The sequence below is a fragment of the Acipenser ruthenus genome, chromosome 15 (assembly GCF_902713425.1).
Source record: "Acipenser ruthenus chromosome 15, fAciRut3.2 maternal haplotype, whole genome shotgun sequence".
NCBI lineage: Eukaryota > Metazoa > Chordata > Actinopteri > Acipenseriformes > Acipenseridae > Acipenser > Acipenser ruthenus.
In genome coordinates this window covers 16252048-16380289 of record NC_081203.1, presented here as the reverse complement: position 1 = coordinate 16380289, position 128242 = coordinate 16252048, and the positions used below count along the sequence as shown (strand labels likewise).

At 42.6% G+C, this 128242-nt stretch overlaps 1 protein-coding gene across 1 annotated transcript; it reads right to left on the bottom strand.

Moving 5' to 3' along the window:
- Nucleotides 1-40010: 40010 nt before the first annotated feature.
- On the bottom strand, nt 40011-119128 carry LOC117422517 (uncharacterized). Its single transcript, XM_058987732.1, has 8 exons — nt 119090-119128; nt 118435-118475; nt 115263-115305; nt 113633-113768; nt 108163-108299; nt 50940-51017; nt 46614-46682; nt 40011-42106 (listed from the first exon to the last, which is right to left on the bottom strand). Exons 1-8 carry the CDS (start codon nt 119126-119128, stop codon nt 41981-41983), a joined length of 669 nt encoding a protein of 222 aa, XP_058843715.1. The 3' UTR covers nt 40011-41980.
- Between the last annotated feature and the right edge of the window lie 9114 nt (nt 119129-128242).

Below are 128242 nucleotides of genomic sequence, written 5' to 3'. Positions count from 1 at the left end.
TATTGAATTGATGATCATTAGTACCTGTTTGGTATAATTGTTGAATCATACATCTGACTATATGCCTACAAAATCCCTGACTTTGTGCAAGTGTACCTAGAAGAATTGATGCTGTTTTGAAGGCAAACGGTGGTCACACCAAATATGGATTTGATTTAGATTTTTCTTCTGTTCACTCACTTTGCATTTAGTTAATTGATAAATATAATCTATTAACATGTCTATTTTTGAAAATATTCTTACTTTACATCATTTTTTCACACCTGCCTAAAACTTTTGCACAGTACTGTATATATAATGTATTTTATTTTATTATGTTATATTAACAGCCTAGTCTACTTGGAGGTACAGCCATCTGTATTAAAACATCTGTATCGCGTTTATTCTTATTCACAATGTTTATTTCACTCTGCTCCTAACGGTATAGCCATACTCCAAGTATCGAAATCCAAGTCTTGCATCCTGCCCCCCCCCCCCCCCCCCCCCCCCCCCCCCGGAAAAAAATTACACACACACATGCACACGTCAGCTGCAACACAATACCGCTCATGAATATATATTATAGATAAAAGCCTTTATCTAGACTTGTATCCCCTCCTAAATAAATAGAAAGAATTAGAAACTTTATTATAATTTATGTCCTGAATTCCCTGTCCCTCTCTCGTTCGTAAGGTTGAGTAAAACAAAAAACTAGCAATATATATGTTACGGTAGAAGTCCGAATCTGGTCCTGGTTTAGTTTTAGTGGTAAATGTCAACATTTAAATACGGTGGTAAATAATCGAGATAATGAAGAAATAGATTGCATTCCAGACACTTATCTATTAATCTTAATTTACCGAAGCGTGTTGGTAAATGCAGCCTATATCATCGAATAATGTATTTATTCCTGCATATACCAAGACAATAATAATGAGTGTCGAATATATTTATTTCTGAATACACATTTTCAATTAACAAAAAACATTGATTTGGAACAATACATGTGTATTTCTGGAAACAAATGTTCCATTAAAAACAAACAAAAAAAAAAAAATGACACACACAAAAGAGCAGATACTGGGTTGTGTCTTCGTGTGTGATTACGTCACCTACCAGCCCTGCTGCTGCCTCCCCCCGTGCACGCTACACTCTCCCCTGCCAGCTCGAGTCCGCCCTGGACTCGCTCACCAGGCTTCAGTCAGGCGAGTGCGTGGCGGCGTCACTGCGTCCACTTCTAACACCAATATAGCGACCTCGGTTAACGCAGGCTTAGTGCCAGAGGCCCCGGGTTCGCGCCCTGCCCCTCGCCTGTGTGTGGATTGCCTCGCCCTGTGTGATGCGCTTACAGTAATGCCCAATTGAGCAATTTCAACTAGTTCAACATGGTACTGAACAAGGCCTGACGTCATGGGCGGGCCTTAGGGGGCCTGGCCCGTCCAGTTTAGGTCCAGTGCCCCCCAGTTTCAGATTCTAAATTGATTCAGTACCGTCAGCTTCCAGTTCTAGCGGTAGATGCTCCGCTGGAATGTCTCAGCACCAACTGTGAATCAAATTAAAAACCAATCCAAGCAAGCGCTGGCTTTTTACTTTTGACTTGCTGTATTTTTAAGCGTAGTTCACTATTGGACAGTAAATACTAAACAAAGACACAATTGATCCAAATTAAAACTAGCCAATCAATACTCTGAATCGACAAAAGCAGCCAATCCTGTACCTGCAACTGCCGAGGGCCAATCACAGACTGTCAGCTCGACTGGAGCACAGACACAGCATCTTTCAACTGCAACAAAGTCGAGAAGTGGACTGTTCATTGATATTGCTCCATTCATAGATTCAAGAGAGAAAGGTTTTGGCTGAAGGTAGAAACATGGTGAGTTAGGATGCATTTTAGAGTGGTATTTAATGAGAGATTGTATTGGTAGTTCAGACTCCATCGTACACGGACTGTCCAGTAATTGCTCTGTCTATTCCTTAGGCAATGTCCAGATTATAAATACTAGTGGTTTTAAACCCTAACAAGTTAATAAAACATTTTAAATCGATTTACTAATTCAAAATGCATTGTTTTTGGCTTTATATATATGTCATCCTTGTTTTTTATTTAAAAAAAAAATGTTCTGGACTATTTTGACTTTACTCAGCGGAAAGGTACCCGACGAATCTGTACAAGTTCAAGGTAAATTTAGGTTCGCCTTGTCGGATTGTTTACACGAGCGTCTGCTTTTTATATTCAGTGTTGAATAGTCAGTTGAAAGTAAGCACTAGATGTACATTCGTTACTTTACAGTAATGTGGTGTGTGTGGGAATCTGTTTATTGCAATCTCTGTAGAGGGCCTGCTCATTGTATGATTGCATTCATTTCAAGTACTGTTGCTCACACACCCCGTTGTTGCTAATGCGGTAATAATAATAATTTAAAAGAAAAAAAAAAAACTTTTCGGAAAGAGCTGTGATAATTCATGCTGTGTTGATAGTTCATAATATTTCGCTGTCATGTGATTTATTTATTTGTTTATTGTTATCACAGTGAAGTAAAATAGTAGAGAATACGAGCTCATTGATTTGTCTTTTCCAAACTGAGCCCCCCCCCCCCCCCCACAACGTTCATGCTGTCCCCGGGTCTGGACTGAACAATACTGTGATCCACTTACTTCACATGGTGTCGAAGGATATTGTACTCCAAATACGTATTAGTTTGATGAAATTAAAATGCGTTCAACAGAAACTCACACTTTGGTTATGACACAAAACGCGACAAATACAGGCACTAAATGTATATATTTACTTACATACCTCAGCATAGACTCTTGTAGTACACAGAACTCCAGAAGCCAGCCCAGAACAGACAGGCACGGCGCGGTATGCCAGGCATTTTGCCGCCTGTATCGCTTGTTGGACAGATCAACGCAGGACGATACCGCTAGTACCGCTGTGGCACTGAGCGGTACCTCTCAAATCAAATCCAGAGCACAGTTGCCAAGTCCGCTTATAAAAAAGTCGCTTTTTTTTTTAGAATTTTAGAATCCTATCCCCACCAGTTCAACTAAAAACTAGAACTACTAAAAAAATTTTAAAAAAACAGAACCACTACAAAAATACATTTAAAAAATGGCATTTGTATAAACCCCAACCTCCACCCCCCTGACTCTGAAATGGGTTGTGTGCTTGTTTTGAAAGGCATTGCCACTTTTTTTTTCTCGTGAGACTTGACAACACTGATCCAGAGCAATTTTTTACTGAGATCAAGCTATCAGACACTTCTGAAATGCCGATCAAGCTATCAGACACTTCTGAAATGCCGATCAAGCTATCAGACACTTCTGAAATGCCGATCAAGCTATCAGACACTTCTGAAATGCCGGTCAAGCTATCAGACACTTCTGAAATGCTGGTCAAGATATCAGACACTTCTGAAATGCCGGTCAAGCTATCAGACACTTCTGAAATGCTGGTCAAGATATCAGACACTTCTGAAATGCTGGTCAAGCTATCAGACACTTCTGAAATGCTGGTCAAGCTATCAGACACTTCTGAAATGCTGGTCAAGCTATCGGACACTTCTGAAATGCTGGTCAAGCTATCAGACACTTCTGAAATGCTGGTCAAGCTATCAGACACTTCTGAAATGCCGATCAAGCTATCAGACACTTCCGAAATGCTGGTCAAGCTATCAGACACTTCCGAAATGCTGGTCAAGCTATCAGACACTTCTGAAATGCTGGTCAAGCTATCAGACACTTCTGAAATGCCGGTCAAGCTATCAGACACTTCTGAAATGCCGGTCAAGCTATCAGACACTTCTGAAATGCTGGTCAAGCTATCAGACACTTCTGAAATGCCGATCAAGCTATCAGACACTTCCGAAATGCTGGTCAAGCTATCAGGCACTTCTGAAATGCTGGTCAAGCTATCAGACACTTCTGAAATGCTGGTCAAGCTATCAGACACTTCTGAAATGCTGGTCAAGCTATCGGACACTTCTGAAATGCCGGTCAAGCTATCAGACACTGATGAAAACATCTCAATATTTTAAATAAACAAAAAAAACAGACAATACCTCTAATTGCTGAAATAAATAAAAAGTGAAAACAATCTGCACAAAAAGTTTGCTAACTCCCTGCAATATCAATATCTGTTTCCTTCTTTTATATTTTGTCTTTTGTTTACTCCATTTCTACACCTAAATCATTATCAAATTGTCAATGAGACCACACTGCGCTCGTTGATTATAATACAGAAACACCAAGGCCTTGATGTTTGATTGAGATTGAAGGATTGAAAATCCTGCACTCTCTGAGGAAATGTATTGCTGGTTGTGCAGCATTCATGTACTTAGAGAGTTTATCTTCAGCTAACTGGTAAGCCTGCTCAAAGATTGCTAATGTCTCTTTCTTTTTTGAAAAAGGCAGATCACCAAAAGGCTCAAAAAAGGAGGAACATACTTCTAACTTCAGAACTTTGTTTGCAACAAAACAGATCTGCAAATCTTCAAGAAAGTCAAAAGCTTTCATTGCAACAAGCCTATTGCTTTCAAACAGATTGCTTAGCTGCAGAATAATTTTTGACTTTTCTGTTAAAATATGCAGCTGCAACTGCAGTAATTTGGAAAGCATCATATTCTGTGTCATTTGATGCAGGCTCTCCAGAGAGTTAGGAGAGGTGTGCTTACACACCTCCATTTCTGACTCAAAGAATGCTTTGTATAAAGCAAAGTGCTCTGGATGGTAGGCTGCTGCTCTGTACCAGGAATTCCACCCTGTGCCACATGGATTTGGAGCCATGGTTGCTTTTTTGCCAGAGGCTCAGTTGTAAGATAACTCAAGTACCTTCTCTTCCTTGCACCTGTCATGTAGAAAACCTGTGAGAAGCACCTCATAAACGCATTCACTTCTTCAAATGGTTTTCTAAAAGATTCTCCCACAAGATTCATTATGTGTGCAAGGCAGGTAATGTGGACAGAATTTAGAAAGAGAACACTGACAGCTGAATTGTAGGCTTTTGTCATGTATGCAGCGTTGTCAGTATCAATTGAAACTACATTCTGATTAGCAATTTCGTAGTTTTGCAGAGCATTGACAGTAGCAACTGAAACAGTGGAATTATTGCATTGTGAAGGAACACTGTATTGATGAGACAGGCCCTCAGCTTTACAGAATCATATTCCCTCAATATCTGGAGTCTCATCAAACATCACAGCCACTGGCTTGTCACGAATAAGTTCTTTGATGGCTTCTTTTTCAACTGCATACACTTCAGGCAAGTATTTCTCTAGCAGCTGGTGTGAGCCTGGAACGCCCCCTCCCTTGATTACTCTGTTTCTCAAGAAAGTCTTTTGTGTTCTGTTCTGGACAGTGGTGTATTGGCTGCACTACATGCTCTGACCCATTGCGGCAAACCTAAATGGTGGGGATAGTAAAGAAGACTTTAAAATAAAGAAAATAAAGTTCCCTTTAAAAAAAAAAAAACTTACAGCACTGACTATAGGATGCCATTTTTACATATAAAGAAACAGAAATTATTTCTATATAAATGAAAGTGTTATGAATATAATTATGACTATGTAATCACATAATTAATAATGAAATTCACCTTGCAAAATAAGACTTTGTTCTGGAATTAAAATTATTGTTGGTAAATTTTACAACAGCAATGTTTTAACGTGTTCTAGGCTTGGAGAACGTGAGATCATTTTCTGTTCACCAAAATGTTGTAATTTTAAAACGTATCCACATCAAGGTAGCACGTCGAAATAGCTAGGAAACTATGAAAGGCGTCACTTTTTGACGTCACTGCTGTGGTATTATGCCTTTTTCTTTAGAATGACTCAGGATGGAAATAAAAGAACATAAGAAAGTTTACAAACGAGAGGAGGCCATTCAGCCCATCTTGCTCGTTTGGTTGTTAGTAGCTTATTGATCCCAGAATCTCATCAAGCAGCTTCTTGAAAGATCCCAGGGTGTCAGCTTCAACAACATTACTGGGGAGTTGGTTCCAGACCCTCACAATTCTCTGTGTAAAAAAGTGCCTCCTATTTTCTGTTCTGAATGCCCCTTTATCTAATCTCCATTTGTGACCCCCGGTCCTTGTTTCTTTTTCAGGTCAAAAAAGTCCCCTGGGTCGACATTGCCTATACCTTTTAGGATTTTGAATGTTTGAATCAGATCGCCGCGTAGTCTTCTTTGTTCAAGACTGAATAGATTCAATTCTTTTAGCCTGTCTGCATACGACATGCCTTTTAAACCCGGGATAATTCTGGTTGCTCTTCTTTGCACTCTTTCTAGAGCAGCAATATCCTTTTTGTAACGAGGTGACCAGAACTGAACACAATATTCTAGGTGAGGTCTTACTAATGCATTGTAAAGTTTTAACATTACTTCCCTTGATTTAAATTCAGCACTTCTCACAATATATCCGAGCATCTTGTTGGCCTTTTTTATAGCTTCCCCACATTGTCTAGATGAAGACATTTCTGAGTCAACATAAACTCCTAGGTCTTTTTCATAGTTCCCTTCTTCAATTTCAGTATCTCCCATATGATATTTATAATGCACATTTTTATTACCTGCGTGCAGTACTTTACACTTTTCTCTATTAAATGTCATTTGCCATGTGTCTGCCCAGTTCTGAATGCTGTCTAGATTTTGAATGACCTTTGCTGCTGCAACAGTGTTTGCCACGCCTCCTATTTTTGTGTTGTCTGCAAATTTAACGAGTTTGCTTACTATACCAGAATCTAAGTCATTAATGTAGATTAGGAATAGCAGAGGACCTAATACTGATCCCTGTGGGGCACCACTGGTTACCTTGCTCCATTTTGAGGTTTCTCCTCTAATCAGTACTTTCTGTTTTCTACCTGTTAACCACTCCCTAATCCATGTGCATGCATTTCCTTGAATCCCTACTGCGTTCAGTTTGAGAATTAATGCTCATTACCTACATTATATCCCGTGTACCAACTACAATACATCAACATTAACACACGCAACATACAACATAAAATACAAAAATACACACAGGGACGGGGCACATTGCCACAGACGGCCACTCCTGGGAAGATTCACTACTGTCCCAAACTTTCTCCATTAGGACAATATGGCTCTGACTGTGGTGCGGTGGAGCCCCAGAGCCTTAGAAATGGCTTTGTAACCAAACGAGCATAGGAGGCTGTGTGGTCCAGTGGTTAAAGAAAAGGGCTTGTAACCAGAAGGTCCCCGGTTCAAATCCTACCTCAGCCACTGACTCATTGTGTGACCCTGCGCAAGTCACTTAACCTCCTTGTGCTCCGTCTTTCGGGTGAGACGTAATTGTAAGTGACTCTGCAGCTGATGCATAGTTCACACACCCGAGTCTCTGTAAGTCGCCCTGGATAAAGGCGTCTGTTAAGTAAACAAATAATAATAATAATAATAACCCTTTCTAGACTGATAGGTATCAACAACTTTTTTCCAGAGGTCTTCAGGAATTTCTTTTGTTCGTGGCATGATGTGCATCTAGAACCTGTGTGCTGACAACTTCACTCTGATGGTAAGTGCCAAAGTTAGTCCGATTTATATGGGCAGGGCTGGCCCAAATAAGTGATTGACTTGCTTCCCTTGTTATTTAGGTTAGGCTGTCCCGTAGGCTGTCCACGGGAAACGCTTCCTTTAATGTATTCATGAAAAAGATTTTTCGAATTTCAGATTTTCTAATCAAAGGCTGATTAATCACTGCCCATTTAAGAAAACATGTGAACACGAAATGTTCAGAAAACATTTTTAAAAATTGTGACCGCCGACACTTTGATGAATAGAGGCCAGTATTACTGAATTAATCTGTCGTTAATTTTTCAACTCGAAGTAAAATACATATATATATATATATATCTTGTGCAGCCTAAATTTTATTTTAAATGGTGTTTTTTGTTTTCAGTTTTTACACATTATCACAGATACATTCCATTTTTAAGGACCATGTCCGTCCGTCGGTCTGTCTGTCTAGTATCACACTCTAGGTGAACTTGTACCTGCCTTGAATCTTTACCAGACTTGCATCATACATGCCAAACCTCATACAGACGTTTCAGATAGCATTGGACTGTACTCTGCTAAACCCTCAGTTTTCTACAAACTATTTCCCCCTTACAGTACAGTCTCTTTTTAATGCGTGATTAAGAGGATCCTCTGTGTGTGCACAGGGTTAAAAATGATCCTTGACTTTTTTCAGCTAGCATGTTTGATGCATGTTTTATTTTAGTTTGAAATGTCTGAGTTGATAAAAGGTAATAGGGCTAATGATAATGTGATAACCCCATTTTAAATTGTGTTTAACAGTACAACTAATTAGGAGACTTTAGCCATAAGGGACTTGTGGTTGGTTTTTGAATTTAAATATTAATAAACATCACTAGAACAAAATGTGATAACGCTTAAGTTAGGAAGACAGACATTTCAGCTAATACTTTCTGCAGTGTGTTGGCATTTTGTCTACTTGACAGAATTTATGATTTGTACAAATTAAACATGTCTTAAATGATTAAAAAAAGAAAAGAAAAAAGTTCCCCAGATATCAGTAAGCTGCTTTGTTCTGTCTGTTTTCCATGCGGGTACAGTCAGCCACAGACAGACACACAGAAGCTTTAGCAAGGGGGTTGGGGGGGGGGGGGGATCCTAAATATTTACCTACAGAAATGCCCTGATAGGGGGGCTCCTGAGTGGACTCCCGAGGCTCCCGAGTAAAGGCACTCCGCGTTGAGTGCAGGATGTGCCCTATAGCCTGGACGTCGCCGGTTCGAGTCCAGGGTATTCCATTGCAGACCATAGACGGGAGTTCCCAGGGGGCGCCGCACAATTGGCCGAGCACCGACGGGGGGAAGGGAGGGTTTAGGTCGGCCAGGGTGTCCTCGGCTCACCGCGCACTAGCAACCTCTGTAGTCTGGCCGGGCGCCTGCGGGCTTGCCTGTAAGCTGCCCGGAGCTGCATTGCCCTCCGACGCTGTAGCTCCAAGGTGGCTGCATAATGAATCTGCAGTATGAAAAGAAGCGGTCAGCTGACGGCACACACTTCAGAGGACACCGTGTGTTTGTCTTTGCCACTCCCGAGGGTGTTAGCGGTGAACAGAGCTTAAATACTAATTGGATATTCTAAATTGGGAGAAAATATTTATCTGAAGATGTTTATAACCACAGTAAATGCCCTGATTGATTATGGGAGTCTGGAACCAACTCCCCAGTAATGTTGTTGAAGCTGACACCCTGGGATCCTTCAAGAAGCTGCTTGATGAGATTCTGGGATCAATAAGCTACTAACAACCAAACGAGCAAGATGGACTGAATGGCCTCCTCTCATTTGTAAACTTTCTTATGTTCTTATCTGAAGATGTTTATAACCACAGAAATGCCCTGTTATATTTATTTGAAGATGTTTATAACCACAGAAAACTGTATCTTATTTATATTTCCGCTGTTGCAATCAAGTCTTCAAGCTGCTCCCGGTTGTTAGCCGTCTACTAAATACAAATAAACAGTGATTAACAAAACAAATAGAAACACTCACGGTTTCGTTTTACACACTTTCCTTTACAGGTCCTTGCAGTAACCAAAACAAACGAACAGATTGCATCGTCACATCCCCTGAAATACCCTTTGTACGCCCTCTCTAATAGCTAGTTCAATCACGTCTCCTCCAATCCATGACTGACACATCGCTTACCGTACTAGGGCGATGACTTGTGGTATTGTGACTCCGCCCCCTTCCTGGATGGCCGGCTTCTGACTGACCCTGGAATGAACTGCCGAACCATCCAGTACGAGGCACACTGTTCCTGTTACACAGCGCCCTCACAGGTCAGGAGGGAGATTGTTGACTAGGATTCATTCACTCTCGGTCACAAGCCAAGGTCTAATGATACAGTAATGTAAACATAGTATGATTTATGTGTTGTATGCAGTGTAAATCACTTTCTGAATAATAAATACAGACATAAATCTGTAATTTATATAACATGTGATCTGCTCTTTAAAATACATTTCTGTATTCTGTGTGCTATGAGTGGTGTTTAAACAACTTATTTTGGGTAGCGAGTTGCTTTTTTAAAATATTATTTGTGCTATAAATATAATGAATTGTATAAGTCTGTATTATTTATATCAGTTGTAAGCTTCCCACTTCAAATCCATTCCACTGCAGGATTTAAGTTTCAACCAGACATGTCCTAAAAGGTCAATTAAATCAGGAAAGTCTGGTTGAAACAAAGTCGTGCAATGTAGAAAATGCTCTGCAAAATTATTATATTCTTTTTTATATACAGCTTGTTGTTTCATATAAAAGTTTCATATATGCTTTTTTATGACTGATAATTATTCCTGAATACTAACATTTTTCTACTTTCACGTTACATAAACATTTATTTACTTATTTTCTTTTTTTTAAAAAACAAAAAAACCCAAAGGAAATTCATTGCAAAAGCTGCATTAAAGTAATGTTAAGGTTACTCAAGCAAAACCCTCAAGTGAGGAAATTGCAGGTAAGCTTAACACGCAACCTTAACTCCACCTTAGCACTGTCCTGTGTATGAGGCTGTGTGGTCCAGTGGTTAAAGAAAAAGGGCTTGTAACCAGGAGGTCCCTGGTTCAAATCCCACCTCAGCCACTGACTCATTGTGTGACCCTGAGCAAGTCACTTAACTTCCTTGTGCTCCGTCTTTTGGGTGAGACGTAATTGTAAGTGACTCTGCAGCTGATGCATAGTTCACACACCCTAGTCTCTGTAAGTCGCCTTGGATAAAGGTGTCTGCTAAATAAACAAATAATGTATGACATCACATATGACGTCAGCTATGACATCACAGATGACATAACTAATCACATGACAAATGCTCCCCGAAGAATGGCCATAACACTAGGAAATCGTTCACCATAACTTGGTCCCAAAGCATCTGGTAGTTGATCAGTGTAATACAGACAGAGAAAACTGTCCTTCCAGTAGCAGCAATTACGATCACCAGTGTCCGTTGAATTAGAATGGACGAAAGGGGAAAGAAAGAGAAAATGTGAAACATGATTTTAAAATAGACATTACAACGTTATTAAATCCATAAACAGCAAATGGTATGAACTTAACAAATGTATTTATATAATTAACATACTAAATCTAACACAAAGGACACCACAGATCCTCTCCTATTAGATTAAGGTTCAGTGGTGATGGGAGAACATCATATGTTGACCTGATGAGGAAACTGATCCTGCTCTGTTCCATTGTCCATAGATCTCACCAGCCGATCTTACGTTGTTCCACACTGTAGTGAATTAGGTATACAATTTATTTAACAATAAATACGTCTCTAGTCACCCACCCAGGGACATCAAAATATAAGAAATAACACACACATATATACAGTGCCTTGCGAAAGTATTCGGCCCCCTTGAACTTTGCGACCTTTTGCCACATTTCAGGCTTCAAACATAAAGATATGAAACTGTAATTTTTTGTGAAGAATCAACAACAAGTGGGACACAATCATGAAGTGGAACGAAATTTATTGGATATTTCAAACTTTTTTAACAAATAAAAAACTGAAAAATTGGGCGTGCAAAATTATTCAGCCCCCTTAAGTTAATACTTTGTAGCACCACCTTTTGCTGCGATTACAGCTGTAAGTCGCTTGGGGTATGTCTCTATCAGTTTTGCACATTGAGAGACTGAAATTTTTGCCCATTCCTCCTTGCAAAACAGCTCGAGCTCAGTGAGGTTGGATGGAGAGCATTTGTGAACAGCAGTTTTCAGATCTTTCCACAGATTCTCGATTGGATTCAGGTCTGGACTTTGACTTGGCCATTCTAACACCTGGATATGTTTATTTGTGAACCATTCCATTGTAGATTTTGCTTTATGTTTTGGATCATTGTCTTGTTGGAAGACAAATCTCCGTCCCAGTCTCAGGTCTTTTGCAGACTCCATCAGGTTTTCTTCCAGAATGGTCCTGTATTTGGCTCCATCCATCTTCCCATCAATTTTAACGATCTTCCCTGTCCCTGCTGAAGAAAAGCAGGCCCAAACCATGATGCTGCCACCACCATGTTTGACAGAGGGGATGGTGTGTTCAGGGTGATGAGCTGTGTTGCTTTTACGCCAAACATAACGTTTTGCATTGTTGCCAAAAAGTTCGATTTTGGTTTCATCTGACCAGAGCACCTTCTTCCACATGTTTGGTGTGTCTCCCAGGTGGCTTGTGGCAAACTGTAAACAACACTTTTTATGGATATCTTTAAGAAATGGCTTTCTTCTTGCCACTCTTCCATAAAGGCCAGATTTGTGCAGTATACGACTGATTGTTGTCCTATGGACAGAGTCTCCCACCTCAGCTGTAGATCTCTGCAGTTCATCCAGAGTGATCATGGGCCTCTTGGCTGCATCTCTGATCAGTCTTCTCCTTGTATGAGCTGAAAGTTTAGAGGGACGGCCAGGTCTTGGTAGATTTGCAGTGGTCTGATACTCCTTCCATTTCAATATTATCGCTTGCAGTGCTCCTTGGGATATTTAAAGCTTGGGAAATCTTTTTGTATCCAAATCCGGCTTTAAACTTCTCCACAACAGTATCTCGGACCTCCCTGGTGTGTTCCTTGTTCTTCATGATGCTCTCTGCGCTTTAAACGGACCTCTGAGACTATCACAGTGCAGGTGCATTTATACGGAGACTTGATTACACACAGGTGGATTCTATTTATCATCATTAGTCATTTAGGTCAACATTGGATCATTCAGAGATCCTCACTGAACTTCTGGAGAGAGTTTGCTGCACTGAAAGTAAAGGGGCTGAATAATTTTGCACGCCCAATTTTTCAGTTTTTTATTTGTTAAAAAAAGTTTGAAATATCCAATAAATTTCGTTCCACTTCATGATTGTGTCCCACTTGTTGTTGATTCTTCACAAAAAATTACAGTTTCATATCTTTATGTTTGAAGCCTGAAATGTGGCAAAAGGTCGCAAAGTTCAAGGGGGCCGAATACTTTCGCAAGGCACTGTGTATATATATATATATATATATATATATATATATATACAGGTAGTTCTGATAAAATATTTTCACACTTTTACCAATCTGTATTAAAACCATATCCAGTAATTTCCCACAGGAGAATTAGGTTATGTAACATCTTTAACAAGTGAAATACTTTGCTCCATAAAATGTCTAGAATTCAATTCAACTACATTATAAACCACTAGGCTAAGAAAGTTTGCAAACTTATTTGTTGATTAAGAGAATTCAATCTCTAAGACAATATCCATGCGGCACGTCATAAGCCTCTGGCAATGAATGCTTCCATGCTTTCTGGAATAAACTGCTTGCTCACTAAGAGAACTAAATCTCCACAGAGAATGAAGTAATCATTATATAGCTCCATTCATACATTAATGTTACATTACATTGTTTTGCACACGTCAGTCTCTTAACCAAACTGTGGAGAATATCAGTTGTACAATGTATAGGTTACTTGCAGTATCATTATAGCATCCTTCACAAACACATCTTTATTGTTCAGTATATTACATTCAATCATTTTCAGAAAGTTATTACTTGGTTAATTTCTGCTTTTATTCCTTCTAGGAATTTAATCATGTTTACTTCATTGACTATTTGATCCATTTTAAAATATAAGTCAGTGTGGCAAAGCGCCCCGCCCCTGTGTGCATTTGTGTTGTATGTTGCGTGTGTAAATGTTGGTGTATAGATTGGTACACGGGATATAAACGGGTCTGTGTTTCACGTGTATTTAAAGTGTAGATTTGTATTTAGGCACGAGGAGAGCACAAATCACTTCACGTGCTGGTTAAATGTAATATGTGAGCACGGGGTTGCACAGAATTAATTCACGTGCTGGGATTCAAGTGAATGATTAATTAGTAATTGAATCCCAGCACAACAGTATATATAGATGCACATTTTCACTCAGTCGTGGTTAGGTGTTCAGAGAGTGGAGAACGGGAGAGAGAGAGGAGAGTTAAATCGTTAAGTATAAATATAATAAGTGTATTCTCACCGTGTTTGTTCGTCTCCGTTTCACCTGTGTGTTAGTGTCTAGTCGTTTTGTCTGTCTGTTTATTTTGGCGTCAAGTGCCGTGTCCTGTTTTTGTACTGTTAAACCTTTTTATTTTGTTAATAAACGCTGAGTGCAGCCATTGCACTCAGCTCATCATCACAACCACTGTCTTTGTTTGAATTCCTTCCTGCTTCCGGTCTGACGCCACCCACTCTGGCCGTCTTTGTGACACGTGGTGTCTTCGTGGGATAGCCGCGCCTCCAAGCGTCAGACCAGGAGGGGTCTGGATTACAAAAAAAAAAAAAAAAAAAAAGAGCAAGAAGGATGGGGAGAAAGAGCTGCAGGAAGCAGCAGAAGCAGCGGTCACCCCAACCAGCAGTAGCCACCCCACTGCCACCGGGTTCCCCACCGTCCCGAGAAATATGGGACTGGTTGGTGCACCCCGAGGGGAAAATGGAAGGCTGGAGAGACGGCTGCCGGGACCTGGAGGACCTCCTCGGGGGCCTTGAGGACCAAGGCTGGTGCATGGCCTGTGGGGTCCAAGGACACACGGTGGCGATCTGCCCCTTCCAAGGTGAGGAGGAGGAGGAACAGCAGTCCGGGTGTTACTGCTGTGCTGAGCCTGGGCATTCCCGCACCAACTGCCCCTGGTACCCCCCTCGGACAGCTACCCCAACGATGCCCCATCTGCGGAGGTGAGCACTTCGTGGCCCACTGCCCTGTCCATCAGGAGAGGGAGGAGCAGGGGTCGCTTCAGTCTCCACCACCAGCAGGGGGAGGTAGACTGCTGCTCCCACCGCCCCAACCACAACTGCAACAGCGGCCAGAGGAGCCAGAGAACCTATTCCCCTGGTGCACCTGGTGCGGAGAGGTGGATCACCGCTGGAGGGACTGCTCCGAGGTGCCACCGAGCTGGTGCGGGCGATGTGAGGAAGGGGGACATGACTGGTCAGGATGCCCCTATGCCAGCTCGCCAGTGCCCAAGCGGAAGGAGCCCGAACGTCCTACGCCTGAGTGGGAGGAGCCCGAACGTCCTACGCCTGAGTGGGAGGAGCCCGAACGTCCTACGCCTGAGTGGGAGGAGCCCGAACGTCCTACGCCTGAGTGGGAGGAGCCCGAACGTCCTACGCCTGAGTGGGAGGAGCCCGAACGTCCTACGCCTGAGTGGGAGGAGCCCGAACGTCCTACGCCTGAGTGGGAGGAGCCCGAACGTCCACAGCCCGAGTGGGAGGAGCCCGAACGTCCACAGCCCAAGAGGGGGGAGTCGGTGCGTCCACAGCCCAAAAGGGAGGAGTCGGTGCGTCCACAGCCCAAAAGGGAGGAGTCGGTGCGTCCACAGCCCAAAAGGGAGGAGTCGGTGCGTCCACAGCCCAAAAGGGAGGAGTCGGTGCGTCCACAGCCCAAAGGGAGGCAAGTCGGGGCTTCCACAGCTCTGGGACCCAAGCCACCAGCAGAGGGAAAATGCCTGCTGGTTCAGCCCCAAGAGCCGGAAGGGGAGGGGTTACAGGCCCAACCCCCTGGAAATTTTTGGGGGGGAGAGGGGCAGGAGGCTGGTGTCCCCCAGCAGCCTCTATTCATGCTGCTGAAGGCAGCACGGCGCGCACCAGCCCAGCCGCCACAGCGGATGGAGCCAGCGCCGCCAGGAGCAGAGGAGCTGCCTCTGCCTCCACCACCTCCACCGCTTCCTCCACTAGGAGCAGAGGAGCAGGAGCTGCCTCTGCCTCCACCACCACCAGGAGCAGAGGAGCAGGAGCTGCCTCTGCCTCCGCCACCTCCACCGCTTCCTCCACTAGGAGCAGAGGAGCAGGAGCTGCCTCTGCCTCCACCACCGCCAGGAGCAGAGGAGCAGGAGCTGCCTCTGCCTCCACCACTTCCAGGAGCAGAGGAGCAGGAGCTGCCTCTGCCTCCACCACCTCCAGGAGCAGAGGAGCAGGAGCTGCCTCTGCCTCCACCACCTCCAGGAGCAGAGGAGCAGGAGCTGCCTCTGCCTCCACCACCTCCAGGAGCAGAGGAGCTGGAGCTGCCTCTGCCTCCACCACCGCCAGGAGCAGAGGAGCTGGAGCTGCCTCTGCCTCCACCACCTCCAGGAGCAGAGGAGCTGGAGCTGCCTCTGCCTCCACCACCTCCAGGAGCAGAGGAGCAGGAGCTGCCTCTGCCTCCACCACCGCCCGGAGCAGAGGAGCAGGAGCTGCCTCTGCTGCCCGTACCTCCGCAGGGAGTACGGTGGCCGGAGCCCCAGAAAGGGGAGCTGCCGGCCACGAAGAAGGGGGACGAGGTCTGGAGACCACTTTCCCCAGCAGCAGTTTCGCTGCAGGAGTTCTTGTGGCCGGAGCCCCACAGGAGGGAGCTGCCGGCTACGAAGAAGGGGGAGGTCGGGGGACCACCTGCCCCCGCAGCTTTTTCGCTGCAGGATGGGACCAACAGGCTGTCAGCCGTGCCACTACCGGCAGGGGTGCTGACAGCATTGCCAGCCAAGGGCCCACTGAAGCCTCCCTTCCCAGCCCGAGACTTTGTTCTGGACTGCTGGATTTTTAAGGGGGGAGGTGGCCGTTGAGGCCATGTGTGCTGCGCACAAGGGGGGGTATATGTGGCAAAGCGCCCCGCCCCTGTGTGCATTTGTGTTGTATGTTGCGTGTGTAAATGTTGGTGTATAGATTGGTACACGGGATATAAACGGGTCTGTGTTTCACGTGTATTTAAAGTGTAGATTTGTATTTAGGCACGAGGAGAGCACAAATCACTTCACGTGCTGGTTAAATGTAATATGTGAGCACGGGGTTGCACAGAATTAATTCACGTGCTGGGATTCAAGTGAATAATTAATTAGTAATTGAATCCCAGCACAACAGTATATATAGATGCACATTTTCACTCAGTCGTGGTTAGGTGTTCAGAGAGTGGAGAACGGGAGAGAGAGAGGAGAGTTAAATCGTTAAGTATAAATATAATAAGTGTATTCTCACCGTGTTTGTTCGTCTCCGTTTCACCTGTGTGTTAGTGTCTAGTCGTTTTGTCTGTCTGTTTATTTTGGCGTCAAGTGCCGTGTCCTGTTTTTGTACTGTTAAACCTTTTTATTTTGTTAATAAACGCTGAGTGCAGCCATTGCACTCAGCTCATCATCACAACCACTGTCTTTGTTTGAATTCCTTCCTGCTTCCGGTCTGACGCCACCCACTCTGGCCGTCTTTGTGACAGTCAGTTACTCAGGATCATATTGCATGATGTTTTTTTTTAAATCTTGGACTGAATTAGTTGCATTCCTGCAAACTATATTAGTCCGGCCTTACCATCATTTTCTGGATACACACGATTGTACATGAGTCTAAAAATAGAACTTTTGGTTCTATGTACGTAACTTACATTCTGCAGATCAGTTCATAAGGGACAGACGCTTTTAAACTGCAGAGTAGGGTTATTATCAAAGTAGTGGTAATAATCCATCAACAAGATTATGTTTACAACAAAATCATTTCCAATTGAGATTAACTCCATTTATTTCGATATATAGACAAGGGTTACACTCCTTTAGACAAAAAACGAATTTCCATTCCGCAGTTACCACTTCTAGTGATGGTACAACAGACATACTTGGGCTTAATTAGTAGTAAAACTACTTAATTCAATTTGGAGTTACCTACTTTATCTAGTCTCAAACTACTTACATTCAATTTATAAGACTTACATTCACATTCTCATTGCCTTAGTCTCAGAGCCAATTTTCAACCTTGGAGAGTACATTTTTTCCCCCAATTTTCTTTTTGTGCTATATAGCTGTGTTACCCAGTTTATGGATACAGTAGACTTTCAGCATTCCCATCCCTGATCTCTGACACAATTGCTTGCTCTTAGTTTTGTTGTTTCTTGCTGGAACATGAGGTTTAGTAACAGCTCCCTGGGTTGGGGTCAGTTGTAACACGTTGACATCATACAACATTAGCTCAAGTATATTTGGGCACATGAAGCTTGCACTGAAGGGAACAACATGTACGCATGTTCTCTCAACTGAGACTCAGAGTGACTTATTCCTGCTCAAAAAGGCCTATCATTTTAGCAATGATAAACAGTTTAAAATGTTGGACATAAAAAAGAAATGGCCATATATGAACATTTTTATTTTTCAATAAAGATATTCCGTTTTTGAGTTAAATAAAAACAAAAATATTTGCTTTATGTGAAAATTGATCTTATTCAGTAAAACATTCAGTTCTTGAGTAAAATGAAATGTGTTGTTATTTATTTAATTATTGTTCACAGAATGTTACATCTGATCCTGCCCCCCATTACAACTGACCCTGGCTATGGGGTCAATTGTAACATCGGACACCTCACTTTTCAAGCGTTGTATATCGGCTATTAAAACAGGATAACTATAGGGATTGGTAGAGGACAGATGTAAGTTGTTTGTGTCAAAGTCTGGTCCAACTAGCTCAAATTGTCTCTGCGTAATGGAGAGAAAGGTAAAAAATGTTACATCTGTCCCCTCTTATATATAATGTATTTATTTATTTTTTTCTGTAGGATTTTCTGTTTAAGGTAAGGTACCCAAATAATAATAAATTGAATATTGGCTTGGTTCCCCCTAGAGTCGAAGTACATTTTGAACCCTGGTCTTTATTCCCCTGTGCTGTCCCTGCCTTGTAGATACAAACACAGACAGACAGACAGACAGACCACTCCAGTCCCTGTCACTGCCTCACCTATCACATACACTCAACACATAGTTTGCCCGAAGGACAGTGCACCACCTTTCACAGAGAGTGAACCCATCTGAAAGAGACAGGATGCTCTTGCCGTTCATTCCAAAGATACTGTGATGGATGGCGGTTGTGTTTCTCTACAAGCTGTAACCCGCCTCCCATTCCCTCCCCAGCCTGGGAAATCTTAATCAGTGCATCCCGGAGAGGTGATGTGAAGCCAACTGTGTGGCTCGCTCACTAAATCAGAAGCCGGGGGAAAGAGGTGTTCTGCATGGACTCTATGTCTCAGCTGCCAGCAGCCAGCTATTTATAGAACCAAATTAAATATATATATAAATGCACCCGAGACACATCCTCATCACGTCAAGCTTCTTCAGTGAGCAGAATCACAACAGTTGGTCTTTCTAAGGGCATTACAATAACATGTTTTATGAGCTACTCAACCATACTGCTCTCCACACTGCAGCCCATCACTCTAACCACTGAGCTACTCAAACATACTGCCCTCCGCACTGTAGCCAGCATGCTAACCACTGAGCTACTCAAACATACTGCCCTCCGCACTGTAGCCAGCATGCTAACCACTGAGCTACTCAAACATACTGCCCTCCGCACTGTAGCCAGCATGCTAACCACTGAGCTACTCAAACATACTGCCCTCCGCACTGTAGCCAGCATGCTAACCACTGAGCTACTCAAACATACTGCCCTCCGCACTGTAGCCAGCATGCTAACCACTGAGCTACTCAAACATACTGCCCTCCGCACTGTAGCCAGCATGCTAACCACTGAGCTACTCAAACATACTGCCCTCCACACTGCAGCCCATCACTCTAACCACTGAGCCACTCAAACATACTGCTCTCCACACTGTAGCCAGCACGCTAACCACTGAGCTACTCAACCCCAATGCCCTCCACACTGCAGCCCATCACTCTAACTACTGAGCTACTCAAACATACTGCTCTCCACACTGTAGCCAGCACGCTAACTACTGAGCTACTCAACCCCAATGCCCTTCACACTGCAGCCCATCACTCTAACCACTGAGCTACTCAAACATATTGCCCGCCAGACTTGTGCATATAGAATGGTACACAGAAAGGGTATTCCTCTCTCTGTGAGAATTAGGTGTACAGTAAATACCATCCATTATATGTATATAATGAAAACAAATATTTAAAAAATGTATTTATACTAATTAAGGAACATGTTATAGAGGTAGCAGTTATGTGGTGTAGCAGGGTGAAGCCTGGTAAAAGGCATGAAAAAGGCACTAAAGGGAGCTACTCACGCGACCTAACCAAGATGGAGCATGTCTCAAGTAGAGGGTCATGTTGTGGCAGCCATCTTGGGAAGGTCGGAGGCACAGTTGTTTCAGGTTGCTCTAATATTAGAACCAGGTTAGGTCACACGCACAACCGAATAGCAAGTGGCTGTGACGGATTGATAGAGGCGTGGCCTGGGGTACGTAAAGGGAATTGTGGAGAGTAGTGAGAGTTCCCTGGCAGGAGGCGGAGTTTGGACTGTGCAGGACTCACATAGAAAAGCAAGCTGATGGTGTTATTGCTGCGCTCTGGCTACACTGGAATATACAGGCTCGAGAGGAGGAGCTGGAAAGAGCGAATAAACAGGACACCATTGTGAGAGATCGAGTGGCAAGGCACAGGTAAAGGGGATGGCAACTGTCTACCAAGAAGACCATTACTGCGTAAATGAATCCTGTCAGTGAGAGATGCATCGCATTCCTGCACTGCCAGCTTACCAAGAGCGTGTGGGGACTGCCACCCATAATCTAAAACTCACTGATTACAAAAGCAGAGCCACATAAGAAACTGCGTCGTAAACCCCTTTGTGGAATCAAGCACTTCTACTGTGTTACTGTGTGGAGAGGAAGCACCTCGGATACATGCCAGGATATTGTGGAATACACACTCAAAATCAAATAAAGTAGTTATCTTTTGTGTCTTGATTGTTGAAATTTCAAGTTTATGAAATATGTCTAGTTTGAAATATGACCCTGTAACAGGGGAGAGCTGGACTGACTATTTGGAACATCCGTATTTCTGCAGGTAGAGGGCAGCAATCTCGTAGGATCCGTCTGTCAGTCATGGCGATGACACGGAGAGGTGGGGAAGAGGGTGTGTGTGCTTTCCCTCTCTCTGAGTGGCTGAGAGGCGGGCCTTGGGAGATTGCTCGGCCCATAAGAACTGCGCTTAGTGTGCACTCGGGTGGCCGTGTTTGGGAACATACAGTGACACAGAAGGCATCAGTGTAAAACAAAACCAGGCAAACCTGGCTGGGGAAAATAGCCGGCCTTAAAATAATTTAAAGAGAAAATAAATAACAGAAATCATCACGTACCCGAGGGGACGTGTTTAGTTGTACGGGGAACTCCGGCCATCCCAGTGTATAGGGTAACTGAGCGTAGTTCGGAGGCCCGTTCTGACCGGCTTAGCGGCAGTGGGGGCACGGCGTAAGCAGCACTTTTGTTTGTAGTTTTATTACTGTGTTTTATTTTCCCTTTTTCTTTTGCCTTTGGTTTTCATTATTATTTACGAGCACTTGTTGTGCCTGTGCCTATGTACCTGTATTGGTAACACCGTGGTCCTGTTAACTGTTGTCAGTATCCAGTCCACGGACAACAGCGCCCTCTACTGGTCAATACAAATCAGTGCGCCTGAGCGGCGTTACAAATAAAATGGAACATAAGAACATAACAAAGTTTCCAAACGAGAGGAGGCCATTCAGCCCATCTTGCTCGTTTGGTTGTTAGTAGCTTATTGATCCCAGAATCTCATCAAGCAGCTTCTTGAAGGATCCCAGGGTGTCAGCTTCAACAACATTACTGGGGAGTTGGTTCCAGACCCTCTCAATTCTCTGTGTAAAAAAGTGCCTCCTATTTTCTGTTCTGAATGCCCCTTTATCTAATCTCCATTTGTGACCCCTGGTCCTTGTTTTTCAGGTCAAAAAAGTCCCCTGGGTCGACATTATCTATACCTTTTAGGATTTTGAATGTTTGAATCAGATCGCCGCGTAGTCTTCTTTGTTCAAGACTGAATAGATTCAATTCTTTTAGCCTGTTTACATACGAAATGCCTTTTACCACGGGATAATTCTGGTTGCTCTTCTCTGCACTCTTTCTAGAGCAGCAATATCCTTTTTGTAACGAGGTGACCAGAACTGAACACAATATTCTAGGTGAGGTCTTACAAATGCATTGTAAAGTTTTAACATTACTTCCATTGATTTAAATTCAACACTTCTCACAATATATCTGAGCATCTTGTTGACCTTTTTAATAGCTTCACCACATTGTCTAGATGAAGACAATTCTGAGTCAACATAAACTCCTAGGTCTTATTCGTAGTTCCCTTCTTCAATTTCAGTATCTCCCATATGATATTTATAATGCACATTTTTATTGCCCGCATGCAATACTTTACACTTTTCTCTATTAAATTGCTTTTGCCATGTGTCTGCCCAATTCTGAATGCTGTCTAGATTATTTTGAATGACCTTTGCTGCTTCAACAGTGTCTGCCACTCCTCCTATTTTTGTGTCGTCTGCAAATTTAACGAGTTTGCTTACTATACCAGAATCTAAATCATTAATGTAGATTAAGAATAGCAGATGACCAATACTGATCCCTGTGGTACACCACTGGTTACCTCACTCCATTTTGAGGTTTCTCCTCTAATCAGTACTTTCTGTTTTCTACATGTTAACCACTCCCTAATCCATTTGCATGCATTTCCTTGAATCCTTACTGCATTCAGTTGGAGAATTAATCTTTTATGCGGGACTTTGTCAAAAGCTTTCTGGAAATCTAAATAAACCATGTCGTATGCTTTGCAGTTATCCATTTTCAATGTTGCATCCTCAAAAAAGTCAAGTAGGTTAGTTAGACATGATCTCCCTTTCCTAAAACCATGCTGGCTGTCTCCCAGGATATTGTTACCATATAGGTAACTTTCCATTTTGGATCTTATTATAGTTTCCATAATTTTACATATAATACAAGTCTGGCTTATTGGTCTGTAGTTACCTGGTTCGGTTTTGTCTCCCTTTTTGTGGATCGGTATTACGTTTGCTATTTTCCAGTCTGTTGGTACAACCCCTGTGTCAAGAGACTGTTGCATGATCTTGGTTAGCGGTTTGTAAATAATTTCTTTCATTTCTTTGAGTACTATTGGGAGGATCTCATCCAGCCTAGGGGATTTGTTTATTTTAAGAGCTCTTAGTCCCTTTAACTCTTCTGCCTCTGTTATGCTAAAGTTATTTAAAATTGTATAGGAACAGGTCGACATGTGGGGCATGTTGTCCATGTCCTCCTTTGTATAAACATGTGAAAAGTAATCATTTAATATATTTGCTATATTTTTTTCTTCGTCTATGATTTTGCCATTTGTGCCTCCTCTTTGAATGTTCTCTTGCTGTTATAATATTGGAAAAACATTTTGGAATTGGTTTTACCTCCCTTAGCAATATTGATTTCTTCTCTCTCTTGGCCTTTCTAACTTCCTTTTTGACTTGTGTTTGCAGTTCCAAGTACTCTTACTGTGTACTTTGTTTTTGGTCCCTTTTAAACGCTTTTTTTAAAAAATTGATCTATTTAACCATTTTGGCCATTTTGCTCCACTGCAGCTGTATGTGAATCTGGTCAGCATATTTCATTTCTTTTAGCTGAGCTCCACGGGCCACAAGTCAATGGTAGGATTGATTTCTGCAATTAATTCTAGTGTTTACCTCCAAAGCAGTAAACCGCCTTGGCCGTTCTTCCCATACAGGACCTACTGTGGGCCTACACCCCCCAACACCCCCGTGTAATCCCAACATCGCTGGTCTTTTACTTACAAACTGCTGCATATGCAGCCGTACAGGGCTGGCGGGGTGGAGCCTGGAGTGCATCCCTCCATGCTGTGGCTTACCTAGCCCATGCAGAGTGAATATTGGTAGTGTCTAACCAGTAGGGGTCATTGCTTGTCTTCTAGAAGGAATATCGCAGCTTCTCTGTGTGTTACTCCATCACTGTGCGATTAAGATAGTAAAGACTGCATTAAAACATGTGCTTGTATAACCACCTAGATGCTGTTGCCTCAGCGGAGCAGGAACAGTTACTGCGGCTTAAGGTTTCATGCTCCTGTTTAGTTTCTTGAACTGTGGTGCACAGTAAATATTTAACATTCTTTTTTTAGTCAGACCATGAATATTTAATGGCCGTTTTCTTGCTTTTTAATAAAAAATGGATTAGCACATGTGCATTACCTTGTAAGGGAGAGCTGGAACAGGATGCAGCTGGTGCAGTTTTCTTCAAACAAGGCCAAACCTCACACTTGAAAACCAGACTGCCTGCTTTGAGATTCAACCTGTTTTAATTCTTAAATGTCTGTGGACATCCTGCTATGGGCTCCCTTGGTCCTGGATAATAATAATAATAATAATAATAATAATAATAATAATAATAATAATAATATTTCTTTTGTTTGCGTGGGAATTTAAAAGCAAATCTGTGTTAATTGTCATAATTTATCAGGAATACATTTGCAAATGTAAAAGGAGGGTTTCAATTAACAAAAGAGGATATAAAACTCACTTTAAAACAGTATTTAAGTTCTTTGGTGTTAAAATAAATAAATAAACAAACTACAGTATGGATTTGCTGGGAGTGGCAGCAGCTGTCGCACGAATTCAATTTTAGAGGCTGAGTCGAGCCTGAGATTGACAGACCCCGGCTGCGACGCTGACGATACAGAGAGGGTGTACCGGACGAGGGTTCATTTCTTACATTTACCAGATGACGATCTAAAAACTCAATTGCGTCTGTATCTGGGATTTTGTCCTCCTCTGTCAGACTCTGTGGGAGCACCTTGAATTGCCTCCGAAAAGGAGCCGTGCCGTACCCCCGCATATGAAGGTGATGCCTTGGCAGAATTGTCCTTCTGTCTCTGGGTCATTTCAAAGGGTCACAGATGACTTGATAAAGAGGGTTAACAATTATATCAGTATCCCACTTAATCAGGAGCAGATCCAAATATTAAAAGGGAGTTTTATGACACTGCTGGATTTCCCAGAGTAATGGGAGCCATCGATTGCACACCAATCACGGCAGCACCATGCATATACATATGTGAACAGGAAGGGGTTCCATTCACTAAACGTGCAGGTGATTTGTGATGCATCCTGGAACATCAGGAACGTAGGTGCACATTTCCCTGGCTCCTGTCATGACTCTTACAGTTTGACACACTACGCTGTGTTTAATCATTTCAGAGACCCAATATACCAGATGGCATGTTAGGAGGTAAGTATTGCAAGACTACCTTGATAATATTTCAATATTTGTAGTTTGGAAAATATTTTTGTCTTTTTTATACTTGTGGTTATGAATTGGACATATTTACCATTTGCAACCTTACGGAATGTTTGTTGTATTGCTAAAATGATATGCCGTTATTTGCACCCAGTGTAATGTTACTACCAAGAAATTATCAATGAAACTGTAGCCTATCTGAACTCTGGATATGTACATTATATGACCACTGACCTGTACTGTAGATTTTATTTGAATTATGCAAATAAAAACCTAATTACATCTGGGTGGATTGTGGTACCCTCTACTGAATAAATGCCTATTTATAGACTACATAGAAATGAATGATTAATGATCATAGAATACATAGAAATGAATGATTAATGATCATGGAATACATAGAAATGAATGATTAATGATCATTCCACATGAGCGCTGGATATTATAGGATTGCTTACATGACATTGAAATGCAATTACATGAAATACATTATTACAGGTGTCTCTAAGATAGGAATCTGGACTACAAATTGACAAAATGAAATATTTACTGGTGAAGTTCTTTCACCTTTAATGGAACGACCATAGGGAATATTTACAGAAATTCATTTGTCGATTTGCTACATTTTTCTAAACATATTCTTACAAAAAAAATATGCTTATGCATGTCTGTATTTATAAAGGTAGACTTATTATTTGATTGTCAAAATGCTCAGCAGATGATGGCACGTTAATCTGACGATCAGAGCTTGGGTAGTTTAGGGTTCAGATAATGCGTTAGGATCCCTAGTCCTTTGTTTAGCATCTATAGTGCTGGTTTTGCTGTATCTAGTCTGCGCCTCACAGTCATTACAGGGTAAGCATGAGACTCCAATGAAGCCAATGAAGGACTGGGCACGAGGGATGAAGCCCCTATTGAGTGTGAATCTGTGATTGATAGAAGATGAAAGATCCTTTGAACTCCTGCTATGGGATTACTCATCACAGGGTTTCAAATGTTCTTGGCTGTAAACTGTAGCTTTTAGGGATTCGTTCAAAGCAGTAAATGGTATTCACAACCTTTCTGCTGCCGTGCATTAGAGCAGGATTGTGGCTTTCCAGGACCAGGGCTGGCCAGCCCTGCCCACTCAGTTATTCCATTTTTTAAAAACCGCTAATTTGCAATGACTATTTGGTAGAAAGTTGTTTTGAAATTAAATTCTGTCTGATTAAGAATGATGCATTTTATTTAAAAATCTCCATATAGATGTAGATCTATAATATATGAATAGGGGGTCCCAGTTAGAAAAAGCTTGAATCCGCTGTATTAGAACCCCCACTGAAAACATGTTAGAACCCCACTGAAAACAAGTTAGAACCACCTTGTGGCCATGTGGTTGCTGATTATGAACAGGTGCGGAGGTGATGCAGTGCAGGAATAAACAGACAGAGATTTGTAATCCGGTATGGAAAAAATGGTTGTTTTATTTTTGTTTATAATCCCGGTCTGGTGACCAAATAATAAACTCTGGTTATACACAGCGATGTGTAAAACACAGAGCACAGTAACAGGGATTGCAGCCCTAAACAATAAACACAGTATCTCTCCCACAATATACAACCACGGTCACCAGTCCTGGGTGCGTGCTGTAGTGCTCATGGTGGGTGATACAGTTTAAAGAGTGACAAATAGTGCAGTGCTGTTCCGGGTTCAGTGCTAGCTCTTAGCGACAGCCCTGGAACATGTTAGCCGTCTATAAACACACAAGTAACAATTATAGACAAGACAAAACAAACAAACACTCACGAAACTCTTAATACACAGTGCACGGGTCCTTCCGGGTCTATTTCCAAACCAAAACGAAGGAAAAGATTTACAATTCTCCGTCCCCTTTTATGCGATTATGCATGACCCCTTGGTAAACGATTGCAGCTGATTCTATTGCCTGCAGCTGCTACCTCATTTACCTTCCAGGTCAATACATTCCCGCACCCGTGAGTCTCGCCTTCTTCCAGGCTGACTGTCTTCCCGACCCAGGGAATAAACTGTCAGACCAACCTGTCCAAAGCCTTTCCCTTTCGCTACTTAGTACCCTCACAGGTCAAGAGGGAGATTTACAACCAGAGCTCATTATATTTCTGTCACATATCCCACCGCTCAGAGTGGAGCTGAAGGAACACTCGACTGAATCTATCTTTCCCATTACTCCCCCCTCCTGGGAAAAATAATCCGCATTTTGATGGTCTTTCCCTGCACGGTGTACCATGTGGTACATGAAGGGCTGCAATGCCAGATACCACTGAGTTATACGGGCATTGCTGTCCTTCATTGTGCTTAACCACTTGAGGGGGGCGTGGTCTGTGACAAGATCAAATGAGTGTCCCAGCAGGTAGTATCGTAAAGAGTGAGTAGCCCATTTAATGGCCAAACACTCCTTTTCAACTATGGAGTAGTTGCGTTCCCAAGGTAGCATTTTTTTACTGATATACAGTATTGGGTGTTCTGCTCCATCTAACTTTTGAGATAAGACAGCACCCAAACCTACATCTGATGCGTCGGTGTGGAGGATGAATCCTTTCGTGAAATCTGGTGTGATAAGAGTGAGGGCCTGGCAAAGTCTACCATTAAAAATCCCAAATATTGAGTCTCTGTCTTGGCAAACGCACATTTTCTCAAGTTAGCTGTCAGACGGGCCACCCTTAGAGACTGAAGGGCGGCTGCAATCCTAGCCAAATGCTCTCGCCAGGTGGAGCTGTAAATGACCACGTCATCAATATACGCTGCAGCATATTCATGATGTGGGCGTAAAACCTGGTCCATCAGTCTCTGAAAGGCAGCGGGCGCACCATGTAGCCCAAATGGCATGGTTTTAAAGTGAAACAACCTCTCTGGTGTTAAAAATGCGTTTTTCTCTCTAGAACTGTGGGTTAAAGGGATCTGCCAGTATCCCTTTGTCAGATCCAAAGTGGAGATAAACCTTGCCTTACCCAGTCTGTCTAAAAGTTTGTCGACCCGAGGCATAGGGTACGCATCGAACTTGGCAATAGCGTTTACCTTCCTGAAATCCACGCAGAAGCGGTTGGTGCCATCTTTCCTAGCCACTATGACAATAGGACTGCACCACTCTCTCCTGGAAGGTTCAGTCACCCCAAGCTCGAGCATGTCCCATACCTCTTTGCGAATGCCACTTCGTCGACTTTCTGGGATCCGGTAAGGTCTCTCTCGCACAATGACACCTGGTGGAGAGATAATGTCATATTCAACCAAATTAGTTCTGCCGGGTAAATCAGAGAAAACATCGCTGAACCCCTCAATAAGCTTACGCAGCTCCCATTGCTGATCTGGAACCAGTTGTTCCCTCATCGGAATGATTTTTGTCTCTGGACAGGGGCCTAAATCATCCTCTATGTTGCCTGGGGCTATAAACAAGACCTCCCTTGCCTGCCAGGGCTTTAATAAATTGACATGATAAATTTCACGTTCATTACGGCGATTGGGATGTCTAATTTCATAATTCACCTTCCCTATAGCCACTTCATATGGCCCCTGCCATTTAGCACATGACTTGGATTCTGATGAGGGAAGTAGCAGCATTACCTTGTCTCCTGGTCTAAAGGTTTGAATTAGTACATTTTTGTTGTAATGCTGCTGCTGTCAGTGCTGAGCCGATCTGAGATTGTCCTGGGCCAAACGACCAACCAAATCCAGGTGATATCTCAGTAGGAGCACATGCTTCACTACATTTTTGGATGAGATTTTGTGCTCCTCTGACCCCTCTCTCAACAGAGCGAGTATGCCGCGATGTTGCCGGGGGAGAACCCTGTCGAACTCTGCAGCACCTCTCTCACAGCAAAAAGGAGGTAGGGAAGAAGCAATGCCCAATGTTTTTGCTCCTGTGTTACAAACCATCTCAGAATCGACTTCAAGGTCTGATTAAAACGTTCCACCAAACCTGGGTTTAAAAGGCATGTCGTATGCAGACAGGCTAAAAGAATTGAATCTATTCAGTCTTGAACAAAGAAGACTACGCGGTGATCTGATTCAAGCATTCAAAATCCTAAAAGGTATAGACATTGTCAACCCAGGGGACTTTTTTGACCTGAAAAAAGGAACAAGGACCAGGGGTCACAAATGGAGATTAGATAATGGGGCATTCAGAACAGAAAACAGGAGGCACTTTTTTACACAGAGAATTGAGAGGGTCTGGAACCAACTCCCCAGTAATGTTGTTGAAACTGACACCCTGGGATCCTTCAAGAAGCTGCTTGATGAAATTCTGGGATCAATAAGCTACTAACAACCAAACGAGCAAGATGGGCTGAATGGCCTCCTCTCGTTTGTAAACTTTCTTATGTTCTTATGTAAACCGTCCGTCTGTGGATGATAAACAGACGTCCTGATGGGACGTATTTCTAATATTTGATATACCTGCTGTAACATTTTAGACAGAATATTGGTTCCATGATCAGTCAAGATCTCTTTGGGAATCCCTACTCTAGTCATAATCTGCACTGTGGCTATTGCAGCGGCACTAGTGGACCTCAATGGAACTGCCTCTGGATATCGCGTTGCATAATCTCCATCTACTAATATATGTGTATACCTGGATTCAGAAGGTAGCAAAGGGGCCACTATGTTCATTGCAATGCGTTCAAAAGGGGTGGAAGTAATCGGCTGTGGAACCAAAGGGACGGGGCGCACTCGACCTGGTGCTACTCGCTGGCAGTCTGGCCATGTGCCTACATATTTCGACACATCAGTATGAAGCCCTACCCAATAGAATCAAGCCAATATCCGCTCCCTCGTCTTCTCGGCTCCGAGGGATATCATGTGCCAGCCTCATGACAAAACGGGGGAACCATTAATGTGTTACAGGCTGTCCTGTGCCCGTGGCTAGATTTACCCTATACAGTAATTGCCCCTTGATACTGAAGTGTGGATATACTAGCGCCCCAGCGCCATCAACATCCTTACCTTCAATAGACCGGACCTGCCCCCAAGCGTGCACTAGTGACGGTTCATTATGTTGGCCCCACACTATGTCCGCGCTTGAGTACCACATGTCCGGTATATTGAGAGGGGCTGGAGTAGCATCTGCCCTGGATGGCCCAGTAACCTCGCCCTCTCTGTCACACTGCCTTTTGACTGGTGTTTGTTACCATTCAAGCACTCTCCCACCAGACCCCAGCCTTGTCTCAGTGATTCTCCCTCCCATTTTGCGGTCCTTCTCTCTTGATTTGTTTTTCTAGGACGGAAAATAAGAGAAAACATGTCAGCTTGAAAAGGAAACACTTCACCAATTCCTTCCTTTTTTTCTGCCACGTTTACTTGTGCGGCTGAGACTGCCATTATTTGCATTAATTATTTAAATGTTGGCCAGTCTTGGCCCAGAATAACTGGATGTGGCAACTGCCACCACTACTACCAGGTGATGTTTTATCGGAGGCTGTGTGGTCCAGTGGTTAAAGAAAAAGGGCTTGTAACCAGAAGGTCCCAGGTTCAAATCTCACCTCAGCCACTGACTCATTGTGTGACCCTGAGCAAGTTACTTAACCTCCTTGTGCTCCTCATTCGGGTGAGACGTAATTGTAAGTGACTCTGCAGCTGATGCATAGTTCACACACCCTAGTCTCTGTAAGTCGCCTTGGATAAAGGCGTCTGCTGAATAAACAAATAATAATAATAATCTGTCCTACCGATAAATATACTTTTAGTGTGGGGTATGCCGCTGTGTCTCCATGGATACAGGAGATGGTCATCTGACCTTGTGGCCACCACGACACACCGCCCAAGAGAGCTGTTCTAATTAAGGTTTGCTCACATCCTGTGTCCAATAATGCATGGGTTTTCACATTGCCTAAAACCACATCAATCATACAAGGCCTTTCCCGACCATTTTCCCTGAGCTTACCTATCTCAGGTGCCCAATTACACGAGACCACGTCACAGACCTGGCCAGATGTCCCTGTTGGTTGCACCTAAAACACGTTGGGGGGACAGAGGGAACATTGGTTATGTAGTTGTCCCTTTGCTGGTAGGGCAACGGGGCAGTGGCAGCACCTCTACCCCAGCTGGTGGCCAACTTTGGTCTCCATGAAGAGGTGGCAAGGGGGCCCATTGGGGTCGGCGGTCTCGGATGTCTGGGTCCCGGGACTGATGGTACGGGTGGGAGAGAGAGGTAGGGGTCGTCTGTTCCTAGGGGCGGGAACCGACAGTATCCCAATCCAGGCGGAGACCAGGATGTCCTTGTAATCCTCTGCCAGTTTTACGGCGGCTTCCAGGGTGTCGGGGTTGTGGCGCCGTATCCAGACCTGAGTATTGGCGCCGACCACATGACAGAATTGCTCCATCACCACTGCTTCCCCCATTTCCAGGTTGGTTTTCTTCTCAGGGGTCAGCCAGTGGACCATGTGGTCACACAACCGCTCTGCAACCACCCTGGGGCGTGTCTCCGGGGATCTTCGGTACTTCCTGAACTATACCCAGTGGGTCTCTGCCGTAATGTTGAGGCGGCGGAAAATGGCCAGCTTGACCACGTCATAACTGGTAGCGCTGAGGTCACTCATGGCCTGGTAGGCTGCCTGAGCCTCCCCGATCAGGCAGGGTCCCACCTGGCTTGCCCAGAGCTCCCGTGGGCCATGACGCAGTGGTAGCCATCCTCTCAAACGCCACCAAGTATGCCTCTGGGTCATCCTCTGCCGTCATCTTCATTGCCCGAACCTTCGGTGCCAACATTGCTGGTGTTGCGGTTGTAGTGCTCCTCCCTCCTTCTCTCCTCTGTGTCCCGTCTGCTATCCAGCGCCTCCAGCAGCTCCGCTAGTGCATTGCGATCCGTCCCGTGTTCTGACACCATGTGTGGAAAAGTGGTTGCTGATTATGAACAGGTGCGGAGGTGATGCAGTGCAGGAATAAACAGACAGAGATTTGTAATCCGGTATGGAAAAAATGGTTGTTTTATTTTTGTTTATAATCCCGGTCTGGTGACCAAATAATAAACTCTGGTTATACACAGCGATGTGTAAAACACAGAGCACAGTAACAGGGATTGCAGCCCTAAACAATAAACACAGTATCTCTCCCACAATATACAACCACGGTCCTGGGTGCGTGCTGTAGTGCTCATGGTGGGTGATACAGTTTAAAGAGTGACAAATAGTGCAGTGCTGTTCCGGGTTCAGTGCTGGCTCTTAGCGACAGCTCCGGAACATGTTAGCCGTCTATAAACACACAAGTAACAATTATAGACAAGACAAACAAACAAACACTCACGATACGCTCAATACACAGTGCACGGGTCCTTCCGGGTCTATTTCCAAACCAAAACGAAGGAAAAGATTTACACTTATCCGACCCCTTTATGCGATCATGCATGACCCCTTGGTAAACGATTACAGCTGACTCTATTGCCTGCAGTCACTACCTCGTTTACCTTCCGGGTCAATATGTTCCTGCAATGGAGTCTCGTCTTCTTCCAGGCTGACAGACTTTCCGACCCAGGAAATGAACTGTCAGGCCAATCCGTCCAAAGCCTTTCCCTTTCACTACTTAGTGCCCTCACAAGTCGGGAGGGAGATTTACAACCAGAACTCATATTTTTGTCACAAACCCCCAATGAAAACAAGTTAGAACCCCCACTGAAAACAAGTTAGAACCCATTGAAAACAAGTTAGAACCCCCACTGAAAACAAGTTAGAACCCATTGAAAACAAGTTAGATCCCCACTGAAAACAAGTTAGAACCCCCATTGAAAACAAGTTAGAACCCCCACTGAAAACAAGTTAGAATCCCCATTGAAAACAAGTTAGAACCCCCACTGAAAACAAGTTAGAACCCCCACTGAAAACAAGTTAGAACCCACTGAAAACAATTTTATTTTTGTTTTTTTTTAAATAGGAATTTCTACATTAAAGTACTTTTGGATGTCCCCCCCCCCCCCTTTTTTTAAAGCAGGGACTACAAATTCATTTGGTAGCCGAGTGACTACCACGCCTTGTAGTAAGACCCTGTGCAGAAGAGTCCTGCAATTTCAGGGCTTGGTGTTCTTTTCATGGTGGTTGAGCAAGGTACATGGGATTAAAAGATGGCTTTTAGAAAACCCAATATACAAGTTTGGGATCACTCACTTATAACAGGTATGTCATTAACAGACATCCCCACCACAGTGTTAATTCAAAATTAGAGCTGTCCGTATAACAAGGTGGTTAATGACCATGACGTATGCCATACAGAATAGTATAGAATCAGAAATGCCGATGAACAGTTTAATGGAAATTGGGTAAGTGGTGTTTAAGACCTAGATGACTGATGTATAGTATGTGGAATAACTTTTGTTCTCAAGATGCATATCAAATGTAAGTGTGATACAGACAGACAGAGAGACAGCTCCATACATCCCCTTTATCCAATACAACTAAAAACGGGTCTAAATAATTACCAGATAGATGCAGAAATCTTCCAATCTTAATCAGTCCCTGTGGTGGTTGCAACAGAGGGCTGCCATTGTATTTAATGTTTGTTGTATGAAGTATTTGGGCTATTGTGTTAATCAGTTAACACCAGTCAGATTCTGGAGGGAGCATTGCATTGGCTCTGGCATTCCCATGGGTTAGGGAGGCAAAGCCGCAGGGACTGTTTCTCCTCATCACGCTGCAGGAGACCCTACTGGCCAGGCTGCAGGGCTGGCCTTTGTCCTCCAGAGGCCGGTAGCTCGCTGACATCTCCCCTTCGAGTTCTGGGGTGTAAAAGTGTACATTGGCTTGGTAGTGGGATCGGAGGATGCCCACTGAACCTCTCCCCCCCCCCAAAAAAAAGAAGCTACTTTTATTAAAATGTTTCATGATTTTATGTACAATAACTCCAATATTTTCTTTAAAGAAGAATGACACAATGATCCTTGATCTCCTAATTCCAATTCAGTTCCACATCATACCCCCTTCCAATTATATAGATCTCTGAGGCACCATGTTGTGGGCACATATGTAGTAGGCTTTATACACTTCATCTTGGCCATTGAAAAAGGCTTTCAGTCTCCTACGCTGTCAGCTCTGCCACTGTGACAACTGCTACCTTTCTGAACCTGCCTAGATAATTTCTACTGTGCAAACTGTAGAGACAGGGGCCTCTCTCTTCTACCCACAGTGGGGCATAGAAGGGAGAAACATATGCAAATGTGTTGTTTAAACAACAATAAACACACATTCACAATCTTGAGTTGTTTAGTCCACTTAAAACACTTCTACTCTAATCCATATTCGTTCACAATGACTTTGGCAACAGGCTCAAGTTTGTTACGGCAAGAAGATACATAAATAAGGATAACAGAATTAAAAGAATGGGAAAGACGAATGAGGCTAGAGGAATACTTTTATGATGAAACACACACAGAATCAGAATGTGTATGTGTGACCATGGAATAAAAATGAAAAGAAAAGCACCATTGGACTCCTCCAGAGGGAGAAACACATGGTTAGACGTGTATACTGAAGTAGTTAGGAATGAAATAGTAACAGGCCTAAGAGGTAAAGGTAAACTAAATGTAACTGAGAATGAAGAGGAGGCGCTAAAGGAATGAATAGAGGATGATAGCATCATTATAAAGAGCAGGAGGTAAAGGTTCTGTCATGGTAATAATGAACAAAGATGATTATATAAAAGCAGTAGGGACTGAATTGCAAAATATAAATACATATGAATAAGTAAAAATGAATTATAATAAAAAAAAAATTATATAAAACTGGATTTGTATCGAAAGAATTAAAAAAAAAAAAATGACATGCTTCCACAAAATCCAAAAACAGATTTGGTTAGAGGTAACCCAGAAATGCACGAAGAAAAACGCCCGATGCGAATGATTGTCAACACAATTAAGAACATAAGAAGAACATAAGAAAGTTTACAAACGAGAGGAGGCCATTCAGCCCATCTTGTTCGTTTGGTTGTTAGTAGCTTATTGATCCCAGAATCTCATCAAGCAGCTTCTTGAAGGATCCCAGGGTGTCAGCTTCAACAACATTACTGGGGAGTTGGTTCCAGACCCTCACAATTCTCTGTGTAAAAAAGTGCCTCCTATTTTCTGTTCTGAATGCCCCTTTATCTAATCTCCATTTGTGACCCCTGGTCCTTGTATCTTTTTTCAGGTCAAAAAAGTCCCCTGGGTCAACATTGTCAATACCTTTTAGGATTTTGAATGCTTGAATCAGATCACCGCATAGTCTTCTTTATTCAAGACTGAATAGATTCAATTCTTTTAGCCTGTCTGCATAAGACATGCCTTTTAAACATAGGATAATTCTGGTTGCTCTTCTTTGCACTCTTTCTAGAGCAGCAATATCCTTTTTGTAACAAGGTGACCAGAACTGAACACAATATTCTAGGTGAGGTCTTACTAATGCATTGTAAAGTTTTAACATTACTTCCCTTGATTTAAATTCAACACTTCTCACAATATATCCGGGCATCATGTTGGCCTTTTTTATAGCTTCCCCACATTGTCTAGATGAAGACATTTCTGAGTCAACATAAACTCCTAGTCTTTTTCATAGTTCCCTTCTTCAGTTTCAGTATCTCCCATATGATATTTATAATGCACATTTTTATTGCCTGCATGCAATACTTTACACTTTTCTCTATTAAATTTCTTTTGCCATGTGCCTTCCCAGTTCTGAATGCTGTCTAGATCATTTTGAATGACCTTTGCTGCTGCCACTCCTCCTATTTTTGTGTCGTCTGCAAATTGATAACCTAACCTATGTTATTGCAGAAACAGCTGAAAGGAGCTGCAGCTACATGTTGAAAGCTTACCTAGCTATGTTAAACAACACATTTTCTGAAAAGGATTAATAATATAAAGGTTAAACTTCCACAGAATACCATTTTATTTTGCATGGATGTAAAATCCCTGAACCCCAGCGTTCCCAGGCATGAAAGAGGCACTGGAAAGAGTAGATAAGAACATGATACCTATGGAAGAAATATTAAATATGATCAAGATAGTTTTAGGAAATAGTTATTTTACATTTGGAAATAAAAGTTACAAACAGAATGATGGCACAGCAATAGGCTCAGAATTAGGTATGCATTTTGCAAGCAGGTATATTGGCAAATGGGAGGAAATGTTATTGAGTAAGTGAGACAAGAAACCATTAGAATGCAAGATATATGGATTACATATTTGGAATATGGACACATGGAGAAGTCTCTCTTGCACAGTTTCAGAAATTAGCGAATGATAACACCGTGTAACAGATTTTTATTTTTTTTTGGTTCCTGGGTAGTAAGTGTTATTTCCTAATTGCTTATGCCTCAAAAGTATAGAAAATGGCTATTATTCCCCACAAACTTTGCTTTTGTGACCAGGACAGTGATATTTTGAAATTTACCTATTTTCCAGAACATTCCAGATAGATTTAGTGCTGAGTAAACTTGGAGTAACCTCTAGAACTTTCTAGAACTTTCCAGTAATATAAATAGTAGTATAAATACAGGGGCCTTAAGCCCACCAGTTCAGTTTAGTTCCAGCTGCCTAAGTGGATACATATCTGCATTTTTCTGAGATGGCATCAAGGTCATAGGAGACTTCAAAATGGTGGCATTCCTGATGGGTCTCCAAGGCGGTTTTACCAAGTTTCCCTGCTATCTTTGCCTTTGGGACAGCAGGGACACCAAGGCTCACTACCATAGGTGGGACTGGCCACAGCGGACCGAGTTCTCTGTGGGGAGGAACAACGTCAAGTGGGAGCCACTGGTGGACCCCCGGAAGGTGCTGATGCCACCACTGCACATCAAATTGGGCCTTATGAAACAATTTGTCAGAGCTCTAGATAAGGAGTCGGCAGCCTTCAAGTACCTTCAAGACTTCTTCCCTAAGCTGTCTGAGGCAAAGGTCAAAGCAGGTGTCTTCGTCGGACCACAGATAAAGAAGATCCTGGAGTGCAATGAATTCCCCAAGAAGCTCACTAGTAAGGAGAAAGCGGCTTGGAACGGCTTTGTCGCAGTGGTTCGGGGCTTCCTGGGCAATCACAAGGCCGAAAACTATGTGGAGCTGGTTGAGACTCTGGTGAAGAACTACGGCACAATGGGCTGTAGGATGTCCCTCAAAGTCCATATCTTTGATGCTCATCTTGATAAATTCCAGGAGAACATGGGAGCGTACTCGGAGGAGCAAGGCAAGTGCTTCCACCAGGATATACTGGACTTTGAACGCCGCTACCAAGGACAGTATAACAAGAACATGATGGGAGACTACATTTGGGGGCTGATTCGTGAAAGTGATTTACAGTATAATCGTAAATCTCGAAAAACTACTCACTTCTAAATCTTTTGTAGTCATTTTTGTATTACTTTAGTATAAATACATGTTAATTTGGATTCATGTGTTGTTTTTTTCTGACTTTATGTGAACGAAAAGATACAAATTCGCCTGTTTTCTCATTGGAAATAGGTAAATTTCAAAATATCACTGTCCTGGTCACAAAAGCAAAGTTTGTGGGGAATAATAGCCATTTTCTATACTTTTGAGGCATAAGCAATTAGGAAATAACACTTACTACCCAGGAACAAAAATCAGTACCTACATATGTCATCAGATACCCATAAATTAATCGATCAAAATTTTTTATTTCAATATATTAGGGCTGTCACTTAGTTGGAATTTGAAATTTGACCCGTTCTCATCGGTTGTTTAATCTACCATTACAGCTACGTACCGGCTTCCTGTTCTGCTTTTATTTGTTCTGAATCTAGAGGTACCCGAGAATACTGTGGCTGTTGACAAGCGATTGCTTAACATGTTGTCGTAGTCAGAAATCACAGAAAGTAATTCCACAGAATTACCTCTGTTTGAGGAATTGGTGCTTCATTGTGCCATCTGAATGCCAGTCCTTGCTTGCCAAGGTAAACAACAGAATCAATCAAGCGTTTAAGAACCTCACAATTTTTTCTTACTTGCTCGTTGTGATGTATTGTATCCCTACGCTTCTGCTCATCCAGTTGAACATCAATCCGTGTTTGTCCAAAATTTGTGAGTGTTACAGTGGCTTGCAAGTGACTTTGTTTTTGTGCTGACTTCAATAGACATCCTAGATTGCTGTAGCCAGTGCTGTTCCATATTGCCTTTTCTGTACTGAACAAAAGACAGTTCCAGCAGTATTATTTTTTTAATTGACAGATACTGGTATGCCACGGATATCTTTCATAATCTGAATGTTGGAAGTGGCGAATATATCTCATCCCTTCCTGTGTCAGTTTGGGTATTTGTGGTGTATACCTCCCCCCTTTTTTTTTTTTTTAAACCATCGCCAGTTTTTTGGAGAAAGTTCTTCTTGAAAATTGATTCGTAACCAAATCGACTACAATGTCTCTGTTGTCGGATTCTTTTTTTTTTAATGCAAAATGCAATTTGAAATATTACTTTGAAGTTCTGAATATAATTCTTAATAACAGTCTCTATAATAAGCAATATAGAGTGAAATTCAGCTATTCTGAATTACACTGTTTACCCTAGCATATTTGTCTCGCCTCTGCTCACTAATGATTGGACAACTATAAAACCAGGTACGATCTTTGAATTTCCCATTGGTTAAACTCCCAAGACCTTCAGCCAATGCAGAGAATACCTGCAACTGTTTATATCCTGTCTCCACTCACTTATGATTGGACTGCAGCTGAGAAAATGCAGCTCTTCTATTTGTTGATTTTGTTTTATATAAAGAAAATATTCTGCACTATTTAAATTGGAATTTTTTTTTTGGATCTGAAATCAACTCTTTAGTTGATTAATTGTTTTTTCCGTTCCTGAAAGCCAAACCGGAAGTGTTGATTTCCCAGCAGGGCAATTGCACGACTTCAAGAAAACAATGTCGAGGTCTTGTCGTGGCCAGCTTTTTCTCCTAACCTGAGTCCAATAGAACATCTGTGGGACCAAATCATCACTGCTATCCACAGGAACCAACCGCTGCCAGCCAACCTTCGCCAGCTGGCTGCAGCTGCCCAGAAGAGTGGTGGAACTTCCCACAGCAGTCTGTCCAGAGGCTGATCAGGTCTATGTGTCAACGCTGCCAGGATTGTGTTAATGCTCAGGGAGGTCATACCCGATTACTAACTTTGTAAAGTTTTCATTTTGACAGTGTGTCACTGTGGCAAAGTGGTTCGCTGGGTACAGGTGTAGGAGTGATGCAGTGCACAAGGAAGAGACAGTGCTAATCCGATCAGAAAGTGATTTATTTTGTAATCCTGGTCTGGTGACTTTAAACAATAATCCCAGGCAATACACATCAATGTGTATTGCACGGTTATAAATAAAGGGTTTGCAGTCCCAAATAATAAACATAGTCATTTCACACACACAATATACAAACACGGTCACCAGTTCTGGGTGCGCGCTGCAGTGCTTGCGGTGCAATAAAATATATATATATCGTGACACAGGTGTAGTGATGTCCGGGTTGGTGCTGGCCTCTGGCGACAGCTCTGGAACGTGTCAGCCGTCTACTAAAAACAACAAGCAACTATTAGAGACAAAACAAACAAACACTCACGTATGATATATCAACACAGGTCCTTCCAGGTCATTCCTTAACCATAAACGAAGGAATAGATCATGTTGCTCCGTCCCTTATTAGTACCGTCACTCATGACCCCTTGGTGAACGAGCGCAGCCGCTCCTCCAATCCACGGCTGCCACATCGTTTCCCTTCTGGGTCGATGAGTTAGTGCACCGGAGTTCCTTTTAATCCTGGGAATGAATTGTCAGGCCAACCAGTCCAGGATACTCTGTTCACTTTACTTAGCGCCCTCACAGGTCAGGAGGGAGATTTACCACCAAGAATCATTCTGTTTCTGTCAGTCATATTTCATACGGAAAACGTATCATGATTGTTTGATCTGTATTTTTGTTCACATTTTCTGTGACTTTGTTTGATATCTATGTTTAAAATACTTGATTAAAATCCATTAGACCCTATGACACAGTCTTGCTGAGTGGTGACATCAGAACCAGGAAATGAACAAAGACAGGACGGTGAAATGGTTAATGAATGCACTGTTTAATATCCATGAGACAGAAAATAAACAGTTTGAACAATACACAGGACACTGCACTTTACGCCAAAATAAAAAAAAAGATATACATAACAAATGGGGACAAACCCAAAAAACAAGTACCGCGCTGGTGCTTGCAGCGCGCAATAGCAATTGTTATTAAATATCTCCTCTCTCACCCGTTCTCCACTCACGAACACACAACCCCGAGTGAGTGCTTCGTGCATCTATATATACAATTGTGCCGGGATTAAATTACTAATTAATTATTCACTTGAATCCCAGCACGTGAACTAATCTGTGCACTCCCGTGCTCACATACTATTAAATACTTTAAATGCATGTGAAGTGATTGTGCAATCCCGTGCCTAAATACAATTATACCATTTTAAAACTCATAACCCACATTATATCCCGTATACCAACTACAAGACACCAACATTAACACACCACACGCAACATATAACACACAAATGCACACAGGGGCGGGGCACATTGCTACAGACCCAAGTGTTGCATTTCTTTTGTGCTTCAGTGTGTGTGTGTGTATATATATATTCATTTATTTTTAAACCTTTAGACAGTCTATGAGAAAAAGAATGTTTATAATTAACCAGATAACCATCCAGTCAGTACGCAAGTGTAATGTAATACAAAAATCTATGGGGGATAAGTGATACAGAGTTGTCAGCTGCTTAATGATAGTTTAGAGTTTACAGATTTTCTAAAAGTTGATTTATAAAAGGACACATGTTTAAAGATGACAATGCAAAGTCGGTTTACAGCCTTGGCATGGCAGTACAGCAGGAAAAATGTCAGCGCCCCGGAGAAGAAAATAATCTTCTGATTGGCTTTTAAAACTCAAAGCGGAAGTGAATTGCTACCGATTGGTACTCAATTGGAAACCTGAGTGAGGCAGCTTTTTTGTTTTTAAATCAACACATCATGAATGGATTTATTGGATACCTGCCGATAAATACTTCTAAAGACAATACGAGTGAACGTTTTTCAGCATCAAAACTTACACGCTTCCCACCTGGTTTGATTATTATCAATCTAAAGAACTTAAGGAAGTTAGTTTCATTTTCCCCTTGTATTTGTTTGGTACAGATGCAATACAAGTTTAATTTGGAAGTCCTTCCTACTAATGTAGTGTAAAGCAAACCCATGCAAGTGTGGGGGAGTGGTGCATGATTCATTGTGTGCTTTCATTCGGCTGTATCTAAAAATGAACACCGTTCAGACACCCCCTCCCAAGTTTCTTCCACTTTCGAATAATTATCCAGACGGCTTGCTACTTGCCTTTTAACTACTTGTGGATTGTGCAATGCACTTAGTCACCAATCTTAAAGGATTTTGTTTTGTCAATACAAACCGCATTGCTTTATTTGATCCTGTTCAAACTGCAGGGGAAGTGAATCATTCTGTACTTGCAGCAGTACTGCCCTCCAGCGAGATTGCTTCTATACTGCCCAGGGGCAGCAGAGAATTACAGAAAATACTGCAAGAGAACCAGAATCAAAGGTAGGGCTTATTCAGCAATCTAATGACAAATGCATTCTCATTCAATTACAATACAAGAGAGTATTTATTACATCTTATAGCATACAAGCAACATGTTGTTTTAAAAGTCATCTGTTGCTTTTCTTTGATTGGCTTGAAGGCATCTCACCAGGCAGGCTCCTCTTTGATTGACTGGCATGCATCACTCCAAAAAGGTTACTCTGTTGTATAACTGGCTGCTGTGTCTCCAGCTCCAGAGGTTCTCTCTGCTGATAGGTGGAAAGGGTCTCATATTAAGACACACCTTCTGGTATCTATGCCCTGAATTAGTTCAAGCACCCGACTCAGATCAGACCCACTACAGGCAAGGGTATTCAGCAGAAGACAGCTCCCCTGGGTGGAAACCAGCATTCCCCTCAGAAGAGGAGTCCAGTGCAGCTCCTCTCTCCTGCTAGAGCTCCCTCCCCTGCTTGACTGCCTGTTGGGAGCGCTGCTGCTCCTGGTACTGTCGAGAATCCTCCCATGGACGAGGGCCCCGGATATTCCTCCAGTCTTCCAAATTCAACTCCTTCAACTTCTGCAAACCAAAAGGGGGGACATGGGACAATCAATACACAAATGAACTACAATTCAACACAGTGCATTTCATTACAGTACCAAGCAATTGACAGGTAAACGCTGGGTTCTATGTTTTACTTTTGAGAGCACACAAGATACGTAATTCCATAATACACCTGGAGGAACTATTTATTTATAACCACCTTTATTGATTCACAGTTAACAGGTATATTGATGTGCTGCAGAAGAACTGTATAAAAGGTAAGCAATTCATTAGGGTATTTAGTTCACACTGGAGATGATGAACTATAGTTACTCATACTGTGATTCTGATTGCATACTGCACAAAGTACAACAGGAATGAAAAAGATCCATTGCAGGTTTTATTAACAGTTTAATAAAAAATGAACAAATGGGCAAAAACCACTTTCCAATAGGAGTGTTACTGTTTATACATATATCAAAAACTGTATTGTGAAAGTTCCTGCAGTGTGTGCAAGTACACAGAAAGTGTTATTTATATTTATATATATATATATATATATATAAATAAATAAATAAATAAATAAATAAATAAATAAATAAATAAAGCCTCACACTGGCTCTGTAGATAAGCAGTGCCTCCAGGTAAAGCTAAGTACATAAGAACAGGAGTAAGTTTACAAACGAGAGGAGGCCATTCAGCTAATCTTGTTCGTTTGGTTGTTAGTAGCTTATTGATCCCAGAATCTCATCAAGCAGCTTCTTGAAGGATCCCAGGGTGTCAGCTTCAACAACATTACTGGGGAGTTGGTTCCAAACCATCACAATTCTCTGTGTAAAAAAAGTGCCTCCTATTTTCTGTTCTGAATGCCCCTTTATCTAATCTCCATTTGTGACCCCCGGTCCTTGTTTCTTTTTTCAGGTCAAAATAGTCCCCTGGGTCGACATTGTCTATACCTTTTAGGATTTTGAATGCTTGAATGAGATCACTGCATAGTCTTCTTTGTTCAAGACTGAATAGATTCAATTCTTTTAGCCTGTCTGCATACGACATGCCTTTTAAACCCGGGATAATTCTGGTTGCTCTTCTTTGCACTCTTTCTAGAGCAGCAATATCCGAGGTGACCAGAACCGAACACAATATTCTAGGTGAGGTCTTACTAATGCATTGTAAAGTTTTAACATTACTTCCCTTGATTTAAATTCGAGCACCTTGTTGGCCTTTTTAATAGCTTCCCAACATTGCCTAGATGAAGACATTTCTAAGTCAACATAAACTCCTAGGTCTTTTTCATAGATTCCTTCAATTTCAGTATCTCCCATATGATATTTATAATGCACATTTTTATTTCCTGCGTGCAGTACTTTACACTTTTCTATATTAAATGTCTGCCCAGTTCTGAATGCTGTCTAGATCATTTTGAAAGGGTTAATTAGACCCGGAGCCTTAACCCTTTGCAGTCCATTTATTCAGTGCGTCTCAGGCGCGTCAGATACAATTTATTTACACACGCGCAGTTTATTTTAGACACGCTGTTTAAAAGTATTTTTTTCACAGTAAAACAGGTTTAAAAGGCACTGCATATCAACAGGACACTCAGTACTGCATCTCTAGCCCCGCCCCTTTGTAGCTGTTTTTTTTCACATACCTCTTCATAGTAGTGCATACCGATAAATCATCTCCTGATCACTCATTTTATCACCAAACTCCTCAATAATGCGATCCAAGTCATTATTTTATTACTATAACATCTCAAAAAGCTCTGCAAATGTCCGTGATATTCTTTGAGTGCTGGATGCAGAAGCAGCTATCTTGTTTGTTTATGGCCGTGTTATCTCTGTGGTGCCGGAGCTATGTGTATTTCTCAGATACGGCCCTATTTTTTTTTCCCCGGCTTCTCTTGGCTCCTAGCAGTCTCACTCGGCCATTGAATGGTTTTCTCAGCTTTTTCCAGAGAAAAAACGACTAGAGACCTGTTTTTTACGTCTTTTTGATGATGTCGGACAGGGTCCGACATTGGACCGGAAAGGGTTAAAACATTCTGATCCAGCAAAAGCAGAATGGCAAACTATGGAACAGTTACTATGCCAGAATTAAATTGAACTAGGTTTGATTATAGTAAGAAAATACAAAAGTACTTAAGTAAATAAGAAACCTAATATAATAACATTAAGCAAATGTATGAGCAGTCCTAAGTTTTAATATTCAAGGTTGCATTTGCTGCCAAGCAGGCGACTAATTAAAAATTAACCTCTTGCCTTCTGTGTATATCAACGGAGTAAAATAAAATTACAATTTATAAAAGAGATTGCTATATTGAAGTATCTGAATTAGAAATACGTGTTATAAAATCATTTAAAGTATAAACTGTAACTTTACATGTCGTGTAACCTCATCCTTACCTGCCTGTAGTAAAAGCAGTGTTGGAAATGATTCATTGGTTTTGGCCGATGTAGCGGGTTTTTTTGATGGTCAGCGATTTAAAAGCCAAGATCCTCTCTATAATGAGCAATCTCGTTAATATTAAAGAACAAAATACCTTTCGGATAATAGAAGGTAGGAGATTATATTAAAATAAACATGTTTCTGTTTATCACAGAAATTAATTACAGTAGTGTCTCATATTAAATCAACACTAGAAATTGGCAAAAGGAGAGGTTGCCTTAAAACCTGCTTCAACTGGATTTTGTATGAACAGAGAAAAAGGTCAGACTATGCAAACAGTGGCTTGAATTTATATGAAAATAACTAATAACAAATCTAAATCTAAAACAAAATGGCCAAAATGGTTTAATAGATCAATGAAAAAAAATATTCAGCGAAAAAAGGCACTTTACAGAGTATTTAAAAGGGACCAAAAACAAAGTCCTCAGAAAGAGTACTTGGAACTGCAAACATAAGTCAAAAAGGAAGTTAGAAAAGCCAAGAGAGAGATAGAAATCAATATTGCTAAGGGGGCTAAAACCAATTCCAAAATGTTTTTCCAATATTATAACAGCAAGAGAACATTCAAAGAGGAGGTTAAATGTCTAAGAGACACAAATGGCAAAATCATAGAGGAAGAAAAAAAAATAGCAAATATATTAAGTGATTTCTTTTTCAGCCGAAGCGAGCATTTAATTTAAATTAGAAAAGTTGTCTACAGTATCAGTCCTTATCAGGCAGTTAGTAACTTTAATTGGGATAAAGGTTGAGAGCCAAAAAATGACTTCACGTGGTGAATTTGTTAAAGTGCTTACAGTGGAGTTTCATATTAATTAAAACAATAGTCTTGGCAAGAAAACAGGGTGTCTGAATCCTGCTTGTGCAGGCGAATTTTTAGGAACAGAGAGGTCAGGTTTAGTCCAAGCATGGCACAGTTAAATAAGGCTATTATATTTAACATGTTCATTATAGCTTAAATTTAAATGAAAATAACTGAACTAAACACTGTATGCTTAGTGATTTTATACAGGGGCGTGTGATAAACCCCTACAGTTTTTGTTCAATACCTGTATATGAAAGTAAACTAAACTGAAAAGTTGACGAGATATGCTGTTCAGAGGGAATATATTGTTGACCCAGGTTAACATAATCACACAGAAAGTTGATGTTATATTATACACATATAAACTTGTATCGTTTCCAGCAGTGTGGAGTAGTGGTTAGAGCTCTGTACTCTTGACCGGAGGGTCGTGGGTTCAATCCCAGGTGGGAACACTGCTGCTGTACCCTTGAGCAAGGTACTTTACCTAGATTGCTCCAGTAAAAACCCAACTGTATAAATGGGGAATTGTATGTAAAAAATAATGTAAATTGTATGTAAAAATAATGTGATATCTTGTAACAATAGTAAGTAGCCCTGGATGAGGGCGACTGCTAAGAAATAAATAATGATAATAATAATAATGATAATAGCAAGGATCCTGTGAACTTTGTTTCACCTGACTTCTTTGAGAAAGAAGGGGTTGAAAAAGAGAACTATAACATCACATTCCAATATTTTTGGAAGGAAGTTATATCCAATTAATTTCGAAGGTTGTTATGTAACTCCAATTAGTTTTTAAAAGAGTTGACCGGATCCTTCTAGAATATATCATTAACTCAAAGATAAGAACTGTCAAGGCAGATTGATGAGCAGATTTAATTGGGACTGATATATTAAATGGAGGGAAAATCCTATATAAAGCCCAGTGCAAGACCCCATTCAATACCATTGATCTTGATATTGCAAGCTGATGTGGTTCATGCTCTGAGGGTCTCTGAAAAACAGATTGCTGTTTGATTGAATTCACAAGTCTGCTTTCTGAAACTAACAAGCAGCAAATAAACTGTGATAATTGTATTTTAGCACTGCAGTTAGTTTAATCCCAGTTACAGTGGCGCCACAAATAAAAATGAATACGAGCCTGGGCCTGGCGTGGGATCTGAGCAGCACTGTGTGTGCATCACACCTCATACTCTGTCTCAAGGGTGGGATCCCTGAGCAGCACTGTGTGTGCATCACACCTCATACTGTGTCTCAAGGGTGGGATCCCTGAACAGCACTCTGTGAGCATCATACCTCATACTCTGTCTCAAGAGTAATTTTCTGCTTCTGTGTGGAAACTCTTGCCTCCAGCGCTGGATCAAGCTTTGGGGAGACAATGAAATGAGAAATAAAACAATTATTATTATCTCAAAAACATGCAACAAAAAGGGCTTTTAACAGAACAAGAAATGGTCATGTTGCCTGCTCTGGGGTTAGAACATGAATGAGTGAATTTTCCTGGTTAAAAATAATTGTGTAAATATATTGCATTGCAGTCAAATTAGTTTAAAATTTCTATATGAGGCTAATCATAAAACTTTGGTAAGGAAAATACTGTAAAATTAAGCCAGTTATCACATTCACCGCATAGAATGTGAGCAATGGGTGGATGGGCAAACACGTTTAGGCAAAGTTGTAACAGAGAAAGGCTGACGTGACATTGCCTGTTACTGCACTGGTTGTAAAAGCATTTACGTTGACACAGATAACTGTGAAGTCTGTATTTACTGTACTGTACACTGCATCTATATGTTTTCCTTCCTGAGTTTGTCCGTATATTCAATATGGAAGAGGGGGTCTTGGTCTCAGTTCAGCTTCTCCTACATGGCACAAGGCAGCCCCAGCTCAACGGAGGAAGCTGGTAGTCAATGAGGTGCAAAAGCAGGAGGAGAGGATGAGGTGTGTAAAGGCCATTTCCCAGGCCAAGCAGGGAGAATGGATGAGATGGGAGAGTGTGGAACAACTCAAGATTGGCTGGCAAGACCTATGGTCAATGGAACAGAGCAGGATCAGTTTCCTCATCAGGTCAACATATTATGTTCTCCCATCACCACAGAACCTAAACCTCTGGGTAGAGGAGGATCCCTCATGTTCTTTGTGTTCATCACCTGCAACATTAAGGCACATTTTGACAGGGTGTAAGGTGGCTCTTAGCCAAGGACGGTTTACTTGGCGCCATGACCAGGTGCTGCGATGTTTGTCCTTAGCATTGGAAGACAAGTGTAACATGACCAATAAGTTGCCACCAGGTCCATCAAAACATTACACACAAAAGACAACATTCCTCCGCCCAGGAGAGCAACCACCAAGAAAAGGTGTTAAAACCAATCCTCGCCCAGGACAACTGGAAGCTGCTAGAGACTGGAAAATGCTGGAAGATGTTGGTCAACGGCTTATTTTTCCACCTAAGATTGCCACCACTAACCTTCGACCAGATATTGTCTTGTGGTCTGGATCAGCACGCCTTGTTCACCTGGTAGAGTTAACAGTGCCATAGGAGGATGCTGTAGATGAGGCGTATGAGAGGAAGAAACTGCAGTATGCTCAACTAGCCACTGAAGCGGAACAGCGAGGATGGAAAGTCCGGGTTTACCCAGTGGAGGTGGGTTGTCGAGGATTTGTGGCACACTCTACAACCTGGTTCCCCAGAGACGTCTGATTCAGTGGCCAAGAGTTGCGTAGCACAGTGAAGAACTTATCTGAAGCATTAGAGAGGAGCAGCAACTGGCTGTGGTTGAGACGGAAAGATTCTGACTGGGGATCTCAAGCACAATAGAAAAGAAAGAAATGCTGATGTACGGGTAAGTAATCTGGGCTGAGTTGTGTGGTGGACGGAGGGGGGTGATGCTAGGATGCCAGAATCACCGTTGACCACTCTTGAGGTGTCGTGGGCTAGTAGATAGAAGGTGCCCACTTGAAGACCTCAGAGATGTACCCTACTTAGCTCAATCTAGACGGTTGTCATGCTGATGCGCTGGGGAGACCGCACTATGGTTGATCCCAGGAGCCAGAATCGCAGCAGTTGTGTGTGCCGAAGCGCTAGGGAGGCAATAAGCTGATCCCTGGAGCCAGCATTACACTTCAACCATCAACACCAGACAGAAGGATATCTACATCATCATATGGAAGGAAGCGCAAATGGATGGAGACACAGATGGATCACATTAGTTTACTGTAAAGCTACGTCTTAGTTGGTGCTTATCTTGGCGAGAGCCGAGTTCAAATCAGCATGAAGTTTTAACATCTACTCTCGTGTAATGGAAATCAACCGTACATAAACTTTGTTTTGTCTCATAATGCCTCTGGATGTTGTATTCCTTTAAGACAGAGACACTTTTCTTACAACTCAAACACAATACTTTGTCTTTGCTCAGGACAAGGAAATATTCCTCACTCCACTCTGTTAAACTTGTGACACTCTGCATCTACTCTTATTTCTTAGACAGTGTTGTAAAAGCCAATGCAATAGTATCAATTGCACCACAGCTCACGTGGATGCAACAGAGTGGCGAGAAAGATCTAAAGGTGCATGCACCACGTGGGGAATGAAGGAAAGATACATCCTTACTAATAACTTCAGATTGTACAAGTCAATTAGCTTCTACACAGGGCTAGAACAAAACTATTCTTCCTATCAAATCTGAGGGCTTCCATCAAGAGGTGCTTTACTGGTACCTCTTGAGACACAATTCCAAAATGTTTTTCCAATATTATAACAGCAAGAGAACATTCAAAGAGGATGTTAAATGTTTAAGAGACACAAATGGCAAAATCATAGATCAAGAAAAAAAATAGCAAATATATTAAATGATTACTTTTCACAGGTTTTTACAAAGGAGGACACGGACAACATGCCCCACATGTCAACCTGTTCCTATCCAATTTTAAATAACTTTAGCATAAATAACAGAGGCAGAAGTGTTAAAGGGACTAGGAGCTCTTAAAATAAACAAATCCCCTGGGCCGGATGAGATCCTCCCAATAGTACTCAAAGAAATGAAAGAAGTTATTTACAAACCGCTAACCAAGATCATGCAACAGTCTCTTGACACAGGGGTTGTACCAACAGACTGGAAAATAGCAAACGTAATACCGATCCACAAAAACTACAGACCAATAAGCCAGACTTGTATTATATGTAAAATTATGGAAACTATAATAAGATCCAAAATGGAAAATTACCTATATGGTAACAATATCCTGGGAGACAGCCAGCATGGTTTTAGGAAAGGGAGATCATGTCTAACTAACCTACTTGACTTTTTTGAGGATGCAACATTGAAAATGGATAACTGCAAAGCATACGACATGGTTTATTTAGATTTCCAGAAAGCTTTTGACAAAGTAAAAGATTAATTCTCCAACTGAATGCAGTAGGGATTCAAGGAAATGCATGCACATGGATTAGGGAGTGGTTAACAGGTAGAAAACAGAAAGTACTGATTAGAGAAGAAACCTCGAAATGGAGTGAGGTAACCAGTGGTGTACCACAGGGATCAGTATTAGGTCCTCTGCTATTCCTAATCTACATTAATGATTTAGACTCTGGTGTAGTAAGCAAACTCGTTAAATTTGAAGACGACACAAAAATAGGAGGAGTGGCAGACACTGTTGAAGCAGCAAAGGTCATTCAAAATGATCTAGACAGCATTCAAAATTGGGCAGACACATGGCAAATGACATTTAATAGAGAAAAGTATTGCATGCGGGCAATAAAAATGTGCATTATAAATATCATATGGGAGATACTGAAATTGAAGAAGGGAACTATGAAAAAGACCTTGGAGTTTATGTTGACTCAGAAATGTCTTCATCTAGACAATGTGGGGAAGCTATAAAAAAGGCTAACAAGATGCTTGGATATATTGTGAGAAGTGTTGAATTTAAATCAAGGGAAGTAATGTTAAAACTCTACAATGCATTAGTAAGACCTCACCTAGAATATTGTGTTCAGTTCTGGTCACCTCGTTACAAAAAGGATATTGCTGCTCTAGAAAGAGTGCAAAGAAGAGCGACCAGAATTATCCCGGGTTTAAAAGGCATGTCGTATGCAGACAGGCTAAAAGAATTGAATCTATTCAGTCTTGAACAAAGAAGACTACGTGGCGATCTGATTCAAACATTCAAAATCCTAAAAGGTATAGACAATGTCAACCCGGGGGACATCTTTGACTTGAAAAAAGAAAAAAGGACCAGGGGTCATAAATGGAGATTAGATAAAGGGGCATTCAGAACAGAAAATAGGAGGCACTTTTTTACACAGAGAATTGTGAGGGTCTGGAACCAACTCCCCAGTAATGTTGTTGAAGCTGACACCCTGGGATCCTTCAAGAAGCTGCTTGATGAAATTCTGGGATCAATAAGCTACTAACAACCAAACGAGCAAGATGGGCTGAATGGCCTCCTCTCGTTTGTAAACTTTCTTATGTTCTTATGGTGGCATATCTAGCAGTTAATGTAATAACTCACAGGCATAGAGGGATTTCACAGCAGCTGGAAAGAGTGCTACTCCTTTGATGGAAAGGTTCGCGAAATACCCAGGTTGATTTAGCCACCCCTACACCCAGCCCCAAACCTCACCTTTTTCTTTATCTTCTGAGCATCATATCGAATTTGAGTGAATTCCCGAAGACCGAATGAACCTCCAACTATGAGCAACTGCAATAAAATACAAGCAAGACATTAACATGACAGGTACCATGCATCACTAGAAACAGAAGTAGAGGACAGTGCCTAGCATCAATTTGGACATTAGTGAGTAGGGACGTAACAATTCATACTGCATCAATGACTCGTGATCAATTCTTAGTAGCTTATTGATCCCAGAATCTCATCAAGCAGCTTCTTGAAGGATCCCAGGGTGTCAGCTTCAACAACATTACTGGGGAGTTGGTTCCAGACCCTCACAATTCTCTGTGTAAAAAAGTGCCTCTTATTTTATGTTCTGAATGCCCCTTTATCTAATCTCCATTTGTGACCCCTGGTCCTTGTTTCTTTTTTTAAGGTCATAAAAGGGTCGACATTGTCAATACCTTTTAGAATTTTGAATGCTTGAATTAGATCACCGCGTAGTCGTCTTTTTTCAAGACTGAATAGATTAAATTCTTTTAGCCTGTCTGCATATGACATGCCTTTTAAACCAGGGATAATTCTGTTAGATCATCTTTGCACTCTTTCGAAAACAACAATATCCTTTTTGTAACGAGGTGACCAGAACTGAACACAATATTCTAGATGAGGTCTTACTAATGCATTGTAAGGTTTTAACATTACTTCCCTTGATTTAAATTCAACACTTTTCACAATATATCCGAGCATCTTGTTGGCCTGTTTTTATAGCTTCCCCACATTGTCTAGATGAACACATTTCCGAATCAACAAACTCCTAGGTCTTTTTCATAAATTCCTTCTTCAATTTCATTATCTCCCATATGATATTTATAATGCACATTTTTATTGCCTGCATGCAATACTTTACACTTTTCTCTATTAAATGTCATTTGCCATGTGTCTGCCCAGTTCTGAATGCTGTCTAGATCATTTTGAATGACCTTTGCTGCTGCAACAGTGTTTGCCACTCCTCCTATTTTGGTGTCGTTTGCAAATTTAACAAGTTTGCTTACTATACCAGAATCTAAATCATTAAATGTAGATTAGGAATAGCAGAGGACCTAATACTAATCCCTGTGATACACCACTGGTTACCTCGCTCCATTTTGAGGTTTCTCCTCTAATCAGTACTTTCTGTTTTCTACATGTTAACCACTCCCTAATCCATGTGCATGCATTTCCTTGAATCCCTACTGCGTTCAGTTTGAGAATTAATCTTTTATGCGGGACTTTGTCAAAAGCTTTCTGGAAATCTAAATAAACCTGTTGTATACTTTACAATTATCCATCGTCGATGTTGCATCCTCAAAAAGATCAAGCAGGTTAATTAGACACGATCTCCCTTTCCTAAAACCTTGCCGACTGCCTCCCAGGATACTGATACCATATAGGTAATTTTCCATTTTGGATCTTATTATAGTTTCCATAAGTTTACATATAATACAAGTCTGGCTTATTGATCTGTAGTTACCTGGTTCGGTTTTGTCTCCCTTTTTGCGGATCGGTATTACGTTTGCAATTTTCCAGTCTGTCGGTACAACCCCTGTGTCAAGAGACTGTTGCATGATTTTGATTAGCGGTTTGTAAATAACTTCTCTCATTTCTTTTAGTACTATTGGGAGGATCTCATCCGGCCCAGGGGATTTGTTTATTTTAAGAGCTCCTAGTCCCTTTAACACTTCTGCCTTTGTTATGCTAAAGTTATTTAAAACTGGATAGGAACAGGTCAACATGTGGGGCATGTTGTCCGTGTCCTCCTTTGTAAAAACCTGTGAAAAGTAATCATTTAATACATTTGCTCTTTTTTTTCCTTCGTCTATGATTTTGCCATTTGTGTCTCTTAGACATTTAACCTCCTCTTTGAATGTTCTCTTGCTGTTATAATATTGGAAAAACATTTTGGAATTGGTTAGCCCCCTTAGAAATATTGATTTCTATCTCTCTCTTGGCCTTTCTAACTTCCTTTTTGACTTGTGTTTGCAGTTCCAAGTACTCTTTCTGTGTACTTTGTTTTTGGTCCTTTTTAAACGCCCTGTAAAGTGCCTTTTTTCGCTGAATTTTTTTTTTTTTAATTGATGTATTAACCCTTTGCGGTCCATTTATTCAGCGCGTGTCAGGCTCGTCAGGTCCAATTTATTTTCACACGTGCAGTTTATTTTAGACGTGCTGTTTAAAAATATTTTTTTCACAGTAAAATAGGTTTAAAAGGCACTGCATATCAACAGGACACTCAGTACTGCATCTCCAGCACCGCCCCATCCCTTGTTCGCTATATTTTTAAAATAACTCGTAATAATAGTACATACCGATAAATCATCTCTTGATCACTCGTTTTATCACAAAACTCCTCAATAATGCGATCCAAGTCGTTGTTTTATTACTATAACATCTCAAAAAGCTCTGCAAATGTCTGCGATATTCTCCGAGCGCTGGATGCAGAAGCAGCTATCTTGTTTGTTTATGTCCGTGTTATCTATGTGGTGTCAGGTCTATCAGTATTCATGAGATACGCCCCTTTTTTTTCGGCTTCTCTCGGCTCCTATCCTATTGTGGCTAAGAAAGACGGCACCAACCGCTTCTGCATGGATTTCAGGAAGGTAAACGCTATTGCCAAGTTCCCTTTCAAGTCGAAAATAACCATCAACATGAGATATTGCCGTCAGGCAGCACCGGTAGGCTGAGCTTTTATAGCAAAGCTGCCGATAGGCCCCCACGCCAGCTGCAGTGTAAGCCCGCCCCCCTGGGAGCTTACTTAACTGCGCGCGTGGGGATGCACTTCCTCTTTTGTCTTCAGCCTTGGTACGGTAGGTAATAGATAATAGAGCTTTTTAACTGATTGTACTCGATAAGCTTTACGCTTGAGAAGCTGGTTAATTACCCCTTCTCTGAGTTTATTTCAGTTACTGTGTTATTTAGGATTATATATATTTTCTTGTTAATATATATTTTTCCTTTCGCTTTGCTTCGGCATCGCGTCTTCGTGGTCTCCCGTCTTCCTTTTCTTATTGTTATTATTATAATATACAATTTATATTATATTTATTATTTGGGTTTTTGTGTATATATATATTGTTATATATATTTTTTATTGTATATTGTTTGGGACGCGTGTTGCGTTGGCCTTAGGCCACGCGCATTATTGCAGCCTCGGTCTTGCTTAGGCTAGACCGCGTTTGTGTGTGTGTGTGCGTGCAGCCTGCATTGCAGTCTCCCCCCCACCGCGGCTCGTTCTACCGCCACGTGGCTGCTATTGAGTATAGCCCCACTGTTCTTACACTATACATAGTGTCTTCTGCAGCGTCCAAAAAAAAAAAAAAAAAAAAAAAGTTTTTTTCCCATACAGTATAAGGAAGACGACCACCAAGTGCATTAACTGTTGCCCTTATAAGCAGCACAACACCTTGTCTTTCGAGACTCAGACACAGTACTAGAGCACATAGCGTCTCCGCTTTGCGGGTCAGCTGACGTGGATCGTCTGGTGCAGTACACGCGCTCCGGCGCTTTCGGTGTCAGCGCTTAGGCGCTTGGTGTAGCGCTTCGGCGCCTAGTGCTTGGGCTCAGTGCACGCAACGCACCTGTGCATGCACCTCGACGCTCGGTGCTCGGTGCCTCGGTGCACGCACCTCGACGCTCGGTCCCTCGGTGCACGCACCTCGACGCTCGGTGCTCGGTGCCTCGGTGCACGCACCTCGACGCTCGGTGCCTCGGTGCACGCACCTCGACGCTCGGTGCCTCGGTGCACGCAACTCGACGCTCGGGCCTCGGTGCACGCACCTCGACGCTCAGTGCTCGGTGCACGCACCTTTGGTGCACGCACCTCGACGCTCGGTGCCTCAGTGCACGCACTTGACGATTGTCTTTTCAGTGCTTGGTGCACGCGCCTCAACGCACATTAAAGCTGTACGCTTGGTGCTCAGTGCTTAACGCTCGGCGCTCCTATTACTGGCACGGTACGCTTCAGCATACAACGTGCTGCACCATGTCATTTCACCGCTGCGTCACCTGTGGGACGAAGCTACCGGCTAATGACCCGCATGAGGACTGCGTGTCCTGTCTGGGGCCGGAGCATGCGGCATCTGCCTTGGCAGACAAAGCCTTTTGCACGTCATGTGCAAGCTTTCAGACGCGCACTCTGCGTCGTAGGGCGAGGAGAGCAGTCGGGGATCGCTCCCCTTCATCTGGGTCGTCACACACCCTTTCCGCCCTGCAGCCTTCTTTGGCTTCCCCGCCAGCGAAGCTGCCTTTTACCAGGAGTTCGCCTTCCCAGGTCAACGATCTCCTGACGTTAGGCGTAAGAGAGACCGCTCCCACAGCCTTTCTGTAATGCGAGGCCCTTCTCCTCGCGGCGAACGCCCCCGTCAGATCTCGAGATCCCGCTCTAGATCGCCCCGAAGGAGAGGACGTTCCCGTTCTCCTCGTCGCGACAGGCGAGGTGGTGTAACTGAGCTCACTAATAAGATGTCTCAGTTTATGGACCTATGATGGGGCAGCAATCGCTGCTCATGTCCCTTGCCACAGCTCGGGCCGCAGAGGAGCCAGTCAGACCGGTTGTCAACCAGCCGATCATCCCACCACAACCCCTGTCCGTTGCAGTTGCACAACAGGACGCATGGGACGTGGATGCTATCTCTCGAGATGCATCAGAGGGTGAGCCTCTCCACAGAGAGGATAGTATGGAGGCAGAGCTCACGTCCCACCACTCAGAGTCTGAGATGGAGGTAGGCGTAGATGACTCTTTATGGTCCCTAGTAGAGCGGGCGACTCGCCACCTGGGCTTAGAATGGCCTGCCACTGAAGAACCTAGGCGCTCTCTTTTTGAGTCGCCTTTGGCACAGGGCCAGCAGTCTAAGACGCTTCCGGCCTTCCCAGACTTTGTTAAGGAGGTGCAGTCCACTTGGGGGACTCCAGCCTCTGCCCCGGCAACCTCGCGTAAGGAGGCTGCCTTTACCATGCAAGGGGCGAGTGAAGCGGGTCTGGCGTCATTTCCGCCAGTTGGCGCTGCGTTCGCAGCGTTGGTGAAGTCACCAACACTCTCTGGGTTGGTGAAGGACCCCACCTGCCCTAACAAGCAGTGCAGGATCACTGAGGTGCACCTCAAGAGGGGCTATTCGGCGGCTACAGAGGCAGTTAGGCTGTCCAATCTGGCCAGCCTCCTCTCAGTTTATCAGGCTGCGTTAATAAAGGATCTCCCAGACTACCTTTCGGTGTCTCCGAGAGCGGAGTTGGGGCTAATTGCCCAGCTGCTGGTCAAGCTAGCCCAGCTTAGCGCGCGGGCCCAGGGCAGGAGCATCGCGTCTCTGGTGGTGGCCAGACGACAGCTCTGGCTCTCGCAGGCGAGAGTCCAGGAGCATGACAAAGCTCCCTTGTTGGATTCCCCAATTACACCGGGGCACACATTTGGCCCAGCGGTGGAAGAGATGCTGCAAAGCTCAGCTAAGGCTAGAGAGGCATCACAGCAGTTGGCTACGATATGGCCGCGTAGGCCTTTCCAGGTCAAACGCCCACAAGAACATCAGTGGCGTAGAACACCACCGCAACACCAGCCGCGTCCAGGGGGTACTAAGACCTCCCCGGCGGGTACAGCAGCGCGTGGCCAAATCCCAATGGGGAGACCGCAGCGCACAGGGTGGCGACCTAGAGGAGGCGGCAGACCACGCCCTCGTGGCTCTGGCCAGGCCCCTCGTGAGCGAGCGAAGCCTAAGCAGCCCTGAGAAAACCAGGCAGCCATTAACCCAACCCTATACTGTTCCACAGCTTCTGTTTTGGCAACAATGCACCAGCGATATCTGGGTGCGCAAAACTATACTCACCGGGTACACCCTTCAGTTCCGGTTAAACCCCCCCCCCTTCAGGGGGGTGGTGGTAACTGTGGTGAAGGACGTGGTTCAGTCCTCAGCTCTGAATGTGGAAATACAGGCATTGCTCAGGAAGCGTGCCATTCAACTAGTAGACCCTGCTCTGACCGACCAGGGGTTCTAATCCAAATACTTCCTTGTGCCAAAGAAGGACGGCGGGCTCCGCCCTATTCTAGACCTGCGTGTACTGAACAAATACCTACGGGTGTTGTCGTTCAAGATGCTCACGCACAGGCACATTGTCCAGTCTGTCCGGCAGGGCGACTGGTTTACCACCATAGATCTGACAGATGCGTACTTTCACGTTCCCATCTGTCCGGGTCACAGGAAGTATCTACGATTTGCATTCCAGAGCAGGGTCTACGAGTTTTGCGTCCTGCCATTCGGCCTGTCTCTAGCTCCTCGAACCTTTTCGAAGTGTATGGACGCCATTTTAGCTCCTTTGCGGGCTCAAGGCGTCCGACTGCTGAACTATCTGGACGACTGGCTTGTCTGCGCGCAGTCAAAGGAGCTGCTGGCACAGCACACAGTGATGGTTACAGACCATCTTCAGCGGCTAGGTCTGAAGGTCAATCCAGACAAGCGCCGCCTCGTGCCCAGCCAACAGACCGAGTTTTTGGGTCTGCATCTGGACTCAGTGTCCATGGAAGCGACCCTATCGACACAAAGAGTTGCCTCATTAGAGCGGTGTCTCTCCCTATTCAGGTTGAGAGAAACAGTCAGCATGGAGCTCTGTCAGCGCATGCTGGGGTTGATGGCTGCCGCCTCGCAAGCCCTTCCTTTGGGCTTACTACACCAGAGACCTCTGCAGGCCTGGTTCAATGCCTTCACGTTGCACCCGCGGAGAGACAAGCACCGCAGGTTGAGGGTATCCCGAACCTGCTGGGAAGCATTACGCTGGTGGAAAGTTCAGTCGAACATCCGCCAGGGCGTGCGCTTGGGTCCCATCTTCCGAAGGGAAGTTATCACAACCGACGCTTCCAACCAAGGTTGGGGAGCAGTCTGGAACGGGACAGGGACCCGTGGAGTGTGGTCAGGACCCTGGAGGTCAGCCCACATCAACGCTCTGGAACTCAGAGCAGTGGACCTTGCCCTTCGGCACTTCTTGCCAGTGCTTCTAGACAAGCACGTGTTAGTGCGGTCAGACAACACCACAGTAGTGGCGTATATCAATCGCCAGGGCGGATTGCGGTCCCCCGGTCTTCACCGGATGGTAACGCGGCTGTTGCTCTGGGCTCAACCGCGTTTAGCCTCTCTGCGTGCAGTTCATCTGCCGGGCAGAGTCAATTACGCAGCGGATCTCCTGTCCAGAGGAGGTCCTCTTGCGGGTGAATGGCATCTTCACCCTCGGGTGGTAGAGCGCATCTGGGAATGGTTTGGCACAGCGCAAGTCGATCTCTTCGCTTCGCGAGAGACCACGCACTGTCCCCTATGGTTCTCGGTGAAGGACCTCGACAGCCCCCTGGGGGTGGATGCACTGGCTCACGAATGGCCGCCAGGGCTCCTGTATGCCTTTCCACCGATTCCGATGCTCCCCGCCTTCTTGGAGAAGGTCAGGGTAGAGCGAGCGACAGTGATTCTGATCGCTCCTCGGTGGCCTCAGAGAATATGGTTCCCGAGTCTAGTGCAATTACTGCACGGTCGCCCGAGGGAGCTCCCTCTGCGAGCGGACCTGTTGTCCCAAGCTCAAGGAGAGCTTTGGCATCCGAACCCCAAACTCATGCAGTTATGGGTTTGGCCCCTGAGCGGGAGCGCCTGTCAGCCTTAGGGCTTTCGACTGCAGTTATATCGACCATCCAGAGTGCGAGAGCGCCCTCTACTAGGTCGCAGTATGCGTATAAGTGGCAGTTGTTTCAGAGTTGGTGTCTGGCTGAGAGCCACGACCCAGTCTCCTGTCCTATGGCAGTAATATTGCAGTTTCTGCAGAAACTGCTGGATGAAGGGAAATCTCCTTCTACACTTAAAGTGTATTTAGCCGCCATTTCGGCTTGTCATGTACGCATTGACGGTTTATCACCTGGTTGCCATTTTTTGGCATCTCAGTTTCTGAAAGGCGCAAGACGCTTGCGGCCTCCAAGAACGACCAGTTTACCGTCGTGGAGCCTTGATGTGGTGCTAGAAGCCCTTACCAAGGCACCGTTTGAGCCTCTCCACAGCGTAGATATGAAGCTCATATCTATTAACCCTTTGCGGTCCATTGTCGGACTGGGTCCGACATTGCAATTATTCCTCACAGGTCCTTTGTCGGACTGGGTCCGACATCATTATAGCAACGCAATAAACGGGTGTTTAGTCGTTTTTTCTCCGGAAAAGGCCGAGAAAACCATTCAATTGCCGAGTGGTAGCGACAGGAGCCGAGACAAGGTCGGAAAAAAAAAAAAAAAAAAAGGCGTATTTCATGAATAGTCATACATGGTATCAGGTATCAGATAATGGGCGTCCATAGTAAACAAGCTGGCGAAGTGCGTCAGCGCACTGAGACTATCATGGACATTTGCAGAGCTTTTTTCAGATGTTATAGTAATAAAATAATGACTTGGATCGCATTATTGAGGAGTTTGGTGATAAAACGAGTGATCTGGAGATGATCGATCGGTATGTACGACTATTATTATTATTATTATTATTTATTTCTTACACAGCTGAACGCTATAGCAAACAAAAGGCTGGGGCGGGGCTGGAGATGCCTAGTGTGTGCTTTGTTGATATGCAGGGCCATTTAAACCCGTTTGACTGTGAAAAAAAATACTTTTAAACAGCGCGTATAAAATTAACTGCGCGTGTGAAAATTAATTAGACCTGGCGTGCCTGACGCGCGATTAATAAATGGACCGCAAAGGGTTAAGACTGCATTTTTGCTGGCTGTGGTATCAGCAAAACGCGTGAGCGAGTTGCATGCACTTTCAGTGCATCCTTCTTGTGCTCGTTTTGCAGGAGACGGTTCTAAGGTCTCCATGCGCCCTAATCCGGCCTTTTTACCAAAGGTTATATCCCCGTTCCACATGAACCAGTCAGTCGAGTTGATGGCGTTCCATCCTCCTCCTTTTTCTTCCCCAGAGGAAGAGCGGTTACACATGCTCTGCCCCGTGAGGGCATTGAGGTGTTATATTGACCGTACAAAGACTGTGAGGCAGACAGAACAGTTGTTCATATGCCATGGTTCTAGATCTTTGGGTCAGCCGCTGTCTAAACAGCGCCTTTCCCACTGGATAGTGGATGCTATTAAATTAGCGTATGAATCTGCAGGCCTTCCACCACCAGGGCAGTTGAAGGCGCATTCTACCAGGGGTATGGCGACATCCTGGGCCCTCTTTCGAGGAGTGCCGGTGTCTGATATTTGCACGGCAGCCAGTTGGGCTACACCGCATACTTTCATGAGGTTTTACAGGTTAAATGTACTGGATTCCTCTGCTCCACTGTTTGGAGCATCTGTTTTACACTCTACGACGCCTCAGGATGCGGACGTATAGAGTGGTTGATAGCATGGTGTTGACTGTTCCACCTTTAAAACAGGTGTCATTACGAGCATAGACGCTGAGGCGCAGCTCCGCATATGCCTAGATGTACTGCCTACGCAGTTGCGTTATGACGTAAGTCTGTCCTACTGCCGAGAATCCTCCCTCGCGACAGCTAGGGTACACTGTATCCCATGTTGATGGTTATTTTCGACTTGAAAGGGAACGATAGGTTGCGGATGCAACCCCGGTTCCCTGAAAGAGAAAATAACCATCAAGCTGCGAGGTCGCTCCAGTAGCCTTCACGGCCTGAAGAGCAAAAGAGGAAGTGCATCCCCGCGCGCGCAGTTAAGTAAGCTCCCAGGGGGGCGGGCTTACACTGCAGCTGGCGTGGGGGCCTATCGGCAGCTTTGCTATAAAAGCTCAGCCTACCGGTGCTGCCTGACGGCAATATCTCATGTTGATGGTTATTTTCTCTTTCAGGGAACCGGGGTTGCATCCGCAACCTATCGTTCAATGCATACTCTATGCCTCGGGTCGACAAACTTTTAGACAGACTGGGTAAGGCAAAGTTTACCTCCACTTTGGACCTGTCGAAGGGATACTGGCAGATCCCTTTAACCCGCAGTTGTAGAGAGAAAATCGCATTTTCAACACCAGAGGGGCTGTTTCACTTTAAAACCATGCCATTTGGGCTACATGGTGCGCCCGCTGCCTTTCAGAGACTGATGGACCAGGTTTAACGCCCACATCATGAATATGCAGCAGCATATATTGATGACGTGGTCATTTACAGCTCCACCTGGCGAGAGCATTTGGCTAGGATTGCAGCCGCCCTTCAGTCTCTAAGGGTGGCCCGGCTGACAGCTAACTTGAGAAAATGTGTGTTTGCCAAGACAGAGACTTTAATCGGGAATGGAAGGGCGAGACCTGTAGTCACTAAAATCCAGGCTTTGGTTGATGCAGCGATCCTCAAAACCAAGACTCAGGTGAGGTCACTGCTGGGATTAGCAGGTTATTACAGCCGCTTTATCCCCGAGTATGCCACGGATGTGGGTTTGGGTGCTGTCTTGTCTCAAAAAGGTAGATGGAGTAGAACATCCGATACTGTACATCAGAAAAAAAATGCTACCTCGGGAACGCAACTACTCCGTAGTCGAAAAGGAATGTTTGGCCATTAAATGGGCTACTCACTCTTTACGATACTACCTGCTGGGACACTCATTTGATTTTGTCACAGACCACGCCCCCCTCAAGTGGGGAAGTGTTTTCGGCGTACGTAGTAAAGTGATCTTGGTCTTGAAAGGGGCTGTTTTGAACGTGAATTCAATGCGTAGTGTTTTGAACGTACGCTCATTAGCTACACTCAGAGTATTATCAACTCATACACAGGGAGTATATTACACGTCTGCTACACCCGTGTCGTACACAGGGAGTATATTACACGTCTGCTACACCCGTGTCGTACACAGGGAGTATATTACATTATTCAATAAATATTAATTAATTATTCAATAATTATTGAAAGGATCGTAAATCTTGTGAAGCTGAATCACGAATTGAAGTGGAGCGTTCCTGGAATTCAGTACAATTTGTTTGTGCGCCACATCGAGCCCATTTTAAACGCTCGGGAATCGGACAATGCTATTTGCCACAACTCATGAAAGTCTGTAAAGAACGCGATCCGGGACTACTGTATCCTGACATATGACCTCTTGTTTTTTTTTTTTTTCTTTTCTTCAATTCACTGACGCTGTACCAACTCTGAAGCCGTTAAAATAACAGTATATAAAAATACAATAATAGTTTAAAAATTAAACAGGTGTATTTATTAATGAAGATAACTCATTATTTTATTTATACTGTCATCAACACATGTTAAATGTAGAAAACTCCTGTTATAAATACAGATGCTATTAGTATTACCATTTAAACATGACACACATAACCAGAATGATCAAATAAATAATCCATAAGGTTGTTTTTATTTTTTAATTGAGTTTACACAATCTAACAATTACCCAGCTATTAATTATTTTGCTAAGCACATCTATGCATATATATAATGTTGGTGATACAATTTTAAAACAGGGACGATTTAACAACTGTTTCTGACCGGACAAAAACTGAAGGCTGTTTTTGCTCTGTACTAGTTGTTTCCTCAGAATATAAACTAAGATTTCAGCAGTTTACAAAATCTGCAAGCGTTTCCACCGAGAGGGGTATTATATATATATATATATATATATATATATATATATATATATATATATATATATATATATAAATAATACGTTTCTCAGGAATACTTCTTCCTGCACCGAATGTAGCTGTCACCGATCTACCCTACGTGAACGGGACCTGAGGCACTGCGAGTTATTTTGCTTAAATACAAAGAAAAAACGATGTAGCCTAAACAATCGTTTGATAAGTGAAAATATAAAATGACATTGACAAAATGTTTTACCACTCGTCTCAATTAACCCATTACAACTAATACGTACACAACTGTTTTAATTGAATTATACATTTCAAAATATGTCCCGTCTCCTGTGCTTAATCTTGCTATGTTTAGACAGTATTGCAGGGGCTCACTCGTTGAAATACCACCAGTTATTAGACGAGTCTCAGAAATGGAAAAGTAACCACTCCTCTCGTCAAAACACGACAGCAGCTCGCTACTCACCAGCATTGGGATGCCGTACCTCGCAGTCTTATTCCTTTGCAGAGCTTTCCAATTGTTCCACATAGTTCAAGGATGAAAGTTTCATCCACATTTTAAAACAAGGCCGACTTCCGGAAGTCAAACGGACCGTCTCTCTACTTGCCCCCCCTCCTGTCTTCAACGAGGAAGAAAAGTTCCGTTTATATATAGGTTCCCAACTTCTCTTCGCGTAACTGTTGGTCAGTTGCAACTAAATTGAAAATGTAGAGCTTGGTTCCGTACGGTACGGTCTGCGGATTATCTCCACCGCTGAACTATCTTAATACCAACTGCAACGAAAAACACACCTTTAATACAGACCTCTTTTTCTTCTTTAATTAAAGTGTGGCTGCTCGAATCACTGATGCGACTCATTGCTGCCGACTACTGGTCATAAAACAGAACACTAATATTTATTTTAATTCTAAATGGAGTTGTGTCTCCCTGTATCCTTGATGTACTTAACTATCGTGTTGTGTGGTGTATGTTCTGTGGTAATGTGTTTTAAAAAGTCTAAATATATAGGGCTTGTCAATCCTTCCTCTGTCAGTTTCCCCATCATCTTTCTTCTCTGTGGAATATATTTTGTAGAATTATATTATCAAAACCTTCCTCTTGACAATCCTGTGTACCTTATTATCAATCACTGGACAAATACTAAAACAATTTCTCCCTTTTTCATCACTGCTCATCTATTTTACCGAAACCTTCCTCTTGACAATCCTGTGTACCTCTGTCCTACCCAATGAAATGTTCATGTTTATTGCATCCTGTTGTGTTGCATTTTTTGCCATTAAATCTGCTCCTTCGTGTCCCCTTATTCCGCTATGTCTGATTCCCATACCATATCATGTCTAGCTTTAGATACCCCTGATTCAATTGCCATAATAGAAGCCATAGAGTCTGAGAATATTATTACTCTGTCAGGTCTGACATTATTTATCCATTTCATAGTATTGCAATCATTTCTACAGTAAACACAGATAATTGATCAGACAACCTGACTGATTTTCCCACATTGAATGTTGTCTCATAAAAAGCTGCCGACACTCTTCCTCTATCACTATTCTTTGATAGCACAGCCCTCAGGGTTAAACTGATCATTTCTACTTGGTGTGTGGATGGGGCGGGGCCCGGGGAGTAAGAGCAGTGTTGCATTCTTGTACTGCGTATTTCAGCTATCATTTTGAACCTCTGTTTGAGGTGTTTTCTTACATTTCTTCATTCTATATTTGTGTATAAATACAATAGTACACTTCATGTGAAAATCAATAGAATAAAACTACAAATAAACTATTTAAAAAGAGAAGCAGTCCTAATTACCGTCCATAAAGTTGTCTAATTGTATAGCTATGTTTCTTTCTAGTGCGAGCCAACCAAATCCAGCAGACAGGTTTTTTTCAAGAATTCTATTTAGCACAAACATTTAGTAAACTTCAACCACGTTGTAATTAAACAAAGAGCAAAATACAGAATCTCTAGTAATTTAACAAATAAACGTTATCAAAACACAAACTTATTATATTTAAAGTATTCGTTCATGACAGTATGTGGCGGAGTGTCCCGCCCCTTTGTTTGTTATTTATTTATATAAAATGTTTTATGTTTGAGATTACGGCGAAAACCGATTGTCCGAGGGGTAACAAGATAATTAACAGGTAGTTAAGCCCTTGGCCAGGGCATAAGAACCTGCAACTGTCCGTGAGTACACAGACTCACAGGCTCACACAGACTCACACAGACTTACACAGGCTCACACAGACTCACACATATTCACACAGGCTCACACATATTCACACAGGCTCACACAGACTCACACAGACTTACACAGGCTCACACAGACTCACACAGGCTCACACAGACTCACACATATTCACACAGGCTCACACATATTCACACAGGCTCACACAGGCTCACACATATTCACACAGGCTCACACAGACTCACACAGACTTACACAGGCTCACACAGACTCACACAGGCTCACACAGACTCACACAGACTCACACAGATTCACACAGACTCACACAGGCTCACACAGGCTCACACAGACTTACACAGGCTCACAGACTCACACAGGCTCACAGGCTCACACAGACTCACACAGATTCACACAGACTCACACGGCTCACACAGATTCACACAGACTCACACAGGCTCACACAGGGTTTGCAGGTTCTGGAATGCAGCAGTTTATGAAGCCGGGACTCTACACTTGACAGGTGAAGCGCGCTGCTTTACCAGCCAGTGGTACCACATAGCTGAGCAGCGTAGTGCTACTCAGACTGTGACAAAATAATACAATCTAAAATGATAAAATATTTTGGTCGTGTGCTACATCCCACTAAGTGAGGTCTCTGGTCCTTTCAAGTCCCGCTTCTCTTTGGTCACCTTGGCTGTTTCTTCTGCTGTCTTTCGTCTCACTCCAGCAGCAGCTTGTTCGTCTCAGCAGCAGCCTGTTCATCTCCCTACTGCAGCCCAGCGTCCAGGGCACGCCCCCAGTGCACCAGCCACCAATCCCAAGAGAAACTTGACTGTGGACACATTCTTGATCCAATTAAACTAGAGGCTCGTTTTCTGCCGTTTCAGTCTTCCTGTAACAAGACTTCTGTTTATTTTAGTAAAACACTTATTTTTATTTCAGCTTTACTCACACATATTGGCTCTTTTCGTAGAGTTCGTTGCTCTGGGTTTAGTTTAAAACCTGTTTCTAAACTAGAGTTATTTTTTTCTGTTAGTCTCCAGTTGCCTCGCTCATGCAATACTTTTTTTTTAGTATAACAGTTTATACAGGGGGTCTGAATGAGAAACGGAACTAACCAGCACACCAGCTTTAAATACCTCAATCTTTCTTTACTCAGGCAAGCAGAGCCGAGGAGTACCCTGCAGTAAATCTACTGAGAAAAGCTTGTAGCTTTATGCATGTAGCCCAAGTTAATCAACTAGGTTACAGCTTTGTATTAAATTATTTCACTTTTAAACTTAACAGTTTTCCTGTAATAAATACTTCTGTTTTCTATCACACAGCAAAACTTAAATAAATGCAACACTGTGGCTATTTTAGTTTCAAATATAATCCTGTCAAAAGGGTTGCTTTTTCTTTTGCAATACCTAAAAGGCCCTGTGTTTTTGTCTCACAAACATCATCCCAATTAAAGTCGCTACCTTCCGGATAAGAATTTACACTGTAGACAACTTTTCTAATTTAATTAATGAAATGCTCACTTCTGCCTTTTCTCTCAAGGCTATAAGCCTTTTGGCACTGGTAGCTCTCAGTTAACGAGAGTTTAGCTCATTTCAGAGGTATTTATTTCTGGTCAGCGTGACCCCAACCCAGCTCCTTCTTTACTCAGACTTACAATGATTTCTTTAATAATAATAATTTCTACTGTTATACTAGAATAAACAGGAATATAGAATCCTACAATATTCTCATAGTCTAATTCAGAGTACATTATAACATTTTTTCAGAACAGTGTGTTTTGACAATTTGTTTAGTATTTCTATTGGCTTTATATTCTTTAAAACACAGTACAGTTATTACAATATTTTAACACTGTTGCAGTTTCACAAATATTCAATTTGCATCCCAAAGATCAGCCTGCTTCCAGTAGAGGTAACAGTCTTGGGTCAGTGTCTGCTCTCAGTGAGTCTGTCAACAGTCTTTAAAAGCCTGATGCCTGCAAAAAAACTTCTTTACATTCCCATTCCCATCATCAGTGGGAAAACTTCAAATAAATGAAACTGGTTCAATCTAAGAGCCATGCATCTCTGCCGCATACACCTTTCAATCAAGGGAAGATGGGTTTTAGGGTCACACGTGACAACATGCAAACCAATATACTATGCACACAAACCGATATAGTATACAAACAAACTGATATAGTACACACACAAGAACATAAGAACATAAGAAAGTTTACAAACGAGAGGAGGCCATTCAGCCCATCTTGCTCATTTGGTTGTTAGTAGCTTATTGATCCCAGAATCTCATCAAGCAGCTTCTTGAAGGATCCCAGAGTGTCAGCTTCAACAACATTACTGGGGAGTTGGTTCCAGACCCTCACAATTCTCTGTGTAAAAAAGTGCCTCCTATTTTCTGTTCTGAATGCCCCTTTGTCTAATCTCCATTTGTGACCCCTGGTCCTTGTATCTTTTTTCAGGTCAAAAAAGTCCCCTGGGTCGTCACTGTCTATACCTTTTAGGATTTTGAATGTTTGAATCAGATCACCACATAGTCTTCTTTGTTCAAGACTGAATAGATTCAATTCTTTTAGCCTGTCTGCATAAGACATGCCTTTTAAACACAGGATAATTCTGGTTGCTCTTCTTTGCACTCTTTCTAGAGCAGCAATGTCCTTTTTGTAACGAGGTGACCAGAACTGAACACAATATTCTAGGTGAGGTCTTACTAATGCATTGTAAAGTTTTAACATTACTTCCCTTGATTTCACAGGGCGTGAGCTGGGGTGAAGGATAAGGCAGAAGAAGCAGCAAGGAGCTGTTAGTAGGATAGAAAAGAGGTCGCTGACTGAGGGCGGCGATGCCGACACATCCCAGGGGCAAAGGACCCAGCATACCGAAAACACATACAAGGGTTATGACTCGGTGAGCTGCGCCTCGAGAGGAAGTCAGTCCCGGAGGCCGGGACAAGAGAAGAGAGGAGAGAAAGAGGTACCCAGCATCTGAGACTTCTGTAAGGGGCGCTCATAAAACCCCTGATTGGCCGAGACGTCACTCTGCCTGGGACCTGAAATAAGGACAAAGCATAGAAGTTAGTATAGGACTCAGCATGAGTGGCCACGTCCTGAAAGAGAGACAGAAGAGAACAGAGCCTGGAGTGAGGTAAGATAAGCGCAGGAGCTTATCTTACCGAATGATGAAGTAAATTAGCAGCAGAAGAAACTGTGGATTCTGAGCTTCTGAGTAGACCGAAGAAGTCTAAGATGCAGATGATCTCCATAGGTAGATCTTTGTATGGGGAGAAGTGGCGTTTCCGAAGAGTAGAATGAGCAAACTGAGAATGTTCATTGATGTAGACAGGCAGGAAGGTGAGGCAGAACGGAAAGCTCTTAAGAATCCCACGGAGGGTCAGGTGAACTGCTGGTAAGGAGAAAATGGGGGAAGAGAGAAAATCCCTAGAGTGGACGATGAAAGCCAGGATCTGGTTTGATTGAAGGAATAGGAGGAATACGATTCTGGGCACAGAACGTTGAAAACACTGAACAAGCTGCAGAATATGAAGCTCTTGAAGAAGGGCGAGGGCTACAGATATGAAATGCAGAGCAGATTGAAGGAGGTTACTGAGAGTAGGATTCAGTCAAATAGCAGCTGGTGAAGCTGGGGAGTCTGGAGTTGGGGGGGGGGGGGGTGGCAGCAGACGGGACCAGCCGACGGAACTTGGATACTGAAAGTAGAGGCAGAAGGGGAGCTGGAACTGACAGTTGAGGTAGCAGCTGGAACTAAACGAACATGTGTAAATCGACTGCTGGGGAAGCTCAGCACCCTTTGTGCTCCATTTTCTGGAAACGAGGGCAGAGATGAGATGTCGACCATCCTATGTGTCAGTTGATACGGGATCGATCAGTGGTTTGCTACTATCCTGTCTGCTTGAAATGGAAAAGGTGAACTCACATTCAGAGATTGGGTTTCACAACTCCAGTCATTCTCCTAGTAGTGGAACTAGTAGTGTATTAATGCTGTAATATTTGAGAGGATGTGTGGACAGATGAATATATTGCTGAGAAATTCAAGCACCTCGTATTTTGATTAGATGGGGATTACCATTAGCCTTGACTGTGGAATGCTGCCACGATCTGCGTATTGAAGGAAAGCGGGAGCATTGGAAGCTCTGGAGAAGTGCAGTTACAGATTTAGACTGTAAACTAAAGCAACTTTTGCATGCTATAATAGTGAGTAGATCTGAAGAGGGTGCAGAGATCTGCTGTAGTGAGGAGCAATTAACAGAAGAGGACAGGATCTGCTGAACAGTACAGAGATCTGAGGATGTAACAATGAAGTGCTGTCAATAATGAGCAGTAGCCTGCTGTAGAGAGCAGAGATCTGCTGAAGCAGTGATCTGCAATAGTGAATGGTTCAAATTGAAGAATGTCAGTTGATATAGGTAGACAAAAAGGTCGAGGCAGGAGGGGAACTCCCGAGAATCCATCCGAGTGAGAACAATTGCAAGAATGGATAGAAAAGCTGTAGTGTCCGAGCTTGGCAGCGATAGCAAACCGGCTTAAAATAGACATAACTTGTGGTATTATACTGCCATCCAGAGGTTACGATTGGAATTAACCAATTACTTGAGTGAAGCAGGGTAAAATATATGAGGTTATTACGATTAAAATCCTTGTCTATGTAGAACAACATTTGCTTATTCCCTTAGATTTGAATAATAAATATTCTAGACATGGTAGGACAGTTAGTCATGTATATAAATAAGTTAACGCATGTAACAGGTGGGACCGTGGGAACCAGGAAGTGTGAATTGATGGCATTATAAATAGCGGCACCGTAAGAGCGCAAGAGCGCCATGTAGTTGATGTGGTTCCGTGGTTCCCCCCTGTGACGAGGTAAGTCGGCTGCACTGTTGTTTTGCTCCCTCTTAATCTTTACGTGCAGTACTCTTTTGGTGTTCTGGTTTTATGGTATTGTTTATTGGTATATTGTAGGACGAGTCGGCGGATATACTTTTGGACGTCAGTATTCCGGACTCTCCCGAGGAAATGTAAACTGTGTTTTCAATGTAATTGCTGTGTTAGATTTGTTGTGGTGGTGTTGTGTAACCGGGTTTCTTTTGTTTGTTGTAGGAAGTGGAACACCGCCATCCACAGTTTCTGGTAGTTTTATTTCCCTGTGTTTATCTTGCACATTGCTTTTGTCATTATTGTCCCCTTTGTTTTAGTTTGTGTATACGCACGGTTTTATTTGTCTTTATAGTTAATAGTACCGTGCAGCGTTTAGCTAGCGTTCAGGTTGTGTGTGTCTATAGGAGCTGCGAGGGAGAGCGTCCATATTAATATATTTACTTTAATTGGTGGTTTCTTTTTGTTTATTCACAGGTGGTGTTTGACTGCCCTTCTGGGCTTTGGTGGGTGGAGCAGCCAAATATTTATTAATTGGATGGACGTTTCTCTTTCTCCTCTAGGTGTCGCTAGGGACAATAAATAAACAATTATTCTTTCGTGCAAGATATATGGTTAGGATTGTGTTTTGTTTTATTGCAATGTAGCGATTTTGTTGAAAAGAGCACAACCAATTTCCATTCTTGTGTCTATTCATTTATTTGAGACGGGCTCTATGTGGGGTACCCAAATATTGCTGCTAGATAGATAAGGTTATGTGAGGTTCTATTCCTCGTTAAACTAGATGGCGTAGTTTGCATAGCGACCTGTACAGTTAAGTAGAGAATAGGTCGCGGAGGCCACACGGAGTATTTGGATGTCATGATTCGGTGCGTTGAATTCGTCTCCACCAGTTGTGAAAGCGCAGCAACAGGAAGCCAGAAGATTTCAGTACTTAAGCGCAGAGCCTGATGAAGCTGCCTGGTCACCATGGCAACGTACCATTCTCCGCAGTCACTCAATGAGGGCGTTGCCGTGGTAACCATGGTCTGTAAAGGGAGGTTCACACCGGACGCGGCACTGCCGCGCGGCAAAAGCAATGGTTATAATGAAGGCGGTTGCGCGCAGCGGCAGAGGGACGCGCAAGAGAAATATTTTCAATTTTTGCGAGAAGGGTATACTTGCAAGACGGACGACAACACGCCTTGCACCCCAAGCCTGACACCCTTATAACTCCGCCTCTACAGTGACGCAAAAAGAAAGACGTCACATTTGAGAAGGAGAAACGGTTGTTGCAAGCACAATTGCATTTAAATTGACAGAAGCGAACACACAAGGTATGTTTAACTTGTTAAATTCGCCTTTGTATTTAATTCTCCATGTATGTATGTATGTATATATGCGTGCGTGTAACTTTAACTTGTATTTATATACATTAGAAACATTTGTTTAGTGTCCGCTGAAATTACTTAAATCACTTTTTTTTTTTTTAAATTAGTTTCAAATACTTAGTTATAATTAATGTTTATTAAATAACGATGACATTGCTACAGGGTGTAAACACTAGTTACTTACGACTACAGCTAGATCTGTTACATAACGGTAAAAATGACAATTAGGCCTACACACTTTTTCAACTAACTTATCTTTGTAATCCTAAGTATCGCCATAGACTTAAGTATTGAGGATAATTTGTGCCAAAATAAATAAAATTCGAAATAAATAAATACATACAAATATAAATGAATAAATAAATATAAAACGAAATAAATGCATGAATAAGTAGAAACTGAAATATATTTAATTTATCTTTATTTGTTATGTATTTACGTGTTTATTTAGTTTATTTATATATAATATATATAAAAAATTATTTATTTCGCTTTTTATTTCTTTCTTTATTTCATCTTTTCATTTTGGCACAATATGCGCTACAGTCAATCATGCTCGATGGGCGGGACAGTAAGTGACTCGCTGATCTCCTCTCTTTGCCTGTATGAGGGGCCGTTTCGGACAAAAGTGTGTCAAACGGCGAGTGAAGGGTCACTTTTCGTGCGTTCGCGCGCAGGGAATCAGCAGGCTATGCTGCTAGAGGGGAGGGGTTTTTGACAGACTTTTGTCCGAAACGGCCCCGCCTGGTGGTGTGCAGTCAGGGCTACAACGTCGTGGTTGTACAGTTTCAATGATGTGAATATCCCATACGTTACAAATGTGTGCAATATGACTTTTATAGGGGTCTTATCCTAGGAAAGATTAGGGAGCTTTTCATTCAAGTTGAATGTAGTTCGGTAAATGATGACTTTATTTTGTGTCGAGTAGATTGGCTGTTGGAAAGAATAGGTGCCAGAACTAACTTGCAGATAATTCGCCATCAAATTCTACGCAGTACCAGTGACGACAGTATAGCAGAAGAGTCCGCAGCGGTAGGCTAAACGGGACGGGAAAATCTGGACGTCCCAATATATTTTTTACGAAGGGAGCCCTCTCCGCACTAGTGATGTGCAGTTCGAGAACGAATCGTTCTTTTTGAAGGACTCACTGAGGTGAACGATGGGAATCGGATCAGAGTCCCCATTGAATCGGTTCTTTTGATTCACCCCATGAACAAGCTGCGTGGCCCACAGGAGTCGAGTCACCAACCTATCAAAAGTCATGAAGTGATTCCTTACCTCTCGAGTCTGGCTGATTTGTTCGTTGTAACAAGGAAACCGGGTTGTCTCTCAGCTCGTTGAGTGTTATGAAACTGAAGACCGTATGCGCCATGTTGGATCCAAATTCCCGCTTACTTAGTGCAAGATAAGAACTCTATGTGAGCCAAAATGGCGTCAGTTACAGCCTCCAGACCAGAGCTATATATCGATGATCCAGACGGTGTGTATTTTCTAGAGAGCTGCTTCACGCTGTCAAACTCAGATTACAAGTTTGTGCACCAGAATTTCTTACAGTTCTTAGTTTACTATGAACGTAACCTTGTGTAAGTCTGCCAAACAAATAAATAATAAAATTAACCACTACTAGTTGTAGCCTATGTGTGTTTGTTATTTTATACACATACAAAATTAATCATATCTATAGTTAACTATTTTGCACAAATTATGATTAATTCTAAGTGATCTTGAGTAAAGTCAGCCAAATTACTTACCACAAGGTGACACGTAGTATCAGCTACGATACAACGACCTTTTAGGAGGATATTGCACATTCTAATGGATGACGTTCAAACGTCTATTATATTTTACACGCACATTAAATATACATTTTCTAAATGTTAGCTTACTGTGGTAAATATTAAACGTATACACATTTAAACTTTGTTTATATAAAATGTACATGTTGCGGTTATGGGTGTGCTTCAACGTTAGATCGATCACGACTAATCCCTAAAGGTTTACTGGATAGAAGAGGAATTGGGCAAACAGCGTTTTGGTATGTGCTGAATTAAATACCACGGATTATTTCCACAAATACCACTCGTTCGAGCCTCTCTTTTTGTTGTAAAAAAAACAATGACTCCAAATGTATATTAAAAAAAAAAACACGCAAGAAATGCAATTGACTTTTTTTTTTTTTTTAAGATGAAATTAAATTAGATTGATACTGATGGCTAAACAATGCTAATGGTTCAAACTATTATGTTCTCTCTAGGATTGTAAATATATATTTTTTTTGTCAAACTATATTTAATGTTTATGACCCCAGTCAACCAAATATAGATTCTCCCTAGCTTTTGTGATGTGCAGTTTGTGAACGCCTCGTTCTTTCCGGTTCAGTTAAACCTACGTAAACAATCTTAATGCGGTCTACATTGATTGGTTTTGTGTCATTGAATCAGTGAATCAATTGAACGAAATGAATCAATTCACCAAACTGAACTGAATTAAATGAATCGAGAACTGGCCATCGCTGCTCCGCACTACCACCAGACAAAGATAGGAGATCACCGATTCACTTATTGTCCGGCCCATCGAGTATGATTGACGGTAGCTCGAAAAGATTGTGCCAAAATGAAAAGATGAAATAAAAAACGAAATAAATACAGATATAAAAAACTGAATAAATTAAGAAATAAATATATAAGTAAATAAATAAATAACGAAATAAATACGTAAATAAATAACGAAATAAATAGATAAATTATTAAATATATTTCAGTTTCTACTTAATGTATTTATTTCGTTTTTTATTTATTTAATTTTGGCACAAATTATCCTCCATACTTAAGGGGCATTCACATTTAGGTACATTGGGCAATCCAAAAATCCTAATTTACCGAAAACAATTGAAAAATGGATATATTGTATTTCACTTAAAAGTTACATAAAGATTCAGGTTAGCATGCGGTACATCCGAAGTTACACCAATGATTTAACTTTCATTTTTATAATTATTATTCATTTGGTTACGTCGTTTAAGTTGTACAATTTTGCATAAAAAATATATACACTTTTCAGATATTCAATGTATATTCATTTGTCATCTGTGGTTAGTTATATATATATACATATATATAAATCCCCTCCCTATAAATTACTCTGGACTTGCATCGGACAGTGGCCTTTTATCATTGAGGTGACATTATATTATAATTTTATGTGTATACCTATGTTGACAGTAGAGGAGAAAATATAGATTGAAATTAAACAAAAAAAAAAAAACTGACTTAAAGAGTTTATCGAATTTAAACATATCGGAAATAAAACTTCTATATCTAAAAATCTGTATTTTCTCTTGACTTCCCTACTATAAATGATCAGAAGTAAATAAGGCTCAGACTTTAAGAAGTGTGTTTGAAAAGATAGTTGTGACAACTCTGCAGCCTGAAATGGAGAATCCAAAAGCTGCAGGACCAGTTTTTCATCTAACCAAGCACTCGGCACTCCCTGCATAAACTAGTGTGTACTGCCTTGATCTGACTGCAACAGCTCAGGTTACACCAGGCTTGTGTCTCCAGAAAACAAAACTTAAAACTTACATTTGGCATTGTAATGTAATATATATATATATATATATATATATATATATATATATATATATATATATATATATATATATATATATATATATATATATATATATATATATATATGTAAAACACCCTAACAATGCATCAATTACAGAAACATTGGCCTCTCTACCAAAGCATTTTACACAAATTTGCTATTGACAGTTTTTCTAAAAGGATTAAAATGTTAAGTCACAGCACACATGCTTAATATGTATAGATGTGTGTATGAGGAAATCATACTTCATAACTTGCATTTTGTCAACATTTACAGCTCAAACAAAAAAAATGATGCCAATACAAAATTTGCAAAAAATGCTTTGATAATAGGCCATTGTCACTAGTTCTTCAATATACCTCACTGTGCCAATATACATCAGTGTTTTCTAAATTTCACATTAGCTACAGATCATTATTATTATTTATTTCTTAGCAGACACCCTTATCCAGGATATACAAGATATCACGTTATTTTTACATACAATAAACATTTTTTTTACACATTATTTTCATCCAATCTCAGTGTAGATACACTGATTGTATATTAATTGTAGGTTATTAATCATGTTGTAATTTGCTCTTTGTATTTCAGTTACATATAACAGCAGTGAAAGGAGGAGTGTTGCCTGAGGTGAAATGGTGTGCAGATTGTACCACTGTCCATTTTGCCAGCCAAGCAAATATAAACCCAATAAATGCCACCATTTAAAAAAGCACTTGGATGTCCATCTAAAGGGTGCAGTGCAGTGTGATGGTTTGTTATTTAATGGTTTTCACATGTAACATTGTTGAAGGTTGTTTAATATATTTAGTGAACGATATGCATTTCAAGTAAAATACTGTGCATAAAGTCATTAATACTTATTGTTTACATAAGTGTATTTAAATGTTTATAGAGAATGCTCAGGATACTCACTTGTAAATACAGTAGGCTCCATAATTATTCATACCCTTTATTCAGTGTAAATGAAATGGGGGGGAATTAAATTAAAACTTGACCCACCAGCTAATCGCAAAGTCAGAATTTAATGGTGGTTGTATTTATTAGTAAAAGAAAGTGCCCACTTATGATAAATCAAACTGCTATTAAGTACATATTTCTAATTTGGTTTTAGTGGATGGGTCTAAATATTAATTTAATCCCCCAAGGTGGTTTTAAAATATCAACAAAAAGCAAGTGTACATTCATTATTTCTTGCTATATCATAAAAACATCTGTCAAAAATAACTGCATTTTAATTTAATATCCAAACTGCATTATATATCTGTAATAAAGTTATTTGTTTGCAATTTTGATCTCCTTGTTTGTTTTCATAGTACTTTTGACAGGAAAGCAGGACTTCAATCAAAACAGATAAATAAGTGCTTTTTTTAAAAAAAAAACCAAAAAAAAAAAAAACCTTCAGATTACTGTCAATGAATGACTGTGTTAACATCTACTTTGTCAGGGGTGCAGAACTCTGGGGCAAGAAGGTTTTCATTTTTTGATCCCCCTGAGGCCTTCATTACCAGATTTGAATTAATTTGCTTAATTGGACAAGTTTACCCTTTTATTTGCTCTTAAGCAGTTGGAGATTTACAGACAGCTACAAAAACCTGCTGGACTGACTGCGACTCTAGAGGAGCAGAATTGTGCACCACTAAATGTATATATTATACTTGATGTGGGATTTTGACAATTTATGTGTGGGGAAAATTAAACGCATTCAGTCCAAATGTTTATTAATCGGAGAACATGTGGATGTCAATAAATGCATTATTACAAATATTAACCATCCATCATCAATAACCACTTCATCCAATACAGGGTCACGGTGAGCTGGAGCTTAACCTGGCAGACACGGTGCAAGGCAGGACTACACCCAGGAAGGGACACCAGTCCATCACTGGCCAACTCTCACACTCGCACATCATTCTTACTTTAATACGATTAAGTAAATGTAGATTGTGTGACGCTATACCCCTATAAAAATGTACCATGTTTCTATAGTATAGCTATACTATTATTATTATGGTTGTACTGCATTATTGTAACACAGGGAATTGTACATTGATGGTGTAGGATACATATATTATACAATACAATTGTACTTTCACAGATACCATCGTACCTTGTTCCAAAATCCATTGGTATATTTTTATAGGGTTCCGTTCTAACAGTTTTGTTGCAATAGAAACAAACGGATAATTGAACAATTTCCAAAGCAGCGGAGGGCAGTATATTAATCGGAGAGTATCTGATTTTTAACAATGCTTGCAAATTGTATTTTATTTTATTTTTTTTACATACATTACATACCGCAAATAGTTAACAATTACTGCTTTTGTATATATTATATGGAAACGTAAGTGCATTAAATAATATTGCTTTTATAAATGTAATGATGATTAAATGGTTTATTTACGTCACATGGGTGGGATCAGTGCATCAATGTGAGGACTTGGAAACTGTCACTGGAGGCAGAGTTATAAGGGTGCCAGGTTCGGGGTGCGAGGCGTGTGTCGTGCGCCTTGCAGGTATACACTGTTGACTTTTGCCGCGCTGCGTCGTGACGTAACCTACCAACAGCCAATCGGAGAAGTAGGAGGTTCCTTTGCGAGGGAGAAATAAAAAAATAAAATGGAGGAAAAGCTGTTCGCTTTAATTTGGGATTTCCCGGCGTTGTATAATACAACAATTAGTCACCGAGACATTAATAAAAAAGCTGCAGAATGGTAGTCTGTGGGTGTACAAATTGGATTACCGAGTGAATATTAAATATACATAATTACATAAATGAGGTAATATATTTTTTGTGTGCTAAACTGCACATTGAAAATAATTAACGTAAATATTTTTTTTTGATAAATGAACTGCAGACAAACTTTTAAAAGATAAAGCAAAACGTTTTATCCAAATCTGAGACCTATGGGTGACAGTGATGTATTGACACGGAATGTAAAAAATGGGATAGTAAACTTAAAGTCTTATATATATATATATATATAAGATAAACTTGTTTTTATTTTATACGTGTATTTTTTACAATTGCCTGATGTTTTGGGTGCTCTATAAATGGTGTCCGGCTGTTGACTCCTGCCACTTCACTTCTCTCTGTCCCTCAGTTTGTTGGTCGGGTCGTTCGGGGTGATTGTGGTGCTACTATAACGTAAGCATTTTTTTTTTTTTGATAAATTAACTGCAGACAGACTGCATAAACGTTTTATGTGGTGTACATGTATTATATTTTAACAGTTTTTAACAAAGTTAATACAAAAGAGGGGGGATTGTGGTGGTGTTGGGGTTACAATTACGTTTTATAAAAAATATATTTATAATGTTTCGCTCCTCAGTTTTGTCTTTTGTCAGTGTCTTTAGTTCTGTCAAAAGAGTTATTTTCCCGCTGGCATTTACTGTTTGTTGCTCGTAACCAAAAGCACTGGGTGCGTTCACGAGAGGCAGACTTTGCTAAGTCTGCGCAGATTCTGAAAATTCATTGGCTACTTGCTCCGATTCTGTGCAGATTCTGTGCAGAATGACGAAAGTCTGCGTGTCGTGAACGCACCCACTGTACCTGCAGCCGTGACGTAACAACGGACCGCTCACTGACTACCCTGCCGCGTTTGGTGTGAACAGTACGGCTGCATGTGTGAACGCCCCTTAAGGCGCCGGTGGAAAAGTTGCAGTACAGCACTGTCGTTGTGGCATGTTGTGACCATTCAAATCACGAGCCGCCACTGGCTGAAATTGATTTTGTAATGGGCTGGATACACCTTTAAAAGGTTGAACGTAGCTGATGGAGGTCCAGAGCAGGATCTTCTGATGGAACGGAATTGTGCTGGCTCTGTGGGATCGGGGTTGCTGGCTCTGTGGGAGCGGGGGAGGGGCGTCTGATTGCGGGCGAGGAGTAAAGAGAGATTCCGCAGACAAAGCTTCTCGGTGGATTTAAATGTAAGGCAATCACTGACAACGGGAATGTCGATGTCTTGTCGAAGGAGCTTGAAAGTTTAGCGGAGGACCAGACTTTCTGATAAAGTTGCAGACAAGTTGAATAATGAAGCTGCACTTTGGACGGCGCTGTTGCTGAGGTGGAGACTGGATGGAACAGGAAAGACTAACGTTGAAACTCTTGAGGCCGAAAAGAGAAGCTGAATGAAATGAAGGATCACCTGAGCAGGTGGGAAATGCCCTGCATTGAGCTAGACAATGATGTTTTGATATTAGCGGTGGAGCACAAAACGACGGCGTCTGAGCGTTTGCTACAAAAAACGAAACAGTAGACAGAAAAGGTGCAGGTGATCAGGGCTTAAATAGAAAATATACTAATTAACAGGAAATTAGAAAATTAGAAGATTATAAGCCCCCCAGCTCCACGCCCCCTGAACCACCAAGCTAACATTTAAATTCAACACTTCTCACAATATATCCCAGCATCTTGTTGGCCTTTTTATAGGTTCCCCATATTGTCTAGATGAAGATGTTTCTGAGTCAACATAAACTCCTAGGTCTTTTTCATAGTTCCCTTCTTCAATTTCAGTATCTCTGTCACAAAGACGGCCAGACTGCTCCTCTGCTCCGGGCGGTGGCGGAGGCAGAGGCAGCTCCAGCTCCTCTGCTCCTGGCGGTGGTGGAGGCAGAGGTAGCTCCAGCTCCTCTGCTCCTGGCGGTGGTGGAGGCAGAGGCAGCTCCAGCTCCTCTGCTCCTGGCGGTGGTGGAGGCAGAGGTAGCTCCAGCTCCTCTGCTCCTGGCGGTGGTGGAGGCAGAGGCAGCTCCAGCTCCTCTGCTCCTGGCGGTGGTGGAACCAGCAGGTATTCACCCTCTGCTGGTGGAGGTGGGAGGGGCCAGCAGTCCACCCACTGCGGTGGAGGTGGCGGAGGCAGAGGCAGCTCCTCTGCTCCTGGTGGCGCTGGCTCCCTCCGCTGTGGCGGCTGGGCTGGTGCGCGCCGTGCTGCCTTCAGCAGCATGAATAGAGGCTGCTGGGGGACACCAGCCTCCTGCCCCTCTCCCCCCAAAACATTTTCAGGGGGTTGGGCCTGTAACTCCTCCCCTTCCGGCTCTTGGGGCTGAACCAGCAGGCATTTTCCCTCTGCTGGTGGCTTGGGTCCCAGAGCTGTGGAAGCCCCGACTTGCCTCCCTTTGGGCTGTGGACGCACCGACTCCTCCCTTTTGGGCTGTGGACGCACCGACTCCTCCCTTTTGGGCTGTGGACGCACCGACTCCTCCCTTTTGGGCTGTGGATGCACCGACTCCCCTCTCTTGGGCTGTGGACGTTCGGGCTCCCCCCACTCAGGCGTAGGACGTTCGGGCTCCTCCCAATCAGGCGTAGGACGTTCGGGCTCCTCCCACTCAGGCGTAGGATGTTCGGGCTCCTCCCACTCAGGCGTAGGATGTTCGGGCTCCTTCCACTCAGGCGTAGGACGTTCAGGCTCCTTCCGCTTGGGCTGTGGACGCTCAACCAGCAGGCATTCACCCTTTGCTGGTGGAGATGGGGACAGCAGGTACTCACCCTCTGCTGGTGGAGATGGGGACAGCAGGTACTCCTCTGCTGGTGGTCCTGCTACCGGGCTGCTGTTCCATTTATGGTTGCCTCCAGGTAGCTGAGGACAAACTCCACACCTTCCTCCAAGGTGTTTGGGGTGTGTTCCTCCTGATATGCCTCCCATCTCTCACTGTCCATCATCCACGCAGGAACCAGCCCCGCAGTTTGATGGCGTCTTCTGCCATTGACTTTTTTTTTTTCCCCCAAAACAATATTTGTAATCCTTTTATTTTTTTATTTTTTTATTTTTTTAATCCAGACCCCTCCTGGTCTGACGCTTGGAGTCGCGGCTATCCCACGAAGACACCACGTGTCACAAAGACGGCCAGAGTGGGTGGCGTCAGACCAGAAGCAGGAAGGAAACGCCGGACTCACTTGCATGGATGATTGTTCTGGGAGAGGCGGCTCCTCCCCTCTGGGCTCTGGTAACGGCAGCTCCACCCCCTCTGGCTCTCGGGACGGCAGCTCCACCCCCTCTGGCTCTTGGGACGGCAGCTCCACCCCCTCTGGCTCTCGGGACGGCAGCTCCCACTTTTGTAGCAGCCGCTCCAGTTCCGTTGGCTCCCGCTCTTGTATTATCAACGGGGCCACGCCCAGCTCCTGTCTCTGCCTCTCCATCTTCTTTATCTGCTCCTCCTGAGCAGCAGTGTTTTTATTGAACCTCTCAATTAATTCTTTAAAATCCATTTGGGTCTCCAGGGGCACCCACACTCGCTGCCACCATATGTGATAAAATCGCACTCACCACGGTTCGTTGCCCCTTTAAAAAACACTGACCCAACACAGAAATGGATTTTTAAAGCGCGGTTGCGCTATTTTTACTGAAACAAAAACAAAAATAAACAAAACAAACACCTAGCTCTCTTTGAGCACTAACTAAAACAAAACAGGAACCTAAACTAAACAACAGGACAGCTAAGCTGTTTACCTGTACAAAAACAAACAGAACAAAACAACACACAAAAAGGCTTCACTCTACCTTTCTTTTTCAAATTACGGCTGTACCCACACACCAGCACAGTCGGGCTTCTACCCTCTTCAGCAGCTGCCCAGAGCAGACTGACTGCTCTCCTTTTAAACCCTGCACCTGGCTCCAATTTTCAATAGTAGCCAGGTGCAGGTAATGATCAATCAATAAAACAATTAAACAAAAACAATTAAACAAAACAATTAACAAACCAAAAATGTGCCTTCCGCACATGTTTTCCTAGAGGGAGGAATTAACCCCCTCCCTGCTGTCTCACATAAGATACAGTATTTGAAAGGATATATTAATGCTGTTGCAATCAGTATTGTTTATAATGATGTATAAAATAAATGTGGCATTCGACCTTTTTAAAATGAGTGGAATTTCATGGAATTTCATGGAATTAAATTCTGTTTCCTTTCATTCCAATTCCAATTCTGTATCCTGAAGATTTTTTCAGTTCAAATTCCAATTCAAATTCTTTAATTGAATTGGAATTTACCAACAAATTCCACTTCATCCCATGTCCAGTGCTAACACTGACTTGTCGAGTGGGCACTAAAACACAGCTGGTAAATCACATAAGTGAGCAAAGTGTTTGCCCACACGTGCGCCTGATTTTGGTGAACTAAGTGTCCGCAAAAGTGTTTTGCGATTGCCTTAGGGGTTTGCGAAAGTTGCTAAATAGGACCTATGAAGTTTCTCCATAAAAAGCCATATTACAATTTCATGAACTTTTAGGGGCACATAGAGGGGAGGATAAGCAAAATAATTCAATGGAAAAGAGGTCTGGAAATGGCCAGTTTTGTATTTCTTGAACACAGAACATGTTCTATTGTAACCAAAAGGCTGCTTTTTGCATATGAATTTGTGTAAGAAGTTACAGTGAAATGACTCGATAAAGTGAGATATTACAGAGTTGACGTGTACAATACCGTTATAATAAAAGAAGATCAGGTAAATGGAGATTTCTTCTGAGCTGTATGTGGAAATCAGCTAAAATGGCCTTTTATGGCCACAGGGCTGATTTGTTACAAAAAGCTGCAGCAAAATGACCCCAAATTGCAAGATATTAGAGAGGGACATGTGTACAACACATTTCTAATACAATGAGAAGAGAGTTTTTCTTTATTGTATGAGAAAATCATCTCAAATCTCATAAATGTAGCCTTTGGCTTATTTGGCTTAGAAAACCTTTTGTAAGATAAAATAGGGGCATGTGTACATTGCATTTCAAGTGAAATAAGATTTATTGAAAAGGAAATTTATGATTTAATGTATGTGACAACATTGGCTTTCATATATATATATATATATATATATATATATATATATATATATATATATATATATATATATATACAGTGCCTTGCGAAAGTATTCGGCCCCCTTGAACTTTGCGACCTTTTGCCACATTTCAGGCTTCAAACATAAAGATATGAAACTGTAATTTTTTGTGAAGAATCAACAACAAGTGGGACACAATCATGAAGTGGAACAAAATTTATTGGATATTTCAAACTTTTTTAACAAATAAAAAACTGAAAAATTGGGCGTGCAAAATTATTCAGCCCCCTTAAGTTAATACTTTGTAGCGCCACCTTTTGCTGCGATTACAGCTGTAAGTCGCTTGGGGTATGTCTCTATCAGTTTTGCACATCGAGAGACTGAAATTTTTGCCCATTCCTCCTTGCAAAACAGCTCGAGCTCAGTGAGGTTGGATGGAAAGCATTTGTGAACAGCAGTTTTCAGTTCTTTCCACAGATTCTCGATTGGATTCAGGTCTGGACTTTGACTTGGACATTCTAACACCTGGATATGTTTATTTGTGAACCATTCCTTTGTAGATTTTGCTTTATGTTTTGGATCATTGTCTTGTTGGAAGACAAATCTCCGTCCCAGTCTCAGGTCTTTTGCAGACTCCATCAGGTTTTCTTCCAGAATGGTCCTGTATTTGGCTCCATCCATCTTCCCATCAATTTTAACCATCTTCCCTGTCCCTGCTGAAGAAAAGCAGGCCCAAACCATGATGCTGCCACCACCATGTTTGACAGTGGGGATGGTGTGTTCAGGGTGATGAGCTGTGTTGCTTTTACGCCAAACATAACGTTTTGCATTGTTGCCAAAAAGTTTGATTTTGGTTTCATCTGACCAGAGCACCTTCTTCCACATGTTTGGTGTGTCTCCCAGGTGGCTTGTGGCAAACTGTAAACGACACTTTTTATGGATATCTTTAAGAAATGGCTTTCTTCTTGCCACTCTTCCATAAAGGCCAGATTTGTGCAGTATACGACTGATTGTTGTCCTATGGACAGAGTCTCCCACCTCAGCTGTAGATCTCTGCAGTTCATCCAGAGTGATCATGGGCCTCTTGGCTGCATCTCTGATCAGTCTTCTCCTTGTATGAGCTGAAAGTTTAGAGGGACGGCCAGGTCTTGGTAGATTTGCAGTGGTCTGATACTCCTTCCATTTCAATATTATCGCTTGCACAGTGCTCCTTGGGATGTTTAAAGCTTGGGAAATCTTTTTGTATCCAAATCCGGCTTTAAACTTCTCCACAACAGTATCTCGGACCTGCCTGGTGTGTTCCTTGTTCTTCATGATGCTCTCTGCGCTTTAAACGGACCTCTGAGACTATCACAGTGCAGGTGCATTTAGACTTGATTACACACAGGTGGATTCTATTTATCATCATTAGTCATTTAGGTCAACATTGGATCATTCAGAGATCCTCACTGAACTTCTGGAGAGAGTTTGCTGCACTGAAAGTAAAGGGGCTGAATAATTTTGCACGCCCAATTTTTCAGTTTTTTATTTGTTAAAAAAGTTTGAAATATCCAATAAATTTCGTTCCACTTCATGATTGTGTCCCACTTGTTGTTGATTCTTCACAAAATATTACAGTTTCATATCTTTATGTTTGAAGCCTGAAATGTGGCAAAAGGTCGCAAAGTTCAAGGGGGCCGAATACTTTCACAAGGCACTGTACCTTCAAATTATTAATAAATTGTTTATTTTTTATTATTCAAGAAAACATAATAAACATACACACATATATATATATATATATATATATATATATATATATATATATATATATATATATATATATAATTTTACAGGCAGATAGAGATAGTTACAAAGTTACAAGCTAAATTATAACAAAATTATATATATATATATATATATATATATATAATATATATATATATACAGTACATATGTACAAAATTGTGAAAACAAAGTCATTATTTACAAAAATAACATAAAAGTCTTTCACATTACCCTACTGCATAGCACGACTTCAAAAAATGAAAAACTATAATAAAATAAGCACTTCAAAACAAAATATTGTGTAACCAGCTGTAAACTGGTTATAAGTAGGCCTACATACACAATTGTAAAATTGAAATAAAATGAAATGTAGGTACTTACATTACTAGCGAATTTGTTGATTCGTTGGTTCGATTTCTTTTTACAAAAGTTGACGGGACATTGCTAATGCGTAAGACACAAATATAGCTATGGTTTACTGCAAAGTTGGCTAAACATTCTGTATTATATTTCTTAGCATACCCCCTTATCCAGGGCGACTTACAATTGTTACAAGGTATCACATTTTTTACATACAATTACCGATTTATATAGTTGGGTTTTTACTTGCTCAAGTGTACAACAGCAGTACCCCCCACCTGGGACTGAACCCACGACCTTCCAGTCAGGAGTCCAGAGCCCTAACCACTACTCCACACTGTTGCCCTGTGTAGGTACTTAGATAGCTAATTGCAAATCTAAAAAATAACTAAACAGCAGCTGCACAAGCTAGTTGCTTACGTGCCTTGCAATGAAAGAAAAGTTCCTGTATGTATGCTGCCGACGCGCTGTAATTTCGAACTATAGTATCGAAGACATAAGATCTCATATCTCAGCCATCCAATCACCAATCTTTTTTTTTTTTCATAACCATGACAACGCTGCTGAGGTGGGTGGGACGGATATATTTTTTGAACCAGGATGAGCTAGACTCGCCGCAGTGGACTACAGTCTGATACGGTTTGGCATGAAATGTTTTTAATTGTCAATCGCTCCATAACTGGTTGTGCCCATGAACAAAATGGGTTGGCCCAGGCCCCTCAGGCCCAAGCGTGGCGCCGCCCCTGAGCCGCACTAACTCCAAAGCAGTTAAAATAACACAGGCGGCGTCACGCTTGGGCCTGAGGGGCCTGGGCCCACCCATTTTGCTCTTCCTCTTATTCTGCACTCTTAACAATGGTTTCTTTGCAGCAGTTCTTCCAGTTAGGCTAGCTTCACGCAATCTCCTCTGAACAGTTGATGTTGAAACAGCTGTACTTCTAGTAGCATTTAGCTGAGCTTGTATTTCAGGGGCAGTTAATTGCTAGTTTTGCAGACTTGTGACTCTAATGAACTTGTTCTCTGATTCTGAGGTCACCCTTGGCCTGCCTGACTTGTTCGGTCCTCATGAGTGCCAGTTTCTTCAAATCGTTTGATGGTCGTGGCCACAGCAGTTACAGACACTTGCAAAGTTCATGCGATTTGTCTTAAATATTGACCTTCATTTCTCAAAGTAAATTACAGACTGTCTTTTTTTCTTTGCTTAACTGAGCGTATTTTGCCATTTTCTGCTCCCTTACATTCAGGAATGACAAACTTGTGCCTATGCTACCTATATTTATAGAAGTCATGGACCCTCACCTGTTAACAATAATTGGTGACAAAAGGTTTATTAGGTAACATGCTAGTTAACTCGGAGAACATCTAACAAAGACACTTACTTAGGCTAGTGCACTTACTTAACACCGTGTTATACACATTTCAGACTTTTAACTGACTTGGGCTTCAGACTGAAATCCTCTTGCTTTGGGTGACCATTTCATTGAAATTGACAAGATTTACATTTTCATTTAATAATAAAATTTTTGAATGCAATTCACTTATGATTATCAGCTTATATAAGTACACGTATCATATAATGAAAATTAAGTGTTTATAGACAAGTTTATACAGTTAAAAGCATAGATAATCATGAAAAACCTGGTTTCAAGCAGGTGTACTCAAACTTTTGACTGGTACTGTATATATAACAAAAACATTGTCACACACTGAGACACAAACACTGACACACACTGAGACATACACACCAAGACACACATACACTGAGAAACACACACAGTCTCAGTGTGTGTGTGTGTGTGTCTCAGTCACTTCAAGTCATACAAAGAGCATTTCAAGTGGTTTGAACTTGCAACATGACGTTTTTGAAGAGCACACAACCTTAGCCCGCTGCGCCACTGCGCATTTCAAGTGGAGCGATAAAGTGGAGTGAAGCTATCAAAAAAAGGCGCCAAGTTAGAAGCAAGAATTGTGTGAATCTTGGGCCCCAGCACCTTTCCAATTGTGCCTATTTGCTTGATGCTTGACAAGATTGCCCCAATTGCTTCTCCTAACTTGGGCTTTTGTGTTTGATATCACCCCTTTAAACGGCTGTTGCGTTTTTCTAACTTGTTTTTTTACATTGACAATGTTTTTGTTATAGATATCACTCCTTTTTTTACTTCATCAAATAATGAATAAAGCGAGGGAAAGATATTTGAGAATGTGTATGGTAAATAGACAAGACAAGAGAGTAATAAGTAAAGTAATATAAGAGAAATGAGAAAATATTTGAAAGTAAAATAATGGTAGAAGGGACTTTTGGACAGTATTGAAAGTGTAAACATTGTATTCTTATAGTTGCATGAGTAGTGAATGTCTATTTTGGTAGGTATTAATATATTGATATTTACGTAGGTACAAAACTACAATATTATGAATGGTTCAAAAGGTACATATACATGTCCGTGCTAAAGGGTAGTATACTAATATATTGTAATGCTGGAAAAAAACATTATTCTCCTTGATATAGTGGTATTATGAACTTAGGCTAATGTAAGGCATTTGTAAAGCATTAGATCTCTTCATAAAAGGCCATATACATGTCCTTTGCATTTCTTGGCCATGGTTTGACTTCAATAAGTGCAACATTTGCATGCACCCATTTTCCAGTAGCACCCACAGCAAGAACAGACACATAGTGTCCTGAAGTAACATCCTGTCCTTGGTGTATGATAATGGAAGCTAATTGGTAATTCCTGTTGTCCACAGTAATTTTGCTCTTCTGCACAGCAGTAAACTTAGCATTGTGTCGCTTTGTAACGGTTGGACTGCAATCATTCTTCCTGCTGATTGAATAAGTTCACGTTTCACGATTGGAGAAGTTTTACATCGCCTACATTTGCTACCAGGAATCCTTGCCCATTTGTCATTTCTACAAATGAGTTCTTCCAAACATATGGAATCTGTACCAGGAGGTGCATGTAGAGGATAAACATGCAACACCTCTTGGTTTGATGAGCGGTAGTTACATGTAGTACATAGAAAGTCATGACTTATTGTGACTGAAACCATGCGAGATACTTCAGGACAAATTTCAGACAATTTGGTGCTCACCTCTATTAAAAGGTTCTCCTAAAAAGTGACAAATATCCAGAGTAGTTAGAGATGCAGTGGTTGGCAAGTGATCCTATTTGTGAACAAAGATCCTGATAGCCTCTTGTTGACTGTGTTTTAATGACTCCTTCAGAGGTTGCAAGTGAAGAAGGCACTGCAATGTTGCATTTGCATAGCATGAGGTGAAATTGGGGTTGCTCTAGCCTCTGAATGGATGTGTAACTACAAGTGTTCTCTTAGAAGATTGAGGCTTTTGCTATTTCTGAACATTAATGATGGCTCGGTGAATGAAATGCACACAATCTTTTACCTTGTGTCCCTTGTGCGTGTTAGTCTCCTTCAAGCTTATCAACTTCAGACAATAAATCCTTCTGAGCCGATGGTGCTCTTCAACTGCAGAAAAAAATGGAGTTACCAAGATCCATCATAACTGTTTTTAGAGTCATCCCCTGGCATTTGTGAATGGTGATTGTATGAGCACCAATGACTGGGAACTGCTCTCGAACAATGTAGACTCTGTCCATGATTTCAGACTTTGAGCGCATGCGTTCAAAGGTATGGGTGACTCCATTGTTAAATTTGATGGTTATGGTTTTGACCATACTTGTATTTCCAGATGGTAGGAAACAGCTTGAAGCTTCCCTATTGCCCCATTGATGAGACCAGTGGCAATGTCAATGTTCTTGCGAAGCATCAGTTTGCAGCCTATTTTGACTTGTATGATAGTTTCCAGTCCAGCTGTCTGACTGCAGTCAACCTTGTAGGCATTCATTTTTTTTCAACACATTTCTCTGGAAGTTACGAGGGCAGTCCACAGTGTTAATTGCCATAAGATGAATGTCCTTTCCAGGCATACTATCAAGCATGTCAGTCTGGATCTGGTTACAGACATCTACAGTAGGCATGATGCAGGTTGAGCTTGGATCTTTGTCATCTAAGTCTTTCATGTGTTTGATAATGTGTTTTTTGTAGCTGGAAATATCGCCTCTTTCCATAGGTATCAAGTGTGAAGTCAACAATCTGTGATCAGCTTGGTTAGTGGCTTCGAGTCGGGCACAGTTAAGGAGGTTCCCAAAAGTTGTGTCCTGTTTCTGGTGCATATTAAGTGTGAGTTCATCATATGCAAACAAATTCCACAGATCCACAGATCCCATGGAGCCAGTCATTTTGTGATTTTTCTCTTGAGTAACTGGCACATAAGGTGGTTTCTCATGCACAGGTGGAAGCAAATCCCCCAGAAGTAAGATGTTGATTTTTCCAAACCAGCCATCATCTGTGTTAGCAGTCTGGAAAATCTCACACAGACGAAGATGGATGTACAACAAGGTGACATTAGAAATCATGGACACCTCATCAATAATGAGGAGGGTCACATCTTGCATGTCTGTACAAAGGCATTGCAGTACCTCATCAGAGAGGTTATGATACACCGGTGTTTTTCCATGCTCCACTGGATGCATTAGTAGTCTGTGATTGGTCATCCCATTGATATTGTATGCTGCAACTCCAGTGGGTGCTGTGATTGCCACTTCTTTTCCCAGGCTTTGTCTCACCCATGCTGTGACAGTTTGAATAAGAAAACTCTTCCCTGTGCCTCCAGTGCCACTCGCAAACATGCAGAGGATGGGAGCTTTTGTTTCAGTTTGTTGTTGCAAAGTTTTGGCAATGTGGTCAAACACTCTCTGCTGATCTTTATTAAGGTGCTTGAGCATGTCTTCTACATTTTGTAGAAGAGGTTGTGCCACTACATCTCTGAATTCAGTCATTACCTCTGTGGCTTCTCTGTCAACACATCATGCCATGCAATGAAATCATAGAGGCTCATGTCTTGCAGAGCCTCCGGACGTTTTGGGTAGTATGAGTCAATCCAGGAAGGAAAGTAGATGTCGGTTGAGTCAGGATTTTCTTTTGCTAGCATGTCAATGTGTTCCTTGGATTTCAGCCAGCGGCTAGATACCTTTGATACATCAATCCACTTGATGGTTGTCTGCGGATCTGTGCCATAGAGAGGTAAGCCTAGGAGATTGTCTGCTGCTTCAAGTGCACCACATTCTCTGTTGGACAAGCTGCGGAGTGCAACATTCCACAGTCTGCTGGCCAGTCTTGTTTGAGTTGATGTCATTCATGATGCCAAGGGCAAAACTCTTCTCAGGTTTTGAAAGGTATTTTGTAATGTAGCGGTTGAGGGCTGTAGATTGTTCACCAATGAACTGAATATCCATATTGCCTTCCCAAGCTAGCAAAATGGCTGGATTGTAATCATTGATTCTGACTTCTGTACTACTCCGTGAGAGGTCATAGAGTTTGCCGTGAGGTTTGAGTGCTTTCCGTCCAGCAATGGTCTCAGCCACATCCTTATATTACCACAATGGTTTGTTCTTTTCTGGGAAATCCAAAGCGACAAACTATCACCACCTTGTTTTTGATTTTGTGGATCTTAGACAGTATTTGTTGCATTTATGTTGCAGCCATTTCAAGACACGGTCTCTGAGTACAGGTGCTATCAGGTCATTTGGAATGGTACAGGCGGCATGTTGATTAATGTACTGTGCAATTTGTGAGTTGGGGGAAACTCCAATAAGTGGTGCATCTTCCACCCAAAGAAGCATGTGGAAGTGCTGCATTCCACGACCCTGGTACTCTCTGCACCAAAAGTAATGTGTAACTTTCCACAGAGGGCCATTTGGGGATGTGATAAAATTCAAGATTGCAAGAAACTTCTTGTGCATGAACCGAGATGCATTGACAGGATCTCGTGCAACAAGTTCACTAATGGGCATGTTTGCAAACCCTGGTCCATTCACCTCCTTTATGTATTGTCCCAGGTCAGGCCAGGTCCATTCTGCAGGACTCAGTGTGACAAACCATGTTGCTGCTCTGTATGCTTGAGTGTGACAGAAATACAATGAGTTCTGGTGATAAATCTTCCTCCCGACCTGTGAGGGCGCTAAAGAATGGGAGGAGAAGTATCTGGAAGGGCTGGCCTGACAGTTCGTTTCCGGGACCATCACCGCTACACCTGTTCCCCTTACTAACCACTTTGCCACACGTGGTGTCAGAAGTGGGATTATGGACCGCAACGCACTGGCGGAGCTGCTGCAGGCACTGGAGAGCAGACGCGACGCAGAGGAGAGAAGGAGGGAGGAGCGCTACACAGCGCTCATTGAACGGGTAGGGCTGGCCGTTGCTGCAGCGACGACCCCTACCACAACACCGCTGATGTCGCCCCCGAAGGCACGGGCAATGAAGATGTTGGTGGAGGATGACCCGGAGGCGTATTTGGTGGCGTTCGAGCGGCTGGCTACCGCGGCGGCTTGGCCGCGGGAGTTCTGGGCCAGCCAGTTGGGACCCTGCCTGATTGGGGAGGCTAAGGCAGCCTACCAAGCCATGAGTGACCATCATGCCACCGATTATGACCTGGTCAAGCAGGCTATCCTCCGCTGCCTGAACATCACTATGGAGACCCACCGGGCGCGGTTTAGGGAGTACCGGAGAGCCCCCCGAGACACGCCCCAGGGTGGTTGCAGAGCGGTTGTGCGACCACATGGTGCATTGGCTGACCCCCGGGAAGAAGACTGCCCAGCAGATGGGGGAAGCCATTGTGGTAGAGCAGTTCTGCCATGTGGTCGGCGCAGAGACCCAGGCGTGGATACGGCGCCACAACCCCGACACCCTGGAGGAGGCGGTCAAATTGGCGGAAGATTTCGAGGACTCCCTGACTTCTGCCCGGATCGGGATCCTGTCGGGTACGCGTGTGCGCCCTGCCCCTTTGGTCCCACTGCCGATTATTTCCACTCCTTTCGAGCGCATTGCAATGGACATAGTGGGCCCTTTGCTACCTTCTGACTCCGGGTATACGCATATATTAGTGGTGGTGGATTATGCAGCGCGATACCCGGAGGCAGTTCCATTGAGGTCCACTAGTGCCGCTGCAATAGCCACCGAGTTAGTGCAGATTATGGCTAGAGTAGGGATCCCCAAGGAGATTTTGACCGATCACGAGACCAATTTTCTGTCCAATACGTTACAGCAGGTGTACAAAATATTGAAATTACGTCCCATCAGGACGTCCGTTTATCATCCACAATCGGACGGTCTGGTTGAACGTTTTAATCAGACCTTAAAGTTGATGCTGAGGCGATTTGTAACACAAGAGCAGAAACATTGGGCATCGCTTCTTCCCTACCTCCTTTTTGCGGTGAGAGAAGTGCTGCAGAGTTCAACGGGGTTCTCCCCCTTTGAGCTCCTGTACGGCCGGCAGCCTCGCGGCATTCTCGACCTGCTGAGAGAGGGGTGGGAGGAGCACAATGGCTCGTCTAAAAATGTAGTGAAGTATGTGCTCCTACTAAGAGATCGCCTGGATTTGGTCGGTCGTTTGGCCCAAGACAACCTCAGATCGGCTCAGCACCGACAGCAGCAGCATTACAACAAAAATGCACGGATTCGAACCTTTCGACCAGGGGACAAGGTAATGCTGCTACTTCCCTCATCAGAATCAAAACTGTGTGCTAAATGGCAGGGGCCGTATGAGGTGATTCGGGCTATAGGGAAAGTAAATTATGAAATTAGACAACACCAGAAGGGCTGTTCCACTTTAAAACCATGCCATTTGGGCTACATGGTGCGCCCGCTGCCTTTCAGAGACTGATGGACCAGGTTTTACGCCCACATCATGAATATGCAGCAGCGTATATTGATGATGTGGTGATTTACAGCTCCACCTGGCGAGAGCATTTGGCTAGGCTTGCAGCCGTTCTTCAATCTCTAAGAGCAGCCCGGCTGACAGCTAACTTGAGAAAATGTGCGTTTGCCAAAACAGAGACTCAATATTTGGGATTTTTAATGGGAAATGGAAGGGTGAGACCTGTGGTCACCAAAATCCAGGCTTTGGTTGATGCAGCGATCCCCAAAACCAAGACTCAGGTGAGGTCACTACTGGGCTTAGCCGGTTATTACCGCCGCTTCATCCCCGAGTACGCCACAGTGGTTAACCCGTTAGTCGACCTCGCCAAAAAGAGTGCGCCAAATTTAATTAAATGGTCAGCTGAGTGTCAGGGGGCGTTTGATACGATTAAGCGTAAACTTTGCCAGGCCCCCACTCTTATTACCCCAGATTTCACCAAGAGATTCATCCTCCACACGACGCCTCGGATGTAGGTTTGGGTGCAGTCTTGTCCCAAAAAGTAGCTGGAGTAGAACACCCGATATTGTACCTGAGCAAAAAAATGTTACCTCGGGAACGTAACTACTCCGTAGTCGAAAAAGAGTGTTTGGCCATTAAATGGGCTACTCACTCTTTACGATACTACCTGCTGGGACACTCATTTGATCTGGTCACAGACCACGCCCCACTCAAGTGGTTAAGCACAATGAAGGACAGCAATGCCTGGATAACTCGGTGGTATCTGGCGTTGCAGCCCTTCATGTACCATATGGTACAGCGTGCAGGGAAAGACCACCAAAATGCGGATTATTTTTCCCGGGAGGGGGGAGTAATGGGAAAGGTAGAGTTAGCCGAGTGTTCCTTCGGCTCCACTCTGAGCGGTGGGATATGTGACAGAAATACAATGAGTTCTGGTGATAAATCTTCCTCCCGACCTGTGAGGGCGCTTAAGAACGGGAGGAGAAGTATCTGGAAGGGCTGGCCTGACAGTTCGTTTCCGGGACCAGGAAGTGGGTCAGCCTGGAAGGAAGCGAGACTCTGTTGTAAGACCGTATTGATTTGACAGGTAAACGAGGGGCAGCTGCAAGTAAAAAGGCAGCTGCAACCGTTTACCTAGATATCATGCGGGATTACATATAGGGGCCAGGGTAACGCTGTTCTTTTCCTTCGTTTGGGTTAAGCCAAGGACCGAGAAGGACGAGACAGTAAAGTACTGTGATACTGTGTAAAGAGTTGCGTGTGTGTGTGTGTGTTTGTTTTTTGTTGAAATCACTGTAAAAAAATAACTGTCTGTGTTTTTACAACCACCAGACAGCTAAAACACATCCGGAGCTGTCGCCTTGGGCCAGCACAAGCCAGATCACCACTTCACGAACTGTCACCGAATAAAAAGTGTATTCACTCACCACCAGCACGACTGCACGCACCCGAGACGGGTGAACGTGTTTTTGTTTTCTTTATTTCAGGACTGTAACCTGTCGTTTTCATCCCCGCGCTCTACACATTGTTGTGTATTGCCGGGGTTTATTATTTACGGTCGCTAGACCAGGAAACAAAATAAATAAAAACATTTGTCACTGGATTACCGTTGTCTGCCTGTCACTCCTGCACCGCATCACCGCTACACCTGTTCCCCTTACTAACCATTTTGCCACATTGAGTCATAGCATCCACATCATTTCTTGGTTTACACCAGTATTGTGGAGTGTTCTTTGAACAGGAGAAAATGGTGGTACGATCAGATTCAAGGTCATCATTGGACACCTGTTGCAACCACTGTGCTGCAGTCATACGTTCCCAGGAACGGTGCACCTTCAGCTTGTGGTAAATGCCTCCGTTAATCTGGCGAAGATTGGCCTGATGCTGCAGGTGAAAGATATATTGCTGATTCAGCCTAAATTGCGCATGGCATGACATGGCATGAATCCAACCGAGCTTTGACAAACTGTTGGATTCAAATGAGGTGTCCGTTCAGCATGCATTCCATGAATGCCATGAGTGTACAAGTCTGGGAAACACAGTAGGTCTAGTTTTTTCTCCCAGTCTTCCAGAGCGTCATCCTGTATGTGAAGCATTTGGTAAAGATCAGTAGCTGTACCTTTCTTTCTTTCACTGTGTATGGGATGTATTGTGTGATTGTGGTAAATGACAGCTTCTTCCTCAGGTTGAACCTTACGTAGCAAAGGTTCTTTGGGGTGAGGTTGTTCTTTGGTTGTTTCCTCCACAATGATTTCATAATCATCTTCTTGTTCGGTGTCAGAATGACACTGAAATGTGTTCAAGTTGTGATTAGTAAGCAAGTTGACAGAGTTTTGTGGCAAGATGATGTCTTGTAGAAAGGATTGATTTCCTTCAACTTCTGTACAGCATTATACACTTTATTGAGATCCACAATGTCTTCCCAAACAGTTTTGGATTTTTTTGGTGCACCGCGTACCAGGATGTGCAGTTCCAAGTCATCTGGCAAGACTTGGTTTTGCAGGGGCAGTTTGCTCAGTGTTTCCTGAAGAGGCAATGGCAGGTGAAAGGTTCGGCCATGCACTTTCTGAACCCTCTGCTGGTGAGGCAACTTCTTGCTAGTGGAAACTGGAGACATTCTTGAAACGGCTTGAAATGCTTTTGCACGTTGAATAAGAGTTTTTTCATAATCATTGAGGCATGAAATTTCATGAGGGACCTTGGGGACAGCCATTTGGTTGAGGACACATCGGGGTGGCAGTTTGTTGATGCAAAACCTTTGCAGGCAGTAGTGGCAGACACACTTTGCTGGTGTGTTGGTATTATCTAAGTAAATCCTTAAATTCAGCCACTTGTCATTGTTTGGTGTTGTTTGCATGGCAGCTATTTCAACACATTGTTTTCTGTGGCACAGCTTGTCACAAGAAGCACAAGTGTGTTTTGGTGTGTCAGCTGAGTGTCGTGTGTAAGTCAGAAATTGTGCATGATACTTTGTGAGAGTGGATGCATCACTCAGTAAGAGCTCTGGATGTTCCTGGGGATGCATGTCCGGTGTGTTCAAATAAGGTTTGCACAGTTCTGTCATAGTGTGCTCATCACCATCTTCCAAGGCTTTTTGCAAAGATGTTATTTGGCGGTACACTGTAACCACAGAATAAATGTTATGTACACGTTTTCTTACACAAGGAAAATGGCAGCCAAGGGTACGGAGGTAACGGAGTGACGATTTACAAGGGCTCATAGACATGTCGCAGGTAATGGGATGACCAGCTTTGTTAGATGCATGAAAAGCCTCATTTGCACAGTCATCAAATGTGTCCATAAATGCACGTGCATGTTTTGGGTCTGCTGAAACAATGCTTTGAAGGATGATCAGTACACAAGGAACAAGAGAAGAGCTTGAGTCAATTCGACAAATGTTTTTATGGCACTGCCATTTGTGCAAGCTTTGTTTTTCCTTTGCTTGCCCTCGTTCTTCACTGTCATCTTCATCTGGCAGTGGCTGGGGCTGACTATGCTTTTTGTCCTTTTTCAGTGGCACGTCAGGGAAAATCTGGCATTGGCCTTTCTCATTAATGGGAATGCATGACAGAAGAGTGCTATTATATGTGGCTTCCCAAAAGTAGGCCTCAGTGTGTGATGTGTGTTGACTTGGGCCACATAGTGTCCTCCACAACCCTCCGGTCAAGAGTCCAGAGCCTTTTGTATGTGTTTGTTAATTGTTTCACTTTGTAGCAAATGTTGTAGGTTTGTCTTCTTTTAGCTCTCACAAGGGTATATTTGTCAGCATAATATCCCCTGCACAAAGTTTTTTTTTGTTTGGGTTCTGATGGTATTGTCTTTTCTTTACAGCTGTTTGTAAAGCAGGATTTGCGACATACTTTGTCTTTTCGTTGTTTCTTTTTGGCTCTGGGTTTTTATTGTAGCTTTCACGCTGCTGAAGTCGCTTTGGCTCTGGGTTTTTATTATTTTATTTTTCATGGTGTTGTAAATGTTTTTGTTTTGGTTCTGGGTTCTTTGGGCGACATTCCATCTGTCTTTGTTTTTGGTCTGGCTGTGGTTTGTAATTTCCTTGCTGTTCTGGTTTAAACATTGGGTCATGATTGGTGTGGTATTGTATTGAGGCATGATTGGTGTGGTGTTGTATTGAGGCATGACTGGTGTGGTGTTGTATTGAGGCATGATTGGTGTGGTGCTGTAATTGAAATTTCTGTGGCTCTGGTTCTTGATAAAGTCGTGATTTCTGCTGTTGTGTTTTGTGCTGTGTCTCCAAGTAATGCAAATCTGTCTGTTTGTGAATAAATGACATGTAATTCTCCTGTTGTTGACTTTGTTTGTGTAGGTGTTGGTCCCAATGACGTTGTTCCTGCTGCTGTTAGGGTCTGGCCTGTGACTCATTGTGATGCTGATTCTGCTGGTTTGTGTTACAGACAGTTGCACAACGGTATTCCTCAATGTGCTGTGTTCGGTCTGGAGATGTCACTTGGACAGTTGCACGACGGTATTGTTCAATGTGCTGTGTTCGGTATGGAGATGTCACTTGGACAGTTGCACGACGGTATTCCTCAATGTGCTGTGTTCGGTCTGGAGATGTCACTTGGACAGTTGCACGACGGTATTCCTCAATGTGCTGTGTTCGGTCTGGAGATGTCACTTGGACAGTTGCACGACGGTATTCCTCAATGTGCTGTGTTCGGTCTGGAGATGTCACTTGGACAGTTGCACGACGGTATTCCTCAATGTGCTGTGTTCGGTATGGAGATGTCACTTGGACAGTTGCACGACGGTATTCCTCAATGTGCTGTGTTCGGTCTGGAGATGTCACTTGGACAGTTGCACGACGGTATTCCTCAATGTGCTGTGTTCGGTCTGGAGATGTCACTTGGACAGTTGCACGACGGTATTCCTCAATGTGCTGTGTTCGGTCTGGAGATGTCACTTGGACAGTTGCACAACGGTATTGTTCAATGTGCTGTGTTCGGTCTGGAGATGTCATTTGGACAGTTGCACGACGGTATTGTTCAATGTGCTGTGTTCGGTCTGGAGATGTCACTTGGACAGTTGCACGATGGTATTGTGCAATGTGCTGTGTTCGGTCTGGAGATGTCACTTGGACAGTTGCACGACGGTATTGTGCAATGTGCTGTGTTCGGTCTGGAGATGTCACTTGGACAGTTGCACGACGGTATTGTTCAATGTGCTGTGTTCGGTCTGGAGATGTCACTTGGACAGTTGCACGACGGTATTGTGCAATGTGCTGTGTTCGGTCTGGAGATGTCACTTGGACAGTTGCACGACGGTATTGTTCAATGTGCTGTGTTCGGTCTGGAGATGTCACTTGGACAGTTGCACGACGGTATTCCTCAATGGGTGGATTTCATTCAGAATATTTTACATTAACAGTTGCACGATAATAACTCTCAATGGGCTGTGGTTGGCCAGGAGATGCTACATGGACAGTTGCACGATAGTAACTCTCAACGTGCTGTGATCGGTCTGGAGTTTGCTGAAATTGTGGTTGTGTCTGTGTCTCTGGTTTCTGATGTGTTAGTGTAGTTGCTGATCCTTATCCTGTCCTTTCCTATTCATGTAGTATTTATGTTGTTGTTTTCTTTGTCGTTTCATGGTGAAAGGCATGATGGTTCCAGTGTTTCAGGCTGACTTACAATTGTCACAATTATAGCACATTATATGTTTACATACAATTACCTATTTATCCAGTTGTTTATACTGAATCTAGGTAAAATACATTGCTCAAGGGTACAACAGCAGTGTCCCTCACCTGGGATTGAACCCACAACACCAAGAGTCCAGAGCCCTAACCACTACTGCACACTGCAGCCCTAACCACTACTGCACACTGCTGGCCCTGAGTCTAGATACAAAGTAATGTATCGATTTAAACCAAAGTAATGGTTTTGGAGACATTTTCTAGGGGAAACTGATATAAAGAAAAAACTACTTCAGATAATTCAAGAAAACAGAAAAAATGTTTAAACACATATAGTATAGTGGCTAAGATAAGAGTGTGTAATGAGCAAAACCATGTGTCTGACTTTCATACATTTGTTTAAAATGTTGTGTTTGTGAAATAATAGAACAAAGTATAAAAGCTACACTGAAAAACACTTGTCACACTTTTAAAACGCATCACTGGGTTTATGATTTGAAATGCGTTTAGGATTTAAACACCGTGTGGTGTTTTTTTTTAATATAAACGCATGGACGTGTTTATGATTTGTAACACTTTTTAAACATTCATACACGTTTATAACAGGGCTGGTGTTTAAAATCTGAACAAAAATGGCACAGATTAAACACATAGCTAACGTTTAACAATTATTTAGAGTTCAAAATGACTAAACACCAGTGTTACACCTAATGACGTATAAACACTGCTGTTTAGGAATAGAGCACTTCTATTTGTATTTTTTTTTTTACTACACACACATGCCATTTACATACAAACATTTCACACGTCTGTGGTTTTACAGTGCAAATGTATGAAAAGAAGACAGAGGTAGCCATAATACAGTCACATTTAATGTCACTGAAATTGAAATGTCCCAGGCCGAATATAATGCATGCTGTGACTTTGATGTTTTCTGTTTTTAAAATGTATTAATGATCAATGCAGTGATAAAATAACTGCAACTTTTATGCATGCTTTCCTGTTTAAACGGTTCACATCGATTATTATTATTTATTTCTTAGCAGATGCCCTTATCCAGGATGACTTACAATTGTTACAAGATATCACACTATACATTATTTCACATTATACAGATATCACTTTTTTTTTTTTGTTTAAACATACAATTCCCCATTTATACAGTTGGGTTTTTACTAGAGCAATCTAGGTAAAGTACCTTGCTGAAGGGTACAGCAGCAGTGTCCCCCACCTGGGATTGAACCCACGACCCTCCGGTCAAGAGCGCAGCGCCCTAACCACTAATACCACACTGCTGCCCTACTACTCCACACTGCTGCACATCGATAAGGTAGTTGCATTGCTATAGTAACAGTATTTTCATCATGATTTTGTTTTAATACAATATATGGATTGGAACTAAATAAAATACGTATACAGTGTATTAATGCCTAAAAGCACATGTGTCAGTTTGTAGAATTGTGCACACCGTAAACTGAAAGAAAAGCTGTTTGGGATCTTCTTCTAATTACAGAAGCAGCATAATGCCTGTAATTGTACTTTAAATGAATAACATCTGATAATGTCCCAACTGTGCTTATTGGCACCGTTGCAGTAAAACATGTGTAAAACGACTGAAAATTATACGTTTTTCCGTCAACAAATATTTGCGCTTCTGCAGTGCTAGATTACACTATCACAAATTCACAATAAATATATGGCACATTAATAATGCAGACTTATAATAAATGCAAAATTAGCAAAATGCTTTGCTGGTAAAATTGTCTTGTTTTACAGCAATATAACCTAGCAATATCAGAATAGAATCGAACACAGTAAATAGTGAGAAATATTTGAACTTACTGTGTTACTGCCTGAAATAAAATTAGTCCCTGAAGTCTTCCCAGAATCTCCACAGTTTCAATATAATTCATAAATGGTACTTTATTTCAAGCCAACGAAGCTCTCAGCTTAGTTTGTTTCCACAATATAGTTTTGGATGATTAACAACTTTTGTTTTCATACCAAATCCAACAAAACAATCCATGCATTGCAGGTGCAGGGACCGATCCAGTAAGGGGGAGAGGGGGGGGTCCTTGGGGTCCTGAACCCACCCCCCCTTTCATTACAAATGTAAATTTTAATTTAGAAATTATGGCAGCAAGGCATGTTCATAGGGTTCGCTCAAGTTCACGCATATAACCTGCACAACCCAAACTCTAAGACAGGAATCACACCACAATAGTCCACATCCATTGTGCATTGCATTCAAGTTGTTTCAGATATTGTTTTTATAGTTGAGCATCAACAGCAAATGAGGAAAAAGTACCACTGCTTTACCTTTTAGGCCAACACCTCTTTTAGGCCAACACCTTCCTCCTCGATTTCCTCTTGGCGAACTCTGTTATGATGTCCTCAAAGTCCATTATTTTTAACAGTTCCGACTCGATCGCCATCAGCAATAACGCATTAAGCCGCCTTTGGCATATTGTTGATCTCAGCTCATTTTTCACTCTTGCCATCACTGAAAATGTGCGTTCCCCCTCACAGTTCATAACGAGCAAGGTCAGAAAAAGTGCAATGAACACATTGGGAAATGTTGAATGGAGTCAGTTTTGCCGCAGAATTAGAAGCAGTTGAGTAGGATATTTGTTTGGCTCTTCTTGAATGAAGACTTTGAACTGGATAAGTTCATCAGTGAAGTTGAGGTCAACATCATTTGAGTAAACAGCAGCAAGCACTGCTGGCCGTTTGCATGTGTCACTGAGGTCAGACACGCCGTTTTCAAAGAGAACCCCAAAGCGATCGTTCAGCTCCCTATAGGCACCCAGTCGGTGATTGAGACAAGACAGTAACCTGTCGATTATCACATTGAAAGTCTCTACTCTAAATGTTTGGCTTCCATCAAGTGACACAGTAGGTTCCTATTTATTGACGTGATGTTTTGTAAAAGCGAAGTTGCTTTGGCCTCCTTCTCCAATTTCCTTTTTGTAGAGCCACTCATGTAATGTTGTTGATCCATTTTTGACTAGCAGCTAGCCACTCAATTTTTCTCAGTAGCGAATTGACATCGCGTATAATTAGGTTGGGCAGGTTTATGCAAAATAGTTCACGGGACATTTCATGCACAGTTATTATTCGAAGGATTGTAAGCCTAAAATGTGTTTTGGGGAGATGAGCTAGTTACCAAATATAACTGTTGTTTGCTGTGTTTAAAACATACAAATTGACGGTATGGTCCAGTGACCATGACGGCAATTTCTAGTGCAAAGCAGTTGCATATAAAACACACACAGACCAAACGAATCCTAGATTGAAAGTGTTTTTATTTGAATCAGCTCACGTTCACATTATATTATATCTACGAAAAGACTTGAGTGTGTGTGTGTGTGTGAGTGTTTGTGTGTGTGTGTGTGAGAGTTTGTGTGTGTGTGTGTGTGCGTGTGTTTGTGTGTGCATGTGTGAGTGTGTGTGTGTGTGTGTGTGTGTGTGTGTGTATCTACCAAACAAACAGGAAACTAGAAATTTTGACAGGAAATCGAAGCTGGTCAGGCTTGGATGTAAGCTTAAAAAACAAACACATTTCAACAACTGCGCAGTGGTGCAGCGGGCTAAGGTCGTGTGCTCTTCAAGAACTTCATATTGCGAGTTCAAACCACGGTTTTTATTTTTGTTTGTTTTGTTTTCCTGCTATATGTGCTGTTTTAAAACATAAATAATTTGTTTAATATAAATGGTGTGGATATCAAACTGCTTGCATTCCTTGGTATGTTTTGACGTTGACCAACATGTGGAATCACATGATTAGTAGATGTCCAGTTATGTAGCTTTTCTGTTTGAATAGTCGCTACACACCATTAAAAAGTAGACGGAAGAGGAAGAAGAAGAATAACAATTTTACCTTAGTTTGACGACTTATATCTCATTTTGTATAAGAGGTATGTACCTTTTTTTCACATTTGAGGTAAGAAAGTTTCAGACTTTTGGTACTGGTACAGATGCTAATTTTAAGTGATTTAGTTTTGCTGCTGCAACATGGTAAAAACAGCTAAACTCTTTGAGCTGTATAGAGACTGTAGTTTCAAACAAGTTTTTCTAACTTGTACGAGGAACTACCGTTCCTCTCAATATATATATAAATTTTGTTATTTAGCTTGTAACTTTATCTCTATCTGCCTGTAATTATATAATATATATATATATATATTATATATATATATATATATATATATATATATATATATATATATATATATATATATATATATATATATATATATTATACAGTACTGTGCAAAAGTTTTAGGCAGGTGTGAAAAAATGCTGTAAAGTAAGAATGCTTTCAAAAATAGACATGTTAGATTATATTTATCAATTAACTAAATGCAAAGTTAGTGAACAGAAGAAAAATCTAAATCAAATCCATATTTGGTGTGACCACTCTTTTGCCTTCAAAACAGCATCAATTCTTCTAGGTACACTTGCACAAAGTCAGGGATTTTGTAGGCATATAGTCAGGTGTATGATTAAACAATTATACCAAACAGGTGCTAATGATCATCAATTCAATATGTAGGTTGAAACACAATCATTAACTGAAACAGAAACAGCTGTGTAGGAGGAATAAAACTGGGTGAGGAACAGCCAAACTCAGCTAACAAGGTGAGGTAGCTGAAGACAGTTTACTGTCAAAAGTCATACACCATGGCAAGACTGAGCACAGCAACAAGACACAAGGTAGTTATACTGCATCAGCAAGGTCTCTCCCAGGCAGAAATTTCAAGGCAGACAGGGATTTCCAGATGTGCTGTCCAAGCTCTTTTGAAGAAGCACAAAGAAACGGGCAACGTTGAGGACCGTAGACGCAGTGGTCGGCCAAGGAAACTTACTGCAGCAGATGAAAGACACATCATGCTTTACTTCCCTTCGCAATCGGAAGATGTCCAGCAGTGCCATCAGCTCAGAATTGGCAGAAAACAGTGGGACCCTGGTACACCCATCTACTGTCCAGAGAAGTCTGGTCAGAAGTGGCCTTCATGAAAGACTTGCGGCCAAAAAGCCATACCTCCGACGTGGAAACAAGGCCAAGCGACTCAACTATGCACGAAAACACAGGAACTGGGGTGCAGAAAAATGGCAGCAGGTGCTCTGGACTGATGAATCAAAATTTGAAATATTTGGCTGTAGCAGAAGGCAGTTTGTTCGCCAAAGGGCTGGAGAGCGGTACACGAATGAGTGTCTGCAGGCAACAGTGAAGCATGGTGGAGGTTCCTTGCAAGTTTGGGGCTGCATTTCTGCAAATGGAGTTGGGGATTTGGTCAGAATTAATGGTCTCCTCAATGCTGAGAAGTACAGGCAGATACTTATCCATCATGCAATACCATCAGGGAGGCAACTGATTGGCCCCAAATTTATTCTGCATCATGACAACGACCCCAAACATACAGCGAAAGTCATTAAGAACTATCTTCAGCGTAAAGAAGAACAAGGAGTCCTGGAAGTGATGGTATGGCCCCCACAGAGCCCTGATCTCAACATCATCGAGTCTGTCTGGGATTACATGAAGAGAGAGAAGCAACTGAGGCTGCCTAAATCCACAGAAGAACTGTGGTTAGTTCTCCAAGATGTTTGGGCCAACCTACCTGCCGAGTTCCTTCAAAAACTGTGTGCAAGTGTACCTAGAAGAATTTATGCTGTTTTGAAGGCAAAGGGTGGTCACACCAAATATTGATTTGATGTAGATTTTTCTTCTGTTCACTCACTTTGCATTTTGTTAATTGATAAATATAAACTATTAACATGTCTATTTTTGAAAGCATTCTTACTTTACAGCATTTTTTCACACCTGCCTAAAACTTTTGCACAGTACTGTATATATATATAATATATATGTTTATTATGTTTTCTTGAATAATAAAAAATATACAATTTATTAATAATTTGAAGGTATCTGATTTTAAAACTTCCGAATTATTTCTACGAAGCATTAGAAATGTAAAGAAATACAAAAACTTGGGTTTTGTCATTTAAGGTTTGCTGTTAACTTTTCTTCCGTAGAGAAGATTTATTTTAAAGGCAGCAAAATATGGAAATTGCACGTTCCTTTTAATTAGCGTGTCAATATCATTTTAAAAGGTTTACAAAAATTGAACATGTTGCTCAATGTGTCACTCAAGGTTGTTTTAAAAAATCTTTTTTTGTCTGCTTGTTACATTTTTTCAGCCAACGCAATATCTTTCTTTAGCTGTACCTGAGAAAATGCAGTGAAAACGAAAGCAGCCATATTTAGCTGGAAACGAGGTATTCTCAGCACAGCTAAGATTTTAGTTTTGGTTTGAAGGCAGCAGGAGCTTAGCGTGATTTTTTATTTTTGCTTGACAGACGCCCTTATGGAGGGCGACTTACAGAGGTAACAAGTTATTACAATATAGCTAAGAGATTACAATACAGCTAAGAAGAAAAAAGCAATACAGCTTTTTCTGTTTGGGGATTTTTTTAGTTTCTGTTTGCACTTTGTCAAATGAAACGGTTTTTGTAGTTATTGTGCACAGTGTGTTTGTTTCTGTAGGCTGTATGTATGCTTATGTGTTTTGTATTTGTAGTGTATACGTGCAACTACTGTTATAAACTGCAAAACATGTTCGCCTTGCTTCACTCGGCACCATACATTTTCAGTCTTGGCTACGTTGCGCTGCTCAAACCCCGCGGTGATATTTGATGTATTCAGAGTTTTAATTGATTTAAATCATGTTTGTAATGTAAACTATTTCCTGTGACGTCAGACCTTTGGTACTTGCCCGTCCACCCGAAGTTGGGGCCCACCCAAATTTCCATTCCTAGCTACGCCCCTGAAATAACAGTATATAATAATACAATATTATTATTATTATTATTTATTTCTTAGCAGACGCCCTTATCCAGGGCGACTTACAATTTATTTTTTACATACAATTACCCATTTATACAGTTGGGTTTTTACTGGAGCAATCTAGGTAAAGTACCTTGCTCAAGGGTACAGCAGCAGTGTCCCCTACCAGGGATTGAACCCACGACCCTCCGGTCAGGAGTCCAGAGCCCTAACCACTACTCCACACTGCTGCCCATGCACAATAATACAGTAACTTAAAAAAATGTACATCGGGTGTGTGTATTGCAGATGATAACAACTATGTGTTTTCTTTATATTGTCATCTCATAACATGTTCAATGTACAAAAAGCCAGATTAAAGAGACCCGCTATTACCATTGAAATAGACCCGCTATTACCATTGTGATAAACACACAATCAGAATGATTAAAACAAAGTCATCCATAAGATCATTTATTTTATTTTTGAATGGCGCTAACACCGCCAAATAAATTAATCTGCTATTATCTTGCTGAGCACACCGATGCAGTTTTGTACTTAAAAACAAGGGATGATTTCACAATTTTACTGTTTCTGAAGGGACAGAAAATGAAGGCTGTTTTTGCTCTACTCGAGTGGTGTTAGCTGTATTGTTCGTTTTGATTATGTGAAGCATCTTGTTGTTTCTGTTTGATGTTTTTCCTACCCAGACCCACCGAGAGGGCAGGGAGAACGGGGCCCCGGGGAAATTTCCCCAAAGTGGGGCCCTGATGAAGGGGGAACTTTTTTTTTCTTTTTTTATATATATATATATATATATATATATATATATATATATATATATATATATATATATATATATATAAATAATATTATAAAACAACTAGCCCTGCTCAAGACTCTTTGCGTTCCCACCACCACATTAAAAATAAAAACTCCCGTACTGCACACCGAGCCGATGTGCTTCTGTTGTGTAATGATTGTGTATCCAGTCACTGTCAAACACTTCCTTTCACACAATGATCTGAACTTTCGCATTTCATATTTTACTACACCAAAAAGCGGGGGCGGCAGCGGGACATACCAATCCTTCCCCGCGGCCCATGACGGCTCTCGGCGGCCCTGTTCCTACCTAAAAGCAATTAGAAGGAGCAGCGTATCACAGTCTATCATTCTACCACCAAGTAATAACGTGGAATAGCTGTATGCTTTATGTAAGTTTAAAATAAAACACATTCAAATATAAAATAAACCAAAACAAAATGTATTTATTGCCATTGCTATTTAATATAGACTATTAATAAATACTTTTTTGGGAGATTCTTTTTTTTTTTTTTAAAGTAACTAATGCACGCAAACATTCAAACTGGAAGTGAGAGGTATGCGTAAAATAACAGGAACAAACCGAAGTCGTAAATCAGCAAAAAATGATGATACATCAGGCGTAAGCACGAAACTTCGATATTATAATGAGATTCTTACATTTGCATAAGAAACTACTTTGAAATGAACAGTCGTGATGAAACTACCGCAGCAGGGTTGAACCTAAGTTATGGGAGTGAAAATGACTTTAATGCATTGCGGGTAAGTCTACGAAGTCACAAAAAACTACGAAAAGTCAAGATAGGAAAGAAAAATCAATGATACACAGAGCCCTTGATATGCAAGTGTGCAGAATTGCTTCAGGAGACCGAAACTAAAATTCTCAATAAATAACAGTGTATTTGTGGGACGATATGTTCCTTCAAAGGAACAGGTGTTTGTATGTCTGTACTTGTTGACACAGCGGCTGTGTCAGTGTATAAACACCTGTACTTGTTGACACAGTTGCTGTGTCAGTGTATAAACACCTGTACTTGTTGACACAGCGGCTGTGTCAGTGTATAAACACCTGTAATTGTTGACCACAGTTGCTGTGTAATTGGGCACCTGAAATAGGTAAGCGAGGGGAAAATGGTCGGGAGGGGCCTTGTATTGTTAATGTGGTTTTAGGGAATGTGAATACCCACGCATTAGTGGACACAGGGTGTGAGCAGACCTTATTTAGGACAGCTCTCCTAGGCGGTGTGTCATGGAAGCCACAAGGTCAGGTGGCTATCTCCTGTATCCATGGAGACACGATGTCATACCCCACCATAAAAGCATATTTATCGGTAGGACCGATAAAACGTCACCTAATAGTGGGGGTGGCGGAAAGGCTACCACACACGTAATCGTGGCAAAAAAGAAAGGGAAGTAATTGGTGATGTTTTTCCCTTTCAAACTGAAATGTTTCCCCCCCTTTTTCATCCTAGAAAAACAAATATAGAGAGACGGATATGAAAATGGGAGGGAGCATTAATGAGACAAGGCTGGGGTTTGGTGGGAGAATGCTCCAATGATAACATAGTGTGGGGCCAACATAATGACCTGTCACTAGTGCACGTTTGGGGACAGGTCCGGTCTATTGAAGGTAAGGATGTTGATGGCACTGGGGCGCTAGTATATCCGCACTTCAGTATCAAGGGGCAATTACTGTATAGGGTAAACCTAGCCACGGGCACAGGACAGCCTGTAACACAATTATTGGTTCCTCCGTTTTGTCGGCCCGAGGTCATGAGGCTGGTGCATGATATCCCTTTTGCGGGGCACCACGGAGCTGACAAGACAAGGGAACAGATATTGGCTTGATTCTATTGGGTAGGTCTTCATAATTATGTGTTGAAATATGTAGCCACATGCCCAGACTGCCAGCGAGTAGCGCCGGGTCGAGTGCGCCCCGTCCCTTTGGTTCCACTGCCGATTATTTCCACCCCCTTTGAGCGCATTGCTATGGACATAGTGGGCCCTTTGCTATGCTGAAGAGGCAGGAAATAAGTGATGTGGTATCTAAAGGGTTAAGGACGATTGTGTGGTGTTCTGAGCACAGTACGTTCTAGTGAGAACTGCTTGAAATGTGTTTCTCGACTGATAAAAGGGATATAGTTAGGACGCTGTTATGTCTGCTTTGAGGCGAAACAGTTTAATTGAAAACAACCCCTTATAAGGGAATCTCATCTTTGAGAAAGTTCTAGAACATTCTATAATCATGCTAATGTGTTAATTTGCCTATTGTTGCTATGCTAGTCCTGTATAAATATTGTGCTACCTTGTCAATAATCAAGAGCGAGTGTGTTCCTGTAACCGCTGTTGCTCTTTGCGCATTGTATTAAAGTTTCTTGAACTGCTATCGAGTGGAGTCATCAGTCATTTCATATTAAACAGGATTTTACCGACTACAATGCATATATATTAGTGGTGGTAGAGGTCCACTAGTGCCGCTGCAATAGCCACAGAGTTAGTGCAGATTATGGCTAGAGTAGGGATCCCCAGTGAGATTTTGACTGATCATGGAACCAACATTTTGTCTAAAACGTTACAGCAAGTGTATTAACCCAGTGGAGGATATTAGTATGCACATTGTGTCCTGTTTACAATCCAGCGTGTTTCAGATCACTGGCTTCTCTAGAGCCTCTTACCAGGTAGATCCAGACACTCCAGACAGGTAGGTCACACAGTCCAGCATCCCCAGATCCTGCAGTCCTAATAGGCTGCCATAGAGTGATGTCATCGCCCTGGTCCCACCTCCAGATCCCAGTACTGCCACCACTGGAACCTGGGGGGAAACAACTTCCTGGTTAGATATTGGAGCGCTGGCCAGCAATGGGATTCATCTCGTCAGTCGTTAATTGTGTTGGTTTTCAGCTTTCAGACTTGTTCAAGGCACTGAAATGCAAACTTGAAAAGCTTTGAAATCCACTCCACCATGTAACTGTAAAGCAAATACACTGATGTGTTACGGCAGCTTCTCTCCAAAAATGACAACCCTGTTTTCTTGCAGCACAATATTTTAAAAAATGATCTTAATTTTGTAAAGCTTTTAAAATACACTTCAGATGAGTAAGAAACCAACTTATAAGACATTTTAAAACCAACAATAAAATAGAATGTTGCCTGAATGTAAGATTTAGCAATTCAGACATGCTGCAAAGCCAAGTTTCAAGCATATTTCTCAGAATTATTCTTAGTGGCTTCAGTTAATTCATAAGAAAAGTCTAGAAATGAGAAAAGTCTGTTCTGCCCATCAAAACACGTCCCTTGTTAGCACACCTACTATGGGGATCTAATTTAAAAAGGACAGGATCTAGTCATTTTATAAATGTTCCCAGCATTGTCCATAGTAGTACTTCACCTGGTGGGCTATTGCATGCATTTATAACTCTCTGTGTAAAGAAGTGCTTCCTACCTTCTGTTCTAAACTTACTTTCACATGCTTCCATTTATACTACCCTCTTGTTCTTCTCTCTGTGCTAAATCTGAAGTAGTGTTTCAGGTTCAACTTTATACCATTTAGGATTTTATAAACCAATCAAGTTCCCTCTTTCCCTTCTTTTTTCTATGCTGAAGAGATTTAATTCAGGAAAGGTAATTAAAACACAGCATGTTCCTCAGCAGTACACAACATCTTTCATACAACAGAGCCTATGCTCAGTGTTCAGTCTCACAGAACAGTCCTCTCTGTCCGACATCATCAAAAAAACGCAAAGAAACAGATTTCTAGTCGTTTTTTCTCCGGAAAAAGCTGAGAAAACCATTCAATGGCCAGTGGGAGCGACAGGAGCCGAGACAAGCCGAAAAAAAGGGTGTATCTCATGAATAGTCATACTTGCCCCTGGTATCAGATAACAGCGGCCGTAAGGAAACAATCTGGCTGATACTGCATCAGCGCTCGGAGAATATCATGGACATTTGCAGAGCTTTTTTCAGATGTTATAGAAATAAAATAATGACTTGGATCGCATTATTGAGGCGTTTGGTGATAAAACGAGTGATCAGGAAATGATTGATCGGTATGTACGACTATTATTATTATTATTATTATATATTTCTTAGCATATGTGAAAGCTATGGGGAACGAAAGGGTGGGGCGGGGCTGGAGATGCCTAGTGAGTGCTTTGTTGATATGCAGACCCGTTTGACTGTGGAAAAAAAATAGTTTTAAACAGCGCGTCTAAAATTAACTGCGCGTGTGAAAACAAATTGGACCTGACGCGCCTGACACACACTTAATAAATGGACTGCAAAGAGTTAAGGAAGAGTGACAAGTGTCCAGAGGGAAAAACAGAGGAGTTCTACAGGTGCTTTCTGAAGAGGTGAGTCTTGAGGAGGCGCCGGAATGTGGTCAGGGACTGGGCAGTCCTGACATCTGTAGGAAGGTCATTCCACCAGTGTGGGGCGAGGGTGGAGAAGGAGTGGGCTCGGGAGGCAGGGGAGAGTAAAGGAGGTAGAGCAAGTCTTCTAGTGCAGGCGGAGCGGAGAGGTCGAGTGGGGGTGTAGGGAGAGATGAGGGTCTGGAGGTAGCTGGGTGCAGTCTGGTCAAGGCATCTGTAGGCTACTACAAGAGTCTTGAACTGGATGCGAGTGGTTATCGGTAGCCAGTGGAGTGAGCGGAGTAGTGGAGTTGCGTGGGAGAAGCGAGGCAGAGAGAACACCAGGCGAGCAGCGGAGTTCTGGATGAGCTGGAGCGGACGGGTGGCGGACGCAGGGAGGCCAGCCAGGAGGGAGTTGCAGTAGTCTAGGCGGGAGAGTACCAAGGCCTGGACCAGGAGCTGGGTGGCGTAGTTGGTGAGGAAGGGTTGAATTCTTCGGATGTTGCTCAGGAAGAATCGTGCCAGAGTGGAGATGTGCTGGGAATAAGAGAGGCAGGGGTCCAGGGTGACTCCGAGGTTCTTAGCTGAGGAGGATGGAGAGAGTGTGATAGAGAGATCAGAGGAGGAGGAGGAGGAGGAGGGAAAGAAAAGGAGGTCAGATTTAGAGAGGTTGAGTTTGAGGTGATGCGAGTGCATCCAGGAGGAGATAGCAGACAGACAGGTAGAGATACAGGAGGGGATGGTGGAGTCAGAGGTGGGGAAGGAGAGGAAAATCTGGGCATCATCAGCATAGAAATGGTATGAGAAACCATAGGATGCGATGAGGGGGCCCAGGGAGCGGGTGTAGAGAGAGAACAGGAGAGGACCCAAGACTGACCCTTGGGGGACTCCTGTTGAGAGAGGGCGAGGTGTGGAGGTTGCTCCAGGCCAGGTTACCTGGTAAGTGCAGTTGGAGAGGTAGGAGGAGAACCAGGCCAGAGCAGTGCCAGAGATTCCCAGGTCAGCGCGAGAGGATAGTAGAATAGAGTGATCGACAGTGTCAAAAGCAGCAGAGAGGTCGAGGAGAATTAGGACAGAGGAGAGAGAGGCAGCTCGGGCAGAGTTTAGTGAGTTGGTGACAGACAGGAGGGCAGTTTCAGTGGAGTGAGCAGAGTGGAAGCCAGATTGGAGAGGGTCGAGCAGAGAGTGGTTGGACAGGAAAGCAGAGAGCTGGCGGTGTACAGCCCGCTCGAGGGTTTTGGAGAGGAAGGGTAGGAGGGAGACAGGGTGGTAGCTCTGGAGGGAGGTGGGGTCGAGACCAGAAAGGAGAGAGGTGTTGAGAAGGGAGGAGATGAAGGGAAGTAGAGTAGGAGCAGCAGCTTGAAAGAGGTGAGTGGGGAGGGGGCCCAGGGCACACCTGGTGGGTTTGTGACCCTGGAGCAGGGAGGAGAGGTCAGAGTCTGAGGGGAGAGAAGGTGGAGAAGGAGGGTGAGTTAGTAGGGGATGCATTGAATGTAAGGGTTGGAGCAGGAGAGGGTGCGGGGGAGGGAGAGGTGTTAAAGAGTTTGCGGATATCTGAGATTTTAGAAAAGAAGAAGGAGGCAAAGTCATCAGAGGAGATAGAGGAGGGAGGAGGAGGGGGGTAGAGAATAGTTTACGTGGGTTGTTAGTGGAGGCTTGGATTACAGATTGGAAATAAGTACATTTAGCAAAGGAGAGAGTAGAGGAGAGGAGAGTACGGTAGAGGTCTATGGCAGCAGGGGGTTTGGTTCTCTTCCATTTCTTTTAAGCAGATTGCAGTGTGATTCTTGCTGAGCGGAGCGCAGAGGAGAGCCAGCGTTGGGGAGGGGAGGGGACAGAGGGAGTCAAGGGAGGAGGTGAGGGAGGAGAAGAGGGTGGAGGTAGTAGAGTCTATGCAGAGTTGTGAGAAGGAGTCGATAGGAGGGAGGTGAGAGGAGAGAGTCCGGAGGTTACGAGAGGTGACAGTGGGGGTAGGAGGAGCAGGGAGAGACAGAGAAAAAGAGATGAAATAGTGATCAGAGAGGTCCAGGGGGGTGACAGAGAGGGTGGAGGGGCAGCAGGCCCTGGAGAAGGTGAGGTCCAGTTGACGGCCAGCTTTGTGGGTAGGAGGGGGTGGTGAGAGAGACGGAAGTCGAAGGAGTGAAGGAGAGGGAGGAATCCGGCAGAGTGGCTGGGGTTGGAGAGATGGATATTGAAGTCACCTGACAGGACAGTAGGGGTAGACAGAGAGGGGAGGGAGGAGAGTAGATAGTCGAGTTCATCTAGAAAGTGAGCGAGAGGTCCAGGGGGATGGTACAGTACAATTAGCAGGAGCTGACAGGGAGAGGTTAGTTGGACTGCATGAAATTCAAAGGTATTAACAGAGAGTGAGGAGAGGTCGGAGGGGACATAAAAGAGTAAGGAGGGAGAGAGGAGAAGACCAGTCCCACCTCCCCATCCAGTGAGACGCGGGGTATGGCACAGGACGTAGAGAGAGGACAGGGCGGCAGGAGTTAGTGTTATCAGTGTTACCAGGTTTCAGTGAGAGTAAGGAAATCGAGAGAGAGGTGGGAGGCAAAGGCAGAGATGAAATCAGCTTTGTTAGCAGAAGAGTGACATTTACAGAGTGCACCAGAGAGTGTGCGGGAGGGGGGGAGAGGCAGAGGGATGAGGTTAGAGGGGTTGGAGGAGCAGCAGCGGAGAGAGGGCAGAGGACGAGGGCGAGAGGACAGAACAGGGATGTGAGAGACAGTCATAGCAGGACAGGCGAGACAAATAGGTACAGTGGGAGCGGTGGGGTGGAGGGTACAGACCTGACTAGTAGATGGCATCTTCCAGAGTGCTGTTAGGTTTTGATCTATTCCAACAGTGTCTTGGCGCAGGCCTCCCCTCGCTGGACTCCCACAGCTTGACTCCCGGCTCTTTTGTTGAGGCTCTTCTGTTTGCTGCCGCTTCGTGCTGACGTGGAAATAGCCTGCCTGATTAATATAACAGCTGGATGGGGAAAGAGCAGCTAAACTGTGTGGAAACCAATCAAATAGCTAATCAACTTCTATTCAATTTAACCACTTACCTGGTACTAATCACACACTACCTCATCTAATTCAAACACCACCTAACAATGTTACTGAATTTAGTTAATTTAAAATTACTTGAAGCAGGAACTTCCCTATCTTCCTCAGACCCTGGTTACCTGTAGACTGACCACTAGTAGATTCCCACACTTAAATAGGTTCCACCTCACTTTGCAAGGGAACTGGCACAGCTGCTAACTGCTCAGAGACAATACTTTCACACACTTCAGTGGGATCACACCACTACAGGAGGCTGTGTGGAGACCAATCCAAATGCAAACAACCTCTATTCAAGTTAATTAACCACCCTCCCTGGTACTATTACAAATTGCAAATCAACCTCTATTCCAATAACGACACTACCTGGTATTAATCACATACACACACTCCTCTCTAAATTGAAACACCAACTTAAAAATTATACTTGAATAGTTAATTTAAAATTACTAGGAGCAGGATCAATTACCTGTCTTGCCTCAGACGCTGGTTACCTGTAGACTCCCACAGCTAGACTCCTGGCTCTTTTGTTGAGTCTCTTCTGTGTGCTGGCACAGAAATAGCCTGCCTGATTAATATAACAGGGCCTATTCTAGTGTTCAGTCTCATAGAACAGGGCCTATGTTCAGTGTTCAGTCTCACAGAACAGGGCCTATGCTCAGTGTTCAGTCTCACAGAACAGGGGCCTATGCTCAGTGCTCAGTCTCCTCTCAGGTACAGCACTACCACTCCAGTCACTTCCATCCTACCTGCTTGGGATTCAGGTCTTTCTTCAGTCCCAGTGCTTTCTTCAGAGTCTGAGCCACCAGCGGCCGCCGCAGCTCCAGGAAATGGGTCTCCTCTTGGCAGAGGCTGCTCCTCAGCCTCACGTCCAGTAACTCGCTGCTGTCAGGGTGAACACACGCACTCGGCTCAGGAACAACAAACCCTCTGAGTTCAAACCAGGACAACCTCATTGTGGATTGAGTTGTCAGAGCCATCTCTCAAGCACTTTCTACTGAGCAGAGTAGATGCAGCACCTCATGAGATGAGCCATAAGTGTGCATATTAAAAGAAGTGTGTGTGGGGGGGGGGGGGGGGGCAGTATTCTTGCTGTGCCCTTAACATAACTGCAGAGCTGTACTATGCAGCCTAACATGGTTTGATGCTTTTAGCATTATGGCAGGCCACGGTTCAATGAAGGCTCTTGAAATACAGTTTGGATCAAATAATATTTGAGCCTGTTAAAATACATTAAAAAATTAAACTTCAAAAAAGTGGAATTGCAAAAATAGAATAAAAATGTAAATAATGTAAAACCATTAGCCTTCAAGCATTACAAAAAATCCTCATCTCAACAAAAACATAACTCACCTTTTCAAGGTAGTTTCCTTCTTCTCATCAGAAATATCAGAAGAGATAAAGACAAGAGTAAGTGAGACTGACTCTGTGACCGCAGGAGAATATGATAGAGTTTAATTAATAAACAAAAATAAAACAGTGACATGAGGGATTTGATTTTAACAAGATGATCTATGCAATTGATATAAGTAAATTCATTTCCATAATCAAATTATTGCTGGTAAATGTTAAATACATAGCTTCAAACTAGGTGTTCTCAGTAAGACACTGATAGGTGTAGGTGTATGCCAGATAAACTGTGCAAGTATCCTGTTGTAACTACAGCACAACACCAGAGTTATGAACACCTTGGGAATGGAGGTTGTTCGTAAGTCTGAAATCTTTGTAACTCTGAAAAGTGATTTTTCAATGCTTTTATTAAATGTGGACACCTGCTATCTACACCTACAATCTGGCAAATAATAAAAGGATACAGAACAGTAATACAATACTCATATTGTTATGGTTCTAAAGTCTTTAAAACAGTACTATAAATGGAAAAAAAAACTACATTTGAATTACCATTTAAATCGTAGACCGTATCTAATGCATGAGACAATACAGACACAGGAGTGTGGCTAATCAAAGAGAGTCTGCTTGTAATCCATGAAATAATACAGACACAGGAGTGTGGCTAAACAAAGAGAGTCTGCTTGTGATCCATGAGATAATACAGACACAGGAGTGTGGCTAATTAAAGAGAGTCTGCTTGTAATCCATGAGATAATACAGACACAGGAGTGTGGCTAATCAAAGAGAGTCTGCTTGTAATGCATGAGATAATACAGACACAGGAGTGTGGCTAATCAAAGAGAGTCTGCTTGTAATCCATGAGATAATACAGACACAGGAGTGTGGCTAATCAAAGAGAGTCTGCTTGTAATGCATGAGATAATACAGACACAGGAGTGTGGCTAAACAAAGAGAGTGCTTGTAATGCATGAGATAATACAGACACAGGAGTGTGGCTAATCATAGACAGTCTGCTCTTCCACTCACCGCCAGGACTCCATTGGTAAGAATCTCACCCGGGGCATCCGCACTGCAAGGAACAACAACATCAGTGACATCGATCCCCTGACACAACTCTATCTGACATCCACAACATCAGTGACATCGATCCCCTGACACAACTCTATCTGACATCCACAACATCAGTGACATCGATCCCCTGACACAACTCTATCTGACATCCACAACATCAGTGACATCGATCCCCTGACACAACTCTATCTGACATCCACAACATCAGTGACATCGATCCCCTGACACAACTCTATCTGACATCCACAACATCAGTGACATCGATCCCCTGACACAACTCTATCTGACATCCACAACATCAGTGACATCGATCCCCTGACACAACTCTATCTGACATCCACAACATCAGTGACATCGATCCCCTGACACAACTCTATCTGACATCCATAACATCAGTGACATCGATCCCCTGACACAACTCTATCTGACACCCACAACATCAGTGACATCGATCCCCTGACACAACTCTATCTGACACCCACAACATCAGTGACATCGATCCCCTGACACAACTCTATCTGACACCCACAACATCAGTGACATCGATCCCCTGACACAACTCTATCTGACATCCACAACATCAGTGACATCGATCCCCTGACACAACTCTATCTGACATCCACAACATCAGTGACATCGATCCCCTGACACAACTCTATCTGACATCCACAACATCAGTGACATCGATCCCCTGACACAACTCTATCTGACATCCACAACATCAGTGACATCGATCCCCTGACACAACTCTATCTGACATCCACAACATCAGTGACATCGATCCCCTGACACAACTCTATCTGACACCCACAACATCAGTGACATCGATCCCCTGACACAACTCTATCTGACATCCACAACATCAGTGACATCGATCCCCTGACACAACTCTATCTGACACCCACAACATCAGTGACATCGATCCCCTGACACAACTCTATCTGACACCCACAACATCAGTGACATCGATCCCCTGACACAACTCTATCTAACATCCACAACATCAGTGACATCGATCCCCTGACACAACTCTATCTGACACCCACAACATCAGTGACATCGATCCCCTGACACAACTCTATCTGACACCCACAACATCAGTGACATCGATCCCCTGACACAACTCTATCTGACATCCACAACATCAGTGACATCGATCCCCTGACACAACTCTATCTGACATCCACAACATCAGTGACATCGATCCCCTGACACAACTCTATCTGACACCCACAACATCAGTGACATCGATCCCCTGACACAACTCTATCTGACATCCACAACATCAGTGACATCGATCCCCTGACACAACTCTATCTGACACCCACAACATCAGTGACATCGATCCCCTGACACAACTCTATCTGACATCCACAACATCTGCTGCTGAATAATGTTTGTACCAAGTTTCAAGAGAAGTGATTCTCCAGATATATGGAAAAGTGTGCAAAATGTGACAGTGTACAAACGGAATGGATATACAGACAAGCAAGACCCTACCACCCCATCCACAGAATCTAATATCAATTATTTCTAAATAATTCACGACTGTCTCCATTAAACCCCCTGCCGGAGTAATAAGAGAGTCAATGAATGTTATGCAATTCACTGTCTATCCCATCCGCTTTGACAAGGACAGTGCAAATTCCACAGCTTCCAAGAGCAAGTTTTAACACAATCGATTGCACTATGTAACACAATTTTTGTTCCTGGGTAGTAAGTGTTATTTCCTAATTGCTTATGCCTCCAAAGTATAGAAAATGGCTATTATTCCCCACAAACTTTGCTTTTGTGACCAGGACAGTGATATTTACCTATTTCCATTGAGAAAACGGGCGAATTTGTGTCTTTTCGTTCACATAAAGTCAGAAAAAAACAACATATGAATCCAAATCAACATGTATTTATACTAAAGTAATACAACAATGACTACAAAAGATTTAGAAGTGAGTAGTTTTTTGAGATTTACGATTATACTGTAAATCACTTTCACGAATCAGCCCCCAAATGTAGTCTCCCATCATGTTCTCGTTATACTGTCCTTGGTAGCGGCGTTCAAAGTCCAGTATATCCTAGTGGAAGCGCTCACCTTGCTCCTCCGAGTACGCTCCCATGTTCTCCTTGAATTTATCAAGATGAGCATCAAGGATATGGACTTTGAGGGACATCCTACAGCCCATTGTGCCGTAGTTCTTCACCAGAGTCTCAACCAGCTCCACATAGTTTTCGGCCTTGTGATTGCCCAGGAAGCCCCGAACCACTGCGACAAAGCTGTTCCAAGCCGCTTTCTCCTTACTAGTGAGCTTCTTGGGGAATTCATTGCACTCCAGGATCTTCTTTATCTGTGGTCCGACGAAGACACCGGCTTTGACCTTTGCCTCAGACAGCTTAGGGAAGAAGTCTTGAAGGTACTTGAAGGCTGCCGACTCCTTATCTAGAGCTCTGACAAATTGTTTCATAAGGCCCAATTTGATGTGCAGTGGTGGCATCAGCACCTTCCGGGGGTCCACCAGTGGCTCCCACTTGATGTTGTTCCTCCCCACAGAGAACTCGGTCCGCTGTGGCCAGTCCCACCTGTGGTAGTGCGCCTTGGTGTCCCTGCTGTCCCAAAGGCAAAGATAGCAGGGAAACTTGGTAAAACCGCCTTGGAGACCCATCAGGAATGCCACCATTGCAGCCTCTTGATGCCATCTCAGAAAAATGCAGATATGTATCCACTTAGGCAGCTGGAACTATACTAAACTGGTGGGCTTAAGGCCCCTGTATTTATACTACTATTCATATTACTGGAAAGTTCTAGAAAGTTCCAGAAGTTACTCCAAGTTTACTCAGCACTGAATCTATCTGGAATGTTCTGGAAAATATGTAAATTTCAAAATATCACTGTCCTGGTCACAAAAGCAATGTTTGGGGGGAATAATAGCATTTTCTATACTTTTGAGGCACCAAAAAAAAAAAAAAATTGTTACACTGTGTTGTCAAAGGATATGTTAGAGCACTCCTATACTGAAACATCCCAGCTAGCTGTTTGATCTTTTGATAGATCACAGTATCTCAGTGTTGAATGGTAAGCAGGAAAGTCCACTTTTCCAGGCTTTGTTTGTAGAAGGGTGTAGACAGCACTCACCACTCCCGCAGCTCAAACTCTGTCTCCAGCTCCTCATTGCTCTGCAGAGAGAGAAAGACAAAACAGCTGAACGAAGAGCGTGTTGTGTGGAGCCATGCAAGCACATAGCTTATGCATGGGGGTGTGCCAATGCTTGGGATCAGAGCCATGCAAGCACATAGCTTATGCATGGGGGTGTGCCAATGCTTGGGATCACAATGCACTTATATTATTGTTATTATTATTATTATTATTATTAGTTTATTTAGCAGACATATATGCAGGATTATTTTGGCACAGGGTGGAGCTGCTTCATCACAGCAAGAGTAAATACCAAAGTGTCAGCTCCTGCACCTGCAGCATTTCACAGATTATTCACTGTAGCAGTTTCAGTTTGAATCTAAAATATAAATCCTTGCTGTCTGTTTACTACTTGTATTAGCCGTATTTACATTCTACTGCACTTTATCACAAAGCCAATTTTGTAGAGCAATCTTTTTACTGTTTGGATCTCTATGTTCCCCAAAGGCAGGCACTTTGCCTACCTACCTACTGTGCATCTATCATAGTTTCCTATTGTTTGTCATGTACCTTACCTCTTTGGGATTTACAATGCTTTATGCCTTCACTGTGGTTTATTACACTGTGGTAAACTTTTTAATGGGAAGCTACCCACCAGACCCCTGGATCTGCCGCCATCTGCCGCCGCCACCATTCAACTAGTGGTAGTTGTGGGGGAAAAGTTTACCTAATGGAAGTTGTCTGATACCCCTCAAGAAAAATGCACAAATAATAAAAAATAAAAATGCTAAAAAAAAGTACTTTTGATTTATTTTTTCTAGCTACATTATTTGCATGCCTTTTCAACTTGTCTGTCACTGTCTTCTTTTCTTGTGCAATTGGCATACTGTTTGAATGTACCTGAAGTTTATAGATAAGCCGTGATCTGGACTATAGAACAGGTGTAGTGTTAGAATGTGGTACATTGTCAGAATGTGGTAGGTATACCAAAATGTCAGAAAATGGTATGCTGTCAGATTTTGGTACATGTAACTGTCCAATCTGATGGGTGTTTTCCTACTGTCAAAAAGAGATACATTTACCATTAATTATACATAATTATTTTGCAAACTTAAACTGGAAACAGACAATCCATTTCTCTAAAAAGAAAAAACAATTTACGAGAAGTCCAAAAGTAAAAAAATGTACACGACCCAATGTATTGCATATGATAAATATCTGCATACTATTTTCATAATGGTGGAAGAATATGATAAATGACATTAAAAATTATGTAAAAGACTGAAAAATACGATCACTTCTCTTAGTCATTTTAAAAGGGTAACGTTTTGTTTACAACATATACAAATATGATAATTTATTAAATGCTTATGTTAAAGTAAATTAATCTGTCTCTTAATAAGTGCAACACTATAAATGATATATAACTGTACCAAACCAGACTTAAACAAACAGCATACATTGATTCCATTTTACAATCTGCTCACTCTGCTTTAAAATCTGTATGCTTAAAAACCTAATTCAAAATAATAATACAAAATGTCAAATGATGGACTGGGACTACTATTAGCATCAAACGTATTACCAAATGACTGCGTAGAATAGATCTGATTTCCAGAGCTAGCAGAAACTTCACAGTGTATGAAGACTAAAGTGTTTAAATTAATATGATCATACACGCTGCGTGAGCCCTGGGCTGGGGTGATTACAAACAATCCTCCCCGTGTCAGGTTAGCATTCACACAGGGCAAAAAGAATAGATCCGCACCAGGGTCGACTGCCCAGATGAGCCGACACCAGCTACTCTCTGATCTCGGATCGGATCGTTTGCTCTAAGGCCCTGTTCACATGGGAGCGATGAGATGTGTGGGGTTGCCAGTTCGCACCCAGCCTCGGCCCTGTTACAACATCCTGCACTGTAACACTTGTAAACTATGTTGGATAAAGGTGTCTGTTTATTAATTATTATTATTATTATTATTATTATTATTATTATTATTATTATTATTATTAACAGGCACTTAATCTGCATCATATTCCACCATAATACTGAAGTTTTGCGAGACATATTGAAACATTGACAATATATGTGCCCACACAACGTGCAGTGTAGCCCCCTCAGATTTTTGCCTAGACCCCCTCAGCTCCCTCACCGGGGAGAGTCTGGCGCTGCCACTGGTGTGTTGGGCCCTGGCTCGCTCGGTGTGTTGGGCCCCGGCTCGCTTGGTGTGTTGGGCCCTGGCTCGCTTGGTGTGTTGGGCCCCGGCTCGTTTGGTGTGTTGGGCCCCACTCACTCGGTGTGTTGGGCCACGGCTCGCTTGGTGCGTTGGGCCCCATTCGCTCGGTAAGTTGGGCCCCACTCGCTTGGTGTGTTGGGCCCCGCTCGCTCGGTATGTTGGGCCCCAGCTCGCTTGGTGTGTTGGGCCCTGGCTCGCTTGGTGTGTTGGGCCCTGGCTCGCTTGGTGTGTTGGGCCCTGGCTCGCTTGGTGTCTTGGGCCCCCGCTCGCTTGGTGTGTTGGGCCCCCGCTCCCTTGGTGTGTTGGGCCCTGGCTCGCTTGGTGTGTTGGGCCCCCACTCCCTTGGTGTGTTGGGCCCCCGCTCCCTTGGTGTGTTGGGCCACGGCTCGCTTGGTGCGTTGGGCCCCATTCGCTTGGTAAGTTGGGCCCCAGCTCGCTTGGTGTGTTGGGCCCCGCTCGCTTGGTGTGTTGGGCCCTGGCTCGCTTGGTGTGTTGGGCCCCCGCTCGCTTGGTGTGGGCCCTGGCTCGCTTGGTGTGTTGGGCCCTGGCTCGCTTGGTGTGTTGGGCCCTGGCTCGCTTGGTGTGTTGGGCCCCACTCTCTCGCTTGGTGTGTTGGACCCTAGCTCGTTTGGTGTGTTGGGCACTGGCTCGCTTGGTGTGTTGGGCCCTGGCTTGCTTGGTGTGTTGGGCACTGGCTCGCTTGGTGTGTTGGGCCCTGGCTCGCTTGGTGCGTTGGGCCCCCGCTTGCTTGGTGTGTTGGACCCTAGCTCGCTTGGTGTGTTGGGCACTGGCTCGCTTGGTGTGTTGGGCCCTGGCTCGCTTGGTGTGTTGAGCCCTGGCTCGCTTGGTATGTTGGGCCTCTGCTTGCCCAGGTACAGTTGTCCCCCCCTTTCCCCTCCTCTCATCAGCATTGGGCATGTATACATTTTACTAAAATTCAAAGATTTTGTAAAGTTGTAACTTCTTTGTTTTTTTTTCATTGTAGCTGCACAATTTTGTAAAATATAGTGACAATATAGTTTCATATGATTGTTTCCATAATTGAGTATGCTGCCTTTGTGGATAATGATATATATATATGATATTGATTAATATGCTGTTTGAGATTTCATGGGTTTGGGGATGAAGATGTTTAAATAATAAACAACACCGGATGATATGCTGCTTGTAATTTCCACATTGATTTTAAACATTTAACAACCATTCAGACAATACATCTCATTTGTTAGGTTTCCACTTGGAAGAAAGACCCTGTATGATTTTTGAATACTGTAATTGCATCCAGTTCCAGTTATATTGGTGTGCAAATATATACAGATGAAAACAAATAAAATAATAAAGGTATTCTGTGTGCAATACACTTAAATGTGTGCAATGCAGCAAATAATAATATTTTTATTTTTTATATCGCCTTTCATAGTGGACCACCATCACAAAGCGCTTTATAGAGGTAGGCTGTGAACTGTGCATTGTATGCAGAGTAACTTACAATAAGACATTGATTTAACATCTCATCTGCAGGATGGAGCACAAGGAGGTTAAGTGACTTGCTCAGGGTCACACAATGGGTCAGTCAGGTGCAGAGGTGGGATTTGAAGTTGAAATTGTATTTTTGTTCAGCTATTGAGATTAGCCAGTCACAATTCTGTCTGTCAAAAACCTCAATTCAACTGACTCTGGGGGCTACTACCCACTGTTAGCAAGTGGGTGAGCAGTGAGAGAGCCGGCCAGGGCTCACCTCTGGGTTCAGGGTGAAGGTGCGCCTCACAGGCTGTCCTAGACTCAGGGTCCCCACGTCAAACAGAACAGAGGCACAGAAGTCATCACAAATGTAGTCCTTATCATACAAACTGAGCTCCAGCACATTCTGAAGGGAGGAGAGGAGAAGAGCAGGTTGACAGAAGGAGTCTGAGAATGGCCCAGTCTACAGACCAGGATTACAGAGCATGAGACAGATGAAAGGTTACATTTCATTATCTGATGAATGTCTCCCTGAATATCCCCTCGTATCACAGAAACATTACTTAATGCAGTGTTCTAATTCATTGCATTGTTGTGTATTGCTGTGTATTACCAGCAAACAAAAGGAAGCTTGATCCAAAGAGGCAGCTTACTAGATGGCGCTGGCTCTTACATCTATAGACACACTGTGGCTGATTAAGCCTGTGTTACATATGGCAGGCAGCTAGAAGAGCTGCACCTGATCTTAGGTGAAATAACCTTAGAACACAAAACAAAAACATATCAAGGTAAGGGAACACAAACAAAGTAAGAACATTGCATTTAAAATGACTCTTTAAAGAGCAACCTGCAGCTTGAAGGCATGTTCTTTTTTGGATTCTCTTTGTATATGTTTTTGTTTTAGTCATCACACCCTGGTGGCTTGTTAAAGTTTAAAAGCAGCCAGTGATCTCAATAGAGCTTGCAGATGCAAATCTATCCTGGAAGTACATCTGGTCCACAGTGTAACCATTAACCTGTCTCCCATGCAACTGCTTCTAGCTGTTGTAAAATGTAATGGTTACCCTTGTGGTGTACCAGGTGAACTTGGAGGTTAGACATGATGCTGAAAGCTATTGAGACCACAGGATGCTTTAAACTTCTGAGTTTAGCAAGCCACCAGGATGTGCTGACTGAAACAGAAAGTGATGTACAAAGTGAATCTTAACAAAAAGAAGAATACATCAGTTATGAGAAGTCTAATATTTCACACCCAGAGCATGACACTCTTTAAATCCAGTGTTTCAGATGGATTATTATTACCACCCAACTACAGTGGCTACTACTGTGGCTGTGGCTACTGAGAGCTGTCCTGCCAGTGATTGAGAAACAATAGTTTAAACCTCTTATTCAGACTCTCATGGTATTCTCTGTGTTATAAAGCAGACGGGCACCAGTCTGTGCTCTCAACATGCCCCACATGTCGACCTGTTCTTATCCAGTTTTAAACCAGTCTGTGCTCTGGTTTTGAACCCCCCGCCCCCACCCCCCTCACCTTGATCCCCGTGTAGATGCGGTATTTGAAGGTGTGGTTCCAGACGGGGTTGCCGCTGTTGTTCACGGTGACTGTGCGCTGGGGCTGGCAGGAGACTGTGGGGATGTGAGCCTGCACATAGCAATCTGACTCTGACCCTGGGGGGAGAGACACATGGGACAGGTGAGCACTAATCTTTCAACATATAACAGCGATTCATTAATATTGAATGCCGTGCTAAAGAAAGGCGAGGCGCTACGAGAGCTTCCCCTCACTGCCCAACAAGCTGCCATTGGAGCTGAACTGCGTCCACGTGGGCCAAGCCAAGACCCCCACAATGATTCAGGGGAATTAGCCTGCTACCCACCCAGGAGCAAAGTGTATTCGTCAATCCACTCATAATGCCAGACCTTCTCAACTCTATGTGATGTATTATTATCAAACAGAACAACACTTACCAGTATCTCTTGACTGGATGTTTTTTGCCCCAATAACCTTCACCAACAGGTTCTGGTATGGGTGTCTTTCCTTCTGCTATCAAAAAGAAGAAGGTTCTTTCATGAGTATGGGAACATTCCTGCATTGATTTTACTGAATTATTTATCAATATGTGGTGCTTGTAAATTAACCTTCGTATATTGCTATGAGACTGTGACAAGGAGAGAAGGGACCTGAGCTGCAAGTCTACCTCCCGATCAGAAAGGGCACTATGTAAGGTTGGTGGTACGCTTTCTCAGAGATGGCCCAAATCTATGGTAGGTCGGAAATGGAAGTTGGACATTTTGGCTAAACAAGTTCATTGTGATCAGCTGCGGGGCAGGCTGTCATTGGATAAAGCGTGGCACCGGGCTGGTCACAGGGAGGAGTTTGGCAGTACAAAGGGAACACAGCAAAATGAGTATGGACCCTTAAGTTGAATGTACTAACAAGCTGAAGAAATGTTTGTTTGTTTTTGTTTTGTGTGTTGCAGAGCCAGGGAGCTACAGCCAGGGAGCTGCAGCCAGGGAGCCAGCACAAACCCCAGAGCACCACTATCACTGCACAGCACAAACCCCAGAGGACCACTATCACTGCACAGCACAAACCACAGAGCACCACTATCACTGCACTGCACAGCACAAACCCCAGAGCACCACTATCACTGCACAGCACAAACCCCAGAGCACCACTATCACTGCACAGCACAAACCCCAGAGCACCACTATCACTGCACAGCACAAACCCCGGAGCATCACTATCACTGCACAGCACAAACCACAGAGCACCACTATCACTGCACAGCACAAACCCCAGAGCACCACTATCACTGCACAAGCCCCAGAGCACCACTATCATAAGAACATAAGAACATAAGAACATAAGAAGGTTTTCAAACGAGAGGAGGTCAATCGGCCCATCTTGCTCGTTTGGTTGTTAGTAGCTTATTGATCCCAGAATCTCATCAAGCAGCTTCTTGAAGGATCCCAGGGTGTCAGCTTCTTGAAGGATCCCAGGGTGTCAGCTTCAACAACATTACTGGGGAGTTGGTTCCAGACCCTCACAATTCTCTGTGTAAAAAAGTGCCTCCTATTTTCTGTTCTGAATGTCCCTTTATCTAATCTGCATTTGTGACCCCTGGTCCTTGTTACTTTTTTCAGGTCAAAAAAGTCCCCTGGGTCGACATTGTCAATACTTTTTAGAATTTTGAATGCTTGGATCAGATCACCGCATAGTCTTCTTTTCTCAAGACTGAATAGATTAAATTCTTTTAGCCTGTCTGCATACGACATGCCTTTTAAACCCAGGATAATTCTGTTCGCTCTGCTAAACTTATGGAAACTATAATCCAAAATGGAAAATTACCTATATGGTAACAGTATCCTGGGAGACAGTCAGCATGGTTTTAGGAAAGGGAGATTGTGTCTAACCAACCTGCTTGATTTTTTTGAGGATGCAGCATCGACAATGGATAATTCCAAAGCATACGACATGGTTTATTTAGATTTCCAGAAAGCTTTTGACAAAGTCTCGCATAAAAGATTAATTTTCAAACTGAACGCATTAGGGAGTCAAGGAAATGCATGAACATGGATTAGGGCGCTCCTAGTCCCTTTAACACTTCTGCCTCTGTTATGCTGAAGTTATTTAAAACTGGATAGGAACAGGTCGACATGTGAGGCATGTTGTCCGTATCCTCCTTTGTAAAAACTTTAGAAAAGTAATTATTTAATATTTTTGCTATTTTTTTTCTTCATCTATGATTTTGCCATTTGTATCTCTTAGACATTTGAATCCTAGCAGCGGTTTTCTGAACAAGCCACAAGTGGGATACCACACGTATTGGGACACCAGAAAAAAGTGCATTACAATAATCAACTCCAGATGAAGGCATCCGTTTACTCTCGGCATCAGATACGGAAATAATTGGTCTAAGTTTGGCTATATTTCTGAAATAGTAAAAATATACTTTAGTAACTTCCCTAATATAAGTCTCAAATGAGAGATCAGGATCAAAGATGACCCCCAAACTCTTAATTTCTAGTTTAAGTTTTGATGAGAGACTGCAAGGGTCGATCTCATGTAATCTGACATGTCCTTTTAGCTGGTTCTGTGAGCAGATCATTCACAGCTCTGACGAGGGCCATCTCGGTGCTATGTGCAGCACAAAATACAGACAGAAACTTCTCAAATATACCATTAAGAGTTATACATTTTTGGAATTGAATTGCAACAACTCTCTCTTGAACCTTATTTAAGAATGGTAGGTTGGAGATTGGCCTATAGTTATTGAGGACTTTAGGGTCGAAATTGTGTTTCTTAAGCATAAGCTACATTAAGTGCTGAGGGAACTATACAGGAGGAAAGTGAACCATTTATCATTTTTTAAATGTTGGCATTAATAACACCAAGAACATCTTTTAATAGTTTTGTAGAAATAGGATCAAAAGAGCATGTAGTAGCTCTCATATGTTGAACTAGCTCTGTCAGTTCTTGTAAGGCAGGGGTCTGCAGCCCTGCTCCTGGAGAGTTACAGGGTCTTCAGGTTCTCATTTCAACCAAGCTCTCAGTTACATAATTGAACCAATTATTGTCTTAATTAGTCAAGATTAAGAGGTGTTCCAGATCTTTAGTCATTGATGTTGTAAAGACACCTATAAACCCTGCTGGATAGGGGCTCTCCAGGACCAGGGTTGGAGACCCATGCTGTAAGGTAATCAATGAAAAAGCCCCCATAGTAGCCTTAATATGTCTAGTTGGTAAAATTGTGCTGGAGTCCTCCTTAATAGAAGGTGTCTGTGGAATCTCATTTCTGATGTCTAGTATTTTATTTTTAAAGAAATGTAAGAAGTCATTGCAGCTGTGAGAGGAGCCAATGTCAAGGATTAGGGGAATGATTAATTAATTTATCTAGTGTAGCAAAAGGAAATCTAGGATTATTTTTATTTGTTTCAATTAAATTAGAATAATATGATGATCTAGCCAACTCCAGAGCCTTCCTATATTTAACCAGGTGGCTCTTCCATGCGATGTAATGAACGTGCAGTTTAGATTCCCGCCCTCTCCGTTCTAGTTTACGACCCTCATATTTCATCTGACGAGTTGTATCATTAAACCATGGTGAGCTTTTTTTAAAAGACACTCTCTGAGTTTTGATTGGCGCTACAGTATCTAAGATACCAGTCAAGGTGGTGTTGTAGGTATCAACCAGCTCATCTACTGATGAGGACTCAGAGAGTGGTAATGAGCTCAAGACATCAGAAAGCTCAACAGCAGTTTAAGAATTAATTACCCGGGATTTAAATATACTATGCACATCTTTGTAGATACTGGCAGATTCACCTCAAAAAGAATGGAAAGATAATCAGAAATAGTAAGATCTAGGGTTATAACGTTCTTAACAGCTAAACCACGTGAAATTACCAAATCTAAAGTATGGCCACGATTATGTGTAGAACCTTTGACATGCAGGATATAATCTAAGGAATCCAGTAGCCTCAAAAATTCCAAGGAATCAATGTCAACATGAAGGTTAAAATCACCCAATAAGAATCCTATCATATTTGACTATCAATATAGATAGCAGACCTCCACATTCAGTCAGAAATACCGGGTTTGACTTAGGTGTCGATAAATAATTACAATATGACTAGGCAATGGACTGTTCAATGTTAAGGTTAACACTTCAAAAGATGAATAACCTTCAACAATTTCCTGTTTGATTGGAAGCTCACTACGGAAAGCAGTAGCAAGTCCACCTCCCTGATAAAGAAGAGTTAGGTGGAGAAGCCTCAATCAGGGAAACACTGTCATTTGGTCCAAGACAAGTTTCAGTTAGAGAGAGAATATCAATGTTGTAATCCTGAATAAAATCATTAATTAACGGAGCCTTATTAGACAGATACTTTAAATTAAATAAACCTAGGTATAAATTGGTCCAGTCAAGAGCATGTGATTGAGCAGTGGTAATAGGAATATGAGGAAGGTTACTGTAGCACACACCTCTGTGTTTACTCAGTGAGTAGCAGAAATGGCAGGATACTTGAACCTGAATTTGACATGCCTCTTTAGATACCCTCCCCTCTCCAATTCAAAGTGTAAATGCCTTGCTAGGTGGTGT

Bases quoted from the DNA above. Each gene is read 5' to 3' on its own strand.
- LOC117422517 (XM_058987732.1), bottom strand. From the start codon at position 119,128: ATGGTGGCGGCGGCAGATGGCGGCAGATCCAGGGGTCTG. The intron at 118,476-119,089 runs GTGGGTAGCTTC...CTCTCTCTGCAG, and splicing joins GCGGCAGATCCAGGGGTCTG to AGCAATGAGGAGCTGGAGAC. The intron at 113,769-115,262 runs GTGAGTGGAAGA...TCACCCTGACAG, and splicing joins TTACCAATGGAGTCCTGGCG to CAGCGAGTTACTGGACGTGA.